Source organism: Trifolium pratense, linkage group LG6, assembly GCF_020283565.1.
Source record: "Trifolium pratense cultivar HEN17-A07 linkage group LG6, ARS_RC_1.1, whole genome shotgun sequence".
Classification (NCBI taxonomy): domain Eukaryota; kingdom Viridiplantae; phylum Streptophyta; class Magnoliopsida; order Fabales; family Fabaceae; genus Trifolium; species Trifolium pratense.
The window spans coordinates 37,540,655-37,681,005 of NC_060064.1; the positions used below are offsets into that span (position 1 = coordinate 37,540,655).

At 33.8% G+C, this 140,351-nt stretch overlaps 11 protein-coding genes and 1 pseudogene across 12 annotated transcripts; 5 read left to right on the plus strand and 7 right to left on the minus strand.

Moving 5' to 3' along the window:
* Positions 1–562: 562 nt before the first annotated feature.
* LOC123892439 (cytochrome P450 94A1-like) lies at positions 563–2,430 on the minus strand. The gene has a single exon (XM_045942221.1). The coding sequence runs from the start codon at positions 2,366–2,368 to the stop codon at positions 758–760; it is 1,611 nt and encodes a 536-aa protein (XP_045798177.1). The 5' UTR covers positions 2,369–2,430; the 3' UTR covers positions 563–757.
* A 15,922-nt stretch (positions 2,431–18,352) lies between these two features.
* On the minus strand, positions 18,353–19,483 carry LOC123892217. The gene has a single exon (XM_045942030.1). The coding sequence runs from the start codon at positions 19,481–19,483 to the stop codon at positions 18,353–18,355; it is 1,131 nt and encodes a 376-aa protein (XP_045797986.1).
* A 9,995-nt stretch (positions 19,484–29,478) lies between these two features.
* On the plus strand, positions 29,479–31,644 carry LOC123892218 (zinc finger MYM-type protein 1-like). Its single transcript, XM_045942031.1, has 2 exons — positions 29,479–29,810; positions 29,925–31,644. Exons 1-2 carry the CDS (start codon positions 29,479–29,481, stop codon positions 31,642–31,644), a joined length of 2,052 nt encoding a protein of 683 aa, XP_045797987.1.
* A 10,030-nt stretch (positions 31,645–41,674) lies between these two features.
* LOC123892219 (calmodulin calcium-dependent NAD kinase-like) lies at positions 41,675–45,117 on the plus strand. Its single transcript, XM_045942032.1, has 8 exons — positions 41,675–41,822; positions 41,956–42,179; positions 42,344–42,408; positions 43,111–43,332; positions 43,484–43,610; positions 43,931–44,253; positions 44,359–44,503; positions 44,881–45,117. The coding sequence occupies exons 1-8, from the start codon at positions 41,675–41,677 to the stop codon at positions 45,115–45,117; spliced, it is 1,491 nt and encodes a 496-aa protein (XP_045797988.1).
* A 4,362-nt stretch (positions 45,118–49,479) lies between these two features.
* Positions 49,480–50,846, minus strand: LOC123889087 (histone H1-like). Its single transcript, XM_045938285.1, has 2 exons — positions 50,552–50,846; positions 49,480–50,440 (listed from the first exon to the last, which is right to left on the minus strand). Exons 1-2 carry the CDS (start codon positions 50,771–50,773, stop codon positions 49,682–49,684), a joined length of 981 nt encoding a protein of 326 aa, XP_045794241.1. The 5' UTR covers positions 50,774–50,846; the 3' UTR covers positions 49,480–49,681.
* Positions 50,847–53,724: 2,878 nt separating this feature from the next.
* LOC123888286 lies at positions 53,725–54,285 on the plus strand (annotated as a pseudogene).
* A 6,770-nt stretch (positions 54,286–61,055) lies between these two features.
* LOC123892220 lies at positions 61,056–61,932 on the minus strand. Its single transcript, XM_045942033.1, has 2 exons — positions 61,816–61,932; positions 61,056–61,751 (listed from the first exon to the last, which is right to left on the minus strand). Exons 1-2 carry the CDS (start codon positions 61,930–61,932, stop codon positions 61,056–61,058), a joined length of 813 nt encoding a protein of 270 aa, XP_045797989.1.
* Positions 61,933–67,779: 5,847 nt separating this feature from the next.
* LOC123889883 (ethylene-responsive transcription factor 3-like) lies at positions 67,780–68,531 on the plus strand. The gene has a single exon (XM_045939392.1). The coding sequence runs from the start codon at positions 67,909–67,911 to the stop codon at positions 68,338–68,340; it is 432 nt and encodes a 143-aa protein (XP_045795348.1). The 5' UTR covers positions 67,780–67,908; the 3' UTR covers positions 68,341–68,531.
* Positions 68,532–74,038: 5,507 nt separating this feature from the next.
* LOC123888751 (ubiquitin-activating enzyme E1 1-like) lies at positions 74,039–79,733 on the minus strand. The gene is made up of 7 exons (XM_045937908.1): positions 79,598–79,733; positions 78,883–79,216; positions 77,874–78,091; positions 76,546–77,340; positions 75,598–76,466; positions 75,081–75,513; positions 74,039–74,835 (listed from the first exon to the last, which is right to left on the minus strand). Exons 2-7 carry the CDS (start codon positions 79,205–79,207, stop codon positions 74,236–74,238), a joined length of 3,240 nt encoding a protein of 1,079 aa, XP_045793864.1. The 5' UTR covers positions 79,208–79,216; positions 79,598–79,733; the 3' UTR covers positions 74,039–74,235.
* Positions 79,734–107,117: 27,384 nt separating this feature from the next.
* On the plus strand, positions 107,118–108,308 carry LOC123889854 (PRA1 family protein F2-like). The gene has a single exon (XM_045939359.1). It carries the CDS (start codon positions 107,291–107,293, stop codon positions 107,906–107,908), a length of 618 nt encoding a protein of 205 aa, XP_045795315.1. The 5' UTR covers positions 107,118–107,290; the 3' UTR covers positions 107,909–108,308.
* Positions 108,309–110,835: 2,527 nt separating this feature from the next.
* Positions 110,836–116,771, minus strand: LOC123892536 (E3 ubiquitin protein ligase DRIP2-like). The gene is made up of 7 exons (XM_045942346.1): positions 116,211–116,771; positions 115,360–115,459; positions 114,431–114,779; positions 113,746–114,173; positions 113,562–113,612; positions 111,803–111,875; positions 110,836–111,354 (listed from the first exon to the last, which is right to left on the minus strand). Exons 1-7 carry the CDS (start codon positions 116,323–116,325, stop codon positions 111,178–111,180), a joined length of 1,293 nt encoding a protein of 430 aa, XP_045798302.1. The 5' UTR covers positions 116,326–116,771; the 3' UTR covers positions 110,836–111,177.
* A 7,641-nt stretch (positions 116,772–124,412) lies between these two features.
* LOC123889821 (magnesium transporter MRS2-I-like) lies at positions 124,413–131,364 on the minus strand. 2 transcript variants are annotated; one of them, XM_045939318.1, is made up of 10 exons: positions 130,919–131,364; positions 130,657–130,819; positions 130,063–130,184; positions 126,712–126,786; positions 125,950–126,174; positions 125,657–125,701; positions 125,538–125,582; positions 124,994–125,023; positions 124,787–124,906; positions 124,413–124,665 (listed from the first exon to the last, which is right to left on the minus strand). In XM_045939318.1, exons 1-10 carry the CDS (start codon positions 131,159–131,161, stop codon positions 124,579–124,581), a joined length of 1,155 nt encoding a protein of 384 aa, XP_045795274.1. In that variant the 5' UTR covers positions 131,162–131,364; the 3' UTR covers positions 124,413–124,578. The 2 variants fall into 2 exon arrangements, with proteins under 2 accessions (XP_045795274.1, XP_045795275.1); XM_045939319.1 differs by lacking the exon at positions 124,413–124,665 and having other exon boundaries at positions 124,857–124,906; positions 124,994–125,042; positions 130,919–131,293.
* Positions 131,365–140,351: the final 8,987 nt, after the last annotated feature.

A 140,351-nucleotide genomic window follows, 5' to 3' on the forward strand; every position in this document is an offset into this window, starting at 1 on the left:
AGACCCGAAGGAGTGTGACTTTTATTTATATGTGATTTTATCATTTTTCAAATACATTTCATTGGCACGACTGTTGAACAAACATGTTCATTCAAGGTTTTCACACTTTCATTGCTGACATCACACAGATGAATGTTGATTCAACTGGTGGATCCATTCAACTAAAAAATATTCACTAAATAATTCACATTATCTACGTATGAATATGTCCCTGTGAGTTTAGGTCAGTTAGTAGGGATATCACACTATATGTGCAGGAGTCCGGGTTCAAACCTGAGACACTCAACTTATTCATCTTTAAGGTAGATTTTCTAGTCACTAGACTACTTGGTCTTCCTACACGCACGCGCCCGCCAGAATGCCTCCTTGGTTCTGGACGTAGCCAAGCCGATACATACAATAGGCGAAGGAAAGACCCCCATTTCATAGTGCCTGGGGAACGCTAGTTTGATCGAGGATTGGACAAAAAAAAACATACAAAAAAAATTAAAAAAAAAAGTAATACATTGTCCCTCAAGCAACCTCCAACAACAGACAACAATACAAAGCAAAATGCACCATATTAAAAATTATAATAAAATAAAAAAACGCACTATATTATACTACCTACAATATGTAAACCAAAAATATATATAACAAAGTCAATCCTAGGATAATATAAATATTGAAGCAAAACAAACACTTCACCTTTATTTCTTTATTCATCCATCTATCAACAAAAAACTAATGCTAAGAATCTAAGAATATTATGAATTAATTAATGATCCCTTTTGTGAATAGTAACAGGAAACCCACCTTCCATCTGTGAACTCAAAAACGAAATGAAATTAGGATGTTCATTCAAATGAGCCTCAGGAACAACCTTAAACTTCCCAACAATCCCAGCAACAATCCTTTTCATTTGCATAAAAGCCATTTCCTTCCCTAAACAAATCCTAGGCCCGGCCTGAAAAACCGGATATGTAAAAGAATCTCTCGCCACAAAAGTCCATTTTCCACTTACTCCATCTTTCTCCAACCATCTCTCGGGCTTAAACTCGGCCCAATCCTCTCCCCATAAACTCGCCATCCTCCCCATCGCGTACACATGATAAGTTACCATAGTCCCCTTCTCCACAATCGTTCCATCCGGTAAAACATCGTTGTTTACAGCTTCTTTACTATCCATCGGTACAGGTGGATACAACCTCATACTCTCGCTAAGTGCCGCATGCGTATAAACCATTTCTTTCACTTCATTGTAATCGAACGATTCAGATTGATTTATTTCCTTCAAAATTTCCTCCTCAACACGTGGATTTTTCCATAATAACCAAAAAAACCACGTCAGTGCCGCTGAGGTGGTATCTTTACCCGCTAAAATAAAACTAATTATAATATCCGCTACGAAATCTTCTTCCGAATGACCCGAACTTAAAAAACGCGATAACATATCTTCCGATTGGATACTTGAATTTTCGTGCAATTCTTGTTTTTTGTCACGAATTATTTTTCTCGCAAATTCGTGTACTTCTTTAACAGCTTCTCTAAGACGCTTTTCTGAACCGATGTTAAATCGTTTTTTCAACTTCCAGATTATCGGTAACGCTAAACGAAAACGTTTACTGCTTATTTCATTTGCATCTTCAAAAGCTTGTGCGAATTTCGTTCTGTTAGTTGACGGCGTTAAATATTCTGGATCAAAACCAAACGCGATTTTACAGATATTATCAAACGTGAAACGTTGAAGAATATCTTGAAAATCGAGAGTTTGAGTTTTGTTTGTTTGAGAAGATGAGTTTAGAATTGGGATTAAACGGTTGGTGAGTTCCGTGTCTACTATGTGTTCGACGAAATTCCGAAGTGATTTCGTGTTGAATTCGTGACTTGCTACTCGTCTTTGAAACTTCCAATTTTCACCGTCTGTGTTGAAGATTCCGTTGCCTAAGAAATCTGAGAGAGTAGTTGTGAAACGTGAACCTTTTTCGTAATTGTTGAATTGGTTTTTGAGTATGTGTTGAACATTGGATGGGTTTCCGGTGATGATTTGACGAGTGCCTAATGGACGGTCGAGACGGAAAGTGGCGGATGGTGCGATTTGAATGATGTCGGAGAGCCACTGGATACGGCGGTTACCGGACATGTATTTTCTGATGGATAAGTAAGAACCGATTATTGGATATGATTTTGGGATGGTTATGGTTGAATCATTTTTGTTTGGTTTTGTTAAGAAGAAGAAGAGAATGGGAAATAAGAGAAGAGATAAGATATATGGAAGTAGGTTATCATTTAGTGATAAGAAGAAATGGAAAACTTGTTCTTGTTTGAAGAAAAAGTAAGAAGAAAGAAAGAAAACAAGAGAAAAGAAGAAAATGGAAGATATCATCATAGTTGTTTGTATGTTGGATTTGATTTGTTTTGTTTTGTGAATATAGAAGAAGCAATATGCATGTATATATATATATATCATAGTCTAACATCCCAAAGGGGTCTAACATGTCTTCAACTAAAATTTGAGTCAAAAGAGAAAAAAAAATGAATTTAATTTATATGCACCGTCGGTGTAAAGATATTTTGCACATGCGTCCAATAATATACAGACACATCATGTATGGTCATTAAAAACACATGATGTGTCACATTCATTAAATGATGTTGCAACGCGTCATTGGATGTATGTGTAAAAAAAATTTACACCGACGGTGCACAACAATTAAACTCAAAAAAAATACCAAAGAATTTTAAAATAGGAGTAAAATTTCGGATTTTAAAATAGGGGTAAAATTCGGATTCAATAAAAAATAGGGGGTAAAAATGCATTTAAGTCTTTTATTTATTTTAACCATCTCATCCTTAAGGGCAGGAGATATCGGTAATTCAGAATTAGACTGAGAGATCAGATTCTCTCAAAACAATGATAACTATACAATTTAAATAATAAAATATTTTACTTGTCTACAATATAATCCATCAAATGAATTATGAGTAAGTGCTTTTAAATGCTTTTAATAGTGTAAAATGAATTAAATCCTAATGATATTCATACACCAAATGTATACATATTTGTGAAATACAGACTAAATTTAATCATGTGAAATTAACCTTAATTCTTGTGGATAATTAATATCCGCATAAAAATTTTATGCATCAATAAAAACTCATGATACCCACTAACAATGAATTAATCCATAAGGTTTTTGACTCCCTTAAGCAAATGGTCAGAGGTTCGATTTCCGGCTTATGCGTTTGAAAAAAAATTGGTTGGAAGATATGAACTCACCTTGTGTGTCTCACAGATTTTCCGACGGAAATTAATTATCTCTAACGACGGTTGAAACTTCGTACAAATATGAGTTAAATTAGTTTAAAAGTTTTCTTTTAATTTATTTTTGTCAAAATCCTTTTTGCAAGCAAAGTCAATAAAACTTTTTTTTTTGTGACGTAAAAGTCAATAAAACCTTAACAGCTCACACTAAAATGTTTTAATAAAAACCTTAAGAAAGATTTAAAGAATTTTTAAAAATGGTTTGACAAAGTATAAGATGACAAAAAAAAAAAATCTACGACATGATGCAAATGTTCATTAGAACCAGATGTAGGAATGAATAAATAATCTGACTCATGAGTATTGAGAAAATTCGGTTGGCGGAGATAACTCACCTTGTGTGCTTCACAGGTTCTTCGACGGAGATTAGTCATCACTAATGATGGTACAAATTTCGTACAATATATATATATATATATATATATATATATATATATATATATATATATATATATATATATATAATTGTTTTTAGTTTACAATTTCAATTTGAATAAGTTGAGATGTGATGATGTGAACGCCCTTAGTTTAGTGTAGGTGACATCAGTTTAATTAGGATGTGCCATTTTTTATGTAAGCAAGGTCGTCACACACCTATTTATCGGAAGACAAGAAGAAAAAAAGAAAATGAAAGACTCGCTTTCTAAACTCAATTATCCAACATCTTTTTCTTGATAACAACTCTCATGCATTATATCTCTAGAAACTGTGTGAACTGAAATAGGAGTATAAAACTTTTTCTTCTTTTTTTGACGAATAGGAGTATAAAAGTTATTCTATCCGTTTTTATAAAAAGTATATTTCTTATATTGAAATATTAAAAATTAACATTGAATAAATGTAAAATAAAGAGAGTCACATACATTTCAAACAATTTATCACTCCAACAACTTTTATTAATAATTATAATTATAATTCTTAGATAAATTATGTTATTAGAACACATTTTTATGAAAATACAACATTATCCTTGATGTTGTTTTTTTATCCTGAAAAATATATTCCAATATAATTTTTCGTTTTTTTTTTTATATAGGTTATTCCTTCCTAAGGAATAAAGAGTTTTTTTTACCCTTATTTTTTACGGAAAAAGGATTGCATTAACTAAAATGAAAGGTGAAAATCGAAATTGCATCATACATCAAAACAGGGGTTCTTTAGGGTGTGTTCAGGAGTAACGGTCACGCGGGGCACCAAACTTCTAACAAAAAAACACAGTTTAATAGATTGTCTATATATGACATATGAATATATATAAAATCATTTTCAGCAAAAAAATACAAGGAGAGGATGCTCAAAGATAATAGGTGGTGGTTGCATCTAGTGTGGTATGTTACTGATACATGTTCTGATTGATAGATACATGTATAAGTATAACTAATGTTGTAATGATTCTATTTATAGTTTTAGTATTGTGTGAACTTTTTAGGATTGATGTAATCGTTTTTTACAATTATATATATGATTTATAAATCCATAAAAAAAAATATGAAATTATGACTTATAAAAAAACGGAACATCAAATTCATAATTTGAACGAGACATCCAAAATCTCAGAGACGGCCATGCATCAAAATATCACTTAACAAAGAATGAAATAAGTCAATTTCAAACACTGCATTCTTTAAACCAAGGTCATGAGCAAGAATGTTGCCACCGCTAAGGTCTTCTAGGACCAACAAGCTAGTGTTGATCTCAGTGCCTCAAATATTTCATTCAAGTTATGCATACATATATGTCAAAGCTAAACAATTTACTCCATTAGCTATATATGTTTGCAACCTATTCCAAAACTTTAGGACATCTTCACAATCTCTCATTATGTGCATAATAGGGACATGAGCAGAAAGGAACTAGGAAATAGATTATATGATATATTTGTGTTAATTAGATTTTGAAGTTATTGATAAAATGGAGAAAATTCACGACAAGGGCTTATAAAGCTTGAAAGAAAATAGAAATTGTAAAATTTCATTTTGATAAAAAAGATAGTGAAAATAGTACAATCTCTTATATAAAACAATATTGAAGATTAATCAACTAACCACCTAATAATAAACTCTAACAAATTACTGGAAACTTTAACTAACTAATGGAAGCTCTAGCTAATCATCAATATTCTTAACGATATGAAGTCATACTTTTACGGAACCTTTTAATACTAGTCCCACACCCGTGCGATGCACGGGTATTATGCGGTATTTTATATTGTAATGTTGAAAAATCATTCGTATAAATTGAAACAATAAGTATTATGAAAATTATAATAATAACATCAACAACAACAAAATAATAATAATAATAATAATAATAATAATAATAATAATAATAATAATAAAGTGATGTAAATATAATATAGATATTAAAGATGTGTTTATACATTTCGAAAAGATTACAATGGATCTTATTGCATCTACCAAAATAAGTTGGTAATCCATAAATTGTCATGTCGCTATGAAAACGGTTTGTGGTCATACTCATACATGTTGAGGCAAAATCCATTTTAGTGTTTTAATGACAACAAACCTTATGTAATAAATGTTAAGTTTTATGAATGGTGATCTACTGATGTTTGCACTTGAGTTTTTGTTGAAAGATAGGTAATGACAAAAGTGGACAATCTAGAAGCCACTCACATCAACAAGTACATTTTGTATACTCAAGCAATGAAAGAATCAGAGTAGCATCAGATGATCATAACAATAGCATCACAAGCTTCATGAAGATTTTTAAAGGATGTTGTTTGAATCATAAGAAGTTTCATTTGAAGATTCAAACAAGAAAGCAAGTTTCATGGTTAATAGTCTTCCTCATCACCACAAGGTTCACAATGAGCTTAAAGATTCAAGGAAGAATATGAAGATCATAGTTGATGGAAATACTTGCATCACAAGCTACACAAGAACATATTTGATGTTATCATGTCAAAACTCACATTGAGTTTTGTTACATGCTTTGAGGATTTACTACTACAATTAACATCAATGGAAATTATGCATATGTTGAAGATCTTCAAAACCTACTCAAAGTTTCATCTTAGCTTCTCAAGACAAGAATGATCTAAGAATGATTTTCCATGAATTTACAAAGGAGCTTATGCACCACAAGGCATAAAAGTTTCAATCATTGTCTAAGCTAGAAAATGATAATCCTCATGATGAGTACTCCCACGCCTCCACTAAAAGCATCTCAAAGTACTCAATGAACAAGCAACAATGTGTGCAAAACATCAAGAGGAATTGTGGAAAGTTTTGCAGCAACATGAAGATCCCTCTTTAAGAAAATCTTGAGATACTGTTTCAAGAATGATCTGAGAACATTCTTAACAGACAGACTGCACTTTTGAATATAAGCACATTTTGGATTAAGTGCTTTCTGATTTTATAAGTCAACTTTGGACAAAACAAATAAGCACTTTACAAAGGAAATATGGATCAAATCTCTACAGAAGATAATATCTTTTTGGATCAACACTTTTGATGGAAAATGAGCATATACCTTTCCTAGTCATAATTCATGCAATGAATTATAAGCTTGATCTTTCATGATCTTTTATGGTATTGATCATCCAATAAAAATACCTGATCAAATATCATAGACCAATCAGAATGCAACAACACATTGTGAACCATAAGTTATGATGTACTTGCAAAAAGACTATGTGGGAACATTCTTCAATGGTGTTGTCATACAAGTACATTTTTGTCTCACATGCCATGGTACTATTCCAGCTGTTTTATTCTCAAGCTAAGCCTATTTCTGAAGTGTCCTCAAGCCTATTTGAACAGCTGCACATCACAAGGAAGGAAGGATGAAGGTTCATCACAATTGGCTGGTGCAGTCAAGACTGTTTCAAGACTGATGCAAGACTGATCCTGCACACAGTTTTTCAAAACCATTTCCAACTGTCATAAGTCCTTTTCTGAGTATCCAAACGGCTATATCTGATACATGACAGTGGAAGGAAGTAAGAAACAACTCATATGTACTTGGTAACAGCTCACACACATTTGGATCTTATGGATCAAAGCCAAATGGAAATCAAGACTGGTTCAAGACTGATTCAAGAACGTTCCTGCACACAGTTTTGCAAAACCATCTCCAACTGTCATGAGTCCTTTTACTGAGGTTCCAAACGGCTATATCTGACCTCTGACATTGGAAGGATGCAGGAAACAACTCATTTGTACTTGCTTACAGCTCACACATATTTGGCTCTTGTGGATCAAAGCAAAATGAAGTTCAAGACTGTTCCAAGACTGAACAGAAAACCTGTCAAATATGCAGAAGTTGTCTGCTGCTTGTGGAGCACTGAGTAACAGCTCTTTTTTGCCCTCTAACTGATATACTTGAAGGCCAAGCTTCAACCTCAAGCAAGCATCTATAAAAGGCAAGCAAATCCAAGAGAAATAGCAAGAGTTCAAGCTACAAATCATCAATTACTTGTTTTTGTCTACAAGTCCTAAAGCTCTTCTTTCACCACTCAAACTCAGGCTCTTCATTCACATCATACTTCTGAGTTTATTGAGTGTTTCTATTTGCTTCTCAAACAACCTTTGAGTTTCTACAAGCAAATTTCTCAAGAGACCACTTTTCAACATAACCCACTTTTAAGTGGTTATATCTTTGTCTCTCAATTTTACCACTCACACTCCAGCTCTCTATCAACCTATTGGATCACAATATTACTGAGTGTATTGAGTGTATTTTGTATAAGCTTCTCAAACTAGTTTTGAGTTTTTGTATAAGCTTAGATCCAGAACAACTTCCCTTTGTAAAAAGAAGATTGGCTCAAGTCAATACGTAACTATTGATTGAGTGACACCTCTGTAAGGCTGAGGTAGATCAAGCTTGTAGGGATTGGAGGTTTCTGATCATGGTTTAGATCAAAGAAGATTTGTATTTGAGATCGGTAGTATCTCAAGATCATAGTGGAAAACTCACAGGCGTGGGGACTGGACTAGCCCAGGATTTGGGTGAACCAGTATAACTTTTGTGTGTGAATCTCTCTTACCTTTAACTATTTATTTACTGCAAACACACATCACACAAACCACTTAATCTACATTCACTTTGAATTCTCACGCAGCAGAGAACATTCTCAGAACAAGCTCACGCAGCAGAGAACATTCTCAGAACAAGCTGTTTTATATTCCACTAACTTTTATCCAAGTATACACTTGAGATTAATTTTGTAGAGTGCAGGATTAATTTTAAAAGGGTCACAATTCAAACCCCCCCTTTCTTGTGACTATTTCTTCCACTTCAATTGGCATCAGAGCTCTGGCTCTAAGGTTTGAGCACTTAACAGTGTTAGAGAAAAAGATTCAGGAAGAAGTGATGTCAAAACCTGCAAATCAAAGTGCATGCCATAAGTGCAAAAAGAAGGGACATTCCAGAACGAAATGTTCTCAAAACAAGAAAATGCAAAGAGAGCTCGCTTCCAAGAAGAAATTCATGATGACAACAAAAGGTGACTTTGATGATTCTAAAATAGAAGAAAAAGGCAACACATGCCTAATGGTAAATAAAGAGGTAACATATTCTAAACCTTGTTCTTTATGTATTAAAAGGGAAGTTGAATTTAATAGTCGTCTAAATGACTCAAACTCTCTATCTCAAAAGTGTACTTTACTAGAAAATCAGTTACTTGAGATAAAGAAAGAAAATGAGAAATTACAAATCTTGAATGATAAATATTTTAAAATTATTCAAGAATTGCAATACTCTCATCTTAATATGTTTGAGCAACAAAAGATTCTCCATGATAAACAAACCACTAATCATCTTTTAGAATGTTCTAAAATTCATGAAAAGGATGTTGTTTTAAAAGAAAATATTTCAGATTTGGAAAAGGACATAACAAGCTCTGTAAAATCTACAAAGAATTTTCAAAACATTAAGGAATCACAAGTTATAATCTTTGACAAAACTAGTTTAGATTGTAGAACTTTTCAAAAACAAAAGTCATTTGAGGATTGTTTTGTTCCTCATAAAGATCAAAGAATACAAAGATACAAATGCTCATATTGTTCCAAATATGGTCATATTGAATCCTTTTGTTTTAAGAAAAAATTCAAAAGAAAAGAACATTCTCATCAGAAACAAGAACAGTCTCAGAATGTTCTGAAAATGCATTTTTATTCGAAATCTTCCTATAAGAGATCAACTTATTATCATAAGAAGAAATCTTATAAGAGGAACAACACTAACCTCCAAGGACCCAAATCACTATGGGTACCAAAATCATTATTAACTTGTGTTGCAGGAATGTCTTTAAGCAATCAAGAAAAAGCCTCGAGGCTTTGGAAATTGATGCTCAAGGAATATGATTTTGGAAAGACAATATTTTCTCACATTTAAAAAAGGAGGAATGGTGAATTTGCAACCTTTGAATTCATTGACAAAAATCAAACCAAAGGTACATGTATCATGAGTAAAATGATTTTTCTTAACATATAACTTCTTTAAATTTTCAAAATTGGAATTGAGGTTATTTCATAATCATCCTCATGGTCATGATTTTTATTTTAAAATCTTTATGTTTAATACTTAAGTGAATTCTAAACTAAATCATATTTTAAAGTCTTTTGGAAAAGAAATGTTTTTGGCATAAAAGTGCTTATCAAGTAAGTATGAAAACTATTGCATTTTTGCCCAAATTTTATCTAGTAAGATATTTTTACTGATTTTGAAAAGGATAAATTTTGTGAAACTTGTATGTATTGTGTCAAGAGCAGTCTTCATTTCAAAAATATAATTTCAACCAAAAACATCTTGAATTACTACTTACTAGTTTGTTTTTGTCAAAACTACAAGTATTATGACTTTTTAATACTTGATGATTTATTCAAAGATACATGTGAAATTTATTCTTAAAACATGAGAATGATTTCTTTAAATACTTTTATGTTCTTTGAAAAATGGTTTAAACTTTAAGATCTTAAAAATCATCTCTTAGTAGTAGTGATCATGGGGAGATTATGAAAAACTATATATCAAAACATTCTTTGAAGAAAATGATATTTCACTTGATTTTCTTGGTTTAGAATTTCAGCAAAAACAGAATTGTTATAAAGAAAAATTCATTAGATGAAATATTTTTAATCAAGTGTTGAAAAATATTTTTGAAAGAAACCATAGACATTGCATATGTTTTTGCATCATGTTTCTACTTGAGTAAAATTTCATCCCATGTGAAAATATAAAAATTTAATCATATCATGCATTTATAATTTTGATGTCATTACTATACTTGACATAGTAAAGAAAACATTGAGAAAATTGTTTTAAAATATAAAAAGCATATTTTGTTTACTCTCTACATTAAAGATTATAAAATATGCAATCTCAAAACTCATATTTTAAAAAGCATGCATATTATTTTTTATAATAAGAGAAACATTGATAATAGTGTTGATGATGAATGACAACAAAATATCATAAGAACATATCTCTCAATTATAAGAACTTTTTCAATTGGAATGAGCAATGGTATTGGTACACCACTTTGAAATTGTGAATAATATGGTACTTAAATGGAAGAATCTCCCTCATCAACTCTCAAGAAGGAATACAAGTTGTTTCACAATATGTTCTAACATTTTGTATTTCCAAGAAAATGAAGCAAAAGAAAGAAGAGGCTGAAAAATTTTATTCTTCCTTATGGGACGATCTTCACCGAGATTTTTCATACCTACAAATTTGATCTTAAGGAAAAGATCTTTATGCCAGCACCACCTTTAATATAAAGGACATTCATTACATGAGATAATTGATGTTGAAGCCAAACCTGGAAACAAAAGCTTTTTCAAAACATTTGTTGAAGCTGAGTTTTTCAATGAGTACAATCTGAGAACGTTCTTGCTGTTATGATAACAACTTCCAAAGGCAAATGATCTCTCACTAAGGGTACTGAATCTTAGTCTAGGTCCATTCCCTTTGTGGACCTTGATGCATGCATCGCTGCATTTTGACTCAAGTATATTGGTGTTGATCTCACTCCTTCACAAAGTTACTACAAGAGTTCTTGGAAATTTTCAACCATACCTCATCCTTTCGACAACTCTTTGTTTTTCCCATCTGAGAATCACTATCAAAGATATTTTGATTCAATTTTTAGCTCTGAATTCCTAAACAAAAATTGCTCAAAATACCAAGCCCAAAAACCCCAGAATATTTGTTTCCATATTCTCTACAACCGCTGCACCAGTTTGAGATGAAGCAAACATTAGACCTAAGCGTTTTAAGATGGGACTTTGAAAAAGAAAGCAACTTGGATGAGTTACTTTATATTGTGCTGGATCCAGTAGATTAATCTTAGAACGTTCTTCCTGCCAAGTCAACAAGTGAAAAGGCAAAGAAGATACTTGAGAGATGATGAATTTACTCAACATTGGAGAATGCTCTAAAAGATAAAAAATTCTCCTCAACCGTCAACCAAGTGTTCTATATTTACAATGACGAGCATGTGGTGAAATTTCAAACAATTGAGATGCTCTCATCATTGAATCTCAAGTGGGGAAATCCATTATATAAGGTACACAAACTTCTAGATCTTATAACATTTGCATTATATTAAGCTTGAATACATTTATGCAATGTTATTATGTGATTGATTTGATGATCTTGAAATCTAGAATTCAGTGTGAAATTTTCTCTATACAAGTATATGACTTTAAAAGCTTAAATTGCATATCATTGCTTGTTAATGACTAGTATGTGCATATGCTTAATTCACATCTTTAATGCACTCTTTGTTCTTACACTTTTTCATGATTTTTGTTCATATAATGTAAAATCATCTCTTTCAAAATATCATACTAAGTGTTAAATGAATGAACATTGTTGCTATGCAAAATAATCTTTCTACACCTTTGTAAGCAATACATTTTCAAGAATACTATACTCATATTGCTATCAAAGTTTTTGTTAAGGGTTATTTTATCAAGTTAGATTTTCTCCATATGTCTTAGTCACATTTTTCAATGATCAATTTTATTTTGATATACCAAACGACAATTTTATTTTAAATTAACACTTGTCTTAATTTATGATCTCGTGATAAATATTTTAAAAAGTTCATGATCACATTGTTGATAAATATTTTTAAAATACAAGTCATGTTATGTGCTTAATGAAAAATTATCCTTAATGATCAATGAATAATTTTTGGAGTTAGTCTCTTAATTATCCTTCATGATAGACCAAAACTTTTAGAACAAGAAAAATGACATAAAACTCATAATTTTGATAAACCATTATATGTCATATTTGTTCTTACATAAGTCCGGCTTATAGTATACTTTTTTATGAAAACACATTTTTTCTATAAGTCTTTTATATGTGCACCGCTCTCAATTTAAAACTTTAGATGAATCCAATTTTGTTGCACATCTTGATTAGCCTATAGTTTGCTTAATTGATGATTAAGTAGAACTTTTTGAACATGGCTACTCAAAAATTGAGATTTTGTAAAAGATCATCCTTCAAAGGTTTTAAATGAATATCCATTTTTTGTTGGATTTATTATTTGAAGGATTTTAACAAGAGAACATATGATTGGTCTTCATGAGAATAATTTGTGTGTCTACTCTCCATAAAATTAGAATTTGGTCTAAGAATAATAGTTCTTGCACATTATATTCATAAACTCATATTTGACTTTTTTCTAAACTTATGTGTTTTGATCAGATGTTTTAACTTAAAATCCTCTTGAATTTTTTGCTATAAAAAGGAAACATCTTCATCATAGAAATATTTGGAAAAGAGAGAAATCTATTTTTGACATGTTGTCAATTTACTCTGATTTCAAAGTTTTTTCGTTTGCGCTATTTTCTCTCTAATTTCAAAGTTTTTGGACAATTTTAAACTATATTAACTATGTTTTAAAAGAAAAAAGTTACCTCTACCCAAATTATTTTGAAACTTTTAGAGAATATTCATCTCATAAGATTTAGGGGGAGTTTTTCTAAATTTTGAGAAATTTTGTTTCTTTAGAACTTGCAATATCTTTGAGGTCAAAATCCTTTTTTTAAATTGAGAATGTATAACATTATCTTTTAAAATCAAATATGTTTACATGTGATTTAACCATTATTCATGTTGTGATTGCAATATTTGAATAAAATGATTATTGATGATCATACATGCTATGTGCTTTAATGTTTAAATGCAAACTTGATAAGTTTGATATATGAATGAACTTCTCAACTTCATGCTCTATGTATGCAATGTTTCTTAATTTGAATCCTATCATTGCACTTCATATTTAAAATTACCCCCAATACTTTTTGATAGATGACAAAAGGGGGAGAGATATATATGATGGGAGAGAAATGTTAGATGAAACTAATTAATGAAGAATGTTATGAATTAACCTCTTGCATGTATTTAGGGGGAGTTTAATTAGAATGATAAGAATTAAACCCTTGCATGTGTTTAGGGGGAGCTTAATTGCATATCTACGAACATTCTTGCATTTGTTATTATTTCCATCCATAAAACATAAGATTTATTCGAAAGGTTTGTCATCATCAAAAAGGGGGAGATTGTTGAGGCAAAATCCATTTTAGTGTTTTAATGACAACAAACCTTATGTAATAAATGTTAAGTTTTATGAATGGTGATCTACTGATGTTTGCACTTGAGTTTTTGTTGAAAGATAGGTAATGACAAAAGTGGACAATCTAGAAGCCACTCACATCAACAAGTACATTTTGTATACTCAAGCAATGAAAGAATCAGAGTAGCATCAGATGATCATAACAATAGCATCACAAGCTTCATGAAGATTTTTAAAGGATGTTGTTTGAATCATAAGAAGTTTCATTTGAAGATTCAAACAAGAAAGCAAGTTTCATGGTTAATAGTCTTCCTCATCACCACAAGGTTCACAATGAGCTTAAAGATTCAAGGAAGAATATGAAGATCATAGTTGATGGAAATACTTGCATCACAAGCTACACAAGAACATATTTGATGTTATCATGTCAAAACTCACATTGAGTTTTGTTACATGCTTTGAGGATTTACTACTACAATTAACATCAATGGAAATTATGCATATGTTGAAGATCTTCAAAACCTACTCAAAGTTTCATCTTAGCTTCTCAAGACAAGAATGATCTAAGAATGATTTTCCATGAATTTACAAAGGAGCTTATGCACCACAAGGCATAAAAGTTTCAATCATTGTCTAAGCTAGAAAATGATAATCCTCATGATGAGTACTCCCACGCCTCCACTAAAAGCATCTCAAAGTACTCAATGAACAAGCAACAATGTGTGCAAAACATCAAGAGGAATTGTGGAAAGTTTTGCAGCAACATGAAGATCCCTCTTTAAGAAAATCTTGAGATACTGTTTCAAGAATGATCTGAGAACATTCTTAACAGACAGACTGCACTTTTGAATATAAGCACATTTTGGATTAAGTGCTTTCTGATTTTATAAGTCAACTTTGGACAAAACAAATAAGCACTTTACAAAGGAAATATGGATCAAATCTCTACAGAAGATAATATCTTTTTGGATCAACACTTTTGATGGAAAATGAGCATATACCTTTCCTAGTCATAATTCATGCAATGAATTATAAGCTTGATCTTTCATGATCTTTTATGGTATTGATCATCCAATAAAAATACCTGATCAAATATCATAGACCAATCAGAATGCAACAACACATTGTGAACCATAAGTTATGATGTACTTGCAAAAAGACTATGTGGGAACATTCTTCAATGGTGTTGTCATACAAGTACATTTTTGTCTCACATGCCATGGTACTATTCCAGCTGTTTTATTCTCAAGCTAAGCCTATTTCTGAAGTGTCCTCAAGCCTATTTGAACAGCTGCACATCACAAGGAAGGAAGGATGAAGGTTCATCACAATTGGCTGGTGCAGTCAAGACTGTTTCAAGACTGATGCAAGACTGATCCTGCACACAGTTTTTCAAAACCATTTCCAACTGTCATAAGTCCTTTTCTGAGTATCCAAACGGCTATATCTGATACATGACAGTGGAAGGAAGTAAGAAACAACTCATATGTACTTGGTAACAGCTCACACACATTTGGATCTTATGGATCAAAGCCAAATGGAAATCAAGACTGGTTCAAGACTGATTCAAGAACGTTCCTGCACACAGTTTTGCAAAACCATCTCCAACTGTCATGAGTCCTTTTACTGAGGTTCCAAACGGCTATATCTGACCTCTGACATTGGAAGGATGCAGGAAACAACTCATTTGTACTTGCTTACAGCTCACACATATTTGGCTCTTGTGGATCAAAGCAAAATGAAGTTCAAGACTGTTCCAAGACTGAACAGAAAACCTGTCAAATATGCAGAAGTTGTCTGCTGCTTGTGGAGCACTGAGTAACAGCTCTTTTTTGCCCTCTAACTGATATACTTGAAGGCCAAGCTTCAACCTCAAGCAAGCATCTATAAAAGGCAAGCAAATCCAAGAGAAATAGCAAGAGTTCAAGCTACAAATCATCAATTACTTGTTTTTGTCTACAAGTCCTAAAGCTCTTCTTTCACCACTCAAACTCAGGCTCTTCATTCACATCATACTTCTGAGTTTATTGAGTGTTTCTATTTGCTTCTCAAACAACCTTTGAGTTTCTACAAGCAAATTTCTCAAGAGACCACTTTTCAACATAACCCACTTTTAAGTGGTTATATCTTTGTCTCTCAATTTTACCACTCACACTCCAGCTCTCTATCAACCTATTGGATCACAATATTACTGAGTGTATTGAGTGTATTTTGTATAAGCTTCTCAAACTAGTTTTGAGTTTTTGTATAAGCTTAGATCCAGAACAACTTCCCTTTGTAAAAAGAAGATTGGCTCAAGTCAATACGTAACTATTGATTGAGTGACACCTCTGTAAGGCTGAGGTAGATCAAGCTTGTAGGGATTGGAGGTTTCTGATCATGGTTTAGATCAAAGAAGATTTGTATTTGAGATCGGTAGTATCTCAAGATCATAGTGGAAAACTCACAGGCGTGGGGACTGGACTAGCCCAGGATTTGGGTGAACCAGTATAACTTTTGTGTGTGAATCTCTCTTACCTTTAACTATTTATTTACTGCAAACACACATCACACAAACCACTTAATCTACATTCACTTTGAATTCTCACGCAGCAGAGAACATTCTCAGAACAAGCTCACGCAGCAGAGAACATTCTCAGAACAAGCTGTTTTATATTCCACTAACTTTTATCCAAGTATACACTTGAGATTAATTTTGTAGAGTGCAGGATTAATTTTAAAAGGGTCACAATTCAAACCCCCCTTTCTTGTGACTATTTCTTCCACTTCAATACACTGTGCATTTGATTCTTAATTGGACACTATAATTCAATATATAGTATAAAAGATTAATTAGTGCGTATAATTTAGTAAAACCTATTATTATTAGTTGAGTGAGTGTATAATGAAAAGTCATAGGTATATAAATGTAGGCATATGAAAAAGTGTATAGAGATGACAATGATGTAAGTAGAAGTAATGTGGCATTATTGAGTGGTTTAATTGGATATAAGTGATTGACGTGGATTAGGGTTAGATTAGTGGTTGCACAACTATCTAGGAATTATATATATAGATGTTTATACATTTAAAAAACTTATTTATACATCACATTTGAAGTTATACTTTGGTATCTTCTTCATTAACATTGATTAGCAATATATTTAACTCATTCTTCAAAATAACTATGGAAATGATAACATATAATTGACCATGGAAAACAATCGATGTTGAAACACAAGTTTTTATTTATATTATAAATCTCATTGGAGGATTCTGAGTTGGATAAACTACTTCATTATCTCTTACCAAAAAACTACTGTATTATCGAATTTGACATTTATATTAATTTGAAACTTATTGGAGCAAAGATAAACCAACTTAACTCATACTCAAATATCGAATATGATAAAAATCATACGGGGCATAACAACTATTAGTAAAATTTATTTTATCTATTTTTTTTTTACTAACATTAGAAAGTAGTCCTGACAATTGACCAACTCCTTATATTTATAAAGATTGAACAAAAGATTATTAGCAAAAACATTAACTTCTTTGAAAAAAAATACAATAAAATACACAAAATAATAAAATGAACAAAAAAATTTAAAATGAATAATAACCCAAAATAATAATAATAATAATAATAATAATAATAATAATAATAATAATAATAATAATAATTACAATTAGTACCCCACATTAAATGGATGTAAGTGGATGATGTGGCTAAATGAAAGGTTTTTATTGGTTTGTGGATTAGAGTTTAAATAGACAATTCCATAACTATCTAGGATTTATATATACTCCCTCCGTCCCAAATTATAAGGGAAAATAAAAAAATCACACTTATTAAGAAAAAGTAAAACATGAGAATTTGCAGTATGTTTTTGTGGGTTTTCCTTGGAATAAGTTGTATAGGAAGATGTAAAAACAATTTTTATTGGTTGTTGTTTATTGAGAAAATGAGAGAGAGAAGAAATTAAATGCAATTTGCATTTAATTTTATGAAAATAAAGAAAAAACATTTTTGAAAATGATTTTTTCTCTTATAATCTGGGACAAAAAAAAAATGAGTTTTTTTCCCTTATAATTTGGGACGGGGTGAGTATAGATTAGTTAGCTATTTCCCATGAGCCATTTTCCAAAGAGTCAAGCGAATCAATGGTTGATCGGGCCTTTTCATTTACAAACTTCTTTAAAAGTGGAACTTGGTTCATTATTTCCACCATTATTAACACCAAGATTATATGTTGATTTAAAGGCTAGATTGACCATTTGAGGCAGGGAATCAAACAGGAAAATCTGTTTGACCATTTTAGAGATGATAAATAGCTAAAGAGAAGAAGCTACAAAAAAAAAAGAGAGAATATACGCCGACAAAACTAATAGCAACCGTATTTTTTATCATGTCACTTTACTTTATCTTATATTTATAAGCGTCATGCTAAATAGTGTCCTCGGGGCACTAGTTTTTTTTTTGAAGGAAACATGAAGATATATTATTGCATCAAATCAGAGGTCAGAATATGTACAATAGGAGAAGGGGATTCTTCTAGCCACACCTTATTGGGCTCTGAGTGGGCTAGAGAGGCTAACAGATGGGCTGCCTTGTTGGCTTCCCTTTTAATATGCACAAAATTACAACCCCTAAAGTAATCTTTATTACACTTAATACCCCTAATGAAATTCCCCAAATAGGATCTAGGGATTTCACGAGCACTATTCATGAGAGAAATTATTTTGCTATTATCACTCTCAAAGACCACCTCCTGAAAGCAGCACTCAATCGCTAGCCAAGTTGCTTTGTAGAGTACGCACGCCTCAGCCAGGGAAGGATCAAGACAACCTGGGAGTTCCCACGTCGCAGCAGCCACCAGGTAGCCATCGGAGTCACGACAAACCGCACCTAATCCCCATCTCCCCGTTCTGGCCAGGTTAGCATCGCAGTTAATTTTAATAACGCCGGGGTTAGGCCGGTTCCAGCGATTCATCGTGGTAGTATGTATGTCAGGTTGTTGATTGTTGTTATGATTGTTAGAATGAAGAGACTCTAGCGTCTTATTGTGTTGTTCGTGTGTAGTTGTCATGTTAGCTTGTTGGTACTCTCTGATACTAGTAGAAGCGATGTTAATGACCCAGATTTCTTCATAGTCTTTGTCTTCAAAAACTTTTTGGTTGCGGGTATACCAAATACCATAGCTAATAGCGGCCACATAACTAAGGTCTTCGTCATTAAGATTGTTGATAGTGTAAATTAGCCAGTCAATGAAATTCCCTTGTCTTTCATCAAATCGAATTCCTAGCTTGGAACCAAACCAAATTCTAGAAACCTGCTGACAGTGCATAAAAGTATGATTAATTGTCTCCGCCCTCTGAAGGCATCGAGGACACTGAATAAGGCATTGAATTCCAAGTTTACTAAGTTCACTTCGAACTGGGAGAGCTTGTTGGATAATTCTCCACAGTAAAACTTTATGTCTAGGTATTGTTGGAAGAGTCCAAAGCCTTTTCCACACTTTGTAGTTCGGGTCTGAGTGAGTAGAACCGGGGGTTTCAGCATTCTTCCAGCTCCTTAGGAGGTTATACCCAGACTTAACTGAGTAAATCCCCTCTTTAGTATGGGGCCACATGAGCTGGTCTTCAATGGGTTCAAGGATTAGGGGGTTTGCTTGATTAGTTCACCTTCAAAAGGGAGAAAAGCTTGATCAATGAGGCTAAAGTTCCAGCATTTAATAGGGTCAGATGAAATGAGGTCTGTGACTTTAGATATATTATAGCCATTGTTCCGAGGAGTGAGAATCTTGTACCCATTCTGAAGGGAAACCCAATTGTCTTCCCAAATGTCGATGGACCTTCCGTCACCAACTTTCCAACAACTACCCTTCTTGATGATCCTTATGGCTTGATGAATGCTTTGCCAAGCATAACTAGTATTTTTCCCTGGTTGAGAGTGCAAAATGTCAGTAGTAGGGTCAGGGGCGGCCTAGACCCATGTGCGACATGGGCCGTGGCACAAGGTCTCTTAAAATCGAGGGCCTCAAAAAAAAATTTATAGGGTAGTAGTATTAGTAAGTTAGGGGGTGTAAAAATTAATTATGTATGTTAGAAACTGTTGTAAAGGCCCAACCCAACAATGTTTTCCTAACAAAAAAAAAAGCAGCAATAGAAGAAGCCAGCTTTTTGCGTTTGTGTTTTTGCCTTCTTTCTGCGTTCTGCGTTCGCGTTCTTTCACTTACAGAACCTACGAACCTGCCTCCATTAATTCACCACCAGGCCGGCGTCGACCTGCCTCCTGCCACTGTAACACCCAAACCCATTATTTATATATTTCTACCTTAGTAAAATCTTTTTCAAAATACGCAACGGAAAATCACATTTAATTTATTGAATATCGGTTCGAGTATTACACTCCTCTATCAAAATAATACTAATGTAGTTAATTAGTAAAAATACTTGTTTATACAAATGTTAAATCAACTAATGCATTTATTGATTATACAAAGCAACCTAGACAATAGACTTTATATACAATATAAAACCCTTTCCCGTGTCACAATCAGAGCGGAGCTTCACCGACGACTCGACATCGAATACCACAAAATCCTGTAAAATCTGGACCCCCAACGGTCCAGCACATAACACATAAAAGAGAGTTAGATAACATACTCAAAATAATACAAGTGTAAGTAAATTGTACTTAAACACTTCTTCATAAAAACATGCATAATCATACATTATACATATACATCACCATCATTCATGCATATTCATATATCATGCATATACTTCATTTATCACCTAATCAATCATCCACAAAATACACCAAACATATAGTTTCACGTCGTCTCGGACAATACCAAAACATCAACAAATACACATAACTCAATTACAAATAGGAATACACATAAAGTTCCTAATGTAATCTAACACCACAAATACACGGTTCAGATTATGGTCATGACGGACCCTGCGTTGTTCATTTTATAGTCATGACGGACTCTGCGTTGTTCATTTTATAGTCATGACGGACTCTGCGTTGTTCATTTTATAGTCATGACGGACTCTGCGTTGTTCATTTTATAGTCATGACGGACTCTGCGTTGTTCATTTTATAGTCATGACGGACTCTGCTACTCACATACGGATTAACAATCAACATTTACCAAGTATGTGTCAAACATCATTTATAATAAAATGCACACATAATCCCTAATGCAATCTAATGCTTCACATTCATTTTAATTAGCATTAAGCTCTTCCTTTACTAATGTGGAACACTATCCAACATTACTTCTTTATTAAGATAACACTATACCTTAATATCCTTCTTTATCGAATAAAATAATTCGATATACTTCTTTATTAGAATAACATAATCCTAATATCCTTCTTTATTAAGTTAATTAACACCTTAATATTCTTCATTTATACTTCATACATGATTAACAATCATTATAAGCATCAACAAGCATCAACAAGCATTAACAATCATCAACAATCATCAACAATCATGTAAGAATAAGACACTGATTCGAAACTACATGCAAAGGAAGATCGCAGATGAAAAACTGGTGCAAACTGCAGTATTTACGCCTGGGGCGGAAATATTTACGCCTGGGGCGGAAAAACATCAGAAAGGATGGCTGCTCACTGCTCTGCCGTTTCAGGCGGAATTTACTGGACAGCCTCTCATTGCAACGATCATAACTTGGGCTACGAAAGTCCAATGGAGACGCACATATACTCGTTGGAAAGCTAACAAACAGGGCTACAACTTTTATGTTGGCCACTAAAACCAGTTCGCAACGAAAAGAGGTCAAAATTGCACGTAAAGGTTCAGACCTCATAGATAACAATTTTCTACATTTCTCATTTCAAACTCTAAACTCTCAAAACTCTCACATAAGTCATTTTTCATGTTATAAACCCCAAATAAGTTCATATTCAAGTGCAACAAGTATATCTAAACACAAAAGGACAGTTCATTTCTCAGATCTACGCCATAAACATCGAAAAAGTAAAGATTGACACTTTTTCATCAAAACTCTCAAGAACACAAAGTTCTTGAGTTTAATCCATAAGAAAACTCGTTTTTAACCATTATTTTCGTTCATTAATCATGTTAAAAGCATGTTAAACATATTAAGAACCTTAGGAACGATTTCCATCAAGAAAATCCGTTCTAAGCTAAAACGAAAATGGGGTGGAGGAAGTTCGGGTGAGGAGAAATCGACATTCTCCCCTTCCTCGAGTCACCCACGAATATGAAATCTACTCTCTTACCTGGATTCGAAGAAAACACGACGAAGATCTCGAATCCCTAGCTCTCCTTCTTGCCCTAGCTCCTCCAGCTCTCTCTTCTCCTCTCAAGAACACAAAAGGAACATGAGAAATGAATTCTCTTCCTCACTATGCCCTTATGGGCGCCCCCTCACACTCACAAGGCCCATTGGGCCTCAAGCCCAATTGGCTTGGCCCAATAACGCGTTAACTCTCACCATTCGCTTAATAACTAAAGTACTCGATAAATAACTCAAGTTATTAACTTAATTAAAATGCCACGTTAAAATAAAATATTTTAACACATAAAAATAATAATACGAAAATTGGGTCGTTACAACTCTCCCCCACTTAAAAGATTTTCGCCCTCGAAAATTACGCTACTAAAACAACTCCGGATAACTCCTGTATCCGACCCTCCAACGAAACGCTCAAAACGCTACACATTACCAAGTATGACAAAATTAGTTTATCCCATCCAACACAATTTTTGTCTATTTATCAACAAGAGATCAAGGACGGCCAGTTCCTCAATTTGTCGATAAATATTCAACAATCATGATATCGACATAAACTATTCCTATCAAACCGCTAAAACGTCCACTCCGCACGAAACATCCATAGACTCACATTCTACGGTACACACAACTCTACCCTAAAACAGGTATAACCAATCGAACTCTCCGAAAGATACTTCCGTGGAATACTTCCACAACTCCATAATTCTATAAGTCTCTGATCCCCTCATGAATCACTTAACCGTGTTACATCCCTTATTCATATTCGAATCTTATTCCAACTTATCACTTGATAGTTCAATTCTAACGATCACTTGATGACCCACATTCTCAAATCTTCCTCGACACATGCTAAACTACCGTCTCTAACCGTCAAATTCCTTTTCTCACATTGAGTCGAATCCAATACGACTACTCTGTTTCCAAGTAATCTCTCAACCGATAATTGCATTCCTTAACGCAAACATTTTCCAATACCACTTCTCTTTAATCCCTTAGCAATTCGCAACTTCAAACTTAGGCTACCGCCTAAAATTGGTTCTCCAAACAATCATAACCTCTATCTCGTTGATTCCAAAATCAAACTCTTGAATTAAATCTACGAAGCTCCAATATTCGCCATACGATCTAATTCTATCCATCAAATTCTAATCGACTTTTGTCTTAGTACTCTTACTAATGACTCCTTGTCTACTCCCAATATGACATCTCTAGAAAATTTCTAAAATTCTCGTCCAAAACACATTTTAAGTTATGCACCAAGTCACTACCGTTTCATCATCCATGATGAAACAATTTAAAATCCTTTACTTCATTGTCACCGATTGTGACCATACCTCATCAACATCCACGATGCATCTAACAAAACTAGTCTCTACCGACTCTTCCATTTCACAAATCCAAATTCCTTAGCAAATACTTACTCACTCTTATCTTGTGGGCACTACCAAATGCTCTCTGACTCTTACCTTAGGCATCGTCTTCAACTCCTTACTATATGTGCTCAAACACAATATCTACTCACATGTGCGGTAATCCTTTTCGCAAACTCTCACCTAACACAAGTCACTTCCAACATGACCTCACATACTCATTCTCTGCACGTTCTTCAACAGCTAACTTTCTTATTTCCAATCATTCTAAGACGTTACTACTCACTTAGCTTCATCTCAACCTCCAAGACTCTACGTTCTCATTCAACATGTGACACCAATTGTCCGGTTATTATCCAAATCCAATTACCCTTTCTTCTACAAGCCTCTCACAAAATCTTTCGAATCGTTATCCTACTTCCATCTTCGAATAAACTCGACTACTCATACAATCCTTACTTCCAACGATTCAACAAACATACCAATCCTATTATGATATTTCTCAACTCCATTCTTATTTACTTTAAAACCTACTTCCCTTCATCAATTAATTAACACCAACGGTTCACTAATCTTCACATCTCTTATGAAAATTACTTCACACACTAGACTTAGAAGTCCAAACTGTTCAACCAATTCAACCTACTACCATATGCACGACTCACGTAGAACTTCTTACTCCAACATCCGGTACAACATCTGATCCCCTTGGATGACAACTTACTTCAAAATCATCACCTCTCAAGAATCCTAATCACTTCCACTTCTACATATTCAACTTCTTCCGATCAAACAGGTACTTCAACCTTGGTCCACAAAAATGATGCCTTCAAACTTTTAGTGCAACACACGATCTCCAACCGTCTCGAATTCTCTTCATCTTACTTAACCAATCTCACTAACGCCTCACGGCGAAACACTTGGTCCGACAACTCCTCTTCTAGTAGTTTCTCAAAACTTGTTGCGCCCATTCATTCCACTTTGAACAACGTCGCCAATTCCTGAATATTCCGCTTCAAGAACATCTCTACTCATCTCATCTTCTCACGTTCGAAACATCTCGGAGGGATATAACCTTCTCCCCCACTTATCTCAAACTCACTCCTACTCTTCCACTAGAACTTCCAGTGCTCACACCTAACTGTTCTATCGTCTCTAAACATATTCTTCCTAAGAAGAAACTAGTATCGACATCGTTTACACGCATGTCACATACAGGGGAAAAACCCAACCCACGATACCTAAACACTAACACAAATTCATGCAAGCATTCAAGTAACCTATACTTCCCTCACTTCTCAAAGTTAGGAAATCAAAACAACACAAGAAAAATGAACATTGCATAGCAATAATTCATACTCACATTCAATCAACTCAGAACAAGACGTCAACAAAAAATAAATTTCTTGTCTGGCTCCCTCGCTTAGCAAAAGTTAGCGAGCTCCCGGCGAGACAAGTCAAAAACATTCACAGGATTTAGCAAGACTTAGCGAGACTCAGCGAGGTTCATTCTTCGCCTAGCGAGCACATCCAAAAATCTGGGTGCTCTGCTACGGTTTTGAACTTACGCTCACTAAACTCTCGTTTTCTCGACTCACTAATCCACAAAATCCAAAACATCAAGCATATAACATCATTATAGACTTGAAAGCACAATTAGAATCATGCATCACAATTACAACATAGGATTATGAGATCTTCATGTTTTTACTCATAAAACGCATAGCAATTCAAATGCCTAGTAATCATCTAGCACATGTTATAAACAAACATATAACAAACACATATCAGGACACATTAATATCCTACTCTTCTCACCATTTTGAAAATTAATTTTCACTCACCCAAAAGAAAATAACTCCATATTTTCACCAAAATCTTCAAGAAATAATATTAGTTTTTAAAATTATTTCAAATCATTACCACATGCAGTTTTATATCATGCCGGATCGTCACATGCAGTTTTATATCATGCCGGATCATCAACAATTAGCAATAAGCATCAATCCATCAAGTTTAAACTACAAAAAGGTTAAACTCTACGCATATACAACTATTATAAACATAGAAGTATAATACTCACACATCTACTCACAAGAAGAATGGATAATCTAATCCAATTCACACCACTCATAGTTCCTAAATGAACAACATGAATGATTTCACAAAACAAACAACACAAAATTGTTAGACAAACACGACTGACACACAATACTCACTTGGTCTGACTGCACAGACCTGCTCTGATCGACACATAACCCACACAGTCCGAAGACGACCTGCTCTGATACCAATTGTAACACCCAAACCCATTATTTATATATTTCTACCTTAGTAAAATCTTTTTCAAAATACGCAACGGAAAATCACATTTAATTTATTGAATATCGGTTCGAGTATTACACTCCTCTATCAAAATAATACTAATGTAGTTAATTAGTAAAAATACTTGTTTATACAAATGTTAAATCAACTAATGCATTTATTGATTATACAAAGCAACCTAGACAATAGACTTTATATACAATATAAAACCCTTTCCCGTGTCACAATCAGAGCGGAGCTTCACCGACGACTCGACATCGAATACCACAAAATCCTGTAAAATCTGGACCCCCAACGGTCCAGCACATAACACATAAAAGAGAGTTAGATAACATACTCAAAATAATACAAGTGTAAGTAAATTGTACTTAAACACTTCTTCATAAAAACATGCATAATCATACATTATACATATACATCACCATCATTCATGCATATTCATATATCATGCATATACTTCATTTATCACCTAATCAATCATCCACAAAATACACCAAACATATAGTTTCACGTCGTCTCGGACAATACCAAAACATCAACAAATACACATAACTCAATTACAAATAGGAATACACATAAAGTTCCTAATGTAATCTAACACCACAAATACACGGTTCAGATTATGGTCATGACGGACCCTGCGTTGTTCATTTTATAGTCATGACGGACTCTGCGTTGTTCATTTTATAGTCATGACGGACTCTGCGTTGTTCATTTTATAGTCATGACGGACTCTGCGTTGTTCATTTTATAGTCATGACGGACTCTGCGTTGTTCATTTTATAGTCATGACGGACTCTGCTACTCACATACGGATTAACAATCAACATTTACCAAGTATGTGTCAAACATCATTTATAATAAAATGCACACATAATCCCTAATGCAATCTAATGCTTCACATTCATTTTAATTAGCATTAAGCTCTTCCTTTACTAATGTGGAACACTATCCAACATTACTTCTTTATTAAGATAACACTATACCTTAATATCCTTCTTTATCGAATAAAATAATTCGATATACTTCTTTATTAGAATAACATAATCCTAATATCCTTCTTTATTAAGTTAATTAACACCTTAATATTCTTCATTTATACTTCATACATGATTAACAATCATTATAAGCATCAACAAGCATCAACAAGCATTAACAATCATCAACAATCATCAACAATCATGTAAGAATAAGACACTGATTCGAAACTACATGCAAAGGAAGATCGCAGATGAAAAACTGGTGCAAACTGCAGTATTTACGCCTGGGGCGGAAATATTTACGCCTGGGGCGGAAAAACATCAGAAAGGATGGCTGCTCACTGCTCTGCCGTTTCAGGCGGAATTTACTGGACAGCCTCTCATTGCAACGATCATAACTTGGGCTACGAAAGTCCAATGGAGACGCACATATACTCGTTGGAAAGCTAACAAACAGGGCTACAACTTTTATGTTGGCCACTAAAACCAGTTCGCAACGAAAAGAGGTCAAAATTGCACGTAAAGGTTCAGACCTCATAGATAACAATTTTCTACATTTCTCATTTCAAACTCTAAACTCTCAAAACTCTCACATAAGTCATTTTTCATGTTATAAACCCCAAATAAGTTCATATTCAAGTGCAACAAGTATATCTAAACACAAAAGGACAGTTCATTTCTCAGATCTACGCCATAAACATCGAAAAAGTAAAGATTGACACTTTTTCATCAAAACTCTCAAGAACACAAAGTTCTTGAGTTTAATCCATAAGAAAACTCGTTTTTAACCATTATTTTCGTTCATTAATCATGTTAAAAGCATGTTAAACATATTAAGAACCTTAGGAACGATTTCCATCAAGAAAATCCGTTCTAAGCTAAAACGAAAATGGGGTGGAGGAAGTTCGGGTGAGGAGAAATCGACATTCTCCCCTTCCTCGAGTCACCCACGAATATGAAATCTACTCTCTTACCTGGATTCGAAGAAAACACGACGAAGATCTCGAATCCCTAGCTCTCCTTCTTGCCCTAGCTCCTCCAGCTCTCTCTTCTCCTCTCAAGAACACAAAAGGAACATGAGAAATGAATTCTCTTCCTCACTATGCCCTTATGGGCGCCCCCTCACACTCACAAGGCCCATTGGGCCTCAAGCCCAATTGGCTTGGCCCAATAACGCGTTAACTCTCACCATTCGCTTAATAACTAAAGTACTCGATAAATAACTCAAGTTATTAACTTAATTAAAATGCCACGTTAAAATAAAATATTTTAACACATAAAAATAATAATACGAAAATTGGGTCGTTACAGCCACCATCACCAGACGTCGGTTAACCACTTAACCTCCTTCCTTCTATTCTCAAAGGTAAAAACTAAATTTTACAAGTTAGGGTTTCTAAAATTTGCAATGTAAAATCACAATTTTGCTATTTTAATTGTGTTTCTCAATTCCCAATTCCCATCATTCTCTTTGTCCCAAAGTTAATTTTGCTATTCTAGTAATGATACCAATAGTGTTCCCATATAATTTGTAGTTATGCAGTATAATCAACGTGTATCCAAATATTGACTTCCAATTGACTAGAATTTCTCAAAAAAGATATAGTAGGTTCTGAAGCACCATGACATATATATCCAAATGACAATAGATTTGGAGCATCAATATTAACCTCCTTCCAGTTATAGCAATGTGATAACTTCAACACCTTAAGTCGAACACTTGAAATATTAATTCTCTCAGACATTTTGCAATAGCTTAACTTCAAAATCTCAAGAAAAGGGAATTTTGGAAACTGTTCTGTTAAAAAAGTACTTGTTGTCACATACAACATGCATAACTCTTTCAAATTTTTGCACCTATCAAATTTTTGTTCCCATATAATTAGTTAATTACCAATAGCCGTACTGTAGTTATGCAGTATAATTACCAATAGTGTTAATTTTGCTACTGATTTTCTTTTAATTTCCACTAATGCTGAAACTATAGTAGCTTAGCTATAATGTTAATCACAAATCCTACTCCCATTCTATGTAAACATGTGATTCCTTCCGGCCGGAGATTCCTAGTTTCAACATGATAATGTTTTAATGTTTATTGTCCTATTTGGTTTGATAATGTGTTGTTCTATTTGGATTGTTTTAATTGCTAATTACGTTCTTTTTTTCTTTTTTTACCGGTTCAACTTCAATGTTGTCTATTTGGTTCTACTTCAATGTTGCGGTCCTGCGGAATCGATCCAGAACAGTGAGAATTTTCAGGTTCTATTTTTTTCCCTCAATGCCTCCTAAGTCACTTCCTAAGGGTAGGAAATATGATTGTGGATATGTAAAGCGTAAGAAAAAGATAAGACTTGAGAAATTAACTCAATCTCAATCAGGAGCTATCGAAAAATTTATTATAAAAGAACCACAAAATGTTGAAAATATTGATGCTGATATTGTTGATGTTCAAACTGTTGATATTGAAAATGCTGAAAATGTTAATAATAATATTGATGTTGAAAATGTTGTTGATGATAATGAAAGTGTTGATGTTGAAAATGAAAATGTTGATGATGATAATGAAATTGTTCGTGCCGAAAATGTTGATGTGAATGATATTGGTTATGATATATTTGATCCAACTATTTGGGATTCTCTTGATTCTAGAATGCGAGATTTGTTAGTTACAAAAGGTCCTAAAAGAGATTGTTCTATTGTGAAGGGTCCTAAGGATAAATTTTCTAGACGCTTTTTAGCTAATTGGTATACTAGAGTTTTGCCAAATGGAGAGACATGTGATAGGGATTGGCTTGTTTATTCAAAAGAGCTTGATAGAGTATTTTGCTTTTGTTGTAAAGTTTTTAAAAGTGGGATTACTATTGGTCAATTAGTAAATGAGGGTTTTAGTGATTGGATACATGTTAATCAAAGACTGAAAGAGCATGAGACTTGCATGGAACATGTTAAGAATATGACTACTTGGTATGAGTTGCGTCAAAAGTTGAAAAATTTTCAAACTATTGATAAATCAATTCAAATATTGATTGATAAAGAAAAGGATCACTGGAAAAATGTTTTAAAAAGAATTATTTCAATAGTGAAATTCCTTGGTAGAAAAAATTTGGCCTTCCGTGGTCATAATGAGAAATTGTACCAAAATAGCAATGGTAATTTTTTAGGTTTAATTGAAATGGTAGCTGAATTTGACCCAATTGTCCAAGAACATGTAAGACGTATTACAGATGACAATCTTCATGTTCACTATCTTGGGCATAGAATCCAAAATGAACTAATACTTTTGCTTGCTTCTGAAATTAAAAATGAAATTATTAGAAAAATAAAACAAGCAAAGTATTTTTCAGTGATACTTGATTGTACCCCTGATGTTAGTCATCAAGAACAAATGTCTTTGATAATACGATACGTGAATGTTTCTTCAAATAGGATTGAGGAATCTTTCTTAGGATTTTTGAATGTGGATGATACAACAGGGCAGGGTCTTTTTGATGTTTTACAAGATGAATTGAAAAAGCTTGATCTAGACCTATTTGATGTGCGAGGACAAGGTTATGACAATGGGTCGAATATGAAAGGAAAACATCAAGGTGTACAAAAGAGGTTTTTAGATATAAATCCAAGAGCCTTTTATACTCCTTGTGGTTGTCATAGTCTCAATTTGGTATTGTGTGATATGGCAAACTCTTGTCGCAAAGCTAAAGAATTTTTTGGAGTTGTTCAACGCATTTATACTATTTTTGCCAATTCTACCAAGAGATGGCAAATTTTAAAAGATAATGTAAAAGGGTTGACTCCGAAATCATTGTCATCCACTCGTTGGGAGAGTCATATAGATAGTGTCAAAGCTATAAGACTTCAAATGTCAGATTTTAGAGAAGCTTTACTTGAAGTGTCGGAAAATGATTCAGATTCTAAAATAGAAAGTGAAGCCAAATCCTTAGCAACAAATGAACTTGGTGATTTTAAGTTTTTAGTGGCGATAGTTATTTGGTATGAAATATTATTTGCAATTAATACGGTTAGCAAACTCTTACAGTCAAGTGATATGCTTATTGATTTTGCTATGGAAAAAATAAAGGGGTTGATTTCATTTTTTGAGGAATATAGAGAAACTGGTTTTAAAAATGCCTTGAATTATGCTACGGAAATTGCTCTTGAATTGAACATTGATCCAGTATTTTCTCAAAAGCGTAAAATTCAAAGAAAAAGACAATTTGATGAGAATTTGAGTACCGCGTCAGTTGAGCTATCTGAAGAGGAATCTTTTAGGGTTAATTATTTTCTTTACCTTGTTGATCAAGCTGTTGTATCTCTTAAAACGAGGTTTGAGCAATACCAACAATATGAAAGTACTTTTGGTTTCTTGTTTAGTTCTCAAAATTTACAATTGTTGGATGATGCAACTTTGAACTCTTGTTGTAGTAATTTAGAGGAAAGGTTGAAACATAATGAGCAGTTTGATGTTGTTGGGAAAGAACTATGTGTGGAGTTAAGGTTACTAAGAAATATGTTGCCTGGAGGAAAGATGGGGCCTATTGATATATTAAATTTTTTGAAAGGCATGAATTGTTTTCCTAATACAATTATTGCATATAGAATTTTATTAACTATTCCTGTGACAGTTGCCTCTGCAGAAAGAAGCTTTTCAAAATTGAAGTTGTTGAAGTCTTACTTGCGGTCTACCATGTTACAAGAAAGACTTAACGGCTTAGCATTGATAGCAATTGAGAATAATCTCTTGGATGACATACAATATGAAGACTTGATTGATGAATTTGCTTCAAAAAATGCAGCAAGAATGAGCCGATTTAAGTAGCAAGAGAATTTTTTTTTATAAGCAAAGTAACTATAATGTATTTTGTTGTTATTGTTAGACTATGGATCTTTTTTATGTTATTACAAGAATGATTATAATTTTATGTTATTTGCAATTTAAATCGATGATGATTTTTTTATAAAAAAAAGTTACGTTTTTTTTTATTAAAGGCCCACTTTCATATTTCGCACAGAGCCCCCGAAAACTCAGGGACGCCACTGAGTAGGGTAGTACTTGGCTTTTAGGCAAAGACTCAAGAGAGAATCAGGATCAGTTTGAAGTCTCCAAACTTGTTTGGCCAGCATGGCCATGTTGAACATGTGCATGTCTCTGAATCCCAGTCCACCCTCAAACTTGGCTTTAAAAAGTTCACTTCTAGCTTTCCAGTGAATTTTGTGTAGTCCTTCTTTACTACCCCACCAAAATCTGCAGATGGCCTTTTCAATTTTCTCACACATAGTCTTAGGTAGCAAGAAACAACTCATAGTGTATGTGGGTAGCGCCTGGATCACAGCACTGATGAGGATTCCTCTACCGGCAAAGGAAAGATGTTTTTCCTTCCATCCTTTAAGCTTATTTCTGATTCTTTCCATAATAAAATTAAAAACTGCCTGTTTAGAGTGCCCAATTTGAGTAGGCATGCCCAAGTATTTGGTGATGTTGTTCGTGATAGGAAACGGTAAAATCTCTTGAAAGCTGTTTTTGATACTTTGATGTATATTGGGGCTGAAGGTCATCTCAGACTTATCCATGTTTATTTTTTGCCCAGAAATTCTTTGGTATTCTTCAAAAACATCCTTTAGATGGGTAGCTTCTTCTTGATTAGCTTTACAAAAGATAATGCTATGCTATCATCTGCAAAAAATAAGTGAGAGATCTTAGGAGCATTCCGAACTAAGGCTATACCATTGATAAAGGATTAGTCCTGTTTAGAAGTGATCATTCTAGATAAAACATCGGCACATAGAATAAAGAGATATGGGGAAAGGGGGTCGCCTTGTCTGATTCCCCTATAGGGACTAAACTTGGGAGATGGCTGGCCATTGACCAATACAGAAAAAGACACGGTAGAGACACACCTCATAATAGTTTGGACTAATCTGCTAGGAAAGCCCATAGTAGTGAGGGTAGCTTTAATAAAGGGCCATTTAAACATACTATAAAAAGAAAGAAAGAACAAAATTAATGATGAGAGATAATAATTTTTTACATTTTTATGGTATTGAATTCACAATTTTCAAGATAAAATTTCCATTTTGATATCCTGAACCAGTGCTCCGGGGCACCGTTTAGCATTTTCCTATTTATAATATGATGTAGAAGATTAAATCATTTTTATTGAATGTGAGTAAAGTGACTGAAAAATGAGTGTAACACTTTTTGTGCTAATAAAATTATAGGCTTAATTGTACTTTTGGTCCTTTATCTTTATTTTATGTTTTAAGTTGGTCCCTTATCTTTTAAAAGTTTCAAGTTGGTCCCTTATTCTTGTTAAATTTGGACACGTGTCATCTTTCCAAGTGTGGTTTCCGTTTGCCACGTGTCCAAATTTAACGGTAGTAGTGAAAAATTTTACGGGAGGGACCAACATGAAACCTGCAGAAAAGATAAGGGACCAACTTGAAACTTTTAAAAGATAAAGACCAACTTAAAACCTAAAATAACGATAAGGGACTTAATTAAGCCAAAATTATATCATGGTGTAATCTTATACAGTTGTTTCTAAAATATAGTCTCAAATATCTAAAGGTCATAGTAATGATTATAATATGCATATATAAAATAGTTTTACAATATTTTCATATACTCCCTTCGTCCCAAAATATAAGGGAAAATTGGTCAACAAAAATTGATGTATTTAGTCCAAATTCTAAACCAAATACATCAATTTTCTTTGACCAATTTTCTCTTATATTTTGGGACGGAGGAAGTATCAATTAAGAATCCGTTTGAATTTGACTTATTTTGAGCTTATGAAAATAGTTTATGCAAATAAATAAATTTTTATGTTAATTTATAAGTTTTAACTAACAAAAATTATATCCTTATACGTGTAAAAAAATTATATCTTTATAAGTTGTTTTCTCATAAACCACCTGAAAAACTTATAATATTGAATAAAATTTTATTTATTTGCATAAGCTTTTTCGCATAAGCTCAAAAATAAATCAATCCAAACGGACTATAAATTCAAATAAAAATATTTTGGATTTTATTCAACTAACATAACATAGCGCCTCTGTGTTTGGATGTTCAAAGAAATAGGAAAGAAAGAAATAGTGAAGAGAGAAATAAAAAAGATAGAAATAAGAGAGAAGTTGAGTGGAAATTCTATATTGTTTGGATGAATAGAAATAGAGAAGAGGATGAGTAGAAATATGAATAGAGAGAAATTAATAAAAATGAAAAAGACTAATTTATCCTTCATATTTAAAAAAATAAAAAATAAAGTTGAATATTAAAACTAAAAAAAATAAAATAAGGAGAAGGACATTGTGGGAAAATGCATCTCTCCACTCCTTCAATTCACAAATCTCACCTATTGAGGAGAGATTTCTTTTGGCATGGGACCCACCTAAAAAATTTCTCTCTCTCCTTATTTCTCCCTTTATCCAAACTAAAGAAATACCTTATTTCTTTACTATTTCTCTCTTCTTTATTTCTCTCTCTCATAAATCTATCAAAACAAACATAAGTGTCAAAAAAACAAAATAATAATAACTTAGCGCCTTTTTTTGACGCAAACATGAAGAAATGCTTATTATGCATGTTTGAATTCACTATATATTCCCATATAATCACCGCATGCAATATTATTCAACAATCCGGATATCGTCTCCTTTCCACTTTCTTCTACACGTGCCAGAAAACGATTATTTTCATTTTTGGTGGCTTATAGTAATTTTCCATGCATTGGATTGTTGAAATTCATTTGAAAAAACAAAAGAAGATTAGAAAAAATCCAATAAAAATTGTTTTTAAGTGGTTTTCATTTTTTTTTTTTTATTTGCGGTTTTTATTTAAATCAGTTTGAATATAAACACATCTGGTTCTTCAATCTCTCACTCCTTACTTTGTGATGTCTTTTATTCATTTTTAAAATCAAACGACAGACAAATTTTTTTGTCAATATTATAAAAAATGAATAAAACTGGTCAGTTCAATAAAAAATCGGCTAATTACGTTTGTTAGTTTGAACTAGCTAGATTATACCATAGTCTAGTTGAAACCAACGTTTTCACAAGGATGAACTTTAGTTTGCTTAACAGATTTTTACTATTTATGTGTTATATTTTCGACTTTAAACTTCGAAACTAATATTTTTATTTAGAAAGTGTTAGGCATAAAAGAATTTGAAATAAATTCCTTTGTAGATGTTAGTTGCTAGACATAGGGGAAGGTTTATATCACTATTGAATCTTATTCATTAATTAAGTGAGACATTTAATACTCCGATGTTAGTTGTTGTTTTTCATTTAATACTCCAATAAAAATTGATATGGGGTCCGTTTGAGAAGCTAAAAAAATATATTATTTATTTTTAGTTATTTTTTTATTATTTTTAACTTTTGATTATTTTTATAATCTATAACAAACAGAAACAATATTCTTAAAAGTGATTATTTTTATAAAATAAGTGATTGGTAACAAACGGCCTCATACTCCCTCCGTTTTTTTTTTAAGTGTCGTTTTAGAATACTAACATCAAATTAAGAAAGTGGATTTTTGCACATTATCTTTCTATTATACCCTTATTTTAATATTCCTAATTTTTTCACACACTTTCTCTTTCCAATAAATTTAATATAGGCTTAAATGCAGTTTTAATCCCTGTTTTGAAAAAATTGGAATTTTACCCCCCTATTTTAAAATACGGAATTTTACCCCCCTATTTTGAAATACGGAATTTTACCCCCCCCCCCCCCCCCCCCCCCCCAAAATTTGCTTTCGAGTTTCAACTTCAAAGTTTCGCACAGAAATCAATTTGGATCAATAATTCACAAAACTGATACCGAAATGACCGTAATCGAGTTAGCTTTCCACATAATCAAACCCCGCTAAATTTGGAGTTACAAAGAGAGATTAATTACCGTTTTAGTGAAGGTCTGTCTAATTACTAATTCTGCAGAAATATACTTCTGACCTTCAAATTCAACATTGTCTACCGAACGCATTGTAACTCCAAATTCGACGAAATTGAAATGCCAACAAGGTTAATTTCGTTAGCTTTCCATAAATGTAAATACTATTCAAAAATGAGCTACAGGGTGAGAGGCATGACGAAAATACCAGTAGTAGTTTCATACGATAATTAATTTGGACAGACCTTCACTAAAACGATAATTAATCTCTCTTTGCAACTCCAAATTTAGTGGAGTTTGATTATGTGGAAAACTAACTCGATTGCGGTCGTTTCGGTACTAGTTTGGTAAATTATTGATCCAAATTGAGTTTTGTACGAAGCTTTGAACTTGAGGCTCAGAAGCAGATTTTGTGCAGAATTTTGATGGGGGGCAAAATCGAACAAATTATAAAATAGTGGGTAAAATCACGGTTTTAAAATAGGGATGTAAAATTCCGAATTTTTCAAAACGGGGGGGGGGGGGGGGGGGGGGGGTAAAACTGCATTAAGCACCCAAAAAAAAAAATTAGTTTTACAAATATATAGCATTAATTAGTTTTATTAAAAAAAAATATTTGCCAAAGAATATAATTGATAAATCGTACCCTAAATATACCAAAATGACAGTTATTTTAAAACGTTAAATCCAACGAAAAGCAACACTTAAAAAAACGGAGGAAATAATAAACGCAATGTCTAATTCCAACAACTTAATCAACACCTTAGAGTCTGAGTAACCTCACAACTCCATAAATCTAAAATCCAAAGTCTCACGCCATAACAAAGCCAAAATAAATAGCAAATACTCTATATAACTTCGCGTGAAGGATGTTACATAAGACAAACCAATAAAATCAATCATAATCTTGCTAAAACATCTGTATTACATTCTAGCCTCAAGAATATTTTATTATTCTCCGCATTCTTTTTTTTTTTTTGGTAGAGAAAGAGGGCCGAAGCCCAAAAAGAAAAAGAAAACTATATGGTTACACGAATGTTCCTAGGCATGCAAGCCTCAGAAATGTCATCAAAAAGGAGATTTGAGATCCCACTAGGAGGAGTCTCCATTACATGAATTTGGAAAGAATTTATAGAAAAGCTAAAATTAGTCAGCCAATCAGCACTTCTATTTCCCTCCCGCCATGTATGTTTGAACTGCACCTGCCAATTCAACTTCAAAAGCTCTTGAATGCGACACACCAAAATAGGCGGTTTACCATTGATTTTCACGTTCCCCATTATCATGTCTACCAAGATTTTTGAGTCACTTTCCACCTGAAGGTGGTGAAAACCATTTCTCCACGCGAGCTGCATACCCAAGTACATCCCCCACATCTCAGCACTAAGAGCATCACAAGTTCCAATTTTGCGAGAGTACCCTGTTAGCCATCTTCCATTAGAGTCACGCAAGAGACCACCGCACCCAGCTAGCTCTAGAGTATCCTTATATGCTCCGTCACAATTAAGTTTAACCCACCCTTCTTGAGGTTTTTTCCAGCCTATGAAAATGGTGTTTCCATGGCTAATATTCATAGAATGGTGGTTACAATTGTCTATGTCATCAACCATTTTAAGGATAATGTAGGTTGGATTGGATGGACGCTGAAAATCATCCTCAAAAATGGATTTGTTCCTCCATGTCCATATGTGCCAACAAGCCACTAAAAAGGTAGTTGTCCATTTCCTCTTTTGAATTCCTTTTAGCTGGTAGTTGATATTCTTGAAGATCCAATCCCTGCAATTAAAGGAGAAGAAATTAGTAATTTGATTGGAAGGGACCAACCTAATCCAAATTTGGATTGCTTTGGGGCAGTCACGTAAGACATGAAGAGTGGTTTCATCGTCTCTATTGCACTCGGAGCACGTGGGGGAAATACCAACACCCCATTTGCTCCTACGATAATTAGTGAGCAGACGCTCATGAGCAGCTATCCACATGAAAGTTTGAATTCTATAAGGTCCTTTCAAGCCCCACAAGGCCTTCCAGTCTCCCTCAATGGTTTGACCCCTAGCACTCTGAGAAACATAGGCACTCTGAACCGTAAAATCCCTAGTGGTAGTTCCTCCCCACCCAATACTATCTCGGCCGTCTGTGTCAGTAGGCGCAGGGAGGGCAAGGACCTGAAAAACAAAGTTAGAAGGCAAGTTAGAAATAAGGAAATCATAATCCCAATCTCCTGAGGGGGTTACCACTTCCCTCACTGAGAGTGTTGTGTCAATAAAAGATTGATTAGTTGTGGAAAAAAGAGAATTTCCACCCGGCATCCACTTGTCCAACCAGAAATTGATATTATTACCATCTCCTAACTGCCAAACAATATTCTGTTGAAATTGATCCCAAATACCTGTTAAAGCTCTCCATAAAGGAGAATCGTAAGGTTGAGAATGTATGATCACTCTAAGATCATCATTTCTTCCATACTTACCGTAGAGAACCTTACACCAAAGGTCATCTGGATTGTTGATAAGGTTCCAAAGCATCTTCATGAGGAATGCATTATTCATATAATGAGGTCTCTTAATGCCTAACCCACCCTCATTCTTAGGAAGACAACAAACATCCCATCCCACCAAATGAGGTTTGCGAGATTGACTTGTCTCTCCCCATAAAAAGTTCCTTTGAATTTTTTCCATCTCGTCACAAAGAGTCTTAGGGAGCTTGGCATATTGCATATGATAGTAAGGAATGGAGCTCAAAACTGATTTAGAAAGAGTAAGCCTACCAGCAAAGCTCAGACATTGTTGCTTCCAACCACTCAATCTGTTTCGAATTTTGTCAATGATGTTGTTAAACTTTCCCCTAGTAGTTCTTCCTGAGGAAATATTTGCCCCCAGATACCTGCCTATATTATTGACCCGAGTATAACCTGTGTGATTTAAAATTTCCTCCCTGAGGTGTTGATCAACGTTCTTTGAGAAGTAGATCTCAGTCTTTTGACTATTAATCTTTTGCCCTGAAGCTTTACAAAAGATATCAAGACAATTCATGATACAATGAGCTTGCTCAATAGAGGCCTCTGCAAACAAGAGAAGGTCATCAGCAAAAAGAAGATGAGATATTTGAGGACCATACCTACCTGCGCGCATTGGTTTCCAATACTGAGCCTCCACCTGATCGGCAATCATGTGAGACAGTCGATCCATACAAATGACAAAAAGGTAGGGAGACAAAGGGTCACCTTGTCGAATGCCTCTTGTAGGCGTGAAAGTATTTGTCTTATCACCATTCCATAAAATTTTAAACGACGGAGAAGAAATACAATGTTGTATAATGTTAACAAGACTAGGAGGGAACTTACACTCTTCCAAGCAATTTTTAACAAAATTCCAATTAAGGCGATCATATGCTTTTTCAAGATCAATTTTAATGGACATAAACATCTTATTACCTTTCATTCTAGCCATTGAGTGCACCATTTCTTGAGCCACAATAATATTATGGTGAATGGTGCGCCTGGGAATGAAGCTGGATTGATACGGTGAAATAATTTCATCCAACTTTGGCTTAATTCTATTAACAATAACTTTAGTAATAATTTTATAGACCACATTACATAATGCAATAGGACGAAATTGAGAAACAAATTCAGGCTTGTCAACTTTAGGGATTAACACAAGCAGAGTATTATTTATCGAAGAGATAAGAGAAGGGTTAATCCAAACCTGGTTAACATACCGAAAAAGAGAGTCTGCCACGGTGTCCCAACATTGTTGAAAAAAGAGTGCAGGGTAGCCATCCTCTCCTGGAGCTTTATGAGGCTCCATCTCAAAAAGGGCTTTTTTACATTCATCAAAGTGTATCTGACCACTTAGAGCATTATGATGAGCTTCCATGTTCGTTGGGTAAGTCGTCCAAGAGACAATCGGATCACGAACATCTTCTTCCTCTTTAAATAAGTTAATATAAAAATTCTGCACCATGTCTCTTAGAATTTCTGGATCATCAACCCATGATCTGTCATCACTACGAAGAGAAATGATCTTGTTGCGTCTCCTTCTAACAATGGTTTTTGAATGATAGTACTTGGTATTGCGATCACCATCAGAAACCCATATGCTTCGAGATTTTTGAAACCAAAGATACTCTTCTTGATAAAGGGTGACGGCAAGTTGGTCTTGTAACTCTTTTTCCAAATTCTCAAGAAAGATGCTATACCCGTAGTTGGAGCTTTTCTGAATCCCATTTAGTCTGCTCAACAGTTCCCCCTTTCTTTTAAAAATATTTCCAAATGTCTCTTTATTCCACTTTTTTAGATGTGTCATAAAAAAAAATGAGTTAACTTACCCTCAAGAAAAAAAAAATGAGTTAACTTACCCTCAAGAAAAAAAAAATACTTGTACTGGAGCATGTGACTCAGTTGTTTATTTTACAATACTATCAAAAATAATTAATCTTAAAATATTTATAAGCAAACCCCATGTTTGTTGTGTCCATTTATATGGACTCGTATTATAAAAAAAACTCCTACGGAAATTTGACATTTTTTAGCAAACATAAATTCAATCTCTGTTTTACGGAAAAAATTTCAGCATTGACAATAACATTACAAAATTCAGAATTTCTATAATTTTCCAAACACTTAATCCAACATTTTACTTGAGATACATCAATACAAAACAGAAATAAAAATAACGAGCTACTTATATTATTTACATTTTTTCATAAAATTAAAGATTTATTTAAAAAAAAAAAGCAAAAAAGAAATAAAAATATGCACCGTCGGTATAAAGTTATTTTGCACATGCGTCCAATAATATACCGACACATCATGTATGGTAATTAAAAACACATGATATGTCACATTCATTAAATAATGTGGCAAAGTATTATTGGATGTATGTGTAAAAAAAAATTACACTGACGGTGCACAACAATTAAACTCTTTTTTTTATCCTTAAACATTGTCTTTAAAACACTTGTAAGTATTTAAGTGAAAAAAAAAAATACTTGTAAGTATGACGCGATAATAATACATTTCTTTTTACTTGACTTTTTTTATAACATTTTACACATTTAGTAACAAAAAAATCTTCTTACACATCAAGACAACTAATAAAATTTGTTACTTTTGCTATCGTAATTTCTCTTTCTCCTATAAATTTTGTTAATTTTTTATAATCATCGCAATAAATTTTTAATGGCAAATGCTAAATAGTGCCTCCGGGACACTCTTTAAGCCCTTAAATAGTAAGTTTTTTATAGAATTTTTATGGAAATGCGTGAAGTCAACGCATTGGAAATTGGAGTGTTTAATTTTTTGAATAAAAAGTTTCTTTTAATGGAATGCTTAAAGAGTGCCCCGGGGGCACTCGTTAGCAAGACCCATTTTTAATTTGTATACTTAATTATATTTTGGGTGTTTATCTTTAATTTAGATTAGATAAAAAGACTTAATTATATTAAATTTAATTTTCAATTTGACTTACAATGTTGATGGTATAATTAGTAGTAACACAATGAAACACTATGCAATAAAAAAATAAATAAAAAAAGAAGCAAAAAAAACTTCATTTTACCCTTGCCATTAGTACCATGCAAAGTTGTTGATCCACATGTCAACTTTACAACATTCTCCAACGACAAAGGCCACATGAGTGAAGAATTTCCTTCATCTATCAACTACAGAATCAAACCTTCAAAACGAAAAACAAAACAAAACAAAAAACAAATCCTAAGACAAAGAATTATTTATCCTTCATTACACCTTTTGTGGTTTCTTAGTCTTTGATTTATGGACATAGATAGAGGTAATACACAAAAACTGACTCAAGTTTCATCATTGTTTCTATAAATTCCTATAGCAATGTAAAATATATAGTATGTTATATGATTAATTATTTATATTCCTCACACACCTCAAATGTTATTATTCAGATTATAATGTCAAACCCAGCTTTACACAGATCATGGCAGCATCATCTATTGGGTTGATATTTGTCATAATATTGCATTATCGTCTCAAACAGATTAGAGATCAAAAGATTATCCCACGTTTAAGATTATCACGTGGAGGTCATCATACCCCAAAGCTTGAAAGGTTCTCTCATTACGTAGGTAAAAAAAATATGTATTCTTTTCAATTACATGCATGGATGGATCCACTAATATTTTATCATTTGGAAATTGAAATTTTTTATAGAAATTAATATGAATGGATCTATGTGTAATGTTGTTTGATTTGTTGCAGCTAGGCAAATGGGGTTCAAAGATAGGAGAGTCTGTCCTGATCTATGTAGATTGGCTTCTGAATATATAAGCAAATGTGATGGATTTGAAGATGATATATATGCTTACTTTGAGAATGAACCAGATGCTGATTCACTTTATGTGAAGCTGGTAGAGGAATTTGAGAGATGCATTCTTAGTTACTTTGGATTTCATTGGAACCATTGTGATATATTGATAAGTCAGGTATAAGAGGAGAATTAACATTACACATAACACACTCTAAAGCTTAAAGACATTCACATGTTTAATAATTCATTAAATTGCATTTGTAAACGGCTACTGCACGGTGCTGCAGTTGTAGAAGATTCAAATCCGTAAGACTGAGATTTTTTGGACTTAATTTGCAGGTGTTGAGCTCGGAAAATTCAGAGCCTAAAAAGAAGTTAAAGCACATAGTTATGGCAGCTACTAGGTGTGTGTTTCTATTAATCTCTAGGAACACTAAGCATACCATCTTTTTAAAATATTTGAGAATCATATGCAATGGAACATGAATAGGTAAATGGGGATCAATAAGTGATTTCAGACTCAGTATAGTATTCATACATTCAATAGATTCTTTACCAAATTGCTTGTTAACATCAATAAGTTCATGTACCTCTTAGATTTTTGTGTTTACATTTTCAGATTCGAGGAAACAAGTAATTTATCTTTTTTCGATAAAAGAAAGTTCTGAAACCCCTCATCAAATATTTACATTTATGCAAGTAAGAGCGATAAAATTATGTAAAAGAAAATCCACAAAACACATTAATCAAAAACAGTACAAAGATTGCAGAACCATACATTTCTTATGTAACCATAGGTTTAGTCACAAAAAAAAAATCTAACCATAGGTACTATACTGGATTTGAATTAGATTGCAGAACTATAGTAAAATGATTTATGTCAAGATAATATTTAGAAGATAAAATATTACAATTGAAAGTTAGAGTTTTAATCTTATAAATCGATACTTCGTATTAATTCCTTAAAATAAAGGCACCAAGCAATGAGTATCTTCAATGTATTTCTTCTACCACTAACAATTTACACTTATCATTGTTGTCAAAACATCTGCAATTATGTTCAAAAGGGCTACTTTTTTTCAAGGTGAATAGTATTCTTTTCACAGGGAACAGAGGTTCGAGAGAGTTGCGAAGAATCTGAAGGTGGCAAGTGTTTTTAATACATTAGTAGAAGAGATGAAAGCAATGGGAATTGCAGTAAATGATGACTCTCAATGTACAGAGGTAATGGCTCCTGTAGCTCACAGCGACAGGAGTCCAGTCCTCCTTCTAATGGGGGGTGGTATGGGAGCTGGCAAGAGCACAGTACTTAAAGATATTCTCAAAGAGTAAGCAATTGCAGTTTCTGAACAAAATTAAAGATCATTTATACTAACTATATAGCTTTTGATTTTTGATGTGCAAGACTAGTCACAAAATCGTCAAAATAAACAGTTATAAGAACCTAATGTTGTTTATTTATGAATGAAATTTAAACAGACCTTTCTGGGCAGGAGCATCAGCAAATGCTGTAGTCATTGAAGCAGATGCCTTCAAAGAATCAGATGTCATCTATAAAGCACTTTGTTCAAGAGGCCATCATGACATGATTAAGACAGCCGAATTGGTGAGATCATTAAGACACTTCTCTGCTCGAACCCTGCATTCCATTCAATTTTATCATGAGAGTGTATATAAGTTACTTCTACAAAAAGAATAGTTATTTCTACAATTGAAGAATGAACGAGAGTACATATACATATAGGTTGAAACCATTTATACACAATATCATAAGTTATTTATTTTACCTTTTTGAACACTGCATACACATATACTTAAATTGTAGGATACATTCTTCTGTGCAGTCCTAAATCCAGCAGTCATTTCATAACTGTAGCTTTGTACATGTTTTTCATTCTTGCATCATGGAGTCGTTGGTCCAAACAGGTACACCAATCATCCACAGATGCAGCATCATCCCTCCTAGTAACAGCACTAAATGAAGGCCGTGATGTAATTATGGACGGCACACTCTCTTGGGTACCATTTGTTGTGCAGACAATCACAATGGCTAGAAATGTCCATCGCCGCCGTTACCGCATGGGAGTTGGCTACAGAGTGAATGACGATGGAACCGTAACAGAAAACTATTGGGAAAGAATTAAAGATGAGGAACCTGAACAAGTTGAAGGAAAAAAGAGAAAACCATATAGAATCGAGCTAGTTGGAGTAGTGTGTGATGCTTACCTTGCTGTTGTTAGAGGCATAAGGTCATCTTCAATCTTTCCATTTGACAATATTACTCACAAATTTGTATCTTTGTTAGAGGAATGAATTCCTCTTAGAGATTAATGTCTATATTTGAATTTCAACAGGAGAGCTATCATGTGTAGAAGAGCTGTGAGAGTAAGATCACAATTGAAATCCCACAAAAGATTTGCTGATGCATTTATGACATATTGTCAACTAGTAGACAATGCCCGTCTATACTGCACAAATGCATTGGAAGGCCCGGCCAAGGTACACATTTCCCTCTCTTATTCTTCTTTAGAAGACAAAAACATAATGAGGTATAGATAACTCAAGGGTGCTCCTCTTGACAATATATTCATTCCCTTGGAAATCAAGAATGAGTGTAAATGATTCTTGATAAAAATCGTAGTTACGAAATTTAAAACCATCAGTACATAATAGTATAAAACATGGAATCCCTCCCTACTTCTCTGCAATTTACAGTCATGGATGAAATTTGTATGCAACATATGACAAATTCTATATGCTGATATTTCCATTTCTAATACCGATGTACTAAAAATTAAATTAATAATATTTATAATGGCTTATTTTTTCTTGTATATTCAACATCTACTACTGCTGACATTATAACTAATGTAAAGTTGATAGGTTGGAAAGAAAGAGACAGGACCTTGCTGGTTGATCCAGATGAATTCGACTGTTTGAAGAGGGTTGCAAAGTTAAATGAAAATGCCAACTCCATATATGAACTCTACAAACCCCCTAACCCAGCTTGTGAAGCTGGATCTGTATGGAAAGACATTGTATTATCTCCTTCAAGGTTGAACATCCAACAGGAGCTCAAATTTTCAATCCAAGAGATTGAACGCTTGAAATGAGACAAGAATAAAAATTTCCCACCTACAAAACTTTTGAGACAAGGATAATCAGATGAACACACCATCTAGAGTAGACAAGTAAAGCATGTTGAAAAATTTTATTGTTAGAAGATTTTATGTATGTTTTATCAATGTGATTAACTTGCATAGTTACATGTATAAACAAAGAGCATGTAGTCAGAATTTTGTGCAAACTGCCCATTTGCAGTCAATACCCAAAGAGTGCATAACGGTCAAACTGATCAACCAAACAACTTTCTTAGTAAAATTCTTTACTTTTATGCCCGTGAAGGAATACTCATCCTCCAGGAAACATTCGCGCAACACTTGTTACATATAACAAAAGTGGCATGCATCAACGGAGTATACAATACTATACAGTTTATCAAGGAATTATTAGAGAGACAGATGTCTACTTTTTCTTTAAGTTTCACGTATCGTCGTACCTTATTATACCCGTATACAGTATTATGTGTATAGCCATCATAGATTCTTGGACTTTTCCTATCATTAGATCAAGGGAAAACCAACTGCCAAAACATCTGAACTCCCTACCAATTCCAGGTCAGTGTGACATATAGTGCACATGTCATTCATTGAATTGAATGTTGCAGATAGTTCTTGCTTATTTCAAGTATCCTCAATTTTGCTGTCTTGTAACACTGGTTGTGCTGTTCGCTGATAGCAGTATGCTGCAAAATAATACCCCATAGAAATAATGATTCTGTTTACTCATGATATGCTAGTAAATGTTTAAATTGAGCACCTTAATATATCATTTTATCTCAGTACCTGTTTTCTCAGTACAATAAAATTTGATCATATGTTTACGGGTCAACAATTATGTTTGTTTAAACCTTCTATACATTTATATGTGGTTTGGTTATCAATTAGATACCTCCAATTTCATTTTGAAAGATTTTTTTCCAAATTGACACAAAACTTCCAATAATGTAGTGTAGTGGCAGTTTTAACCATTCAAGTCAAACCAAAATGCTGATTAGATAAGAAAATCATTAAGCAGCATCTACTACCATAATAATTCAGTAGATAACCAAAATAGTTAATGATAAAACTTGTAACTGGTTCAATAATTTAATTGCATATGGAACAAAAGTCATCTACCATTTATTGATCTCTTCAGCACAATCTTTCACTTCACAGGAATTTAAATGCATTCAGTAACAGCTAACATGCACAACTACAATGTCATATTTGTTTCATTTTCCCAGAACTCTTGACACAATTACAATCAGAGAACATCGTATCAAATAGATCTAAAGGTATTAGTAATTCCATTCCAAGAAAACACTGAGACACAAACTGGTACAGTTAACACCAAGAAAACTTGAGTCTTGAAGATGAATAAATTCAACATGCCGTCTGCAATAGTTAGGAATAAGTAATTGGAATAAGAAAAGATATTAATGCAGTTAATCATAATTCCATAATAAGTTCCATGCACCAAAAACAGAACAGCACTAATATCTTCACATCAATTTATCATATTGCGATGCTATCTAGGAAGGGATTATAATTTGAATCATAATATCATATCTAAGCTGTTGTATTTTTAACATACAGATATATGCTTATAAAATAACATAAATAAAGAACAAAAAGACCACTAAGTTGCACTTAATATTTAAGTATGCTCAAATTAAAAATGCACAAGGTCGCATTCAATTCATAAGTCAAAACTTAACCTTAAGTTATAGTGTAGCAAATAATAATATTGTTCTGTGCACATGGTATCAGAAGGCAGTATGGAACTAAGAGGATCATCTAAACCTATGTGAAAATATAAGATTTGATAACCATGCTTCACATCACTCTAAACCTAAACTTTGGAAACAATATAACGGAGAACTAGGGGAACCTTTGTTAACACATTTTGAGCACTCAAAGATTATCCATTAATTAATTTCAAATTTGTATATACCCATCAAAAACCAAGTCACATAAAAGCTTGTGCAAGTCGGAAAAAAACATGAATTGTTTTAAATAGTATGCTGTGCATTCAATTTATAGCAATTTGAACTAAAACGTTTGATCTTTGAATTGTCCAATCTTCAAAATCATTTAAATAAGGAACAAGTAAATAGGGAAGTGGCCAATACTACACAGAAAAACTGAATTTTGAGAACATGAGCAAATGTTTGATAAAACACTTCAAGCAGCTTTACTATACTGAAAACGGGGATTATAACATGGATAGTAAGATCCCATCTAAAAAATAATAAAACTATAATTAAACATATTCCTATATGCATATAAAATAAGATAGATAAGAAAACATGAAGTGTCCAATTGTGGAGTATCACTAATTACAGCATTCTATCCATGTTTCTGAACATAGGGGAATGGAAGGTAATGTCATGAGATTATCAGATCCTACAAGCAGTGTTGCCAATAGTTGATATAGCGGCATTACAGCGTAGCGGAATTCGATCAAATCTTTATTGTTCCATGATACGCTAGTTGGTACAAAATTTTGTCATATAGCAGTGTTGCATAGCGGAACTTGAACAAACTGTTATTTTTCACAATCCGCAATTGACAATGCTACTTGCAAAGAAACAATTTTGACAACCATGTTTCACATTACTCTAAGCTGGAGTTCATAAACAAAGTAAAGACTAAATAGAATAGGTGAAACTGTTGATAACAAATGTTCTTCGTAAGCAATCAAAGTTTACTCATCAAATAAGTTCAAGATTGTATACTTGAATGGTTTAAATATCTAACAAACTCAGGAATTTGATGTAGTCACAGATTGGAGTTAAGTAGTCTGACCTGTGTTAACTGAATCACATTCAGAACATAAATATTGTCCTCTTTATAGCCGAACTTCAAATTCATTTAAATCACAGAACAAGGAAGTGACCAACTCTAGTATACTTGATAGATAGATAGATAATCTGAATTTTGGAAACAGGAATGTAGCATGTGTTTGGATTTTCGTTTGGCTCACATTCTTGTGCACCAACGTCTGAATTTTGTGAAGCTGCATTTTGTAGGTTCGGTGTAATTGTATGTTGTGTTTGCCCTTGGATGCGGTTCCACAATACCAAAGCATTCCAAATTGCACTCCAAGTAGCTTAACAATAATCATGTGCAATCCTAATTATTGGCAAAACACCTCAAGAAGCTTTGCTAAATACTGAAAAGTGAAAAGAGATAGATTGCAATTGCATCCTCTGGTAAAACTTCACTCCACAATCCCAAGCCAATCCAAATTGAAATATCACTTAATTTTATTTCATGTTTAACTCAATCTAATCTTTGGATATCCTATAGACAATCCGGCGTTTATTTAATGAAAGAATCTTAGACATGTTTTTTATGTTGAATTGTTCAATAATTTCAAACATGTTAAGGTCAACAATATGCTTCGACTGAATCCATGAAAACACCAAACAACACTATTTCCTTTAAATTCTCACTATTAAATTAGACAACAATCCAACAAATGCTGCAAAAGAGGCATAAATCTAAAAGAACACTTGCTTGAATTATTACATGAAAACTCCAGTATGCAAAGAAATCCCTTTAACTTCTATACCAAAGATGCATAGTTAAGATGCAACGAACAAGATTCTAAGAAAATCAATGGCAAATCCACTGTAAAATCATAAGCCAATTAGGGATTTTATACCAAAATTGCAACAATTAGGGATTTTATACCAAAGCTGCATAGATTAGGGATTTTATACCAAAGCTGAATAGATGAGATGCAACAAACAAGATCACAAGAAAATCAATGAAAAAACCATATCCATTGTAAAATCATAAAGCCACCATTTGTAGATTTTGTACCAAAGCTGCATATAGATAAGATGGATGCAATGAACAAGATCCGGAGAAAATCAATGACAAAAACCACAAATCCATTCAATTGTAAAATTATGAAACCAGCATTTAGGGATTTTGGGATTCAACACCAAAGTTGAATAGATAAGATACAATAAACAAAATCTGAAGAAAATCAATGACAAAAACAACAGATTCATTACATTGTAAAATCAACATTTAGGAATTTTATACCAAAGCTGCAAAGATAAGATACATCAAACAAGATCTGAAATCAATGACAAAAAAACCAGACTCGTTCCATTGTAAAATCACAAAACCAATACTACTAGTTAGGGATTTTATACCATAGCTGCATAGATAAGAACAAGATTTCACGAAAATCAATTGACAACCAAAGATCAATTGCATTGTAAAATCATAAAACCAACATTTATGTATAATTCCAAAATTGAATAGATAAGATGCATTGAACAAGATCTAAAGAAAACAATGAAAAAAACCACAGATCCATTCAATTGTAAAAAGATCTAAATAACAACACAAATCTAAAAAATTTCTAGCTTCATTTCATTTACTATTGAATCAATAACAAGATAATACAAGCTAGAAACTGTGTACCCAACAATTTAAAAGTTTAAAGTTTAATAAAATCAACATCTGTAAAACCTCAACTACACCGAATAACAAAGGAAAAATTTACAGCTAGCTAAGCTACAAACAACTAGCTTCCTAAACACCCCTCCACAATTCACTTTCTACCCCCCCTCTTAGCCGGAGCTGCCTTCTTCGCTGGCGATTTTGCCTTCACCGCCGCCTTCTTCACCGGAGCAGCCTTCTTCACCGGTGTGGCAACCTTCTTCACCACAGCAGGCTTTGCCGCAGCAGCTCTTCTCCCAGGTGATGTCCTGGTCGAAGTCCGAGAAGCCTTCACCGGCTTGGCAGCGGGCTTGGCCTTCGTAGCAGGCTTTGCCTTAGCGGGAGCTGCTTTCACCTTAGCGGGAGCAGGTTTCGCCTTAGCGGGAGCAGGTTTTGCCTTAGCTGCCGGCTTCGCCTTGGGAGCAGGCCTAGGCTTACGTTTGGGAGGCAAAAGCGTCACCGGTGCAGGATGCACAATAGCAGCACGTCTGGGAGCCGGCTTAGCCTTAGCAGCTGGCTTAGCTTTAGCAGCTGGCTTAGCCTTAGCAGCTGGCTTAGCTTTCTTAGTACTAACAGGAGCAGAAGCCCTAGGTGTTGGTTTCTTGGGCTTGGGCTTGGGCTTAGCAGCAGCGGGCTTTGACTTAGGCTTAGCAGCAACAGCTGGTTTAGCAGCAGATGACTTAGGTGGTAATTTGTAAGATCCTTTAACCTTAACAAGCTTATCAGAAGCAACAAGCTTCTTGATCTGAACAAGTAAAATCTTCTTGAAGTTCGATGGAAGCTGATTATGCTTCTCTTCAATGAACTTCGCAATCGCATACTGACTCGAACCGTTTTTCTCCTTCAACGTAACAATCGCATCCTTCACCATCTGCAAAAATTTCAAACAAATTCAAATCAGAATCAGAATCACGATTACGAAATTACGAAATCAAATTTGAAAATGAGATTAACGATTACGAAAATTGAAGTTCGATTATACCTCTTCGTAAGGAGGATGAGTGCGAGCGGTCTTAGCAGCTGGCTTCCTCGGCTTAGGCTCCTTAGCAGCTTTCTTCGGCTTGGCGGCGGCGGCGGTGGTGGTATCATCATCAGCAGCAGGTTCGTCAGACTCATTGACGACAGGAGGTAAAGTGTCGACGGCGGCAGTTTCGTCAACGACGGCGGTTTCTTCGACGGTGACGGTGGGTTCTTCAGAAGCCATAGCTTGAAAAATGAGAATGATGAAAAAAAGAGAATGGATATGCTTATGGATCTACGAAATTTTAGGTGTGTGTAAAATTGACGAAAATTACGTGGTTTATATAATAATTTGAATCAAGAACAACATCCAAATGCTGAAACGTGATTGGTTAATTGGACGTGTGCAAGGATTCAGCTTTTACTCAAGTTTAAATGTCAACCCTTGGATTTAGTTTTATCGACGGCTGTTGTTCCCTTTGGTGGAAGCATATATGGGAAAATTTTTGGTTCAATAAATGGTTGTTGGTACTAGTAATTGTTTAGGTGTGCTTTTAAGCTCGAATCATTTTATTATAACTTTTTTGTTTCTTTATGAATTTTAGTGAGGTTTTTTTAGTTTTGTAGATAATTATGTGAGCTTTGTAATGAGTATTTGAGCGTTTTAAATGGTTTAGTAATTTGGGAGTAATTTGGGTTTTAAGTGACATTGGTTATGATTAGGGTTTCTTGTGATGGTATCATGGTTTTTGACAAATTCAGAGTAATGCTTTGATGTTGGATGGGGTTTAATCATCATATGTGATAATAGGTTAACTTATGATTCTATTGCATCAAGAATTATGAAATTCTGATGAGATTTGAGTACCTAACTACTGATTAGAAGGTTACTAAGGTTGAACAAGTTCTACCAATGAACATAGGTTATCATGTTTAGTGTATTAAAAAGTGCATTTCTTTCCATATTATGTTAAAATTGTTTGTGATTAATTTGCAGATATATGGTATTGCTACAATTCGGTGGTGTTTTATGTGCATTATATTTGTTTTCCTTTGAATTTTTCAAAGTCAATTATAGTGGTATATGTGATATGTTAACAACTTAACAAGTAGTATTCATTTGTATGTGTATCATGACTTTTGAGTGAGCAGTGTGATTCATTCTTTCTTAATAATCTTGATTAATTTTCTCTTAAAATTACTAAGAATTAAAAATTGGTAAAAATATAATATCATCAAGAATTTCAAAGTATGAGAAGAATCACACTTCATTTTTCTCTTGTTCATTTGTAATTTGGTTATCACTATAGGATAATGAAAACCTAAAAGTGTGTATTCAAAAAAAATGAGTCATTTTACTATTTAATCGAATGTTTTAAAAATCGAACATAGAACGACAAGATAATTGAGTTATAATTCAACTACTTTCGACTTTTTAAATGAGGGTAAAATTGTGATCGAACAGCTCAAAACACTAAATCGTTCAATTTTTTGTTTATGGATCAATCAGTTGCATTATTTGATTTGATTCGAATTTTCAATCCTTGAGTCAACATGAGAATGTCTGAATTTTTTTTATACGAGATTGGGTTGCCTCATAAATTGGCGACTCTAGGAGTCAATCTCAAGTTTTTCATATGAAAGAGAGTCGTGCTACCAATTATCCCAAACATATCATGTTGGTGATTTGTTTCGATTTTTAAAACTTCGACATTATCATTAAGAATTAAGACAATGAGATTTATTGTTATTTTTTGTGCAATTGACGATACATTTACCATAATATAAATTACACTTTACCCCCTTTAGCCTCAACTATGGGATATTATTACGCTACATGAAAATTTTGCATATTGCTTCGTAGTTGAGATCAAGAGTAGTTTATAAACAACTTAATGATACATATTTTACAAAGGACATAACAATAAGGACAACGGGATCACACAAGGCCCCGAAAAAAGAAAGATAATGTTCTATTTAAAAAAAAAAAGAATAAGAGATATGTATTAAAGAATCTCTAATACTCCAAAAATAATTTATCTTAAACTTTTTAAAAGGAGTATTATTTTGCATCGCAGGAATCTTTCAAAAAAAATTCTTAAACTTTTCGGGAAAACGAGATTGACAATCCAAAATTTAATCAAAAGATGAATAGAGTTTGAATTAGAAACCATGTTCTTCCCCCCTTTCAATTTTACATACATCGATCAACTGTTTGGGCTCAGGGGTAATGAATTACTTTTAAAGACGAATTGTTTGAGAAACTCAAAATTTTTTATCAAATTTTACTTAACTCTCAACTGAACTCTGAATTTTCAGAGTTGCTCCGGAATAATGAATTACTCTTAAAAACGAATTGTTTGAGAAACTCAAAAATATTTATCAAATTTTACTTAATTTTCAACTGAACTCTAAATTATCAGAGTTCCTTTTATGAGTACCAAAGAGTTAACAAAAAACAAATACACCTTCTTATACTAATCAATCCAAAATAGTAGTGCCAAAGACTTAAAAAAAAATTAAGAGTAATACCAAAGACTTAAAAAAAAATTAAGAATGAAACTTGGTACTCCAAAAAATATTAATTATAATTTGGCCTAAATCTTTCTTTGGACTCTTAACTTATTGGCTTAATTAGTAAAATGGTTTCTTAAAGATATTTTTGGTTTCAGATTGGTCCTTTAAAGAAAAATGTCCAAATAGGTCCCTTAAAGAAAAAAAAGGTCCGAATAAGTCTTTTAAAAACATCTCCGTGAATCAGTTTGTCCTATTCAGACCTTTTATAGATGAATATGATAGTATACTTTTTGAACAAACCACCACTTTAATATTTAGAAGTGGAGCTCGTTACATTGATTATGAATGTATTGTCATTGCAAATATTCACAAGTGTCGAGTGCAGACGTTGAACAAAGAAGATTATTTTTTGAATGGGTTTTGGGTGTTGGTGATGGAGAAATTGGAGATGACAACGACGATGATTTAGAACTTGGCATTCCATCAGATTTATTGATTCCAAATTCAGGTGATCCTCTTGCTTCTATCGTTGAAAGCACTTATCCCCAACTTTTACAAGACATGAACGATATAACATATTTCCAAAATAGAGCTATACTAGCTCCTAAAAATTCAATAGTCGACACAATAAATGATTATATGTTGGATTTAATTCATTGTGAAGAAAAAACATATTTGAGTTATGATACTCCACTCACACAAAATGTAGACGATCAAATAGTGGATGATGTTCATACTCCCGAATTTTTTAACACGATTTTTACGCCATGACTTCTAAATCACAAGTTGAGACTTAAAGTTGTAGCTCCAGTTATGCTATTAAGGAATTTGAATCAAAAATTAGGATTATGCAATGGAACAAGACTTATTATTATGAGATTGGGAAAACGTGCTCTTGAAGGAAAAATTATTTCAGGAAGTAATATTGGTGATCAGGTTTTCATACCTAGATTTTCTCTGACACCATCTGACGTGAGAATTCCTTTTAAATTTCAACGGAGACAATTTCCTATAATGATTTCTTTTGCAATGACTATTAATAAGAGTCAGGGACAATCTTTAAAGCATGTTGGGATATATCTTCTGTCACCAGTGTTTTCACATGGTCAGTTGTATGTTGCAATTTCAAGAGTTACTTCTAGAAAAGGATTAAAAATATTGATCATCGATGACGACAGTGAAGATACGACTAAGACATCGAATGTGGTCTATAAGGAAGTTTTCCGCAATATAACATAATTTTCTTTGTATGAATATTTTTCCAAAATAATTGTTGAACTATCGTTTAATGTTACTCGACTTTTTTCATATACCTTACATTATTGGAATTATCATATCTTATTTAATCATTATATAACTTACAGCTAATCAGACTCGTGCACCGCACGGGTCGATGTTCTAGTTAGTAAAATATAAATATAGGTATCTAATTCAAACTTCTGTCCCAAAAAAGTATCTAATTCAAATTTTAATTTTTTTTAAAAAAAAAATCTATTTTTATGATTACGTGATATCTATGATTCAACTCAATCAAGTATGGACTATGCAAAAAAAAAAAAAAAAAAAAAAACTCATTCAAGTATGTCAAACACTCAAGCAGTTTGTTTTTCTAGGCACAAGTATGTCAACCAGTTTTTAAGATTAAAAGTAACCACTTGTTCAAAAAGATTAAAAGTAACCAATTTTTTTAAAAAGAAGATTAAAAAAAAAGGTATAAAGAAATATTTAATACATGATTTTGTTGAATGAATATTTTTTTTTGACTAACATTGAATAAGTATGTTTTTGCGACACAGCATTTAAAACAAAAGGATTCGATTACTTTCTTTTTTTATTGTTGTTAGATAATAGATACCATTAAATAATACTAGTATAGAATTAGAGATATTGTAGCAATTCATAGTTATCTAATTCAATTGAGTCAAAAAAAAAAAAGTTATCTAATTCAAAGGAAAAAGTTGCCTAAAAAAAGTTCAAAGGTTAGATTACCATTAAATAGTACTTGTATAGAATTAGACATATTTTAGCGATTCTGTTATGAATATTATTAGTGGATGTCCTGGCCCATGTAATTGGCCCATTATGTTTACCTATATATAGATACTATTTATCACTATATTGTAACCCTAATCCTAGTGGTGAATAACATACACTATTATTTCTCTCTTTTCTCTCTTCTCAATCTATACTATTGCTCCTATTTACATTAGTTTATAACACGTTATCAGCACGAGCTTACCAACTGAGGTACGCAACTCTTATTCTATTTTTACGAATCAAAAGTAATTTTTAGTTTTGATTATTATATGATTATGAATCGTTTGAACCTTGTATACTTATAAAGATCAAATAATAATAATAATTAAAATTAAATAAATAAATAAATAAATAAGCATCATTTCTTTGTGTATTTAATTGATTCGATGTTGTTTACGCTTCGTGATATCCGACATTTGTATGGTGAAGCATAACACTTTGATCATTAATATTACATAAAATGTTGATCAATTATTTATTTATTTATAATATGTATCTTGGATGTTTGATATTGTTTGAGTTTCGTGACCGACAATAGTCTGGTGAAGCATCATTATGCTTCGTGACCGACACCTATATGATGAAACATCGACACTTCGATCATCCAAAAGAACATAAACATGTTTATTTAATTTTGGCTATAATTTAGAGCCCTTGTTTTTAATTATTGGCTTTGCCTCAAATCTCCGTAAAACCTATTTTAATTTTATTTTGATGCGTACTGCTTCTTTCTGCTAAAGGTATGTACATGAAGGCTATTTTAATTTTATTTTGATGCATACGTCATATCCACCGCTTCACTCTGCTATAAAACAACACTAGTATAACTTACCCGTGCATTTGCAAATGCACGGGTTAATGTTCAATGAAAAATATAGATATTTTTTTTGACACATGAAAAATATGGATTATTAAATTTTCAACGATCCCACATAAAAACATCAAAACCCACAATTTTACATAAATGAATTCGTTACGATTTTGATCAGTGGTTTTGGACTAATTTCTTTTGGCCATCACATATTTTGGCCACATAAGTTTTGGCATCATTGATATTTTATGACGTTTCAATTTATATGAATTTGTATAGTAAAACCATTGCTGAGAAAGTTTCAATCGGTTTGTTTTGGCTTCCAGCAACCTTTTATTTGGTTTATTTCAACTGTGTTGTTTATTTGAAAAAGAAAAAAAAAACAATATATATGTCTGGACATGCTCACAGAGAAGGAATATACAATTTTCTTTAATTGTTTCATTTTTGTAATTTATTTAGTCTATATATGTCAAAAGAAATATTTTTATGCATCCATGAAGGATTGCAAAAGAGATTGTTATTCTATCATAAATACATAGTTCCTGAAGAACTTATCAGTTTAACTTTACTCTCTATGAATTCCAGAAGAATTCAATTATATAGTTCCTGAAGAACTAAGAAATTTAATCTATGAATTCCTGAAGAATTCAACAAAATTAGTTCCTGCAGAACTACAAATTTAATCCATGAATTTATGAATAATTCAATAATCTTAGTTCCTGAAGAACTTACAAAATCTCAATTTTATTATGAATTCTAGAAGAATTCAAGAACTTATAAATTTAATTATGAATTCCGGCAGAATTCACTAATCTAGTTCCTAAAGAACTTAGAAAACTCAATTTTTTCCCCTCGTGAGTTCCGGAAGAATTCACTAATCTAGTTCCTGAAGAACTTATGAAGTGTCACCATATTATGAATTCCGGAAGAATTTCAATAATCATGCATCCCCGATGGATTGCACATAGATATGATTTTATTTATTATATAGTTCTTGAAGAACTAATAAAATAAATTCTTTTTCTCTTCAATGAATTTCAAATGAATTCAATATTTCTATATCCTTGAAGGATTGTAAATTGATAATGATTTATTATCTAGTTCTTGAAGAACTCAATGGTTGATAATAATCTTTTGTATTTTTTATTTTATATGAATTTCAGAATAATTCAATAGTCTACGCATTCCTGAAGGATTGCACACAAATTATTGTAAACCAGAAGTTTACAAGTCATATTAAATTTATCTTTGGCAAGACCGGTTGGATCATCCCGGATTTTATGATGCAAAAAAAAAATATAGATATGTATTGAAGGGCCCGAAGTTCCTTCATTCTAATAATTTTTTATGTGTTACTAGCTCCCAAAAGAAATTGATAATTTGAGAATATGAATCATTTAGACAATTTGTGACTTGAATTGATGCATCAACTAAATTGGTCACATGCATATTTACTCACAACCAGAAGTTTGTGAGATTATTTTCTCAAATAGTTTTGCTAAGATCTCATTTTCTAAATTCTTAGAAAATATTTGATAAGTATCGTATGTCAATTGAAATTACTATGAAACATCCGGTAGTATGTTCATACAAAAAAATGGACTTAAGATCCATTCTTTAGACGTCTAAAGTTAATTACATGACTGATACTTATGAGATCATAACTTCTAATTTATATTTTGGGAACATTCAAACATGTATATTGAGATACTAATTCGCATCAAGCCAACTAGTTATTATAAAGTTCTCCCCTAATTTACAATTTGAACTTTGTTTATAAACATAATTCCCATATAAGCATTTTTGGATGTGTTGTGTATGTGCAATTGCTCCAATAGAATGCATTTAAACGGTTCTTAAAGAATATTGGGAAAATGTATTTGATATGAATCTCCATCTATTATAAATCATCTTGAGCCAAAAATTGGAGAATTATTTACAGCCATGTAGGCTGATTTTCAAGTGATGAATTAATTTTCCCAATATTAGGGGGGAGAATAAGCAGCTGAAAAATATGAACCAGAAGTTCACATGAATCACTTGAAATAAATTAATGTTATTATCTCACATTGATCCTCATAGTTTGAATCAAATGTTCAAAAGATAAATCATTTGCAAAATTTATGAAATCAACTATTAGCTGCTAATGCTCCAAACAAAATGGATGTCCCAGTTGGACAATCTTATATTGCAAATCAGTATTAACCACCCTGAAGTGTGGTAGATCAGTCGGTTCCAACGATAAAAATCCTCAAATAAGAAAATGAGATAAAAAGAAAGATGACCCAAGTGAGGATATGAAAACTTCAAAAGAGTATTTGACATAATTGAGTTTTAAGTTCCAGAAGAACTACTCAAGTACCTGAAATTTATGATAATAAAGAGATCTTGACGAATTATGTCATGAATGAAAATTATGTCATGAATGAAATATGATGGAACCGAAAGTAAGTCAACGTTGACGATATTTTATATATAATATAGCGCTATTTGTGAAAGGAGTTAATGAGGATCATGAAATAAATTCTATTGAGAATTATAGACAATGATTGTCTAAATGAAAACGCAATTGCTACGTAATTAAAGTCACTTTGCAAAGTGAAGATTTTTGGACCAGCAGTCCATACACCTGAAGATGTAAAACATGATGAGATACGAATTAATTTTCGTGTGAATAGAAAATGTTGACATACAAACATTAAAAGCTTGATTTTTTTATTCAAGCATATTGGTAAAAGTTTGCCATTGAATGTGAAGAGAAATATTCACCTGAAGTGAAATCAAAATCCTTCTCTTACTTGATTAAGTCTTACTTGATTAAGTTTATTAACACATGGAAAATTCAATTTATTTGAAAAATGTGTCAAAATATATTTGTATGGCTCACTTGTTAGTGTGAATTATATAAAACTCCATGAAGAATTTAATTTCCACGAGACATACATTTCAAACTATCGAAGAGATGACTTAATGAAATGAATAAGTCACTTTGGAAATGAATTTGTTATATGATGACATAAACTCCTGAAGAGTTCTTGAAATCCTTTGATTAAAGAAAAGTTTGAAATGAAATATATTTGATATTAACAAATATAATTTATTGTCACTTGAAGTGAACAAATATCATTTCATGTCGCAAGAAAATGATCACTTACTTGAATTGGTCTTGAAGGACCATATTTTAGTTCAATTGAGAACACTATTGCATTTTGCTAATTATGTATGTGATGGTATCAATAAACTCAAAGATATTTGAACAAAGTCAAGTATATAATTTGTATCTTAGAGATACAACAATATCATCCGATTATGTGGAAGTTTTAACACTACATTCAGAAAGTTCAGAGTGTGGTTTTGTTGAAGTTTGTGATTCTACACATACAAGAAATTTGAAGAAGATAATACTGCATCAACAGCTAATTCAGAGAAGATTATATTAAAGAAGAAGAATCAAATCTTTCTACAAAGTCATCATCAAGTAAAGCTTCTGATCAACTATATTGAAGATTAATTGCTCTTATTCGTCTCAGATATAATTGTCTTCATGAGGGGGAGATATAATTGTGTTCTGCACTCTTTTTCCCTTAACCATGGTTTTGTCCCATTGGGTTTTCCTGGTAAGGTTTTTAATGAGGCAGTTCAAACACAAAGGATGTTGTATTTTTCCTTCACTAGAATTTTTTTCCCACCGGGTTTTTTCTAGTAAAGGTTTTAATGAGGCATATCCTCGATGGACATCCAAGGGGGAGTGTTATGAATATTATTAGTGGATGTCCTGGCCCATGTAATTGGCCCATTATGTTTACCTATGTATAGATACTATGTATCACTATATTGTAACCCTAATCCTAGTGGTGAATAACATACACTATTATTTCTCTCTTTTCTCTCTTCTCAATTTATACTATTGCTCCTATTTACATTAGTTTATAACAGATTCATAGTTATCTAATTATTATCTAATTCAATTGAGTCAAAAAAAAAAAGTTATCTAATTCAAAGGAAAAGTTGCCTAAAAAAAATTCAAAGGTAAAAGTCTGAGTAAAACAAAGTCAATGGAAATGTGAAATAGTTTGTTTTTTTGTTAAATAAAAATGTAAAATAGACGAGCCTTGAAAAATAATGAGATTCAATTAACTTGGTGAAATAAAAATGATATTTAGTAATTTAAATATAGTACAAATATTTTTTTCAATTAAGTTATGTTTGCATAGACTACTTTATCAAAGTCATTAAGTTTGATTTAGTGGTGAGAAATTTGTGTCGTATACATGAGGTCATAGATTCGATCCTTGTTACCAACAATGTAAACTAAAAAAAAATACTTTAATTTTTTTTTTTTAGTTTTCACCATCGGTATCTAGTCCAGTTTTGGTATCAAGTGGTTTCAGCCCCTTATCGATCTCAGTTACGGAAAATCGAGTTGTAATCTTTCCTATTAAGTCTAGTGTCAATTACCACTAGACCAATTGATTAATTTATCTCTATTTTGTTGCTACAATATCTTATCTTGATTTCTTATGAATAATTATTTTTTTTGACAAAATGGAAATGAATAAATTATAGGAGTATATATATTCATTGAAGAGGGATAAAATAAAATTAACTATGGAGTGTCTGTGTGTATCCCAGGTAACACACCTCCAGGCTCCAGCCTCCAGCCTCCAGCCTCCAGCCTCCAGGGCAACACACATTGACGTATATGAAATATGAAGAAAAAAAATTAATACGAAGTATGTACTAATGTACATGAGATGAGGTGATACGTACAAAAATGACAAGTGGGCTCGTATGAGTGTATTAATTTTATCTTGAATTACAATAAATTTTTATTTTTAACCAAACAAACTTAATGCATTTCATTAATCACCAAAAGTTCAATACATGAAGAAATAATTTCAAATCTATAGAAACTAGTCCAAGAATTGGCCGCCCAAGCTAGCTTATGCGCAACCAAATTCACTTGTCTCCTAATAAACTTAACTTCAAAGTTTGCACAAGATAACATAACAAGAATAATATCATTCACGATTGAAAGAAACTCTGAGTTGCATTGCTTCTTAGTACGAATTGCCTCAACCAGCACTTGAGAGTCACTTTCAAATTGGACTCGTTCAAAGTCTCTATGCTTAGCTTCATTCATGGCTTGCAATAATGTTCATGCTTCACCCTCCTCTGTTGATAAAACCATATGCTGCCACTTTGTGAATCCCGCCGTAAACTCACCGGAGCTATTACGGAAACAAGCACTCATTGTTGTCCCGCCCGAGTCAACAAAGAAAGCTGCATCTACATTGCATTTTAACCATTCTAAACGAGGTTTTTCCCACCGATCTGTGCTTAAAGGCGGAGCATAATGATCATCAGGACTTCGCATCTTATGAACAACAAACCACTCACTCCAATGATCAAAAGCATCCCGTCCAACTTGACTTGGAGTCCTAAGATTATCATTCCAGATTTTATCATTTCGGTTGTGCCATATACTCCAAAATAGCGAAGCCACTCTACCTATAGTTTCATAATCCTCATTCCGACACAAAGCAAATACTCTATCGGTCGCACTACCTTGCTGACACGCTGCAAAGACCATGACAGATGACAGCCCGACAGTTTGCCAGCTAGACAGAGCAGAAGCGCGGGTGAAAAAAGTGTGGACGTCGTCCTCTACCTCCTCTTCACACAAGGGGCACTGAATCTCACAGTCGACATTACGTTCAAACAATCTGCACCTTGTTGGAAGGCATCCCCTACACAAACGCCAAAAAAGACGACGTTCTTTATGTGGAGCATGCGATTTCCACATCTCTTTCCAATTACCTTCCACGTGGTATTTATCACTACGAATAATATACTGCATAAGCAACTTGTAACCAGATTTAACAGAGTAACAACCATTGCGTCCCCCCCTCTCAAACCAACTTATCCTCATAAACTGAACCAATGAGAGGTGTTGCCATATTCCTCTCTACCACATGGTATGGGAACAACATACGAATCTTGGCAATATTCCAAGCTTTATAATTATCTACCATTAAGTTTTTAACAAATAAGTTGTACACACCTTAAGGTTGAGGCGAAAGGATCCAACGTTCTCCATTCCTACGTAACCAAGGATCAGACATGACACATATCTTATCACGCCACTAATCCTCCACCTACATCCAAGTAAAAGAATCTGTCTAGCTTTCCAGATACTACGTCATGCAAAGCTAGGATTGTGACCTAAGGGAGCCTCAAATAAATTAGATCATGGGAAGTACCTTGCTTTAATAAGTTTAGCCACCAAAGTATCCGGATTTTGTATGATGTGTCATGCTTGTTTTGCTACCATAGCCAAATTGAATGCTTCAAAATTATGAAAACCCAAAACCCTTTTAGGACATGCAAGTCACTCCCATGCTAGCCAGTAGATACCTTTACTATGAGCCGTACCACCCCCCACCAAAAGATGATAATAAATTATAATTATGAAGGGTAAAAATGCACTTTAGATAAATTAATAAGGTAAAATTGAAAAGAAAAAAATGATAACCATAAGCTCAAAAATTATTTGAAATAGCGTCTGAAAAATAAACTATAAACTAATAAAATAAATTATAAGCTCATGGTGAAAAACAGTTACCAAAACGTCTTTTTTTATCATAAGTTCAAAACTCGACCTTGCCAAATGGAGCTTAAGTTTACATAAAAATAACCTGTAAAAAAAAACTTGTTTAAGGTTTTTCTTAAAAATAAAAATAAACTGATAAATGTAATTTAAAAGTTTTTAATTTAAGAAATGTAAAAATATATTTTTATACAAAGAAAAAAAATTAGGAGGGTATGAGTATTCTCACTATCCACCCCCATATTTTGAATCCAGAAAAAATCGAACCAAAACTCAATCAATTTGAATTTCTTTATTAAGATCGGATTGAATTTGGATAGGTAAAATGTAGGTACATGTTGGGTCTTGAGGGGGTCCGGGGATCATCACATCGGGCCTTGAACAATTATATAAGTGAGTTGGACACCACACTTTAACCCAAAACCTTAAGGTGTTAGGTTTATGGGTCCTCTCCCTTATAAACCATTCAACATTCACTGTTTCATCCGATGTGGGACTCAACTACACTTGAAATACCAACAGTACACAAGTTTTGTTGTTATGCCCGTAGGATGTGTCATACCGGAGACGACTCTATAAAACTGGTGGGTGTGCTACTAGAAAAAAGGTAGGTCTATAGACTAACTTGCTAATGAGTTGAGGCGGGTCTAGTGACTCTTTTGTCGAGTCCAACAGGTATTCAAATTATATCCATGGTGAACCTCTCATTACTCGTTATTGCTTACTCCAAAATTTAATTAATAATTATATAGTCAATGCTAACAAGGGCCTTGAGGTATTAATTAAGGAAGTAAAAAAAGATAAATTTTATATTAAAAAGAACATTTTCGATATTTCAAAAAGATGAAACACCTCCGAGACCATTTTACTAGTATATTAGTTAGCATTTTCCATAATTTTATTATTAATGCCACACTTTCACGGGTGACACGTTATAAATGTTGTATGCTGAAAAATGTGATACATCACTCACCATAATGCGGATATTATTGAAGTATTAAACAATATGATCGTTACCATTTTTTTAGGCTTAAATGCAATTTTACTCCCTATTTTGAATAAATCGGAATTTTATCCCCTATTTTAAAATTCGAAATTTTACCACCCTATTTTAATTTTTTTTGGATTTTGCCCCCCAAAATTCTGCACAAAATCTGCTTTTGAGCCCCAACTTCAAAGTTTCGCACAAAATTCAATTTTGATCAATAATTCACCAAACCGGTACCAAAATGACCGTAATCGAGTTAGCTTCCATAGAATTAAGTCCAACTAAATTTGAAAATACAGAGGGAGAGTATTTTTTTAAGTAACTTTTTATCTACTAAACAATATATAGGAGTATAGTGTTGTAGAGTTTAATCATGTTCGTTATTCTCATAACTTATTTTAAAATGAGTAATAATTTTTTATTATTGACATATAAGATATGTTTATCTCAACAACTGTATTCCCTTCGGCCTCATATGTAAGTAAAAATAGTTTTTTTAGATTCATTGAAAAAATGATGTATTTAGTCTATATTTTAGACTAAATACATTCATTTTTCAATGAATCTAAAAAAGTTATTTTTGCTTACATATGAGGCCGGAGGGAGTATAATTAATTAAAGGGTCATGTTAACTTGTGTCCTAAGGGCACATGTTAAGCTACCCAAAAATATAAAATATATCATTTAATGATACAAAGAATTTAATGTTTAGAGAATTGAATATACCACAAGTTCAATAAATTTTTTTCACATTTATCTTGTCAGGGCACATGTTAACATTCTTCTTAATTAAATATATTAACAATTAAAGTTATAAATTGACATATGTGTAATGATCAATTATGATTTTTGGAATCGATGGAGCAATATGTACTTGTATGAAGTTATGATGAGTGAGAGGGTTACCAAGGGAGCCATTAATGCCATCAAGGACATTGACCTAGCGCTGAAGACTATATAAACAAACTTTTTCAACTTCACAAATGTACATTATCTTTCTCTCTGAAAACCTCCCTCCACACTTAACTGACTTGAGCGTCAGAGTATTTGTAGGTACACAACCCATTTTCCCTTCACCGGGGTTTGGAACGGAGCAACACTGAACACGATCATTCTTCTGATAAAATAATATCAGTTGTATATTGACATATGTACGGTGATAACTACGACAATTATTTTGGAATCAACGGATGAAGAAAGCAAAGCAGCAAAATTAGACGTGTTGAAATGAAATGATGAGGTGGGCAGACCAGACCTGATATGGAAGGGTTACCACTGGATTCCTTTATTGCGGTCTTTACCAAAACAAATCATAATCCATGCCAAACGGACGGTGGTAGCTGCAATGCTACACCCTATTAATGCTAATGCTACTGCTATGCCTTTCCTCTATCGTGTTAAATATACTAACAAACTCAAAATCCAAATCCTAATTCCTAACCCACAACATTGTTCAATACGGGGGAAGAAATCCTCTCATCATTAAATTTTGGTTTAATTAGTAAAATGGTCCCTTAAAGATATTTTTGGTTTCAGATTGATCCCTTAAAGAAAAAAAGGTCCAAATAGGTCCCTTAAAGAAAAAAAAGTCCGAATAGGTCCCTTAAAGACATCTCCGTTAATCAGTTTGGTCCCTAAAAAGAGGTCTAAATAGGACCAAACTGATTAACGGAGATGTCTTTAAGGGACCTATTCGGACTTTTTTTTCTTTAAGGGACCTATTTGGACCTTTTTTTCTTTAAGGACCAATCTGAAACCAAAAATGTCTTTAAGGGACCATTTTACTAATTAAGCCTTAAATTTTTCTCCAATAAAATTTTGACCATTAATATTTTTTCTGGAAGGTAAGATTACTCATTACAAATTTATTGAAGGGCATAATGGATGAGCATTTAGCACTACACTCTCTTCCGTCAAATTATATAAGTTGCTATAAAAAATTGTTTTTAAGTCATTTAACTATACACGACGAGGGCACTCAGAATTTATTTCAATCGTTAATGAGATTATTCTTGTTATGTTATCATGTGTGAACTTTGAAGTTAAGTTTATTAGGAGACAAGTGAATTCGGTTGCTCATACTTTATCTAGGGCGGTCAATTCTTGGACTAATTTTCATAGATTTGAGATTATTCCTTCATGTATTGAACTTTTGATAAGTAATGAAATACAGTAAGTTTGTTTGGTTCAAAAAAAAAGTCATTTAACAATACAAATGAGTTTATGTGTGTGAGTTTATGATGTCTTATCGTTTAATCTATGTAAAAAAAAAAAAAAATTCAAATGAAAATAGTAAGTTTTATGAAAATTTATGGAGTCGAAGCATTGGATATTTTTTTTGGTGTAAAACTGAGGATACCCAATTTACACCAAATTTTATTTCATGTTTCTAATATTTTTTGAATAGATAAACCCATTAACTTCTTATTTTCATTGTCTTGTTAACTTAATACAAATATTTTATGATATATTATGAACTTTCTAGTAATAATAATTTATATCACTCAATAGATAAATATTTTAGCTACATAAAATATTCTTTAATTTAATTATTTTTATATTGTCTTTATGAGTTTTTAATTAATAAACTTTTATTAAAAAATGTGAAGGGGTAGCCGCCGACTCGCCAACCCATCATAAAATGGGGCAGGATGAGATATTCAACCCACTATCTTTATACTCTCTCGTCCCAATTTGATTGACACAGTTGACTGTTGTGCACTATTCACATTTATTGTTTTGGCCTTATTTTCCTACTAATAAACAAAAATAAAGATTAGCATATAAGATGTTGTTGATTCGTCTCGATGAGTATTTTCAAAATATCAAAAAATTTTAATTTTTACTATTATACAATTAAAAATATTAATCGTCAAAGTTATGCATCGGCATGCGTGAAACAGTCAACTTGTCAATCAAATTGAGAAGGAGAGAGTATTGTCTTTAGTTGTCTCTTGTGAGAATTTCACTCAATTCACTGCGGTGGCCATCTTAGCCTTTCAAATTTATTTTTAATTGAATAAACAACAAACAAACAAAAAAAAATGAATGGTCAAGATTGCAATGGAGAAAAATTTCATGGGAGACAATCCTTTCCCACCATTTTAGCGAGTTAATGGCAAGGTGAGTTGGCCCGTTTTGTCATCCTATTAAAAAGTTCAAAATTTATGATTTCTATCACAAACATTTATTTTTTGCTTCTTTAAGAGCATATACAATGGAGAAGTTCAATTTTTGCGATATAAGCTTGACTCGGTTGATAGAAACACTGCATTATATATGTAGGGGTTGAAGTTCGAACCCCGAACATTTCACTTATCCATCTTAAATATAAAATTTCTATCACTAGACTACTTGACAAAAATAAAATAAAATAGATTTTATACGCACACACCACTAATTTCTTTTTCTTTCTTTCTTATAATAATACTTAATAAACACTCAATTTCTTCAAATAAACATCTCATAACAACTTACTAAATAAGATTTACTAATAACTTTATGTATTTATATTTCAACTTTTTAATATTATAAAGTATGTGACCCACAAAGACAGGAGAGCCATGGGGGCTTATTGAACAAAATATCAAGACAAATGTAGATTTTCTTCAATATTTTTTTTCTGATGTATGAATCTTTCTCTCTTATTTTTTATTTTGAACTATGAAGATGTCATTCAACCTCTCTTATCAGTTATCACCAAAAAATCCAAAATCCTATAAAAAAAAATTGCCAACTAGTATCTTGAAGACATGAATTACAAAAATTAAATATGATAAATAAGTCTTTTTTTTTTTGGTACATTGATAAATAAGTCTTTAAATTCATGTATTATATTCTTTAAAAATATAAAAAATATTTCTTCAATATAAAATTTATTTCTTTTATTTTTTTTTAACTAATACTATATCTCAGAATCACTAATTAACATTAGAAAAAAAATGAAGAAATACTAGTAATACTAATGAAAAATAAAATAAGGAGACGGTCCTAAATCATGATATATCGAAACCAATAACGTTTGGATGAGATGACACTAATCTCATATAAATTAATCTAGATCTTGAATTCGATTTTTAACTTGAACATACGTCATCAACCTTCTCAGAGAAAATTTACAGCTCATTTAAATTTGAAAAATTAAAAAATTAATCTCTATAATTACAAGCAGAATATTCGGTTTGCACCAACAAAAAAATCCAAATGTAGTCACAAAAGTAGTAAATGGGTGAATACCACCCGAAAGAAAACCTGTCGGCGTAAACACAAACTGTCCCCATCTCTATTTATATCCATTCTCTCCCACGCACAAAAAACCATTATTCAATTTCATTTCAACCCCTTCCCTCTCTCCATTATTGTTATTGTTATTCATTCACACACTTCCCCATACACACTTTTACCCTTTTACCCATGCTTCCTACTGATTCTCCGGCACCGTCCAACCAACATTTCAGAGGAGTTCGTAAGCGTCCATGGGGGCGTTTCGCCGCCGAGATCCGCGATCCATGGAAAAAAACTCGCAAATGGCTCGGCACCTTCGACACCGCCGAAGAAGCCGCTAGAGCTTACGATGACGCCGCCAGAGCTCTCCGTGGACCAAAAGCAAAAACCAACTTCTCTTACTTCGTTGCTCCTACTATTCTTCCACTTTCTCAGCCTCACGACGGTGGTAATGGAAGACCGGTTGAGTTTTGGGGTCCGCCGGTTTATTTTACCGCCGGTGCTCCGGTGAGATCGGAGTATAAGGGTTATAAGTTGGAGAATATTGTGGTGAGTAAGGAGGAGGTGGAGGAGAAGAAGCCGTTTTTGTTTGATCTTAACTTGCCGGCGCCGCTTGTTTGAAGAACTCGCCGGCGGTTAGTGTCGGTTTGGACGGCGATGAGGACAGGACATATAGTAGTGGTTTAATTTTGTTTTGTTTTGTTTTTAATGAAGGATTAATTAGGATAAGGATTAAGGATTTGGTTTTTATTAATAACTTTTTTGATGTTGTGAACTTTGTTACTAGTAATGTACAGTTTTGTTTGGAAGCATGTTTTATTGTTTACAACTATTTTTGTCGTTTATTGCTGCTTCCTTAGAAATTCTGTTAGTACCTAATAATAATGTTGCATTTGCAATGTGAAGAACTTAGGGTAATTTTGTTTTCATATGAGAAAATTGATTTTGATTTCATAGAAGAAGTACTAGTACTAGTATAGTAGTATTGACGAGAGAATCCCAGAAAATTTATGTAGCGTGTGCGCAAGTTAAAATAACTACTCCTGGTACTAGTATTTGACCAGTCATACGGCAGGCTGGAAAACACAAGGTCCAGTGTCCATCTAAACCATTCATTTCTTTATTTATTTAAATTTAAAGCTGCTGTAGTAAAAATGAATGGTATGGATTTCACTGTCACATAATGTGACTGGAGATAAGCCGATCCCACAAGTAGCATACCCAATCAAAGAGGATTTGGATTCCCTTCAACTAGGGCTCAGCACGTGTCGGATTCGAGCTAAAAATTATCAAATCGATAAAAATTGCAACATCTTAATTTGGATTCAATTGGCCAATTTGGACCGTCTATATTTTCGGTTAGTTTGCTATAGATCATGAATTCGATCATCAACTCCATTATAAACTAAAAAAATAAAACTAAATGAGTGGTTAAGATCAAACTAAGGATGAACAATATGAAAGAATGGTTAAAAGAGTATCCATATCTCATCAAGGAGCAATACAGTAGACTTTTGTATAAGATTATAAATAGAGAGTAGTTTGTCCAAGAACTCAAATTCTAGACATGTGATTTGACAAAGAAAGATTTGGTCTAATATCTCAGTGATTCTAACAAATGTAACCATGATTTCAACAAATGTGTTCTAATTTCATATAATATCACGATTATTAATCTTACACGTGTGTCTAAATTGTTCTTTTTGCAAATAATGAAAACTCATCTTACACGTTTTGAATCAAAGTACTCCCTCCAGTCCTTAATATAAGAAAATTTCCACTTTTTAGGTTCATAAAATGATTGATCTATTTAGTCTAAAAAATGGACTAATACATCAATCATTCCATGTATCTAGAAAACAAAAGTTTTACAATAAATTCATTAAATTGAACTAGAATGAGACAAGATAATCCAAGAAAAAAAAAATCATAGAAATAAAACATTTTAAAAGCAACTTTCAGACTAATAACATAATTTTTATATTGGCCACTAAATAATTATCACCTAATTAAAATTCCGTACAAGAAAAACGAAATGATATTAAATCATGGCAATAGGTATATCATATTGATACCACACTTTTCTTAGTCATGTGTGTATCAAGAAAATAACATATCAACATCATCAACATAAATATATATTTGGCAAAATTACACTACATGTTCTTTATCTTATTTTTTTGTAACAATTTGGTCCTTTATTTTTTTTTTTGTAATAATTTGATCCTTTATCTTTTTTTTGTAACACTTTGGTCCTTATCTTATTTATTTATAAAAAATAAAGGACCAAAGTGTTACAAATAAAAAAAGATAAAGGACCAAACTGTTACAAAAAAGGGACTAAAGTGTTACAAATAAAAAAAATAAAGGATTAAAGTGTTACAAACAAAAGATCAAGGACCAAAGTGTTACAAAAAAAAGATAAAGGACCAAAGTGTTACAAAAAAATAAGATAAAGGACCTGTAATGTAATTTTGCTTATACTTTTTTGTCAGTTCTCAATTTCTCTAATGCCTCAAAGTCGGAGAAAATATATGGTCCATAAGAGACCATAATATCTCAGCTCCAAAGTACTAGTAGTGTTGATCACGATAAAATGATTACATCAACTCTAAGCACTAAATTTTCATACATAACACCTCAATTTAAAAATAGTGTTGACCGACGACACATCGACCTCATGAACTTATTCAACTATACTCTCTACCACACTATAATCATGTCAAATAAAGTCACGCCGATGAGATATGATTATTATGAATAGAAAAAATTACACAAGGATCCTTTATCTTATTTATTTGTAACACTTTAGTCTTTATTATTTTTTTTCTTGGCAAAATTACATAAAATGGGGAATATTAATCAAATCCCCGCGCTCTTCATTCTTCAAGTTCAAAAACCCAGTCACCTTTTTCTGCTTGGCAACTAGGAACTAAGGTAGGAGATGATACTTTGGTTAGCATTATTGCATCTTTAATACAACAAATGCAGTAGATATTATTGCATGGAAATTAATTACAACAACCCTTAGGCCTTGCTATAGAGCTGGATAATCAGGACTTATCCGTGGCTTGGTCATTTAACCAGTGGCGGAGCCAGGACTCCTGACCAGGGGGTGCAGATGTTCAAACTCAAACGATTGAAACTATACATACTGCGCTCTAATTGATATTAACCCAATTAGCTAAATGAGTTAGCGTGTTGATCCAATTTAGTGAGTAATTAATAAAATTGCACGAGTAAATTTAGGTGGTATAATTATTTTTTTGTGTTAGTTCTCCGATTTTAGGGTAAGAAAATTTGGTAATTCAGAATTCGTCTAAAAACTAAGTAAGATCTAGCAAGTTTCGTCCAAAATATTGAACTTAATTCTTTCGAATGATTAGTCTTTTGAATTAATAATCACTTGATCCCAATCATTTAATTTAGGTGGTATAATTATTATTTTTGTAATAGATGGTATAATTATTATTATTTTTATAAGAGGTGGTGGTGGTATAATTATTTATTTAGTGGTATAATCACTTGAGCTCAATGTCCAAAAGTGGTATCTCTAAAGTGACATAGAAAAAAATAAGCCCAAACCCATAACAAAATATATACAACCCTAAATTTGTGCCATATTATCATTCATCTAAAGCAAGCCGCCGCTTCTTCATTCTTAATTTCATATTCTTCTTCCTGTGTGTGCTCTATTTTGCTGAGAGGTAATGCTTTGATTTTTATTCATTTTTTTCCCCTTTTTTCTTGTGACTGTGTCTTAGGAGTGGTTCATCGGTGCAACACTATTTTTTCAGTGGGTGCATAGTACACAAAATACAATATAGTATATACAAAATTTCAAATTTCAGGGTGTGCAGCTGCACCCCCTCAACTGTGAGTGGCTCCGCCCCTGCATTTAACTCTTTGTGCCCCACGTTCCAAAATAAAAATACCTGGACCGGGCGTGGATGTAAAGATTTTACCAAGGCCCAACAAGAAGTGACCCAATATAATCCAATCCACAATTCAAAATAATGCAAGGCGGGACAAGCTGTGATGGCGCCAACATTTTGAAATTGTGGCGATAAGCAGAAGAAAATATCTCCTCTCCATGATCTTCCACTTTGATGACTCTTGAGGAAGAAGATAGCAACCACCCACCATGATCCACCGTGACAGAGAATAAGGAGGAAAGTAACCACCCCCCAAGAAAGCCATTCACGGAGGAAGGAGGAGGTGGCCGAAAAACAGGGTAGTGGAGCTTGGAGAAGAAGGAAAGAAACTCTATAAATAGCATTGATCATTCATGGTCACATATATTTCTTTTTTTTTTTTTACTCTCAAACACATGGACCTTTCTTTGGTCTAAGCTTATGTAACATTATTTAATCCAATATCAATAATACAACCCCCTTTGAGTGTTCACCAGAACAATACCCTATTCGGATTCTAAAAACCGAGCATATAATTTGCATGTTTGGAATCTAGAATCTGAACGCCCCCATACATATATGAAATTAAAGTAATTTTTACGTTAGAATTCTAGAATCTAAAACCTGTTTTTATTAAGACTATTCTTTTAGTTAAATTGTTTATATTGTTTCAAGAGTAATATAGATGAACCTCGTGATGCTTCCGATGATACAAGTCAAACATTGTAGTTAAAGTTGTGGATCCTTTCACTGATGCAAAATCATACCTTGTAGTTTCAGCAATCCCATCAGTGGGTTGATCTACGACCTTTAGTGTAATGTCTGACTTTACATCAGCAAAAAAATTAAATGAGAAGCATCCATATGTTAAACAACACAAACAACTTAAAAAACACAACTACTCCCTCCGGTCCTTTTTATAAGGAACACTTAGGGCAAAAAATTTGGTCCTTTTTATAAGAAACTTTGACCAATTTTTAAATGTTTTAAATGTTCAATTTCACTTATGCCCTTATTTATTATGAGAGAGAATTTAAAAATAAGTAAGTTAGTTGAATAAAGAGTAATTAAATAAGGGTATACATGAAATAAATTTAAATTTATAAGAGTATTAAATGAAAATAACTATGTTGTTTCAAAAAAAAAATGAAAATAACTATGTTAAATGTGTTTCATTGGTCTGTGTGATTTTTTCAAAGTGTTCCTTATAAAAAGGACCGGAGGGAGTATATCATTAAAAACATGTTTCAAAATTTAGTATTCGAATATGTAAAATTCTAAAATTTAAGAGGGTTTTGAACCATGTATAAAGATCGTTTAAATTCTAGAATCTAAACATGTAAAATAAAGTTCAAATTTCTAAAATCATAGCAGTATATTTTTAAAAATTTAGGGGCGTGCGACAAGCTTCTGTGGTGGTGAAAAGGAATAGTCATTACTTGATTAATGTTGACTTATATTTTGACCCATCTAGTCCATAGGGTTAAATACATTTGATAATTGTGCTTCTATTGTGTTGTTTGGGATTGTCTCCGATGACAATTCCACCCGAGGGGATAAAGTGTGGATCTCAACCTTTCAATTTCACATTTTCACTTTTTCTAATTGAACCACTAGCAACAAAAAAATATGAATGGTGAGAATTACATTGGAGAAATTTTGAAACCTTCCAATATCAGGGTCTGTATAAAATGAACCCATAAAAATATGATGCTTTCTCTCCCGACCCCATGATTCTTTTATACCCCAATATTCCAATTTTTCCCTTGTAGAAAAAATCGGTTCGCAGAAACCGAATTTTTTCTAGTGCAAATTCAGAGTAAATTTCGGAAAACCGAAATTTGTTTTCAAGGCAAAAAAAAAAAACTTTGGTTTCTACAAACCAAAGTTTTTTCAAGGATAAAATTAGAAATTCAAGGGTATAAAAGAAACACGGGTCCGTAGAGAAAACATCTAAAAAAATTGGTCCATGATGGACCAAATTTTCAATCATTAGATTAGATCATCCACCATATCTTATCATGTTCCATCCACACTAAATTTAACTCATCAACTCCATGACTCCATCTCTCTCATTGCATCTCTCTTCTCTTTCCTGTTTTCTTTCACCTTCATGCTTCCACCAACCATTTTTTTTCTGCAAACATTTTCCCTTTCATATCTCCAACTATCCCAACATTTTCACAAAATAGAAAATGCTTGGAAGACATATTACTAAAACCAACAAGTCAAAAGTTAGAAAAAATTCTTAACAAAAAAGTTTACTAAACTCATTTATTGTGATTATGCTCTAAATTTTTTGATTGTGCTGTTGATTCAAACACCTCTCCCAGAAGATTCAATGTTTAGAGGTGAATTGACTTTCATGGTTAAATTCAAAATTAGCATTACTGAACACAACCAAATAAAATATAAAACATAACAATGGAATATGTACAATAAAAAAAAATGGAAACAGGTTTTTAAAGGAAGAGCCAAAATCAATCAAAGACAATAATAACAACAGGGGTTAAGCAAGAAATATGGAGCAGTGTATCTATTATGAATATGGAGCAGAGTCAAACATGCTGTCTTTCAGCCTAAATCTAAAGATGAAATTAACCTAACGGAAATAAATGGATACTAGAGGTATATCAACATCATCATCATCTTTCTCATCCTCACATGCCACGACCACGTCCAAATGACGACGATATGAAGGAATCTCCAACCTAGCTACTTCCCTTCCAAGATCTCCAATTTTTCTGTCCATTCGCTCTTTATGACTTTTTAACATGTCATTAAAGAGCAGAGCATTACCGCATGAAATACTGTAAACTTTCAAGCCTTTATCCTTCAGCCATTGAATAAGTTCCCCGACGGTGGGATTGTTTCCCAGAGTCCATCTGTCCCAAACTGTCCAACTCATCTCTTGATGTTTGATGACCTTCGGTGGGACTGGCTCCGCCATTGAAAAGAGAGGCAATGCTAAGTTTGCAAATGTGTTTCTATAGTCTTCGACTTTGTGGCCCCCATCCAAAACTTTGTACAGCTCCAAGCAGACAAGACCAGTGGCCATGGCAGTTGAAGTTGCAATTGCAGGAATAATCCGTCCAGCAATAAACTTGGCTTTAAGCTTGTCAACCTCAGGAATGCTGTAGTTCCGAGCCCTCATGTTCGCAAACCCAGCAATCACATCCATATGGTAGTTTGTATCATCATCCTGCAGTTTTTTTAACAGAAAATCAATTTCTTAGTTATGAAAACTAATAACAAAAAGTACATCCAAATACAGAATGTGAGGTTCATAAACTCAAATGACGATCCAATAAGCAAATACAAAATCAAATCAACCAATCCAGAATTTTCAAATGTAACTACAGTCTATGAACATAAATGACAAGAATACAGAAATTTTACTATAGAGGCTACTTAGTTTGACACAACTGTAATGAAGGAAAAACATACCTTCTCAAACTGAATTGGTTTCATCCTAAATGTCGGGGTCAAATTTGTCCGGCACCTCTCTAACTTGATTAGTAGATCATTAATAACATTTGCATCATCAAAAGATGCAGTGGAGAGACTAGTGGCCTTCTCGTCTGTCACTACTTTCACACCATCCTTAGGCTGAAAGTCAGGTACAATCACCCTATCAACTGCATCAGCCACCTTCCTAGAGTTCTTAACCCAATCAGGAATTGGGATACCAAAAGTTTCTGAGCGTAAAATAGCAGCAGCCATCACAAAATTTAAATGAGTTAGATCAGAGGTCGAAAACTGCAATGGGCGAGGAAATCTTTTTGGTGCAGACCAGAAAGGAGCTCCGGTACTAGTTGCAGCATCTTCTGGAAAAGTAAAGGTCAACTGCTTCACCCGATTAGCAAAGTAATCTTCAAACCTGTAGGAAAAAATGGTTATAAATGGATAGAAATTTTTTCCACAACATCGCTAAAATAGAACACAAGCATATATAAGCACATACTTCAGTCGAGCCCATGCGATACAATCTTCAAAAGTGTCACACTTATCCCTGTCCAGACAATCAAGAACACGCTCCAAATTATCCTTTGCTTGAGCATCTCCAGCTGTCCGCATAGCATTAGTATATTCGCTTGGGTTGGACAAATATGTATTCACTTCAGCTGGAGTTTTCTCAAGCAAACCATCAAACTCTGATCGGGCCCATGTCAAGCAATGATCAATGTTGTGTGGAAATGAGTGCACAGTGCACATCGGTGCCTGTTTCTCAGGAGGATCTCTTGATGCACCATAATTTTCTGTGAGATGGGGAATGACCATCTGGGTATTGCATTTTGCTCCAAGAGTCCCAGATTCCAGAAGAGGCTTTTGGAAATAGAGGCATCTCTGATCAACATACAGTCTTGCATTCACATTGTCCAGCGCATTTATCACAACACTCAAATTTTCCCAGAAGGTATCATGAAACACATTTTCAGTTTCAGGGCTGACACGGTTTTGTAGAGCTTCAATATTAAAACTAGGATTTATAGATGCAGCAGCTGAAGCAGCAACAGTGGACTTGGCCTGACCAATATTCCAATCACGGAAGAGGAACTGTCTGCTTAGATTGCTTTTCTCTATCACATCGTCATCAGTAATTGTCAGCTTCCCCTGATTTCCACAAGAAACTCCCATAAGTGCAAGGTTTTTTAAAAATTCACATCCCAAGGCACCAGATCCAACAACAAACACTTGAGAATCCTCTAACTTCTTTTGTAACTTCCGTCCAAAAACTGAAATTTGTGCATCATAACGACTATTTACTGGTCTGAAATCATCGGGGTCCAGTGGTTCTGAAGGAAGTGATTCCACCGAATCAAAATAGAAAAACTGCATAGGAACAAAAGTTTAAACAAAGGGTATTTTAAAAGAGCAGAGAACATGATGAAACAGTTAAAAATATACTTACTTGAAAAAGTGGATGAAATTTCCCAGAGCATGCTTTGACAACCTCTTGTCCAACAATTCCACCAAACATGGCAGCCATAGGATTCAGTACAGCCCTAGCACCAAAGGCAAATTGGCGCAAAAGTTTTGGATTTATATCGTCTAGTTTATCATCACCTGAGCTGTCATTCATATTACTGGCAATGGTTATAAGCTTCTGTGCATCATCCTCTACTCCAGGAACAGGGAAGCGGCCTAACTCAGAGATGAACTTATCCAAAGCTTGAAATGCTAAGTGAAGGAGAGGTGGGCGATCAAACTTGGCAAAATCACTCAGAAGAAAATCACCTGGATCACTAAGTGCTTCCCTCAGTGGCTTAAAGTTCAATACCTTTTGTTGCTTGACTTGTGTGACAATACCACCTTTTTCATATCTACCATAATTTGTCGTGTCTTCTTCAAGGGTAAATGAATAAGCTCTAGCATTTTTAATCTTCGTTGGCCTTCCGTCATTTAATTCCTTCATGCCATGAACTTCAGAGAACACAACAAGATCTCCATCCTGAAACTCAAGCCTCTCATCATCAACACAGGATACTAGAGCAGGATTGTCGTTGCTGACAGATGCGATTATGCCAGTATGGGCATCCTCTCCATCAACATCAAAAACAGTAAACTCAGGCCCAAAATCACAGAACACAGAACCAAAAAGGCCTCTAACTTCAGTTTTAATAAAAGCAATAGGAGGTTGATGGCTGTGACAGTAATCATTGAACTCAATGGCTTTCTCAAGACTAATATCAGTAAAAACAACAGCCTACAAAAATAGCAAATAAAAAAACATTGTAAATAACACAAGCTACACTACTTATGAAAGCACAAACGGTTCGGAAAAAACTTCACAATAAATTACAGCACTATACAACAAACATTATCAGTCTTAGGTTATATATTTGTGTTTACTTCAGAATTATGCAAATCATCACAGCAGGACTTTATGGAAAGGAGCAACAAATCAATATGCAGAAAGGAGTGCTTATCAGTAGTTTTATTTTTATATGCTAGGGGAAACTAAAAAATTTTACAAACAAATTTTCTATATATCAACTGCTACTAGCCTACTAGAAGTGACAACATTTTCAGCAGCAACATTACTGTTTCAAAAACCATGGATAAATTAAAATATTCAGAAATAACAAACAAATAAACAGACAAACATATATATATATATATATATATATATATATATATATATATATATATATATATATGTCAGTGAGTGTGTGAGTGTGTGTGTGTGTGTGTGTGTGTGTGTGTGTGTGTGTGAAGAGTAGAAAGCAGGAGAGATACTTGGAAATCAGCAAGTTGCTCTTTCGTCAGCTCAGATGTTAAGCTTTGCACAACCACTGCATTGTTCAGCTCCTGCAACTTAGCAACAGAAACCAATGCTCTGTTTTTCCCAACATCATTCTCCGAAAACACAAAATTGCTAGACATATCCCATAGCTCAACAGTCCCCACATCATGTAAGGTCACAGATTTGACACCAGCAAGAATGAGATTCTTCGCTGCAGGTAGTTAAATTTATTAGAATACATAAGAAGACCAACTATTTCAGGACTAACAAAATTTGAAATTTGAACCTAAATATCACAACCTTAAAAAGAATTGTTCCACTTTCATTATGTATTTTAAAATCTTAAGTTAATCCGAACAAGATACCAGATAAATAAATGCAGCATAAATGGCCTAAGTAAACAATGTAAAATTGAAGCAATGCATGGAAGTACAATGGCAATGGCAAGGTAAATTAATGGCCTCCATTTTCCAGATGGCAGTGAAAACTAATAACCAAATCACAAAACTTACAAGCACCAATCGCATTATCTAAGAAGCAGAGAGGTTTAACCTCCAGGAAATAGAGCAGAAATAACCATTGACAGTTTTACCAAGAACCATTATAAATCATAAGTTGAACAAAAAACACAAACCAAAACTATATCTAGACATCAAGAAACTAAACTTAAAATCTACAGAAGAAACAACAATAACAATATGAAAAGCAATCAACAAAAATTCAAGATCAAAAACTACATACCAAAAGTAATGACCAAAATCCAAAACCACATAACTTATTAGCACTATAATCACATTATCTAAGTAGCAGAGAGCTAAAAGCTCCAGTTAAAGTAACCATTGAAAAAGCTTTATCAAGAACCATTACAAACCATATGGCACACAAAACTCGCAAACAACAAAAATATCCAGGCATCAAGAAACTAATCTAATTTTCATTCAAAAAACAACAATAAAAACATGAAAAGCAATCAACTAAGATTCAAGATAAAAAACTACATACCAATCTCAACGCCAAGACCCTGCATCCCAGACACAAGAACACTAGCTCCAAAAAGCTTCCGCATGGTCTCTCTACCATACACGGCCAGCTGCCGGCTATGCAAATCTTCATCAATCTCTCGCGGATTGTTATCTCCCACAGCCATAACGTAAGTTCCTTGATCAACCTCTTTCGCCTTACTACTATTGTTATTATTACTGCCACTCAAACTCCGGTCACTGTTAACGTCCGAATCCGCAGCTCCAAATGCCACAATCAGATTCTTTTTGTTCGGTAAATTATTATTCGCTGTCTCTTCTTCACACTGTCGCTTTCTAGGAAGCATAAAGATCAACTAAAAAACAACACAAAAACAAGAACACAATTAACAACAACACGATCGCAAATATTAGTAAAGGTTAACAAAACAATGACTAACAAAAACCCTAACCCTAGAGATTCATGATTAGGATTCGAACTTCCCGCCAACAATGGAAGTCGAACTTCCCGCCAACAACTTTCATTCAAAAAAAATTTAAAAAAAATATTGATTAAACCCTAAATATTTCCCATTCCCACATCCTGCATCCAGGAAATCGTGAAGTAGAAATAGCAATAGGAAAATTGAGGAATTTAGTTGGTTTGAGTTTTAGGGTACTAAAAAGCGCTATGTTTTGAATCGCCGTGGAATGGAGATCGAGTAAGAAGAATGAAATCGAGGAAGAAGAAGGAAAACCTGGTTGAGTTCGCTCGTGTTTTCGGCAGCAGCCGATGTGGAGCTCCGGCGGTGTTTTCCGGGAAGATGAGTTCAGAGAGAGTCCAAAACTAGTTTCTTCTAATACGAGAGGGCTGCATTCTGTTGTTATTTATAACTAGGGATAAACCCGTGCGTTGGTTCGATTAAAATATTTTTATAAATAAAAAATAATAATTGTGATAAGTATAATCATATATATATAGTTAAAAGATAGACATTAATTTAAAATATGATTATATTTAATATTTAAATTAAAAAAAAAACAAGTTGTTTAGAAATATGAGATTTTTCATTAATTTATATCGTAGTTTTGTTTATAATTTAATGTAATAGATCTCTTATAATATTTTAGAATCATATTTTATTTTAATAGTGTAATCGTATAAGATCTTAGTTTTCTTTATATGAATTGCAACTGTATAGTCACATGTACCACTTTGCTTTTTATTTTTGATGTATTTTTTTTCCAATAAGATCTTAGTTTGGATGTTGATTTTCTTTATAAGATCTTAGTTTATTTTTGTTATAAATGTGAATATTTTTTGTTGCCAATATATAAGTTTGGATGATGATTTCATATATATGAATTTAGGCTTAGTTATTTGGCTCAGGTAAAGAAAGTTTATTATTTTAGAAGAATTTCACATGTCATCTTATTATTTGCTTAAAAAAATGTTATATTTTTCTTACAAACATCTCACTATTTTATTTTGAGCCGTAACTTAAACATTTTTTTAACACTTTATAGAATATGTACTTATTTTATTTAAATATTTGCATTATTATTTAAATCAAATCAATAATTTTGGAATTTTTAGTGAATTTCAGATCACATGCACACATTATATGTAAAGAATGAGATTACCTAAATCACCTTATTATTTTGCATGTAATTATGTTTTAATATCTACAGTTTCTACAATTTCTAAAATTTATTTTGACGTATGAGCATCAACAATTTATATAGTTAATGATTTTTCATCTTAATCTTGAAAAATTATAACTATTTACTCTACCCCTTCACACAATTTAAGGTCTCTCAGATTTATAAAAAAGACGATTCTTGTTCTGATAATAAATTGTTTCTATTGAAGTTTATTCTCAAACATTCACCTGGTAGAATATTTATATCCCATATTTTATTGGTCAAAAATTTTCATAATGTTTTTAGCTAGCGGTTTTATTTATCTTCTTTTTACTATGCTTAATTCATTTTTTTTATCTTTCATTTTTTTTTAATGATTTTTTTTGTCCCCTCATTTTTTTTTTGTCTTTTGCTATTGAATAATTTTTATTCGGGTTTTCAGTATAGTTTAGTAATGCTTATTAGAATGCAATACTCTTTTTTTATAGAGGGGTACTTTTTTTTTTATAATATAGAGCGGTACTCTTAAATCATATTCTCAAAATATTATGCACAAAAAATTATTAGATCGAATTGTAGTCTTGCAAGATCATAAAAGCAATATAAAGGATACAATTTATAAATCCAGTAACCTGGTTACACATGAAAATTATTAGAGTTGATGTCTTGAAAGATTTTGAGAACGTATAAAAAATTGAAATTTATAAACAATAAAAGACATATATGTAAACTAATATAATTTTTTAATCATTGAATAACATAACTGATATTCAAGAGATTGACTCATCAACTACCACAAAAACCAATACTTGAAATGTAACCATCAACCCATAAGGTATTCAATGCAAAAAGTTATTTCATTCTAATAGAAGGTGAATAATATGTAACTTTTGAATAATGAATAAGAATAGTAAATGTCATTATATATACATAGTATATTTTTTATGTTGAGCATTCATATAATTTATGTATACATACTTTAGTGACGTATTTTCATTTTTTTTTTTCTTTTATAATTTTGATCCTTTTTTTATTTTAGCACCATTAATTTACATTATTTGTTACTTATTAATTTCCAATACTTCCAAGGTATGCATAGATATAATATACCATATATAAACGTAATATTATGTTACTTGCATTTTATTTTTTACAATATTTGCATTTGTTTTAAACCCATTATAATCTGCCTAGATATAATTTATGTTAGTCTCAAGACCAATGATTTGGATGATGAAATGGACACAAAATAAATTTTAGAGTAATGTTTAAATATAGCTAGAGAAAATTTTCTCTAAAGCATGCTACATAGGCAAAAATATGGAGGCTTCAAAATAACCAAGAGTAAAATACACAGCTTGTTGAAGACGAACCGTCACATACATGTTATTGGTCATATATCTAGCTCCAAAAAATGCATGTTGATTTTGACCGCACACATAACTCCATTGTAGAAAAACGTAATCCGCAATTATTAGAAGACATAATTCATAATGATTATGAATGAAAAATGTAGAACATAAAGACGGTTGTAGTTTTAGCACTTTTTTTTTTACCGGAAAGTTTTAGCACATATACAATGTAATATCCACAATATTATGAAATGAAATAATGGAAAAAGATTTGGTTAATCTAAATATATAGTGACTTCAGCTTCAATCCTATAAGAAAAGCCAATGAAAAATTTGAAGAGTATCATCAAATAGTTGTTTGAATAAAGCGATGATGATCCAAAATCAATTTTTTTTTATTATAGATAGATAGATAGATAGAAAGTTGTAGATTTGTAAAAGTTATATTATTTATTTATTCACCTAGAATAAGAAGTTGCATGAAATTTTTTAGAGGTGTCAAATCATCACAATGCTTGCTTAATAGATAGAAGATAGATAAATAGACTTGAAAATTGAAAATAAATACAATATTCTAACAATTACTTAAAGCTTGCAATTGTGTAACAAAACACTAAATGACCATTTTCAACCTGAAAAAAGATAGAGATGATTAAAAAAGTTATTAGATATGATGTCTTATAAGATCATAAGAGCAATCAAACAATTATAATTTACAAACTTAAATGAAAGACAATTATCTCATACCTATGTATATCAATTTCTTAAACATTGAGTCGCATGCTTGAGAATGTAACTATATATATATAGAAACACACACTAATGAATTTATGTAATCTTTAAAATATACTCATAACGCAAAAAAATGAGAGTTTGAAACGATGATACTTAGCTTGTTGAAGTTCCTTTGAGCAAGAAACACATTTCAGTACAAAGAGGTTGATAGATTAAAGAATGAACACACAAAATGAGTATTACAATTGCATGATGTGAGAAAGTGAATAGGTTATTGCACATTTATACATGATACTACTCAACTACAAATATGTTTAATTTTGTAAACGTTTTTTATATATGAAAAGTTGTGCTCTTTCAAGTTCTAGAGGATTAACACAATCATAAATTTTTTTTTTGAAAAAGCTAAAATGAGATATATATTAACTGAAGAAAAACAGCCTCCTCAGCACAAGGTGTGCCAAGATAGACTACCAAAGTTTACAATGGGACCAAGAAAGAAATACAACAATCAAAATCATACAAGGCTCAAACATAACAAAGGATTAGACCACCAGCTATGATAGTTTAAAACTAGAGTAACACTCGTCGTCTTCAACCACCTATAGGAAAAAAGCTTGATCTTGTCCAATAACTGAATAAGAGTACTGGTTGAGCCTGTAAACAGTCTGTGATTTCTTTCTGTCCAAATAACCCACACGCTAGCAAGCCAAATCAGTTGCAGAAAAGACCGACGCGCTCGAGATCCACCAGCTAAATGAGTGAACTGAACGAAATGATCCCGGATAGTAGTAGAACTCGTCGATGGAATGTCAATCCAAGTGCACACTAAAGCCCAAAGAGAACCAAAACAGCTACAAGAGATAAATAAGTGATGAACTGACTCTGTCTCCCCACATCCAGAAACACATAAATGTGCTGCAGAAGATAAAATGCCACGAGAAATCAGGTTGGATTTTGTAGGCAACCTGTCCCGCAATAATCGCCACGCAAATATGGAAACCTTCAATGGAACCTGAGAATGCCAAATGAGGTGCTCCGCATCATCCATAGTGATCGAGTCAAGAGTAGTCAAAAGCTCATAAGCTCCCCGGACAGTGTAACCTGTATCAGGATCTGGCTGCCACTGCCACCTATCTGTAATCTGAGCCTGCAATGAAATGTTAGAAAGTAAAGTCTGACACTCCCCCAACAACTCCTCCTCCCATGCCCTCAACTGCCTCCGCCACACCCACGCTGCCCCATCTAACCCCCAGCCTAAAGTGAACATCTCAGCCACCGTAAACGACTTAGTCTCTGACAAAACATACAGACGACCAAATCGCTCACATAAAGGAGTCTCGTCTAACCAGGGATCTGTCCAAAAATGAGTATCAGAACCATCCCCAACCCTCCTAACCACATGCTCCCTAAACCATCGGCCCCCTGCCTCATCAATACCCTCCCTAATCCTCGCTATCTCTCGCCACCACGATGACCCTCGCCGCCCTCCATCTCGCAATCTCTCTCCCTCCACCCCATACCGAGCTTCCAACACTCGAAACCACAACCCCTCTCGATCCACTAACATCCTCCAACACCATTTACCTAAAAGTGCCAAATTAAACTCCCTCAACTGCCTTACCCCCAAACCTCCATACTCCTTGCGTAAACAAATAGTTTTCCAGTTAATCCAAGCTGTTTTCCTAGTATCCTCACACCCACCCCAAAAAAATTTAATTAAAAGAGATTCAATAGAGGAAATGATACCTGAAGGAGCTTTGAAAAAGGAGAGAGCATAGACAGGTAGAGATGTCAAGACAGATGATGACGTTAGTCATTACATGGAAATAAAGACCATTTTCAAGTGATTTTAGAGGTTTTTGACCTAAATCATGAAGAATAAGACATTGATTTGAAGCTACATGCGAAGGAAGAGAGCAAATGAAAATTGTTGGATTTTATAGCATTTTTACGCCTGGGGCGGAATTCTTTACGCCTGGGGCGGAAATTTCACTGAAGAACCAAGATTGCTCACTGTTTTGCCGTTTCAGGCGGAAAAAGCTGTGCCTGAAACGTAAATTTTTACGCCTGGGGCGGAAATTCTGTGCCTCAGGCGGAAAACGTTATTTTTGATCAGTTTTATAAAAGGGAAACTTCAGATCTGGATGAGAATCGAATTTTTGACACTGAGAACAGCATTTGGAGCGATTTTGGAGGATAAAGAGCGACCAAGCAAGGATTCAAGTGTGGAAACACATCAAGATTCTTCTTGTAATGATGCTTTCTTTCATTTTAATTGATGTAATTTCTGAATTTGCAATGTCTAGCTAAATTCTCATGATTGGTCCTTAGGTGATTCTAATTACTTTTGATCTTGAACTATGTGATTGTCATATGATATGATTAATGAATTACGAAGTTAGTTTCTATTGATTGTTCTTTGTGCTTAATGCTTTGTATGAATTCGCGACTTATATGATGATTGCAATGATTTGTTTTACTATGACGATAGGAATAAATCATCGATCTAGGAACGATTAATCAATTAACTTTCACTTAAGACATTTCGGATTGTTAATTGAGATTAAAAGATTAAAGTTTTTCTTCCTCACATGATCATAGGTCTTACTAAGACATTAGGGATTGATGATCATGAGAGAGGATTATGTTACCAAGACATTGGGCATAATCAATTATGTTTTGATCAAATCATGAAACTAATTCGACTAATTCGTTATCATATATGAAATTACCAAGAGAAATAGTAATTAGATGACCCAAAAAGGACCAATCGCTTTTCTTACATCAATCTAAACACCAAAGCAATTCCAAAGTTTAAAAATTTGAACTTGAAACCAAACAAGAACCCCCCTTTTACAATTTATGTCAATTTACATGAGTATGTCTTCAATTTACAATTGATTTACAACAATCCCTGCGGAAAGAACGATTTTATTATACTACTTGACGACGATTTAGTACACTTGCTAAATTTCCATCAAGTTTTTGGCGCCGTTGCCGGGGATTGTTGATTAAATCAACAAGGCAATTGAGTCATACTTTTAAATTTTATTGTTTTATTGATTAAGTTTTTGTTTATTTTAATTATAAATATATATAAAAAAAAAATATAAGTTCTGAATTTATTATTCATTTTCATTCTTGTGTAGTGCAGTTGCTTCTTAAGGTATTTTCTGGTTGTTTATGCAAGGTAGGAGAGTAGCAAGAGAACTAATCTTTGATCCTGAAATAGAGAAAACAGCTAAAGCAAACAGAAAAGCAGTTCGGTTAGCCCGAGAGGCTGCCCGGTTAGCAGGTGTTGCACAAGAAAGTAGTGAAGAAGCGGTTCCTAGTCCAAACACATCGGACAACGAAGCCAACATCATGGCTGAAAATCCACCACCACCTCCACCAGTTGTGCCTGAGAGGATGTTAGGTGACTATGGGCAAAGAAACAATGGAGAGCTTGCCAATCTGGGTTTCCAACCGAGAAATCATGTGTCATTTGATATCAAGAATTCAGTGCTCAGCGCCCTCAAAGAGAATCAATACTCAGGGGCAGAAACACAATGTCCAAATCTCCACCTGGAGCATTTCTATGAAGCTTGTGACTATACAGACCCACCAGGAGTATCTGAATCAGATAAAAGATTAAGGCTTTTCAAGTACTCGTTAACTGGAAGAGCTAAAGACTGGCTGGACACAATACCACCTAACACCATCAATACTTGGCAAGAGCTAGAGATGAAGTTCATGGATAGGTACTTTCCAATTCACAAGTATCTTGAAAGAAGAGCTGACATTACAAGTTTTGAGCAAGGAGACTCCGAAACATTGTATGATGCCTGGGAAAGATTCAAACTGAGCCTGAAGAAGTGTCCTAAGCATGGGCTCGATAGTCATACTCAAATGCAGCATTTCACACAAGGATTGAGAGCTCAAACTAGAATGTTTCTAGATGCATCGGCAGGTGGATCGTTGAAAAATAAAAATCAAACTCAAGCTAGAGAGTTGGTGGAATCCATGGCTCAAAATGAGTACAGAGTTGAAAATGATCGTGGTGCAAAGAAGAAGGCAGGCATGATAGAGCTTGATACTCAAACTGCTCTTTTGGCCCAATCTACATTGATGAATTCTCAAATGGCAGCTGTGTTGAAACACCTCACTAGCACTCCTAATGCCCAAATGCCAGTCATGGCAGCTAATGAAGTGAAATGTGATTTTTGTGGACAAGGGCATGCTAATGGCCAATGTTTTCCTGAAGGGTCAGAAGAGGCAAAGTACCTAGCCAACTTCAAAAGGAATAACCCAAAGTATGATCCATATTCAAACACTTATAACCCAGGTTGGAGAGATCATCCAAACTTTGGTTGGGGAGGAAATCAAAACTCAAATCAATCTCAACAACAATCTTCTTCACAAAACTCTCAACAAAGGAGACCTTCTCAATTAGAGGATACACTTACTCAATTCATAAAGGTGACTCAAGGGAACTTCGAAGCTATGAAGGTTAGCCAAGATCAAATGAAAACCAACCAAGATATTGCCAACAAGAATCATGAAGCTTCAATTAAGAACTTGGAAACTCAAGTTGGGCAATTGTCAAGGCAATTCGCGGCTACTCAAAATAATGGTTTTGAAGGTTCTACAAAGGATAATCCGAGGAATGAAAGTTGCAAGGCGATTAATTTGAGAAATAGAGTGGTTCCTTCACCTGAGATTGTAATGAAGAAAAAGAGTGAGTCTAGTGTTGAGGGAGTAAAAGAAAAAAATAATGTTGAGGGAGAAGTTGAAAATGAGAATGAGGGAGAAGTTGAAAAGGAGTTGGAGAAAATGATTGAGAAAGAGGAGTTAGTTGAAGATGAGAAAGAGAAAAAAATTGAAAAAGAGAATGATGAGAAGTTAGTTGAAAAGAGAGGCAAGGGTGTAGAGGAGAAAGAAAATTCTGTCCATGCTAAATTGCCATATCCGCGCAAGAAGAAGGCAAAGGCTAATGATCACCAACAATTCAAAAAGTTTATGAAGATGCTTCATGATCTCCAAATTAACATTCCTTTTGCTGAAGTGTTGGAACAGATGCCTGTCTATGCAAAATTCATGAAGGAACTTATGACAAAGAAGCGGAAACCTCTTGACGATGATACAGTGGAGATGACAGAGGAATGTAGTGCCATAATCCAAAAGAAACTTCCTCAAAAGAAGAAGGATCCTGGAAGCTTTACCATACCATGTTCAATAGGTAACATCTCCGTTGGTCGAGCTCTATGTGATTTAGGAGCTAGCATCAACCTAATGCCATTGTCAATGATGAAGAAGATACCCGGAGCAGTTGCAAAACCCACAAAGATGCAGCTCTCTTTAGCTGATCGTTCTATTGTACATCCTTACGGCGTACTTCATGATGTTTTGGTAAGAGTTGCTGAGTTTGTTTTTCCGGCGGATTTCGTCATCCTTGATATGGAAGATGATGCAGATGTAGAACCGTTGTTGTTGGGTAGACCATTCTTAGCTACCGGAAGAGCATTGATTGATGTTGAGATGGGAGAACTTATGTTGAGAACACATGGGGAACAAGTCATGTTTAACGTGTTCAAAGCTATGAAACACCATGATGATGAGCCACAATGTTACAAGGTTGATGTGATTGAAGAAGTGGTAGAAGATGTCTTAGTGGAAGAAACACCATCCTTACCTTTAGAAAGAGTAATTGTTAATTCCATCGATGATTTGGAAGAGGAATGGGACAAGGAGATTGAAATTTGTCTCCGTCAACTTGAATCATGTAAAGAAGAAGAAGCACAAAAAGATTTTGAAAATGTGTATGCTGTGGAAGAGAAAGCTAGTGGTAAGGAGGACCTAAAAGTTACTATTCCGGAGTTGAAAGAGCTCCCCCCTCACTTAAAATATGTTTTCTTAGGAGAAGATGCTTCACAACCGGCAATCATAAGCAGCAGGTTGAGTTCTTTGGAAGCAGAGAAGCTAACTAGAGTCTTGCGAGAAAATAAAGAAGCCATGGGTTGGAGCATCTCTGATTTGAAAGGGATTAGTCCCGGATTCTGTATGCATAAAATAAAAATGGAAGATGAATACAAACCTGTGGTGCAACCTCAAAGAAGACTAAATCCAACCATGAAAGAAGTGGTGAAGAAAGAGGTTCTTAAACTTCTAGAAGCTGGTATGATTTATCCAATCTCGGATAGTGCGTGGGTTAGTCCTGTCCATGTGGTCCCGAAAAAAGGTGGTATGACAGTTGTGAGAAATGAAAAAAATGAACTGATACCCACTCGCACCGTCACTGGGTGGCGGATGTGTATAGACTACAGGCGGTTGAACTCGGCAACAAGGAAGGACCATTTTCCTCTTCCATTCATGGACCAAATGTTGGAAAGGCTTGCAGGGCAGGCCTATTATTGCTTTTTGGATGGATATTCTGGGTACAATCAGATTGTGGTAGACCCAGAGGATCAGGAGAAAACAGCTTTTACTTGTCCTTTTGGAGTATTTGCTTACCGGAAGATGCCTTTCGGGTTGTGCAACGCACCGGCCACATTCCAGCGGTGTATGCTATCTATTTTTGCTGATATGATGGAGGACACAATCGAGGTATTTATGGATGATTTTTCTGTGTTTGGTAAATCTTTTGATAAATGTTTAGCCAATTTGAATGCCGTATTGAAGAGATGCATAAGTACCAATTTAGTTTTAAATTGGGAAAAATGTCATTTTATGGTTAAAGAAGGTATTGTGCTTGGACACAAAATCTCTTCAAAGGGCATTCAAGTTGACCAAGCAAAGATAGAGGTTATTAAGGAATTGCCTCCTCCCGTGAATGTTAAGGGAGTGAGAAGCTTCTTAGGACATGCCGGTTTCTATCGGCGTTTCATAAAAGACTTTTCCAAAATAGCTAAGCCCTTAAGTAACCTCCTTGTGAAGGAAAATGAATTTAAATTTGATGATGAATGTTTGAATGCTTTTGTTGTGATTAAAGAAAAGTTGGTCACCGCGCCCATAATCGTTGCACCTAATTGGGATCTCCCTTTTGAATTAATGTGTGATGCAAGTGATTATGCGGTTGGAGCGGTGCTTGGCCAACGACATGCGAAATTTTTCCATGCTATATATTATGCAAGCAAGGTTTTGAATGAAAACCAAATCAATTACACAACTACTGAAAAAGAGTTGCTTGCAATAGTATTTGCTTTGGAAAAATTTCGCTCTTATCTAATTGGATCGAAAGTTGTTGTTTTTTCAGATCACTCGGCACTTAAGTACCTCCTCACAAAAGGCGACTCAAAGCCTAGACTCTTGAGGTGGGTACTACTTTTGCAGGAATTTGATTTGGAGATAAAAGACAAGAAAGGTGTGGAGAATGTGGTCGCTGACCATTTGTCAAGGTTAGAAAATCCAATGGTGACCACAAAAGAGAAGTGCATTAACGAAGAGTTCCCGGATGAAAAATTGTTGATGGTTTCTAAAAGGCCTTGGTTTGCTGACATGGCTAATTTCAAAGCAGGAAATGAAATTCCGGAGGACTATTCCTATCAACAAAAGAAGAAATTCTTTAGAGATGCTAACTTCTATTTTTGGGATGATCCATACCTATTTAAGGTGGGGCAAGATGGCTTGATCCGTAGATGTGTTGATGAGGAAGAGGCGCAAAGCATAATGTGGCATTGCCATAGTTCTCCATATGGTGGTCATCACAGTGGTCCACGAACAGCAGCAAAGGTGCTTCAAAGTGGTTTCTTTTGGCCGACACTGTTTGCAGATTGTGTAGAGTTTGCTCGAAGATGTGATAATTGCCAGAGGACCGGCAATGTTTCAAAGCGGGATGAGATGCCTCTAAACCAAATGCTCGAAGTAGAACCTTTTGATTGTTGGGGGATTGATTTCATGGGACCTTTCCCATCTTCACGGTCTAATCTTCATATATTGGTGTGTGTAGATTATGTTACAAAATGGGTGGAAGCTATTCCTTGCCAAGCGAATGATTCTCATACCGTGGTGAAGTTCCTTAAAGAAAATATTTTTACTCGGTTTGGGGTTCCTAGAATTCTCATTAGTGATGGAGGCAAACATTTTTGTAACAAATACTTGGAGAATGTCTTGGAGAAATACAATGTCAAGCACAAGGTGGCCACTCCATACCATCCTCAGACAAGTGGACAAGTTGAAGTATCTAACCGGCAATTGAAACAAATTCTGGAGAAAACGGTTTCTACTTCAAGGAAAGACTGGTCAATGAAGCTTAATGATACACTTTGGGCTTATAGAACCGCGTTCAAGACACACTTGGGGTTCTCTCCGTACCAACTAGTTTATGGCAAATCATGTCACCTACCGGTTGAGCTAGAACACAAGGCATATTGGGCCGTGAAATTTTTAAATTTTGATGCAGGTCTTGCGGGTGAGAAAAGATTGCTTAAGCTGAACGAACTTGAAGAATGGCGGATGCAAGCATATGAAAATGCCGTGATTTTTAAAGCAAGGACAAAGAAGTATCATGATAAAGGGTTGGTAAGAAAGGAGTTTAAGAAAGGACAGCAAGTCTTGTTGTTCAATTCTCGTTTAAGGTTATTCCCGGGTAAGCTGATGTCTCGGTGGTCTGGTCCGTTTGTCATTAAGGAAGTTTTTCCACACGGGGCTGTGGAAATTTTTACACCAGGAGAGGAGGAGAAATCTTTCAAAGTAAATGGACAAAGACTCAAGTTTTATAAGGGAGGAGATTTTAATCGCCACAAGGTGGCAGTACTTTTCGAAGACCCTTGAGGTTTCGAGACCGTCAAGCTAATGACGCTAAAAGTAGCGCTGCTTGGGAGGCAACCCAAGGTTTTATTTAACCGTAATAGTTTTTCTTTTGATTTTTTTTTTTGTGTTGTGCAGGTCAAATTGAAAAAAAGAGGAGTGTGAAAAGTGTCACAATCAGGAATTTACGCTTGGGGCACCAAAAATTTCGCCTGAAGCGTAAGAAAGGAGCAGAAAAATTCAAATTCTGAGTGATTTACGTTTGGGGCGGAAGAAATTGCGCCTAAGGCGTAAAAATAATGATGAAAAATGGGTGCCCACTGTTTTGCCGTTTGGGGCGGAAGAAATTACGTTTGGGGCGTAAAAATCCTGAAGAAATTGGGTTGCTCAATATTTTGCCGTTTGGGGCGGAAACATTGCCGTTTGGGGCGGAAAATCATGCTGAAAGAGATGGTGCTCTCTGTTTTGCCGTTTCAGGCGGAAAAACTTGTGTTTGGGGCGGAAAAATTTCGTTTCAGGCGTAAACACACATGAAACCCTCATTCTTTCTCTCAAACTTCATCTTCTTCAACAAACCTTATCCTTTCTCTCAAACTTCATCTCCTTCCTCACACAAATTCTCCATTAACCACCATTCAAACCTTCAAACCCAACACAAATCCTTCATTAAAACAACAACCACAACAAATTCACCCATTCTATTTCACCAATTTCATCCTCAAATCTCAAACCCCTCTTGAACCTAAACCTCCCAAATCCTTCAAAACCCCATTAAAACAACAACCTCTCTCACACCCATAACACCAAACCCACGAAAATTCTTCCATCCAACTCTATTCTTCAAAACCCATCATCAACAACAACCAATTCTTCAAATTTTTCCAAAAACCAAAATCAAAAACCCTTCAAAACCCTACACGAAAATTCACCCAAAAACCACCATAAATCTTCATCTTTTCCATCAATCACCCATAACTCATCACCATTCTCAATCTTTACCTTTCTCACCATGAAGAACATATTCAAAAAATCCTCAAAAGATAAAGAAGTTGAAGTTGGGTCTTCAAAATCAAGGTCAAAAGTGGTGAAGAAAAGGAGAGTAGTCCGAACTCCTACACCGTCACCTTCGCCTTCTCCTCCACCATCACCGCCTAGAGAGCAATCACCACCTCCTCCAACGCCGGTTGTGACTGAAATTCCTCGGTCACGTTTTGTTCGTCCAACGGCCTACAATCGGTACCAGACTCTCAAAAGTAAGGACTTCAAACCTGAAAGGCGTCTCACGGATGAAGTGCTAGCATTTCCCTTAATTGAAGCAGAATTCCGCAACAGGCATTGGTATGAGTTTAATTTCTGTCTTCGGTCTGGAAATCGTACTTTAGCATTAGAATTTTTGAGTAATGCATGGCGAGTGAAAAATTCGTCACCACGGATTGCTAAAGTACGCGGGGTAGATGTAGACTACTCCCCGGAAACTATAAATAGGATATTTCATTTTAATGTTCCTGAATTCTGTGTTCTGAATCATCGACGTGAGAATAGGGCAACCATGGCATCAGATAAGCGTGAGGCTTTAAAATCTCAGCTGACTGCATCCGGAAGTATGTGGGTGAGACCATCTAGACAGCTCCCACCCCAGCGGTTTAAAACCGCTCATTTGTTGGATATTCCACGGATTTGGGCTGAATTTTGGATAAATAACGTGGAGCCAAGTGGGAACAATTCTGAGATTCCTATGGATGTAGGGCTAGCCCTTCAAGCTATTTTGTTAGGTGAAGACATAGATTTGGGCACAATTCTGAGTGATGATTTGTCTGCAATTATCCAGAAAGATCCCGGGTCATATAGTCTAACACATCTCTGTTTGATCACTAAACTGTGTCTGGATCAAAATGTTGCTACTTTTGATGATGATCAAATGGAAGAGCCTAGGAAAGTCACTACGGCTTTTGTGAGAGATGTGAGAAGAAAAACTTTCGGGAAGACATTCATTCCATTTGCTGATGTGGATGATGTGATGGATTACACGGTTGAGGGAGGAGGTGAAGAAAGGGAGGAGAATGTTGAAAATGTGATGCACCATGAAGTGCCACAGGCTCCGGAAATGGAGAGTTTTCCAGCTCCGCAATTTGATGTGAATGTTCTTGCTGACATGGTGTGGAAAATGGACATGAGCACCCAACAGGGCATTGATATGGCGGACCACTATGACACTTCATCCGCCTTATGGCAAGCATCCATGCGTTACCGGGAGCAAGTCCCGGCATATTTCTATCCGAGATATCCAACAATGCATGAATTTGATGAAGCTCACAATCAAAGAGTTAGGAGCATGGCGGCTACACATGAAATGAACCGTGCTACCTACATTCGCCAAAGGAGGGCAGCTGGCCTTCCAGATGAAGGAGGGTCCTCATCAATGCAATTTCCTGGAAATCTGCCTCGTTTTGATCATGATCACAACATGCCCGAGCAGGATTGAGGTTTTGTGCCATTCACCTTTACTGTCCGTCTCCTCTATAGATTCTTTTTGGCCTGTGTATTATGATTCCTTTGTTTGATTTGTTGCATGCTTGATGTTGGTCTATAATAAGTACTTGAGCTAGTCGTTTTGTCTTCTTTGAATGTTTTAGTCTTTTTGAAAACTTCACACTATTGAAATTTGTTTGGCTATCATCTTAGATTCAAAATTGTTGACCAAATGTGTGATATGAATTTGTGATGTTTTTGATTGTTTTGGATGCATCATAGTGATGATTTAGGCAAGGCTTAGGGACTCTCACAAATATTGACCATAGTTTAATTCAGCAAAAACTGTGAGATTTTGAGCCCAAACACTGATTTCTTTTGATGATTATGAGAATTCCACACTTAGCTATGTCTCTAGAATTTGCGCATGTTCTCTTTAATTGATTTATTGTTGTGATGTACACACGAGGCAAGTTGTTTGGTACCTTGAGCCTGTTCTAGCCACCCTTATCATTGCTTATCCGTTGTTTAACCCCTTTTGAGCCTAAAGAAAAATGTTTTGTTTGTATCTGACCCAAGTTATCAAAATAATATAAAAAAAAAAAAAAAATGATTTTCTTGGAAAATTAGATACCTTTAGTGGTTTTTGCACAATGCATTTCACTAAGTTTGGGGTTGCTTTTGGAACTAGCAACAACTTAAGTTTGGGGTGGATATACTATACTAGAGAACTAAACAAAATTATGAAAGAAAAATTCCAAATTATGAAAGAAAAATTCAAAAGTTCACCAAGAAAAGAAGTATCGAAAAAAAAAAAAGAAGAAAAAAAAAATAATAATCATGGTGATCTTTTTGAAAACAAAAAGGAATTTTGTGAATTGTTCTCTAAGTATAAATTCTTACAAAGTAGGGTGGGGTGTTGTATCTATTCGACTCAGTGGTATCTAATTTCAAGTTTTTTTACTCACTTACCAGAAAAGCCACCATCCACCTTTTAACCAGGCCACGTTATAACCTTTAAAAGTCCTCTAATGTGTGTGCTCATGACATGGTGATTGATTTTTGAGAATGTCTGCAAATTTATAGTAGTCTAGTTATGATGTGTTGATTGAGTGATTATATTACCCTTAAACAGGAGAGTCGGTGAGGGTGTGAAGAAATTAAGTATGGTCAATCTTTGTTTGATGCTCTTTGTTTTGCCTAAATTTGAAACTGTGTGTACTTGAATCATGACGAAATTGATCATTGAAATATCATGCAAATTACGTCTAACTTGATTGGGTTTGAGTTTGTTTAGCCAGATGAATCGAGGTAGTGTTTTGTTTTCCTAGAGATTGAGATATTCCTTGAGGACAAGGAAAAGTTCAAGTTTGGGGTTGTGATGACGTTAGTCATTACATGGAAATAAAGACCATTTTCAAGTGATTTTAGAGGTTTTTGACCTAAATCATGAAGAATAAGACATTGATTTGAAGCTACATGCGAAGGAAGAGAGCAAATGAAAATTGTTGGATTTTATAGCATTTTTACGCCTGGGGCGGAATTCTTTACGCCTGGGGCGGAAATTTCACTGAAGAACCAAGATTGCTCACTGTTTTGCCGTTTCAGGCGGAAAAAGCTGTGCCTGAAACGTAAATTTTTACGCCTGGGGCGGAAATTCTGTGCCTCAGGCGGAAAACGTTATTTTTGATCAGTTTTATAAAAGGGAAACTTCAGATCTGGATGAGAATCGAATTTTTGACACTGAGAACAGCATTTGGAGCGATTTTGGAGGATAAAGAGCGACCAAGCAAGGATTCAAGTGTGGAAACACATCAAGATTCTTCTTGTAATGATGCTTTCTTTCATTTTAATTGATGTAATTTCTGAATTTGCAATGTCTAGCTAAATTCTCATGATTGGTCCTTAGGTGATTCTAATTACTTTTGATCTTGAACTATGTGATTGTCATATGATATGATTAATGAATTACGAAGTTAGTTTCTATTGATTGTTCTTTGTGCTTAATGCTTTGTATGAATTCGCGACTTATATGATGATTGCAATGATTTGTTTTACTATGACGATAGGAATAAATCATCGATCTAGGAACGATTAATCAATTAACTTTCACTTAAGACATTTCGGATTGTTAATTGAGATTAAAAGATTAAAGTTTTTCTTCCTCACATGATCATAGGTCTTACTAAGACATTAGGGATTGATGATCATGAGAGAGGATTATGTTACCAAGACATTGGGCATAATCAATTATGTTTTGATCAAATCATGAAACTAATTCGACTAATTCGTTATCATACATGAAATTACCAAGAGAAATAGTAATTAGATGACCCAAAAAGGACCAATCGCTTTTCTTACATCAATCTAAACACCAAAGCAATTCCAAAGTTTAAAAATTTGAACTTGAAACCAAACAAGAACCCCCCTTTTACAATTTATGTCAATTTACATGAGTATGTCTTCAATTTACAATTGATTTACAACAATCCCTGCGGAAAGAACGATTTTATTATACTACTTGACGACGATTTAGTACACTTGCTAAATTTCCATCAACAGACTTTAGCAAAACCAAACGGCCACCAAAAGAAAGAAAACGACTCTTCCACCCAGATAATCGATTTTTTAAACGATCCAACACTGGTTCCCAAAAACTCAAACGCCGCGAATCACCCCCAATAGGAAGCCCCAGATAAATGAAAGGAATCTTTCCCACTTTGCAACACAGAGCAGACGCAGCTTCGCCTAACCAGGATTCAGGAATATTCACCCCCACCAGCATACTTTTGTTGAAATTAACCTTCAAACCAGACATGGTCTCAAACAACACTAGGACAGCTCGCAATGCCCGTACATTACCCCAACTCTTCCTCCCAATGAGCAAAGTGTCATCAGCAAACTGGAGATGTGACACCGAAATAGTAGTAGTTTCCCCTATTCTATACCCCTCAAATAAGTTACGCGCTACCAGAGACTCCATCAAAACATTCAAACCCTCAGCAGCCAACAAAAAAAGGAAAGGAGATAAAGGATCTCCTTGTCTAAGACCTCGTTCGATAGAGAACTCATCAGTTGGGCTGCCATTGACAAGAACAGATGCTGTGGCCGTACCCACGCATTCTCTGATCCACTTCCGCCACAGAGTTGGAAACAACATTCTCTCCATAACCTTATCCAAATAGCCCCAATCCACCGAATCATATGCTTTCTCAAAATCCACCTTGAAAAGCATGAGTTCCTTTTTAGATTTTCGAGCCTCATCCACAACCTCGTTAGCTATAAGAATACCATCCAAAATCTGCCTGTCCTTAACAAAAGCCGTTTGAGTCTCGGAGATCACGCTACCAATAACAAGCCTCAACCTGTTCGCTAGGACCTTTGCTAAAATTTTATAAAGGCTTCCAACTAATGATATCGGCCGAAAATCATTCAACCGTTGAGGGCTATCAACCTTCGGAATCAATGCAATAAAAGTGGTATTAATACCTTTAGATAATTTACCGTTCCGATGAAAATCTATAATAAAGCGCATAACATCTCCCCGAATCTCAGCCCAAAAGTCCTTAATAAAACCAAAATTTATCCCATCAGGCCCGGGACTCTTAAAACTATCACAATCCCACACAGCAGATTTCACCTCAAGCTCCGTGAACGGTTTAATAAGGCTACCTCTCTCAAGCTGACTCAACCTTTTAAACTGAAGGTTATCCACCCCCGGCCTCTCCACAACAGAAGACTTAAAATGGGACTCAAAATGTGAAAACACAGCCTGCCTAATAGGACTAACTCCCTCCACAGTAGCCCCTCCCTCTTGAATCACAGAGATAGCATTCTGTCGACGACGCCCCGCCAAAACCGAATGAAAGAACTTAGAGTTAGCATCCCCTTCCTTGAGCCACATCGATCGAGACTGTTGCCAACTAATACTAGTGTGCAGACGCGACAACGATTGAATATCCGCAGTGACCCCATGAATCTCAGCTAACTCAACTTCAGACAAATCTTCCTCTTCCCCCTTTTGATCTAGAGCCGACAACCGTTCTTTCAAAGACTCAATTCTGCTAGGCAAATTTTGGGCATGATCATTATGCCAATCTTTCAAAGCCACCTTGATCAATTTAAACTTTTCCTTAATAACGTAACCACCCCAACCATCTACTTGAAATGAATTCCACTTATCTTTCACAAACAATTTGTAGCCAGGAACATCCCTCCAGCACTTAAGCATCCTTGAAGGACGTGGTCCCCAATCTTCCTCATTCGCAGAGAGGACTAAGGGGCAATGATCAGACAACCCTCGCAATTTGGCCACCTGCTTACAATTGGGCCAAGTCAAACACCACTCCTCAGAGAGTAAAAACCTATCCAGGCGACTCATCGATAGACCATCCCCTCGGAACCACGTAAACTTGCGTCCGACCAGAGGAAGATCAACTAAATTATTATCCTCAATAAAACGATTAAAAGGAATGTGATCCACACTACGCTGACTTCCCCTAACAGATCGTCGTTCATCAACATGTCTAGCCGCGTTAAAATCCCCACATACACACACCCTCTCTCCCCTTGACGCTTGTATCCGCGTCGCTAAAGAGTCCCACAAAACTTGTTTAGCCCCATCATCACACGGCGCATAAACATTTGCTAGGTGAAACTCCTCACCAGACTTAACAAAACGACCCCTACACCATAAAACGTGTTCACGACTCTCTGTCGACCAAACTTCCACCTCAGAAGTATCCCATAACATGAGAAGACCCCCAGATGCCCCAACCGAAGGACGAAAAGAAAAAGCATGAGAAGAACTGCCCCAGAGAGTCGAGCATAGGGAAACATCACAGGACTGTAACTTAGTCTCCTGAAGGCAAAGAATGAAAGGTTTCAAGTCCCCTACCAACTTAAACACTTCCTTCCTCTTCTCAAACCCACCCAAGCCCCTAATATTCCACGAAATAATCTTCATAAAGACACACTCCCCTCCGCGTCAAAAGACTACCCAGACCTAGCACACCGACTCGTAACGTGCTCCTCCCCCCTGCTGCGAACCTGAGCTCTCCTTCTTACCTTTACCCGCCCTAGATAAAACACGGAACATATTCACATTATCTCCCTTGAACTTAACCCCGATGGCCTTTCCGATCCCCCAAACATCATCCATCGCCATTTGTTCTGTTCCTTGCATTGCCACCCAATTCTTCCAATCATTATTAACAGAAGCCGATGAGGAGGACTCATCAGAAGAAACACGACGTCTCACAGAACACGACCGATTAACCTCGTCTCCGCCTCGACGACGCCGAACATTCTTTTTTAGGACCTTTAGGACATCTTTACGATCATTACTTGGCATCCTAGCTACCTTTTTGATACTAAGGAACGGATGACGAAGTGGCCCTCTTTCTTTACTTTTCCGAGAGCCCTTTGGTCTACCCTGATGCTGCCTTTCTCCAGTGTGTTCCCCCGTCCTTACTCTCTTACATGCTGAAAAAATCACCCCGGCATTCCCAAGATTGTGATCATGTAGCCATTCCAAACTCCACGGCCCAGAAATGATAGATCGACTCGCTTTTGGAGGGCAAGAATTAGTACGCTTGCGGCTAGACATGATACCCACACAACGTCCGGGCCCAGAAACCTCTTTAGGAAAACTATTACTCGTCTGATGCTCCAACTTTTGACTAGAAACGTTCTTCCATAAAGCATGCTCTTCAGACTCTCCTAAATGGCCCTTTCTACAATCAGACTCCACACTCGCACTAATTGGGTTAGAATTAAACACCACTCGTTCTTCTTCCACCGCGTCAACTTTCGCTACCTCCTGTTTGTCCTCTGACTGTCCTTTCAAACCATCAGCACCCTGAGCTGGAAAAACATCACAACCATCCTTCTCCAGCCCTTCCGTGAATCTTTCGACCAAAAGATCAATATTGCGACGAGCTTCTGGGTCAACAAGCCCCTCGCCATTCTCGGAGTATTGCGTATCCGACTCCCTTTCCTCCTCAAAAAGACAAGTATCCTCCCCCATATCATACCCCCATTCCTCCACAATCTTAACCTCCACCTGAATGCCATCCACCAAGACAGTCTCGACTCTATTGACTATATCTAAATCGGGCGTAGCGATTAATACCCGAGCATAGTCCAATCTATCCTTGTCCGCCGAACAGCTATCTATGCGTAAAAATCTACCACAATCGAATACGCAAAGCTTGAAAAAGTTTACATTCCAAGCATGCAGCGGAACTCCGTACAGACGAACCCATGCCCCTCTCCGATACGATGTAACATCCTGGTCCCAACGTATCCAATGCGAGAATACAAGTTTGAAGAATTCCATAGCACCCTTCATAATTGGCAAAACATCCACCCCCTCCAAACTTCTAATAAAAACTTTGTCGGCCCCCATTGGAGTAATGACCAGGTCCCCAAACCCTGCGTCATATAACCTGTTCTGCACCACGGGTATCACCTCGCCGTTCAAAATTGTCGCCACCAGGCCTTTTTGGACCCACATCACATCATCTGACCGAGATTGATACTTACGTACTAAAACTTCGCACTTTTTCTTCGGCACAACTCCTACAGACGGCTTCCCCTCATCAGACTTTATTCCTCCCCTAGTCTTGCGAACTTCTTCTCGCGCTCTCCGCTCCTGGCTAGCTCCTAACCTGACGACAATCTCTCCCACCCGCACTCCATCTGAAGTACCAGCACCGTCCTTCTCAATGATCGGCACAGGATCACTCGAAACAACTTCCCCAACGTTTGGCAATGCAGGCTGCACAGAATCTAAGTTTTCGATCTTCGCCAAAGGTTTATCCTCCCCCTTCCTCTTGACAACCTTTTCCTTTTCAGTTCGACTAACCTCCAAGTTATAACGACGGTTAAATAGAGCCACACTAGCATTGACGCGATAATTTCCGAACCATACAGCATTCAAAGCTTTCGTCATTTTAGCAACATCTTTGACGTTGGAAAATTTTACAAAACCATAGGGTTCACTAAACCTATTGGTCTTTTTGGGAACATACACGTCCTCTAACATACCACACACCTCAAACCCTTTTCTAAGGAAAAAATTCGGAAGCAAAGGCGGAAAATTCGTGAAATAGAACGATACATACCGTTTGGAATCACCATTCGAGTTACCGCCGTCACCGAGTTTGCAGTGCTTAAATCCCCCTCCACCATCCACCTCCTCATCCATCTCTTTCCTAGCTGCATGAAAATTCTCACGTATTATCCTCCTGCCCTCACGCCTCGCCGAAAAAACACCATCCACATCCCTTGCTAAAGCCTGCTCCTCCTTCCATCCGTGATTTCTAACCCTACTGTCATTCCTTCCCTTTGAATTCCGCCGTGCCTCAATGCGCTGATGCCTCCTATCTCCGGCGGAATTGAAACGCAGGCGCCGATTAACACCAGCTGGAACCGAACGGTGCACACTCCCAAAACCACGACGACGTGATCTGCTATCTCTCTTCCCGTTGCTTCGCGACTGAGGCCTTCCTGCAGAAAGTGAAAGACGTGCGTCTGGGCTGTAGTAGGTATTGCGATCGTGAAGAGAACGATTGTTGGGTTTAAGGTTCGATCGATCACGATGGTGCCGTTTAAGACTACGTGATCTGTCTTGTCTGTCAATATGTTGTCTTAACGCTCTCCGATTTCGCCGACTCACCTCAATCCATTCCCCGCTATCGACCGACGTACCCCCCCGTTTGTGCCTTACTTCCGGTGAAGGCGGTGACCGGAATCGCCGCTCCAAGTTTGCCCTAGATGCGGCGTATCTGTTTCTCTCTCTACCTCTCTCTCTCTCTCTCTCATGTTTACTAAAGATAGTAATATTAACACAATCATAAATTATATGAAAAATTTCCGTTTTGTTTTAGGAGTATTTAATTTTAGTTGGTCCCTTTTAATTTAATTTTTCATTTTTTATTTTTTAGTATTGATATATCCTTTTGTAAGCAATTTTATTAGAGGTGCCACATCATCACAATGAAGGCTTTGGAGCAACTCAACCTTCCTTTTACTAGTAAAAGATTTTAGTGAATGATTGGGCTTATGTCTAGCAATATTCTGATTTGTTTTTTTTTTTTATTTTTATTTTTTAATATATTTTGGAATAGAATCTCATCTGTTTTATTTTTTTTATAATATACGATATATATTTTTTTTAAACGGCAAAATATTATTAATAATAACCGGTCTTTGCACAAGACGAACAGAGGTCGGGATAAACAGAATTATAAAACAAAGACGTCGTATATAAGCGACACACCAATGAGAAAGCTAAAAGATGGACACCACATAATACACACGCACTCCACAATCACCGGATCACCTAGAGCACACACCACAAATATCAAAACACCAAAGAAGACCATCAACCCGACCCAAAAAGATGACCTAAACTCCAACTCCCGATCTCGAATCATAATATACAATCTATTACTTTAATAATAATATATTAAAATCATTTGCCACAAAAGTTACTAATTTATCCTTAGTACTTTTAATTAGAGCTGTAAAAAGGGCCGGGCTATCGGGCAGACCCATTAGCCCTATCCTTTTACACGGGCCGGGCTTCATAAAAAAGGGGCTGGGCCTTATCGGGCCGGACCTTATCGGGTCAGGTTTTTTCATGGGCCGTCATGGGCCGACCCACAGGCTTTTGGGCCGGCCCCTTAAAGAATTAAAAAAAAATATTTTAAAAAAATTTATAATCTTTTTATTGTTATATTTTGGTCCTATTTTTATGCATAAATTCATATATAATTTTTTTTATTTTTTTTGTTGTTTTATTGTTATTATTTGTGTTTTGTTACTATCTATAATTTGTTTTATTCCTATTTTTAAGCCTATCATCTTTTTATATTTTTAAATTTTTTCGTGCAATTACAATGAAGGATATAAAACTTAGAATATGTTTATTTTAAGCCTATATTCTTTTTATTGTATTTATTTTATATTCTTTTTATATTTTTTTTACTTAAATTACAATGGATGAATGAAAGATATAAAACTTGAAAAAAAAAATTTGGTAGTAATAATAATAATATGACAAAAAACTTATTGGATTAGAATGAGATTATTTGTTAGAAATTTGTTTGTTTGTTTGCTGAGGATAAAGAGGAAGATATTGTTGTTTGGGAGATTATGTGAGAAAATATAGGGATACGAATTATCTTCTTGAAGATTTAGTTGAGAAATATAACATAGATTTAGTAGAATATGTTTTTTTTTTTAAAAAAATACTATGAAAATTAGTGGGCCGGCCCATCGGGCCATGTAGGCTTTTGCTCATCGGGTCGGGCTAAGTGGGCCGGGCCATAAAGTTAAGGGGCCGGACTGAGCCAACCCCTTTATTTGACCGGGCCCCTTCAGGCCGGACCGGGTCGACCCCTTTGACAACTCTACTTTTAATCATGTTGCAAGTTTTATAGCCTTTATTGAAATTTTATGAAAAAAATATTAAAAAAAATATAGTATATAGAAACAACATAAGATAAATACAAAAAAAAATAAAATAAAAGAATAAGATGAGTACAAAAAAAATATTACATAGGAATCTATGCATAAAAATAGGAAAAAAAAACAATAAAAAGATTATACACAGTTTAGTCAATACAAATAAATTTTAGAAATAATATAGAAAAATAAGTTGAATACATAGAAATAGAAATATAGAAATAGAAACATAAACATAAACAATAACTACATTAAAAAAAACATAAACAATAATTTTCATCGAAAATAAAATAAAATAAAAAATATTACTACCAAGTTTACAACTAACTATTAATAATAATAAAATAAAGTTAATTACTATCAAATTTACTAAATTACCCTAGATATTCATAATAAAAGGGTTGGTCGAGTGGTGTTGGCTTGAGCCCTTAGAGTATGCTCCTCTCAAGGTCTCAGGTTCGATTCTCACTGGTGCCAATTTCGGTGGGCTAAGTCCATACAGAACAAAAAATTCTGGCTTTAAATGGGCCCCCCACAAGTGGGCGGTGAGATTGGTCCCCTTGAATTAGGTGGTCCTAAGGCCGGATACAAAGTTTTCAAAAAAAAAAATCGATTAAAATACATATAAGGACCATTGTTTGTCACTGACACATAAAAAATTGGATAAATAAGTTTTACAAAAAATAACACAATAGTTTCACTTATATTTAACAATATTTTATTCTAAATAAATTTTCTACATTAAGACAATGATAAATTTAAACATCGAAGTAAACTCAATGAACCTGTACGAATGCACGGGCATTTAAACTAGTTTAAAATAAAATATAAAAAAAACATATGAATATGTTTAAGCATTTTTAATTTAAGAGATGCCAAATATAATTTCAATTTAAGCGGGTGGGTTCGGGATGAATATCAATATCCTCATTATCCACCCCACCCACCATATTTTGAAATCGGGGAAATTTCAAACCTAAACCCAAAATTTAGTCAACTCGAGTTTTCCACACCAAATTTGTGACCTTACACGATGTTGTCTAGCTAAGCTTTTCACAACCACATCATTTTTAGCATTTAAAAATTCATATTTAATTGATTTTATAAATAAATTTAAATTTTTTTATGGGAACTCATTGTTTGTAACATTGTTTATAACATAAGCCAGCAAGTTTGGTCTGATGGTGAGGGGTTTGAGTAATATGCTATAGGTACTGGGTTTGCTTCACAACTCATTGTAAAAAAAAAAAATGTTTATAACATTGTTAGTCACTCATTGTTTGCGTCAGTGTCAGCCAACTCTATGCTCATATTAGGGTTTGGTTAATTTTTTTTGTGTTAATTTGTTCCTCTTCATTTTATTTCTGATACTTTTTTTTGCAGGTTTCATTTTATTTCTAATCCATTTTTTTTTGCAGTTAAGAGCATTGAACAACTTGATAAAATGGAACAGAAGCTTGATGAATTTACCGACTACTACGTTCTAGATGCTCCAGATTCTGCTGTGCAGATATTTGAAGCTTGGACCATGAGAGGTACCATCGTTCTTCTTATTAATTTTGTTTTTGAAAAACAAAATCAAATTTTAGATGCTCCATCTACTTCTAGAAGCTCCAGATTCTACAACTATTTTTTGCTTTAAATTTTAGAACGGTCATATTTTATTTTTTTAGAATAAATAGATCAAATTTTATCATAAATTTTCATTCACATCTATTCTAAATTTTAACTATTTATTTTAGGCTTAAATATGTCATTAGTCCCTACAATTACACCAAATTTTGGTATTGGTCCCTGCACTTTTTTTTGTTGGGTTTAAGTCCTTGCAATTATATTGAATTTTGGTATTAGTCCTTACTGTTAGTTGACAGTTACAAAAATATTAAAAGTTAACGGAGTGCCATGTGGCCCAATCAATATATGCCACGTGGCACCGTAAAAGGCTCTCTTTTTTTGGGATAATTCACATTTATTGTTTTTTTTGTTACTATTCACATTTATTGTTTTTACTTTTACCATAGTATTTACAATTAATTATTATTATTATTGGCTCTCTCTCTAAATATTTTTAGCTTCCCTCTCTCTAAGCAAATACCGCCCACCACCAACAACTACGCCCTGCTCCGCCGTAAAATCCAAATCTGGCCGGCAAAGATGTAGATCCTTGCTCTTGGTGGTGCGATCGGGTCTGTTGACATCGCGACACCAACCTCTAACCCGGTTGGGTCTTGCTCCAAATGGTGGTCTGTTGTACTCTGTGAGAGCTCACTGTCGTCATTGCTATTCGCCATCGTTGTTTCTGGGTTCTTCTTGTTCGTGTTTCTGGGGTGTTGGCTCTGTTGCTGTGTTTTCTTCTAATAATAGTAATTACAAACTAACGCAACAGATTCAAGGTTGTTGTTGATGAAGATGAAGTTATTTGTTGGTTGTTGATGAAGAACATAAATTGGTATTTGACTATGTCATGGTGGTTTCATGTGTAGAAGAAGATGGGTGTGACGTAATCCTTTGACATCTATCAGTTTGTTTTTAATTTAATTTTGGAGTTATTTTTTATTAATAATAGTAATTAATGGTAGAAATAATGGTAAAAGAAAAACAATAAAAATGAGCCTTTTATGGTGCCAGGTGGCATAAATTGATTGGGCCATGTGACACTCCGTTAACTTTTAACATTTTTGTAACTGTCAACTAACGGTAAGGACTAATACCAAAACTCAATGTAATTGCAAGGACCTAAACCCAACAAAAAAAAGTGCAGGGACTAATACCAAAATGTGGTGTAATTGCAGGGACTAATGACATATTTAAGCCTTTATTTTAACTCTTTATAAAAGTTCTTCTACACATTTCCTTTGCCAATGAACCCAATAACCACAATTTTAGGTCTAATTTTATGTAAAACGTTGGTAATCCTCCTAGTATCCCAAATCAACAAAATAACAAAACAACTCATACTTTGAAAATGCACCTAATATGAAAAATCCACACCATAACTCAAATTTGCAAAATTCTTCTTTTATCCAAACTCCACAAAATAACCCACACTTTGAAAATTACTCTTATCATCCACCTTATCCGTATCAATATCAACAATTTTCATCTCAATCAACTAACACCGCTATGTCTGGTGAGGTTCAAGTAGCTAGTAGTGGTGTGCAATCAAATGATCAAAAGCATGAAACACCACAATTTTGCACTCGAGGTGGCTTGGAACCTATCAACCTTGGTAATGAAGTTGTATATGCACCAGTTGTGGAAACGCCTAAACAAAGATTTCAACCAAAAAAGGATGAAATTATCATTCAATCATGGCTCAACGTCTCAAAGATCCAATTGTTGGAGTTGATAAAAAAGAAAATAGTTTTTGGAAGAGAGTTGATGACGCTTATAACAAGCATCGCGACAAAAAGATAATAAGTTAATTATGAATACCACATATAAATTTATTTACGTGATTTGTTCTCATTGGTTAATAAGTGAATAACCCCACATATAATTTTTTATTTTTTTGTCTTAAATGAAGTGATAATCCATTAAAATTAAATTCACATATAATTATGAGATCCCGAGTTCGAACCCATGTCACGACGTCTAGCCTAACAATTTCGATTTTTTTTTCCAGTTGAGCTAAGACTTATAGACAGGGTCACCTTAATTTAATCTCCTGTCAAAAAATAAAACCATTTTCCTTAATTAAAAAGACTTTTTTTGTACATTTAGTTAAAAAGACTTTATAAACATTAAACACCCAATTATTACGTAGATCGTGCATATAGTTTCGCTGGAGTTTAACCCACTTAGTTGTCGTTTAGCATGGGACCCACTTACACTTCAGTGCCTTCCAGGTGCACTCGCTGGCATCGCTTATTATCAACAAAACGACACCAAAACTCACAAAACGCACCTTTCCCCTTTTCAAGTTTCAACTCTCTTCTTCTTCTTCTTCTTCTTCTTCACAATCACTTTCATCAAACTATAACACCACAATTCAAAAATTAGGGTTCGTTAATTCAATAATCAATTTCAACCAAAACTCTCTGTAATGTTATGTCTTCTTCTACTTCATCTTCTTCAGTACCTCATTACAGTTCTCTCCCTTCACCTTCAAATTCCACAACACCATACTTCATCTCACGTGCCACCGCAACAACACAATCAATATCCGTCACGCGCCGTCCATGGGAGGAAGTTTTCGCACTCTACTCATTCACGCGTCCTTATTCTCTCGGCGAAGCCAATTTACGCGTGAAACGTAATCTCAATCACTTCCGCGTAAACTACATCATGATCATTCTCTTCATCTTGTTCCTCAGTCTCCTATGGCATCCTTTATCAATAATCGTCTTCTTGATGATGATCATAGTTTGGTTTTTCATCTATTTCTTCCGTGACGAACCGATTGTTCTGTTTGGTCGTGTTATTGATGATAGAGTTTCTGCGGCGGTGCTTGCGGTGGTGACTGTGGTGGCTTTAGGGTTTAGTGGTGTTTGGGTGAATACTTTGGTTTCTGTTATGGTTGGTGTTGTTGTTGTTGTGTTGCATGGTGCGTTTAGGAGTACTGATGATTTGTATGTGGATGAACATGAAGGGTATGATGGAGGGTTGCTTAATTCGTTTGTTGGGGGTACCCCTACAAAACGTGCTACAGGGTATACCTTAATATAACTGCATGATGCAGACTCAAAGGGAAATCTCATTGGTTCTTATTCATTTTGTGTCTCATTTTGGTTACATACATTCTTTTTTATGAAAATATATACATTTAATTTGCTCAAGGGAAATTGAATTGTTAAGTATTCATAATTCTTGATAGGGTTTATATTTTTTCATGTACATTTTGTTTTTCTTCTTCTTTATACTTGTTTGCTAGAATAGGTTCGATTTTGTGTATTTTGAGTTTCAATTTTATTTATCTTTGAAAGTTTGATTTTCATGTTCTTTTTATTTTTTTGTTGAAAGGGGAAATGTAATTATGTAGGTTGGTAGGTTTTGGTTGCAAAGAGGAGTATGATTGATTTTGGCTTTGTGCTTAGTTGTCTAATTAATTTTAGAAGTTTTTTATTTAGGATTAATCAATTTTATAAATTCTCATCACAAACTCAAGATACTTTTTTTTGGTAGTGCAATCTCCGGTCTTATATAAGCCAATTTTTATTTTTTTTGATTCATTTAATAATTAACATATTTAATTTATAATATGGATCAGATATATCAACTTTTACTGATTCGGCGGTTCTATTTTATAAAAAAGATCACAGAGAGTATTGAATGAATTAAGAAATGAAAAATTTGACTTGGGGTACAAAAGAAAGACTAGATCATTAGCCGGAGGAGGATTACCACTAGGGATGACAACGGGCGTCCATGAGTTCGGGTTTGACACTTACCAAACCCACACCCGAAATCATCACCCAAACCTAAAGGCTGTTCAGGTGGCAAAACAACACCAACGCCCACACCCATTGGATTCGGGTTTTTTCCACCCAAACCCGCAACACATTTGAAAATAATTTGCAAATTTAAGAAATTAAATTCCAACATAGACTTTGAATTAAATTACAACTAAAATTAAGATCTTCCAAGGAAATTTAAACATAGACATTTAAGAAATTACAACATAGACTTTCAAGAAATTAAATTACAACTAAAATTTAAGGTCTTCCAAGGAAATTGAGGGAGACTATGAGGGTAATTAGGTAATTATAAGATATTTCGGGTGGGTGTATGAGTTTCGGGTGTGAGTTTGACTGATACCAAACCCACACCCACATTATCGGGTGTCACCCGAACCCAAACCCAAACCCAAACCCAAACTCAGTCAAATCGGGTTTCGCCCGTTGACTTGAGTTTTGGTTCGGGTGGGTCTCTCGAGTTTTGATTTTTTTGCCATCCCTAATTACCACATAAAGTAAGATCAAGCTCTTATAATATTTGATAGAATCTGTTTTATAATATCAACATCATTTGTAAAAATAGTTTATCCAGAAATAGATACCCTTCCTAAGGGATTTGGATCCGTTCGTTGTAGCAATTGCATGCATAGAAGTTGAAGTTGATCTCGATTGTCGATTTGTGATCTAACGGTTTAGATTTACACAGTATAGATTTAACAATTTAATAAAATATTTGATCCCGGTCATTTATTTATGATTGGACGGCTAACAACGGTTACTGTGGATGTGTTAAATTCAAATCCCTTCCAAAAGGCACCAATATATGTTAAGGTTCTAAAATCTAAAGTTCAATACTAACTAGTAACTTAGCATTTAAAATCAATGTTAATCTGTCATGTGATTGACCAGATACATTTATTGCTCAATGTATATAAATCAGAAATCTCAATGTATAGCAAAAATAAACTTTTCTAATATTAAGGGGTTTTTGACCAAACTGCCAAGAAACGCAGATAGTACTACCGATCAACATAATTATAAATGCAATTTTCAAGACTAAGCCTTTGGAGTTTCATTCCAACTCGTTTGGATGGCACAATTGATGGTTGGCAATGGCAACTAAAGAACATATGTAATGTATTGTAAAGAAATACTACTAACATGTGAGGTGTTGCAAAAGATCGTGTCCCCCACAATAATCGGAATTTACATTGGATATATCTAAAGCGATTGGTGTGCTTTTATGGGTGGCCCAGGGTACTTGCTGTCTCTTAATATGTCAGTTATTGGCTAGGACTTTTATGTCTTACATTAAACACTCTCATGAGTCATGCCAACCAAACAAAGTCTTCAAAGTGCTAAACAAAAGAACCAATCAAAGTAGAACCATAGAACTAAGATTTAGATTTTGTATGTTGTATCTAAACAATGCTGGACTTGTATATTCAGTACATGAGCTCATTTTCTCATTATCTGATGATTAGATTAGATGAACATATCACTTTTCAGAAAGCTGTATACCCCTCAAATTATAGTCTATTCTTTTTGTGGGGTTGGGAAAAACATGTTTCCTTGGTTGCTCCCTGTTGAATAAAATGAGCATACAAACCTAACTGGAGTGCATGACAACAAAAGTTTGAAAATGTGCGAGTTACAAAGCATCAATACGGAGGTTGAGGAGTAAAGTGATAAAGTTGAATTGGTTGTTAGAGCGAAGATTTTAAGAAGTGAAGTTGTAAGACAAAGTTTTATCCTCACCTACAACATAATACAAACATACCAACATATTTATGTGTCATCGATAGGTTACACGGAGAAGCAACACTCTTGTTGCATCAGTGCAAACTAACGTTCGATCTGTGATGTTGCTTAAACCAGCATTTTAGTTTGCTGACATGAGAGTCCATTGAAATTTCCACCATCCAATTCAAAAGAGAGAAATAAAATTTAGGAAAAAGTGTGTTAAAAGTGGAGCGGTCATAAAAAAAAAAAAAAAGAAAAAGAGAAAACACGAAAGAAAAAATGGAGAGAATCCAAATCCCAGTAACATTTCACCTTTATTTTGGACTAAAACCCAAAGGGTGTGTTCCAAAATCTATTACTCAAATGGAAATGAATTTCTTCAACCCCTTTTGGATTTCTGCACAATTTGTTGGCCTCCTAAATCATTCATATATTGGGGGAAAAATAAACAAGTAAAAAAAAAAAAAAAAACTCTTCATTCAAATGTCAAATTCCCAACAAAGTATATCTTATGACCATTATGGTGGCCTTTAGCTACCTAAGTCACATGTGCACTACAAATTATTGCAATAACAAGATAATTTAAAAAGCTAAAAAGAAGTCTAGAAAAATCAGGATGTAATGACCATTATACCATTACAATGATCAATCAGATCAGGATGTTCTAAGCTAATAATGGCAAGAAGGGGTTTGTTTTTATGGAGAAAGATGAATTTCTATATAAAAAATTGTTTGGCCTAAAAATGTGATGATACATTGATGAAGAGTTCCAACTTCCATGGTGCAACAAGACCATGATCAAGGGTGTGGAGTCTTCCGAGAATAAGCGAGGACCATGACAAAATCCTTTGCCGAGGACCCGATAATTGCTGGAATTCGGTCTGATGCAGATGCTGCTGAATCCAGCCACAACTCAACCAAATCATGTAGGTTAAGTGTAGGGAGCACTGGATGACCCATACACTTAATCTCAATCTGTAAATTGAATTAAGTGAAGAGTTAGGCAACAAAAAGTGAAGTGCTTATTATCTTGGAACACACATTTTGCTAAATTTTCTCCTTGGAATAATGCAAGCATGACAAAATAAAACACTATGGACACTAAAATTATGAAGGTTTTAACTGTCCTTATTCTACTGTGCCTGTCAACATTTTTTCCAAGGAGAAATATGAACTCTTGGTTATGATTTGGGAGTAGATGACATAGTTAATTACAAATTCGATGTGACCTTATCTCATTTAATCAAAGATACATGTGGGATTTGTAATTAATGGTGTAATCTGAATTGTTTAATTTTGAGCTAATAATTGTAATTAAATGTTATGATTTCATATAGTAATATGCTCTCTATATATACAAAAACAAGACTAAAATCTTAAAGGCCAGGTCATTCCCTAATAAACCAATGTCTATCAGAGTTACCTCGGTTTCACTGGTCAGATTGAGTTTCTGCAATAGGTATTTTTGGATACATGAGACAGGCGCGCTTCCATTCCTGCAGCAAATACAAGAGATATTATTTAGAATGGATATTATATTCTAGTTCAGTTAGATCTCATCATATATTAAGCTTTAGCAGCAGCAGCAAAAGATAGAGTGAAAATAGTTTATCAAGCATGTTTCTGTCATTCAATACCTAACTGAAACTACTCTTGATACACATAACCAGGGGCGTCTCCGAGTTTTAGGAGACTCTGTGCAAAATATAAAAATGACCCCTTAATAAAAAAAAATTGTTGATTTAAATTGCATATAATATAAAAAAAAATCAATCTTATAAACATATAAATTATCAATATTAAATCAATTGCATTAAATTAAATGGAACAAGAAATACAAAATAATTATTTTTGTATATAACGTCAAAAAGGAACATCCTAATCTAAGATCAAATTGTATGCAAAGATTAAAATGGACTAGAACTATATTTACGATTATAGATAACTAATCTATTGATACATATGATATTTTATGAACATTAACAATATATAACTATTATTTTAGGGCCTAAAAATTAATCTATTAATATACATTTGATATTTTATAGGTATAAATAATATATAAGTAATATTATAGGACCTCAAAATTTTGAGGCCCGATGCCATCGCACACCTCGCACATGTGTGCGAGACGCCTCTGCACATAACCCATAAGCCCAAACTTTGATAAATTACACTTCAAATGCTCTCACATTTACAAAATTACAATCAATATATGTGATGCTAAAGATCATAAATTTCTTCGTTAGCCATTACTCCATAAATCTAATTGACCACAACAATACTTTTTTTTTTTTTTTGAAGAAGCTAAATTAGCCCACCCAAATTGGCACCAGAAAGAATCGAACCTGAGACCTTAAAGGAGGAGAACACTTCCAGGTGCCAAGCCAATACCATCAGACCAACTCAAGTGGGTTACAATACTTTCTTCTTAAACTTAATGTGGAATATGCAAGTTAAATTTTATTTTTCCTTCTCTTTTATGAGAAGTGTTGTATAATACACATACTTGACAGTTCATAAGAAATATGAAGTTTAGGTAATACACATTCTTCCAAATCCCAGGCTATGAAAAACTCAAAAGAAGTTTCTCAAACTCAATAAGCAAATTGACAGGCTAATAAGGAGATATCAATAAGCAAATATAGATAACACTAGTTATGAGTTATGACAATTGGAATTGGTGAAATATGGACGATAAATGTATCCAAGAGGTAAACACCAAGATCTAAAAAGCTAATAAGAAAGGGAATTTCGGTAGTTGTGGAGGACTTGGAGATGAATAAATAGAGAAAAATATATATTTTTTTAATTTTAGAAAATTTGTCTTAAATAGGAAAAATGTTGAGGATTTGCATTTAGAGCTTTTTAGTAGATGTATTTTTTTTCCCCCCATTTTTCAAAAGGCAATTTATTACATTATTTTTGCATGTCTTGATTATTACATAAGTATATCAGAAGCCAAAACATTGTGATTATTCTGAAGCACAACTAGTGAAAGGTCAAGTAAGTGATTCCTTCTTCAGTCATTCAATATATATAAATTCAATAACTTATGGTGTTTGCTTCGAATTGCTCCGCATATAAAATTCGAATTTTAAAGCATGCGATAAATTGAAACTAAAGTAATCAGCAGAGTCAGCAGTAGCACACAGGTCCAAGGAGAGTCTAAAGGAACTTACTTTATTCTCAAATAGATTGCAGGAATATTCGGCAAGGGTGCTTCTCCTTCCCTGAAACATTAGTCTGAAATTAGTACATGATATTTCAATATCCTAAAAGAGGATTTATATATAATATGCACAGGATTTCAAGATATGAGTTTATTATAAGTTATCAATTTAAGTTTCGAAGATGATATCTTACTGATTTTCAGTAGCTACTAAGGATAACCAAATTGGACTACTCTTAAAGTGTTTATTGCTGGTAGAATCCACCACAGCTTGGGGAGATATGCCTGATTCTCCAAATGGTTCCTTTTTCCTGCGTACTCTGCGCAATTTATTTGGTTTTGCTGTATCCGAACAAACTGGAAAAGGGCTACTCTTTTCATCCTCAACTTTTGCCTTGCGTTTATTTTCCTTATTTTTGATTTTCTGCACTACAGAGTCACTCTCATTTACTTGAACATGTTCTGGTTTGGCATCGGACCGTTGGGTATTAGACTTGAAAGATTTAGTCCTGCTTGCGATCTCTACTAAATCATTCAAAGGCTTCCAAAGATCCATCTTTGCATCCCATGATTCGGCACCGTTCTCTGCTTCTTTATTTGGTGGGGATTGACTGCCCTCACTCTGCACCACGTAAAATTTCAGGCATCAGAATATGAAGCATTGACAAAGACACGGACACGACACTGACATGTCTACACTGATAATGATGAGAAAGTGAAGTATTTGAATGTATTCAAATATGTTGGTGTCAAACACTAACACGTGTCGAACACCATACACACCTTCAGTCGGAAGTTTCGGTGCTACAAAATAAAACAAGGAAACACAAAAGTGTATAGAGAGTTCAAAGTGAAGAGAAATATTGTCTCTCTAGCTACCTGTCCATTATTTTGACGCAACTTATTTGAAGTTTCAGGCGAGCTTGAACTCTCGGGACGGTTGTCCAATAATTCTTCCTCTTGTTTAATTGACTTTTCAATGGAAAAACTAGAGGACCGCATACTGCTAGCTTTTCTTGTAGGTTTCGTTCTTCTTCCTGTCATGGTTGATTGTGCAGATACTCTTGGTGTGTTGACCACCAAGGATGAAAGAGATCTCTCTTTTCTTTTAGCTGGCAATGGTACCGGCTCTACTGAGGCAGCGACAACTTCAGGTTCTTTCACCTCTCTTCGCTTCCGCTTTGAAGGGAAAACTATGTACCTTATGTTTAGCATATTGTGGTCCGGCCTGATAATCAGAAAACAAGGCTGTAAATTAGCATGCAGCATTTCAAATAATAATAATATCATCATTACTTTCAACTATCTCGGTCATTTCAGCAGTTAATTGTACTACAACCGGTTATTATACCTTAATCCTCTGTATTATATTTCCAACTAAATGTTGAAATAAAAATTTATTAAATGCAAATCATCCATCCTAATGTAAACCATAACTGTTACAGTTTATTGTTACTTTAATTTCTGATTTCACAAGCCTTAAAACTTAACATATTACATTTATTATGCAATATACTATTTTAAAAATGTGAAATATCTGTCATGAAAACTATTGAAAGAAAACTACAATTCCCATTTACATGCATGCATATATTATTATTATTATGAAAATTTTCTCATGCAGGAAGTGAATCCTTAAGCTATTTTCATAAGACAACAAAATTTTTATGATCTTGATAGTACCAACATAGCATAAAGTCATAAACATTGTTATGACTTATGATAGACATTCATATTCAATAACTTAGGAAGAATTATGAGTCTAGAATGAGTTGATAATTGGTCAAAGGAAGAGAATGCTAGTTGACCTTAGTTTCTCAAGTGGAACACAGCCCAAATCAGTGTTGCACACTGGACAGCATTCCAAATCTTCATCAGTAATTTTGTCATAAATGCACTTCCTACAAACTGCATACAAATCAAATAACTTTTAGCTCAAAAAAGTACACACAAAATTTCAAATGAACAAATAACTACATTATCATAAATAGCTCTATCTAATTAGAGAGCACCAATTAATTAACCTTAAAATAAAAATTACTACTAACAAACACTTCAATTATTCTTTTTTTTTTGTCAAGTAGCCTAGCAATTGTGAATAAGTGGATTGTCCGCGATATAAACTATGACCTCTGCATATATAATGCAACGTCCCTACCAACTGAGCTAAGTTCAGGAGGACAATACTTCCGTTATTCTACTACCAAACCAACATGTATAAGAAAAACAACATGGTACAATAATGTTGTTGTTGCATGCTTGTAAAAGTACTAGGTAGAAGCTAGCATCAATTTTTACTAATTGAACAGTTACTGTCATTGTAGTAAAAAGTTGAAACAACTTTCCACCTAGGACATTAATGGAACAACCAGCACAAAGTGAAAATCACACACAACAAAAACCACTGAATACATGGCCAATCAAAACAACAATGTTTCTGAGCTCAGATTAAAAAAACAATACAATATTTTTTTTCAACAATTACATGAAATTATAAAATTACGAAAAACCCATCATGTATGAATCTGATGAATAGTAAAAGAGGCAAAAACCCACATGAAGAAATCGAAAAAGAAAACAATGGGTAATGCAAAAAATACAAAAAGATGAAAAATTTAATGAATTTGAAAGGAGATTGAAAGAGATCGAAAGGGCTTACACGTGTGAAGACATTCAGATATAGTTGTAGCTTGTTTGTAGAATTTGTTACAAAGTGGGCAAGTCATGCATGCTGCAATCTCTTCTCTTTTGGTTTTTGCAACTTCATTCGACATATTTGATTATAGATTGTTACAAATCTGTAACTGAACACGTATATATGATGTGTATATATATCTATTTAGCTTCAGTTACTGCATGCTGTTGCTATGATACCACATCAAATTTTACGTTCATTATCGTTGGAATCTTGTAATCAAGAAAAAAGGAGGAAGAAGAAGAAGTGTGTGTGGAGAATGGGAATGGGGAGAAATGGAGAGAGATTGATCGGAGAATTGATTGAAGATGAATTGAAAAAGGGAGGTTTGGGAATTAGGAAAAGGGGGTGTGAATAGGAAATGGGTCGGTGAGATTTGACGTGGATTTGGCAAAGGGAGTTGAGTTAGTGTTGCGTTGTGGATGATCTGAATCGAGAAGAGGTTTTGTTGTTCGTCGAAAAAGCATGAACCAAAACAACAACAAAGTCGTTTCTCTCTCCTTTTTCTTGCTTCTGTCTTCTTTTATATATTTTGACAACTTTTTTTTTTATTATTATTTTCTGGGTGAATTTTATTTTTGTTTTTTTAGACAAAATATTTTAAGGACTTGAGTTATGTTGCACACTTGAAAAAAAAAAAGCAAAAATCTAGAGAAATTGAGATTTGATAACGTGCGCTTTAGGTTGAGATGTGCGGTGCTAGGCGGCGTGTGGTGTGGTGTCACTCAACAAGCTCCAAAACTTTAACTACAACTAGAACACTTAATGATAAAAAAAAAAAAAACACTTTCAAGTTTTGTTGAATTGGACATTCAAAAGCATGAAAACAATGATGCAGAAAACAGGAAAAATGGTGGTGCTGCAGGCAGGGACAGATCTAGAAATCAATGAGACGGGGGGCCAAATGGGCGGTTTTTTTTTTTTTTTAATAACAAACAATACATATAAAATAAAATCACTATAGTTTTTTTACAAACATTGTAGCACCTAAAACAAAATAAAATTTTGTGATAAAATAAAGGAAAATGCTAACATGTTAAAAGTCGGATATGGTAATTTTGACTAAAAAATCGTGTAATCAATTTCTTAAAATTACAAAAAAAATGCTCTTATCAATACAAAATTTCTATCTTTAAATTCATTATTATTAGCAAAACTCTAAAATAGAATAGACAAACATATAGTATTAGATTAGATATTGTATAAAAAGAAGTAGCTAGGAAATATGATGTGTCATTAGCATCCCATAAACATTAAATGATCATCTATTTAAACCACTAGTACACAAAAAGACAACAACTAAAATATTCACTCTCTCCGTTCACTTATAGGATATACATACACATATGTCCAACTTAACAACTTATAGATTATAATGTACATATATATAACATAGTATACATATTTAGGGAGGGGTTGGAGCCCCTGCTCGCCCCCCCTCCAATCCGTCCCTGGCTGCTGGAACTTGCGCACCATGCGCCAGAAACAGGATTATGATGCGCAGGTTTGGGGGCAGCCTCTGCCTTCTACGTACCATGCGCCAAAGTTGCGCCCCATGCGCCAGATGCAGTATATATTTGTTGTGTTTTACTGTTTAGCCGCCACAGGAGAGAGAAAGTGCAGATTTCAAGGGTTTTTCATCAACTTTGAGGCTATTAGATACTTGGAATGTTGTTTCTAGGGTATATCTAGGGATTCTAATCACTTTCTTTCATCTTGTAATCATTATCATTTAATCTCTTGGTCACAGAGAGAGATTCGAGAAAATGGTAGATTTTAGGAAAACTCTAAATTCTTGCAACTCTTTGTATTTGAATCTTTGTAATCAAGAACAAGTTTGATAGTGGAACGGAGAGCTGCTCTCCCCCAGACTAGGTCAATTTGGACCGAACTGGGTAAACAAATATTATGTCTTTATCGCTTTTATTTCACTTTGTGTTTATTGCTTATTCCATAAGTTAGTTTTGGTTGCTTAATCGTTTTGCTCCACACACTTGAATATATTATTGGTGTGGTTTTCGGTTCGAGTTCACAACAAGTTTCAATAAGAATAATATCTAACAAAATTTACAACAAGAGTAATTATCACGTGACAGAGTGAGTATCAAAAATTAATTCAAGTGTTGGTTATCGTATTATTAATTTAATATTAACTTTTTTTCCAATATCAAAATCGAATTTATAAATATTATTATGGACAAAAAGTGAAAATGATAATATACCCACTATTTAGGGTTAAGTACAAGGGTACTTGACCTAACAACTAAAACTACAAAAACAAAAACAAAAACAAAAGCCTTCATTTTTGTATCAAAGTCTATCTAAGTAAAAATATACTAGAACCTCATTTCTTCCTATTCAAAAACCACTTTCAAGACATCCATTGAATACCATCGAATATCTCTTGAATAAATGGCACTTTAGAAGAAAATAAAATGGTTTCTAGCTCGCCATATTAACCACACAACCGCGTGGCACACCAATAGTAACCCTTTAAGTCGTTTCTCATTTCTAAGACAAAATGATAGTAGCAACACAAAGGGGTCACTAGGCACAACCGTATTCAAACCCACCCAATTAAACATCTTATACCACAAGGAACGTGCAAAGGAGCACGAGCCAAATAGATGCCCCTCACTTTCTTTCTCCAACGGACACCACACACATTTTGAGTCGGGGCCATCACCAACGATCCCCCTCTTTGAGAGGTTCTCCCCCGTAAGTAGTCAACTACCGAAGAATTGCCAAGAGAATTCAATAACTTTTGAAGGGCAAGCTTTTTCACAATTTATCCAAGTCGCATGCAACATCCGGATTAAAAAAAATAGGGGGAAGAATTGAACCGGATACAAAGCTCCATTCATCTCCCAATGACGATAGATGGTTAGAGTTAATAAAGTGACCAACATATTACAAACAAAGCTCCTCTTCCCAAACAAAAAGATTTCGCCCCATACGGAGATACCACAACACTCTCTTTGTGAAGAAATTAAAAACAACGGAAAGCCTCACAAAGGGGTTGAGTCCCCACCCACACCTCACTCCAAAAACTAGTTTTGCAACCATTGTCTTGACGTATTTAGTATGAATTGCTTAAAAGTTGAATAATTTTGTATTATTGGAGTAAAATATATATATAAGTTGCATAAATATTACATGACATTTGTAGGAATTACTTGTTAGTAATATTTGAAATTCAAAATAGTATCACCATTAGTGATGCTCTTAAGTACTCCTCTCATAATAATTATAAATAAAATTTTACTTTTCATATTCATTGAATAACTAATATATCATATTTATAATATAGATAGATAAAATATACTAGTTATTAAATAAATATGATTTTTTTTTGTTTATAATTATAGTTAGAGGGAGTACAAATTAAAAAGTGATAGAAACATGCTCTTTTCAACATTTTTTTTAAACTTTCACTCATTTATTGGTTGAAATCCATATGAATCTTTCAGTTTAAAAATATGTTTCACATAAAGTGATGAAATTTATATGAATTTTATTCAATTAGAGTAAGTGTTGGACTTTTCTCATTCTTTTAACAACACATATAATTGGTGATTTGCAATGGCGGAGCTAAAAAATTTTAAAGTATGAGCAAAATCTCAATTTTGCACTGAAAAATCTAAGTTTTGAACAAAAAAAATTCAAATTTTTCCTAAACTAACCGCTAAAAATCTCAATTTTGCCCTAAAATACCAATTTTTTTTACTAGAATCTGGGCAAGTGCCCGGGCTGGCCGAGTAGTGGATCCGCCACTGGTGATTTGATATTGATGTGCCACGTGCAAGATTATATCTTTGTTTAGTGTTTCACGTTATAATCTCAAATCTCAATGTTTGAGCAATTAATCTCTGCAGTTTATATACCAAAAATAAAATCGAATCCGACATGCACCGAAATCACATAAGTGGACAGATAGGACAACACTTCATCTTCTCATATTGGTCCATATATATATATATAGGGGAGGGATCAAATTACATCGGTGTAATATTTGAGTAATGTTACACCGCTCAATAACGTTTTAACGAATACAAATTTTACAAAATTCACCATTGGATTGAAAGCTTATATCGTATAGATCATCCATGTTGAATTTTACAAAAATCTAAAATCGTTTGATATGTTATTGAGACCGATGAAGATTAATGGTTTATGCGTTTTTATTGAATATATACCGTTAATCTTGATCTATCTCAAAAACATATCAAACGATTTTAGTTTTTTATACAATTCAACATAAATGATCTATACGATATAAACTTTCAATCCAACGGTGAATTTTGTAAAATTTGTATTCGTTAAAGCGTTATTGAGCGGTGTAACATTACTCAAATGTTACACCGGTGTAATTTGATCCCTCCCCATATATATATATATATATATATATATATATATATATAAACACTTTGAAGTTTAAGTCATTGTTGGATCGATTGAGTTGTCTGAGACGAAGACAAAAAATTAAATTTAGGGGTGCCAAATTATAAACTACTCTCTACGTTCCTTAATATAAGTCCTCTTTGCAATTTTTCACGCTTATTAAAGAAAGTTGGTAGTGTAATAAATGTGTATTTTTTGGGTATTACTATTTTGTCCTTTGTGAAAAGATGTATTTGTAGTTAACTTTACGTATTTCAATGCAAAGTATGGTTATATGTGTTAAATATGTTTGGATCTCATCCCCAAAAGTTAGCTCAAAGGGTGAGGTTGCCCTCACATATTTATACACTTAACCACTCGGGAACATAAGCAATGTGGGACTTCAAACAAACTCCAACGACACAACAACATATTCAACACCCACCCTCACGCCTAGCGTGGTCCTGGGTCAAATGCCCACATTGCAGTCCTTAACCCGGCTCTGATACCATGTTAAATATGTTTGGATCTCATCCCCAAAAGCTAGCTCAAAGGGTGAGGTTGCCCTCACATATTTATACACTTCACATCCCGGGAACTTAAGCAATGTGGGACTTCAAACAAACTCCAACAACACAAACTACATATTGAACACCCACCCTCACGCCTAGCGTGGTCCTGGGTCAAATGCCCACATTGCAGTCCTTAACCCGGCTCTGATACCATGTTAAATATGCTTGGATCTCAACCCCAAAAGTTAGCTCAAAGGGTGAGGTTGCCCTCACATATTTATACACTTAACCGCCTGGGAACCTAAGCAATGTGGGACTTCAAACAAATTCCAGCAACACAACAACATATTCAACACCCACCCTCACGCCTAGCGTGGTCCTGTGTCAAATGCCCACATTGCAGTCTTTAACCTGACATATAGTTGTCGTCCAAACACACGACCGCTATTATTATATAGCCCTGTATCTTAAAAAAGAATTTGGGTAACCATTCATCTCCTGAATTTAATTTAATTCAAAGACCAATTTGGTTTGTGATACTTTGTCTAGATATATACAGTATAGGGGATATTGTAATACTAATTATAATATCGTAAATAAATTTTTGGTCTCTAGTCCATAAGTTTTATCTCAACTGATAAATATGTCCAAATTATTAGGTAGGATATCGATATTATGAGTTATGACTGAGGTTTGAATTCCGACTCCATCACTTTATGCGCGTGAGTTTATAATGACTTTCGATAATTATTTTTTATTTATGCTTTTAAGTCAATTTATACTCATATTCTTTAATGAGTGTTTTATATTTATATTTATAAATTTTTTTCTAGTGACTAGAAATTTCACGGTAAATAAGTTGGGTGTTCGGAATTTAAACTACAACTCCTATAATAAGATGTTCATGCTAATTGAACTAAACTCACATGGAGTATTATTGGTTTTTCTTTTTTTATTTATGAAATATGAGTGAAAACGAACCATTATAATTTAGATAGTGTACTACTCTCATACAAAATATGTGAAATAGTATACAATATATATATATATATATATATATATATATATATATATATATATATATATATATATATATATATATAGGGGTTTTCTAACTTAGACCCTAGTTAGGTCTAAGTTAGCAAGGTGCACCTTTTGAGTTGGACAAAAATACCCATTTTTTTTTTTTTGAAACAATAGAGCAACTGGGGCATGTATGTAATTTGCATCATAAAAATACTTTTTTTTTTTTTTTTGAAACAATAGAACAACTATTACATTTTTTAAATTTCTTCCAAATTTCGACCTCATTTTACGTGCGAATCGAACGCCGATTTCAAAAACTAATACCGGAAACCTTTGTAAAATTGAAAAACGATCAAAATCCATATAAGGAACGTCGAGTTTCATTGAGTATTGAGGGAGATCGAACCGGGTCAAAAACCGGGTCGCACGACCCGTTTCTGCATAAAACGGGTGGGAGGGACGATGAACAGTGCGCGTCGCCCACGCCCACTCTCACCGGCGGCGCGTGGGGACGCGTGCGGCCTCAGGGAGGCTCTATTTTTTTTTTATTTTTTCATAATAAAATAGTAGATAATATTCTGGAAATTTTGGTATATTGTATGAAATTTTTGGAGACCCGAAACTATTTTTAGTTAATTAAATGAGTAAAAAGGTAATTAAAAATATTATAATTCCATAAAAAATTTCCAAAATTTTATGTAAAGTACTATGAATTATTTAGAACCCTCTTGTGTACCTCACTCTCCCTAGTTCAAGTCATGAAATTATTTTCACAAATTCCGCTGATTATTTAAAACCATTTAACAAATAATAATAATAATTTCATAGATTTGTACTCTGAAACCAATTGTTTTTTTATTTGTTTCTAATAAAATATTAGATAATATTCTGGAACTTTTGGTATATTTTATGAAATTTTTTGAGACCTGAAACTATTTTTCGTTAATTAAATGAGATAAAACGGTAATTAAAAACTATTGTTTGCTTCTGAAACCATTTAGCTGGAAGAATGGTTTCAGAGAGTTATACTGTGAAACCATTCTAGCAGTAAAATGGTTTCAGAAGCAAACAATTAAAAATCAACTCCCCTGAAACCATTCTATCAGTGAAATGGTTTCAAAGTACAACGCTCTGAAACCATTGTACCAGCTAAATGGTTTCAGAATGGTTTCAGAAGCAAACAATTAAGAAATTACTCACTGAAACCATTCTACCAGTAAAATGGTTTCAGAGAGTTATACTGTGAAACCATTCTACCAGCTAAATGGTTTCACAGTATTATATAAAGATAATTAAAGGTAGTGAAAAATTGAGTTTTTTTTTTGTGTCCAAATCAAACGAACCAAGTCTCTATTTGTAGACAAAAAAAAATTATGAATTTTGGTATAAAAATAAAAAAATAAAAAATTAATTTACAACGAAATAATTGAGTTTAAAGTATTAAATGAAAAAAAAAACACGCCAACCACCCAGCAGTTGACACGTGTCCTGCTTTTTTAAAATGAAATTTTCTCTCTCCAGGCGCAGATCTAGTGTGGTGCACGCGCTGGCTTATCATGGAGATGGATGATCTGGACTGTCTGATTGATCCGACAGCCATGATGAGATCATCTCTTGGCCGTCTGATGGAAATCAACGGTCTGTAACGGTGGTCCTGCGGTAGGCGCGCGACACTGGATCAGCGCCAATATGTTTTTTTTTTTTTTTTTTTAAAAAAAGAAAGGGTATTTTTGTCCAACTCAAAAGGTGCACCTTGCTAATTTAGACCCAACTGGGTCTAAATTAGCAGCCCCCATATATATATATATATATATATATATATAATAAGTATAATCCTTTCAAAAAAAGTAGAAAAGTATAAGTATACAAACAGTATAACTACATACTAGCGCACATGACACATCTGTCGTGCATTTCCGACGACTCGGCTGTCGTTCCATATAGCATATCGCTTTTAACAAAATAAACAAATGATACATTATCAAAAATAAAATAAAATAAACAAATGATTCCACTAAAGTGAAAGAATATAATAAGAATAATGCTAGCAACACACTCTTTAACAAACACAATCCAACACACTCTCTTTTATTGGTTGAAATTCACATGGGTCCCATAAAAAAATGTGGACCCATATAACTTTTATGGGACCCATATAAATTTTAACCAATAGAAGATAGTGTGTTAGAGTGTGTTTGTTAAAAAGTGTGTCGCTATCATTCCTCTTATAATAATGCACACAATGGTGTTGCATTGCAGCTATAACTTGAGAATCAAATAATTCAAATAAAATTCCAACACAACTTGCACGTATATTCTATGAGGAAAATACATACATTAATTAATTCCTATACACTTTTGACTTAAAATTTTAGTGCCTCCCAACAAAACGCAACAATCTTTATACATTAATTTCAAGACCCAACAAGACCTTTGCGTCGAGCATACGATACTATGGACAAAAAGAATGATCCACAAAACATTGCCGTAAGAATCACCACCTAAAGTTGTAATTTCCATATATTATATATATGATAAAAAAAAAAACAAATTAATTAGTCCAAATATTCAGAATATGTTATTTTCATTTATATTTTTGTAGGGATATTAATGTGTACATACCCATTTAAATACATATCCGTGATCCTTATTCCATGTATATGGAATGTTCATACCAAATATTGCAGCCACCAATGAATATATGGAAAAACAAACAGTCCCTGAACTTAGGAACAGCTCTAACTGCATATAAATATGTCATGCAGAATAAGCATATAGAAAATAATACCATATTTTAAATTTTAATACATGAATTATGGCTAATTATACCTGAATCAGTTGATTCCTGTGATTATCAAGCTGCATACATTCCAAAGTGCTGTTAATATTTATGATATAAATTAATGGTGTGCCCTAGCTAGTTACTAAATAATTTCGCTAAATTGCACTTTTGACCTCTAATTTTTGTAATAAGACTTTTATTTAACTCTCTAACTTTAACCTTTTTTGTAAAAGATTGACTCCCTACTGATTTTGATTCTTTCAACACGCACGTGGACGGTTGACTCACATGCTAGGTCAACAAGTCAAAGCACATGAACAACGACTCACATGAGATGCTAATGTGACATGTGAGTCAATGTTCAAGTGACGTTGACTTGATTAAAATCAATGGGGGCTAGCCTTTTGCCAAAACGGCTAAAGTTAGGAGGCTAAAAATACTATTATAAAAGTTATGGAACAAAAATCGCATGTTTGTGAAAGTTAGAAGGTCAAAAATACAATTTAACCTAATCGGCAAAAAGCTAAGAACTTAATTAATATCTGCAAAGCAATTAGTTAATTAGCTAATTTTTTTTGCTCTGAAACTTACCTGTATGTTGATGTAATCTTCTGTATCATCAATATATTCTCGTACCTGGATGTAAAACAGAAATGAAATTATAATTAAGAAAGATTACAAGCAAATGCAGCTTAGTTCAGTGTTATTACCGTGGTCAATTTATTTAATGTGCCATCAATTTGTATGAAATAGGCCTGCAAAGAACAACATTATCAAGTTTAATGCATCATAGAATCGATTCATGTGTCCTCATCATGATCATGAGCATAACTCATTTAGTAATAATATTAAATATAATTTGCAGGGATTGAAGTTTGAACCTTGATATAACCAAAATTTCTGCTTCTAATAAAATTAAAAATTTCTGTCTGCAATTCAGTTTTGTCTAGTAGCTAGTGCAATTTTATGTGTGGCAAAATGAAATGAACAATAATTTAATAACCTCTAGTAACATTTCAAGCTCTTCAACATCATTTTCCTCTTGAAGTGTTGTTGCACTTCCTCTGCTTGATTTGTGTCTTTTTGAACTTTGATTTGGACTATGATGCCAATTGGGACCATCAGAATTATTACTTGAGGGAGAGGATGAAACAGCTAACTTTCTTGATAAGTAAAGTTCAGCCATGTCGTCATCATCATCAAGTAGGTTTTCTAATTCCTCCCTTATCTACAAGTAATTGAATTATATAACTAAGTAAGTGCAAACATACTAATAATATTATTAATAAGGGTCATTCTAAGTTCTAACCGGTGCCCCAGGTCACTGGTTAAGAAAACCAAAAAAAAAAAAAAGTTTTAAATAGAAAATAACACATTTCAAATTTTCGAGAAGTTGACTGCACAAACTCCAATGCCAAATTACTATTTTTGCTCCCTTAACCAGTGCAAACATGAAAATTTTGGGTTCTAAATATGTTGAGGAAAGGGAAAGCTAGTTACAAGTGGTAACTATACTACTTATAAGTAATGAATACACTCATTAATTTGTACCACAATTATATGTATGAAGAATACGTGATTGACACTAAATTTAGTAGGAAGGAGCACAGTTTGATCCCCACAACTGCAATCAGAATGAGACTATAATCACTTGATATCCGAACTTACCCTCAAACTATTAGACGGTCCAGTGGAGCATATACTGTGGTGAAAAAAAAAAAATTTATAATTGGAGGAATGTTGAATATTTATGAATTGAACATACCTTGTGAACACGATTGGTCAACCTAGTCATTGCACTTTTTAATTTTCGTACTTTATCCAAATTACGACTGCTGATCTGTACACAAATATGTCAAACAACCAGAGTGATGTTTAAGTGGTAGAAGTGGCAGAGTGTATCATAATTTTGTGATAACATATCTTTCAGGTGTTAGTGTTACAACTTACTACTATATCACATGTATATGAATGAATATTTTATATATATTGCGATCTGAGTTTAAGGGGAAAAAATAATTTTATTTTGTTTGTATTAATGTGATTCTTTTGATGATGATGATATCAAGGTTTTAAATTGCGGACCGCATCAGGTGATGCGGTCGCAATATTGCGGATGCGGTAGGCACTGCAACCGCATCGGACCGCAATTGCGGTGTGAACTCAAATCACACGTGATGCCGCAACGCAACCGCAACGCAACAACATTTCACCGCAACACAACTGAGTTTTGACCGCAACGACCGCAACGGTTCTATCCAATATTCCTTTTGTAAAAATTCAGAGAATCTCACCTTTATTTTTTCCTTTATGTCATTTCATTTTAAAGTTTATGTCTTCTTATGTCTCAATGAGTTGTCGAGGAGATGACTAGATGTGTTGTTGTGTGAGTTCAATTAGTTGTTCCACCGAATATCAATATTCATCAATTTCAGCTTCCTTTGATCCTTTCCTCTTTGCATCACTGTGCTCTGCTGCTCTATGCTAAGGTATGTATTATGTAATTCTTCCCTTCCCTTCACTCATATTGTGCTTCGCTATGTGAAGATGAAAATTATGGATATGAGAATATATTTTACTTTTAATAAAAGAATTGGGCGATGAAATGGGGTAGAAAGTTGGGATCTAGATCAACAAGAAGGTACTGCTGCATAAATTCTAAGAACTTAAAACAGGGGAAAGAAGAAGATTTGTGAATCTTGGCTAGGTTTAGTTTTGTTTGAAGCTTTCAACTTGGTTTGATTTTATTTTTGTTTGAAGCTTTCAACTCTGGGGCTGATTTCTATACTAATATTTTTTTTCTTCTTTTAGTGGGTGGGAAGGTACTAGAAAACCTTGGATGATATTGTTATGAACAACTTTTTGGTTGTTCATAACTTCAAGAGATAATTGCTAAAATTTACTAACAAACTACACTAAGCTACAATAACTAACTTCTTCATTCATTTTGCTTGATTATTACATGCACTCAATGTCAATATATATAGCTAACAAACTAATCTTTGACTCATCATTATTCTAGATCATTCTAGAATATGAATAATCACATAGAATTGACTAATGCATTTTAGGCCTATTTAATCTCTAAGACCTATATGCATTCATTACATTCCATTGGTCTTGCAGAACCACCTTGTCCTCAAGGTGTAATCTAACAAAATCCACAATTTAGTGCAACCTAGAATTTAATCTAAACCCAAAGAAAATTCAAAATGTATTGAGTGAACTTATTCCCAAATTCTTTCTCAAAACTCTAATTCTTCTTAGCTTGACTAGACCCCATTATGAAATGCAAGTAGTCCAACGTGTGTGCAGGCCCATTGCAAACATTCGTTAGTCCAAATTCATCTCCAAGGCCCAATCCTTTCTCCCTCTATCCCACGGCAGCCACAACAGAGAAAGTAAGATGACGTTGTCGCATGATTTCCATGGCGAAGACATTAAACGGTGGTCGTCATATAAACTCGAGCTCCATTGCACCCATGGCCAACCAGAAGTGGCTCCCCTCGCCGGAAACGAAACAACTGTCGTTGTGAACGAAAATAAACAATTAAGGAAGACGTGTTTGACGGAGGAGAGCGATTTAGACACACCCAATTTTCCTCTATCCCATGGCGCTTGCAGAGGAGATTGTATACCATGATTGTTGATCAAATTCAGCGCCGGAGAACCACAATTGCGCTCATTGTCGCCGGGGTCGAAAACACAAATGCCATTACCAAAAATCGCCAGAGAACGAACTCGTCGCTCATCATCGCCGGAATCAAAGATGAAGAGGTGTTGTGGGAGCGGTGCCGTCACGTCAAAAACACGTCGTTTCTGCTGCTTAACGGAATCAGACACAGGATTGAAATTTGCGATGAGATCTGGTGCAAACTTATTTTCTTCCTCAACGGCGTGAGAAATGGCGGCGGGGTGAAATTGTCTTCTGTTACCTCTTCACAGATCTCTAATTTCTCGTCATTTTCTGAGACGGTGAAAATGCTATCGCCGACGACATCGTCGAAATGTGTTGGTTCTGTGACGATGTCGTTATTGACGAGCTTCTTTTCTTCCATGGTGACGTGAGAGTTTGAATCCGCTGATGGGTAGAAAGTATTGCCATCAACAACAACAAGTTCGGTGTGACTCGATGGATGATTTGTGTGATGCAACGGATCCTGAGGTTTGGATGGATGAGTGGAGATTTTGAGTGGTGGTGGTGGTGGCGTGAAGATGGTGGGTATGACTGTGTATGTGGAATTGTTGAGGGGTGGTTGGTGGTTGTTGAAAGAATTCTGCAAAACAGAGGTATTTTGTTGCGTGTGATGAATGTTATTGTAGGTGAGGTCCTGAGGTGTGGAGGATGATGTAATGGTGGGAAAATAGTTGTAAGATGTTAGATCTGCATTGAGGGCAGAAAATGCATCGATACAATTGGACATGGTTTGAAGGCAAATTTGTTGAGAGTGTTTGAGTTGCTGGAGAATGGATTGAAGATTGTTATTGCGGTTTGGAGGGTTGATATGGGTAAGGTTAGGATGTGTGAGTGATGATGTGAAGGTGGAGGGTGGATTGGAAATCCCGTATGGTTGTTGTTGGTAGAAGGGTGGGCATGATTCAAATGGTGAGGATCGAGTGTGAATGCAAGATGGTTGTTGATACTGTTGTGGTTTCAACAAGGTGTGAACATTGATGATGGTAGGATCGTGGTAGAGAAACGGGTTATGGTAGAGAGAAGTCATGGCAATGAAAAACTCTCAATGAAAGCACCAATTGTTATGAACAACTTTTTGGTTGTTCATAACTTCAAGAGATAATTGCTAAAATTTACTAACAAACTACACTAAGCTACAATAACTAACTTCTTCATTCATTTTGCTTGATTATTACATGCACTCAGTGTCAATATATATAGCTCACAAACTAATCTTTGACTCATCATTATTCTAGATCATTCTAGAATATGAATAATCACATAGAATTGACTAATGCATTTTAGGCCTATTTAATCTCTAAGACCTATATGCATTCATTACAGATATCATCACAAGTTTCTCTTTTTATTGAATTTTTTTTGTTAGCACATTCTTGTGCCATGGTAATAATTCTTGATACAAATTAAGATCATGATTACCTTAGAGGTTAGTTCATCCAAAGCAGGATAGGCAGCAGTCTCTAACTCTTTTGTTCGTGCATCAAGGAAACTACAAATTCCCTCTAATATAACTTCCAAAGCACGAAACTCAAATGGAATTTCTAAAAAAAAAAAAGAAGAAGAGTCCACAATTCAATTCCATTGCAACACAAAATAAACAATGAACCTAGTAAACAACACTCTTTCCATCAACAAATAACAGGTGAACACTCTGGTACGCATTTTATTATTGGTACATTATTGAGATGAATATTAAGAGATCAAAAAATTAACAAACAATAAACCTATCAAAATTATTCACCTCAACAAGTTACCGATAAATATCAAAATAAGCTATGTGCGAAAGAATTCGCATACTTAAATTAAAATCTCCACTGATACAATGTATTATTTCTCAAGAACAAAACAAAAATCTTAGTTGAATTTTACTTATTTTACGGCCAAACTCTAAGTTAACGAAACCCCTTCCAACAAGAGGGTTAGTAAAAAACAAACACTCTTTCCAACAATAACTAAATTAAAATCTCCACCGATACATTGTATTATTTCCCAAAAACAAAACAAAAAGCTTACCATTTTCTTCACTATCTTGAGCACATGATTCTTCTTCTCCTTGTCCTTGACCACTTACCCTAAGTGGTAACCTTCTTCTTAGCTCTTCCACAACCGGCACAACATCATCATCCAATGGGTCTCTAACCAATACCTCTTCAGCAGTAATAATAGCTTTTATATGCTGCAAAACAAAAACAAAACCAAAATTTAAAAAACAGAACAAAACAGAGCAAAAACAGAACAGATAATGGTTGATTTGACACAGAGTTTTTTTTTTTGCCTCTAGATTAAGAACAATGACTTTCTCTCTTCCAAGAATGGTTGAAGGATATGAAAGAAGAGGATCCATAATTCGAAGATCTCTTGCATGAATTTCAACAAGACGCATAATAGCATACTTATCAACATCTAATACTGTTTCTCTTCCATCACGGTTTAGCAAAATCCAGCTTCTTGAAATAGTAGTTTTCTTTTTGCTCATAGCTTGAACTTTAAGCTCAACTTCAGACACAGTAACCACCATTTATTTGTTTAGGAGAAGATTAATTGTTGAATCGTTGAGTATGAATGAATTTGGAGTGAAGAGAGAAAGAAGGTTTTTGATTGTTGAGAAGAAGAAGATGAGGGAATGAAGATGCTTTGGTGAATGATAGGTTGTGGGGTAAAAAAAAAAGGACACGATAATATACCTAAACATGGTAGGGTTTTGAAGTATTGAAGTAACATGACAATGACATGATACGTTTGAGGAATTTATGGTTGCAAAACTTCTACAACTTTTTTTTCTTCTTTCTTTTCACTAAATCTATTTACTAATATATTAAAATCGATTAACATCAAATTATTAATTTATCCTTATTATTTTTAATCACATTGCAAATTTTATATTATTCATTGTAATTTTACTAGAAAAATAATTAAAAAAATATATAAAAAAAATATATGATTTTTTTTAATGTATAGAAAGAATATAAGATAAATACAAAAAAATAATATGTTTAAAAATAAAAACAAAACAGATTATAGATCGGAACAAAACAGAACAATCTATACTCATAAAAATAGCAACAAAACAGATTAATACGATCAAATCAATATTAAAAAAAAGAGAATAAAATAGTCAATAAAAAATTATAGAAAAAATAAGATGAATATGCATAAAATTATTAGGAATATAGAAATAGAAACATAAACAATATTTTTCATAAAAAAAATAAACAATATACTATATTTATTCTATACTTACTATATATAAAAGAGAATACATGAATTTTGAGTTTTGGTGTGGACTTTTCATAATATCAACAATACCCTTAATATTTTTAGTAGCAATAAAAAAAATTTATTAACAAACTGACAATAACATAAGGCACATTTTTTTTTTTTAGCAACAAAAATATTTTATTAACAAACTGACTCTAACATAAGACATATATATTTTGTTTTTGAACATAGCGCCTGTCTGGCCCGCTAGTTAACTAATAATAATAATACAATAAAGTTAATTACTATCAAATTTACTAAATTATCTTAAATATTCCTAATCAAATTTCTAATTTTTTATTAAAAAAATATACACAGAACTATTATTTGTGACGGATACATAAAAAATTAGACAATTTATCATTAATAATTATAATCAAATTTATTCATTTAATAAGTTTTACAAAAAATAGCACAATAGTTTCACTTTTATTTTAACAATATTATATAACAAATTTTTAAATTTTTATTTCAAATAAAATTTCAACCATAATATTAATAACAAACTTAAATATCAAATAAAAGTCAATGACCCGTGCGAATGCATGCATATTTAAATTAGTTATTTATAGAAAATGCTAACTAATGCGTCTGTGTAAGGAACTTTGAAATTTGTATATTTTATATTTTAAAGTATAAAAAATATTCTTCTCAATACATATCTCACTTTTTTACTAATCGGTTGTGGTAATTGACGCTAAATTTGTTAGAGAGGATCGCAATTCGATTCTCCACAACTGCATTTGGAAGGAGACTGACACTACTTAATGTCAAAATTAACCTATGAATCAGATTAGACGGTCAAGCGGACCGAATATTACCGCTGAAAACTAAAAAAACATATCTCACTTTTTTTTAAATTTTTTTAACTAGTATTTCAAAAGTACTATTGGTATGAGCCGTTATTGTTCTTTTTTTTTTTAACATGACAACTTATTTATTACTCCCTCGTCCCAAATTTTTAGTCTTTTTACCTTTTCAGTTTTGTTCCAAAACTTTAGTCCTTTTAAGAAATTAATGCACATTTAATGATATTTTATCATTTGTACCCTTACTAAAGTTAAAACATTAATTAAATATATTTTCTCTTTCTTAATAAAGTAAGGGTAAAAATGACTTTACTTATCATTTTTTATCATTTCTTAATCTCCGTGCAAAACTTCAAAATGACTAAAGTTTTGGGACGGAGAGAGTAATTATTAATTAGTACTACAATATGGGTGGAGATTGACGGTTACACACTTTATACAAGTTATGATCAAGACTCTTTTCTCTAAAAATTAGAGGTTAAACCAGTCCCCATGAGCTTAGCTCAATTGGTTGGGACATCAACATTTTATATGCAGGAGCCAGGGTTCGAACCCTGGACACTCCACTTATCCATCTTTAAAGGTGGAATTTCAAGCCACTAGGCTACCTGACCAAAAAAAAAAAAACCAAGACATTAAACTCAACCGGTTAATAAACTCTTTTTAGATTGAATTGTTCGGTAGAATTCAAATTCAATTTCCAATAAAAATAAGGGTAAATAGGGTTTTACCCCCCTGCAAAATAAGTCAATTTTGCATTACCCCCTGCAAAAAAAAAACTTGGGATTACCCCCTGCAATATGAAGATTCTCTCTTTTTACCCCTGCTTGACAACTTGGCATAGAATCTTTATTTTTTATGAGGTGGCATGCATACGTGGCATTTATTTCATTTTTATTTTTTTAATTTGCACATGTCATTTTTATTATTAAATAAATTGGTGACAAATATTTAAAAAATTCCACTTAATTAGTTTTTAAAAAAATAAAAAATAGTGTCAACAAAAAAATTATTAAAAATAAAATATGTTAATTCAAAAAGATAGGTTAATCCATTGTTTCTAACGCAAAAAAAAAAAAAAAAAAAAAAAAAAAAACTCACAATTTTTTCCTGTAACATAACACAAATCTTTCTCCTTCTCAAAACCCAAAATTATTTTTTCTCTAACACAAACTCAGAATCCCATAATCCTTTTTCTCTAATATAAAAACCTAGAAATCCGCCAAATCACTCCGCCGAATTCATCGAAACAAATGATTGATGAAGAACAAAGGCAGGAACCAGGAACCGGATTTCCTATAAAGGCAGAAACTGAGTTTTTGAATTTATGGGTTAGGGATTGAATTGATGGGATGAAGAATTGGGAAGAAGAATTATGTTTTTGGGTTAGGAAGAAATTGAGTTGTTGCAAAGGGATGAAGAATAGAAGAACAAAAGAAATTTATGATTATGTTTCTGGGTTTACCGAGATTGATTTTTGGAAGAAAAAAAATTGGGTTCTTTTTGGATTGTTGTTCTTGGTGGTGTTGATGATTTTGTTGATGTTGTTGTTGTTCTTGGTGGTGTTGATGTTGTTGTTCTTGTTGAATGATGAAAGTTATCGTGGTAGGGATGAAGGGGAAATTAGAAAAGAATTTATTATTATTTTTTTAATTTTTAGTTTATTTAATAATAAAAATGACATGTGCAAATTTAAAAAAATAAAAAATAAATAAATGCCACATATGCATGCCACCTCATAAAAAATAAAGAGTCTATGCCAAGTTGTTAAGCAGAGGGTAAAAAGAGAGAATCTTCATATTGCAGGCGGGGTAATCCCAAGTTTTTTTTTTGCAGGGGGTAATGCAAAATTGACTTATTTTGCAGGGGGTAAAACCCTATTTACCCTAAAAATAATTATTGAAAAAGCTTTACTTATCCGATAGCTGAACAATTTTCATATCTCCTTCCTTAAAACTTAGTGGGTTAAAAACCAAAAAAATATATTAGAGGTTAACACATAAAGTAAATAGTGTTGTTTTTTTTTTTTTTACTAAAAGTAAATAGTGTTTTATGTATTCAAAAGTTACACAATTCGTCCTATAAAAAGTTCCAATTCCAAAAGAAGATTAATTTGGATTTTACTATTTGATTAACTAATTGAATTATTCGGTAAAATCCGTTGTTCAATTAACCGATAAATATAAAATGACATAAGAAGCATATTCTTAGAAATTGTATATGCTAAAAATTGATATATTATATATTATTATTAAATTAATTTTTATATGCTAAAATTTTTAGTTTTTTTATTTTACTTTTATGTAAAAAAAATTTGACAGATTTTTATGTAATAGTATATATTACACATCAACTGTATATGTGCATTAGGTAAATTGTCATACTTGAAAATGGTCTCTATGCTTTTGTAATGTCAAATTGCGTACATAGAATAATATAAAAAGACAATTCTTAATTTATAACAAAATTTATATCAATTATGTAAAATGACATAATAACAAAATATATTCAACGCAATTATGTAAATTTTGCAATAAACATAATAAAAAGTAAGATAATCTTAACTATGTTTTTCAAAAAAATTATAATGATATGATACATGAGATGTTTTGTATTTTAAAATATAGGGAAATAGGGTTTTACCCCATCCAAAATAAGCCAATTTTGCATTACCCCTGCAAAAAAAAAAAAACTTGGGATTACCCCCTGCAATATGAAGATTCTCTCTTTTTACCCTCTGCTTAACAACTTGGCATAGACTCTTTATTTTTTATGAGGTGGCATGCATATGTGGCATTTATTTATTTTTTATTTTTTTAAATTTGCACATGTCATTTTTATTATTAAATAAACTAAAAATTAAAAAAATAATAATAAATTCTTTTCTAATTTCCCCTTCATCCCTACCACGATAACTTTCATCATTCAACAAGAACAACAACATCAACACCACCAAGAACAACAACAACATCAACAAAATCATCAACACCACCAAGAACAACAATCCAAAAAGAACCCAATTTTTTTTCTTCCAAAAATCAATCTCGGTAAACCCAGAAACATAATCATAAATTTCTTTTGTTCTTCTATTCTTCATCCCTTTGCAACAACCCAATTTCTTCCTAACCCAAAAACATAATTCTTCTTCCCAATTCTTCATCCCATCAATTCAATCCCTAACCCATAAATTCAAAAACCCAGTTTCTGCCTTTATAGGAAATCCGGTTCCTAGTTCCTGCCTTTGTTCTTCATCAATCATTTGTTTCGACGAATTCGGGGGAGTGATTCGGCGGATTTCTAGGTTTTATTTTAGAGAAAAAGGATTCTGGGATTCTGAGTTTGTGTTAGAGAAAAAATAATTTTGGGTTTTGAGAAGAAGAATGAGAAGGAGAAAGATTTGTGTTATGTTACAGGAAAAAATTGTGAGTTTTGTTTTTTTTTTTTTTTTTTGCGTTAGAAACAATGGATTAACATATCTTTTTGAATTAACATATTTTATTTTTAATAATTTTTTTTGACACTATTTTTTATTTTTTTAAAAACTAATTAAGTGGAATTTTTTAAATATTTGTCACCAATTTATTTAATAATAAAAATGACATGTGCAAATTAAAAAAATAAAAATGAAATAAATGCCACATATGCATGCCACCTCATAAAAAATAAAGATTTTATGCCAAGTTGTCAAGCAGGGGGTAAAAACAGAGAATCTTCATATTGCAGGGGGGGTAATCCCAGGTTTTTTTTTTGCAGGGGGTAATGCAAAATTGACTTATTTTGCAGGGGGTAAAACTCTATTTACCCTAAAATATAATTATATTATTTTAAAATAAAATAAATTATAATGGGTGAAAATGAATTTTAGTTAAAACAATAAGGGTAAAAGTGGAAGATAAAATGATAAACTATAACATGGCCTTTAACTTTTAAGTTATGAGTCGGTTTTATTGTCTTTGTCTAACAAATCCCAAATTTTATTCATACCGGTCATTCTCAAAATATACTAGGAATTACATTGATAGTAAGTGGTTAAATATAAAACCAACTTAACAGTTTAGTAGTGTCAGAAACATCTACAAAATATTCATAATCTCGAAAATTTATTTGCATATGTCATACAAAATCAGAGGCTAAAATAGTATAATTTACTCTTTATTGTGAGACAAGTGTCTTCCTTCTCATGACCAGTGGCGGCTTGCACACATGTGCAAGATGTGCGACCGCATCGGGCCTCAAAATTTTGAGGGCCTCAACTCAAAATTTTGAGGTCCTATAATATTAATTATGTATTATTTATACCTATAAAATATCAGATGTATATTAATAGATTAATTTTTAGGCCCTGAAATAATAGTTATATATTGTTAATGTTCATAAAATATCATATGAGTATCAATAGATTAGTTATTTATACTCGTAAATATAGTTTTAGTCCATTTTAATCTTTGCATAAAATTTAACCTTACATTAGGAGGTTCCTTTTTGACGTTATATACAAAGATAATTATTTTGTATTTCTTGTCCCATTTGATTTAATTTAATTGGTTTAATATTGATAATTTATATATTTACAAGAATAATGAATTTTTTTTATATTATATGCAATTTAAATTGAAAATTCTTTTAAAAAAAAATTATATTTTTTTATTAAGGGGTCATTTTTATATTTTGCACAGAGTCTCCTAAAACTCGAAGACGCCCCTACATGACAATGTTAAAAAGTTTAAAAAGGAAAACTTATCTTAAGAAGATGCATCATGCATTGAACATTTCAAAATTTGAAACACAAACTCTTCAATAATATTCCTAATAACTACAATCAAGACAATTAATCAGATTTGGATCCTCTCGTATCATTTTGGTTTAGCTCTCTCATTTTTCTTATCTAGGTATGATTAATTTATTAAGAAAATTAAATCTAGAAAAGAGAGGAAAAAAAATAAATGAACGATTAAGATTAGTGCTCAATGAAGATCATGAAATGATCCAAATTCTACTTAATAGCATATCACTTTAAAATAAAACTTCTATCCTAATACTCTTTCTAGTCCTTAAATTTTTTTTAGATATATTAAAAAATTTATATATCTAGACAATATCATAAATTAAATACATCAATCTTTAAATATATCTAAAAAATAAATTTTTTCTTATATTAATGACAGTATGAAATAGTTTTCTGAATCCGCCTCAATAGGCTACTTTGTGGAAGAGAAACAACCACCACCACTTGTACAAGCATTTTTCATGATGTTGTTTCCTTTTTGGATTTTTTGGGTAGGTTAATCATTTTTCGTTGGCATTTGGCACATGAAATGTGAAATGGACCACACAACAAGGAAAGGAAACGTGACAAATTTATGACTCTTTTTTTCTGTGCCAAATAAAACTAATTCTTTTTGTAATTTATGAAGACGCCAATTAAAGTATGGCCGTGTTTGGTAAAAATAAGCTATAATCTAGCTGATAGTTGATAAGTTAGCTTATAGCTGAAAAGTTAGTAGAATAAAATTAAAGTGTTTGACAAATTTAGTTGTTGTAAGTTTAAAATGACATAAAAGTACATGGTTAATGAATAGTTATTTTTTTGGTAAATGTTAGTGGGTACTTATTATAATTTTTTAAAAAATAAAAAATAAAACTAATAAGGGTAAATATGAAATAAAATGTAAAAAGCTATAAGCTATAAGCTCATACGCTACTTGAAATAGCATATCAAAAAACGCTATAAGCTAGTTAGAGAAGCTTTTTACCAAACACTTCACATTTTTATCAAACAAACTTATAAGCTAATCCAATAAACTATAAGCTAGCTTATTGGACTTACCAAACAGTGTCTATGTCGCAAAATAAAAAAAAGGAAGTTTTCTACATTTTTTTAAAATGTCAATATTTTGGTGAAAAGATACTACCGATTTATATACATTAAAAAAAAAAAAACTGATTATCGAAGTAAAATTATACTATATTTTTTTTTCCACCAACAGTATCTTTCTAGTTATAGAGCTTCGTCATCTATGAGTGCAAGGAATGTATATGGCTATAAGACTAATCTATTCTAATTCAAACGATCATTCCCATCCATTGAATATTATGCCATTCAGAATGATCCAGAATGCCATAGAAAAGAAAGTCCCATTTTGGACGAGGACATGCTGCTTGAACCACAAAAAGAAATTCTCTAAATTGAATGAAGCCTCCAAAAACATTTCTAAATTGCAATAGTTAACTTATACTATATATTCTTTTCATGCAAAGAACTAAGATATTTTTTAACTCTAAATTTCTTATTTAACGTAATTATTTATTTAAATGTTAGAGTATATTGGGTTGGATTTCAAGTGTGAGTGATTAAGTTAATTATACATCGACTATGTATGGAAAGAATGTTGAATTTATAAGAGAAACGACATATTAACCTAATGCCTTAAGATTTTGGGTGGAGATGTGATGTATTCCTCTTTTATGCTCATGGAGCATTAACTCCATTATTTCTCCCGAGCTTCCCCGAACTTCCCAACATCTTGTAGGCACACTCTCACACAAACAATTTTACAAATGCGGCACGTCAAACTAAACTCCTCAAACATAGAGAAAAAAAAAAGAAGAACGAAGGAATAAATTCATCGTTTTATAAAACTCATTTAAATACTTCAATTGAAGATGCTTTTAATAAATTAAGCGATTATTTTTTTTCTTTTGAGAAATGTTTTTTTTAAGTTTCCATTATATCGGCACAAAGTTTTCACCACCTTTAACGATGATTAGTTTCAGTCAGGGTTGTGAGACACATAAGGTGGACTCTCCCCTCCCAACTAAATTTTTCCATACGCATGAGATAGAAATTAAACCACTGATCACATGTTTAAAGGACCAAAACTCTTACCATTTAGATCAATTTATTGTTGATAAATGTTTTTTTTATCTGGATCAAAATAGACATGGTATATTGATATAATTTTTTTGAGAAATGTTATTTTATTTATTAAATTTTACAAAAAAGTTTTTGTATGAAAAAAGTATTTGTAAAAATTATACTTCTTCCGTCCCAAAATAAATGACCTAATTTTGACTTAATGTACTATTCATATGATCTATTTTGATCATATTTTTCTACTAATATATACATGCAAATATTAACATGTGAGATGTTGTTTGATTTGTTTCTATTAATATTTTCAAAACACACAACTTTTATAATTTTTAATAATACATAATTAAATTGTTTGCTATGCTTATATGGGTGATATGGAATAATCGAAATAACAACGTTTGGAATATGGCGAATGAATCATGACATAGCTTAGGATTTAAAGCACGACATCTATGGGAAGACTGGTTTGCAGTGCACCAGAGTCATCATGGTTCACAGTAGGAGCAGCGGCAAATCATGAGATGGCAGAAACCGAATTTTGGATGGTACAAATGTAATGTTGATGCAGGCTTCCACAAAGAGCTAAACAAAACAAGTACCGGTTGGTGCTTGCGTGATCATATGGGTCGTTTTGTCATGGCGGAGACTACTTGGATGGAAGGGAATTTGTCTATCTTGGAAGGTGAATCAATAGCAGTACTCAATGCTTTAGAGGCTTTGGGGCAAAGAGGATTTTCTCATGTTATTATTGAGTCAGATTCCAAAAG

Excerpts from the sequence above, each read along its gene's own strand:
- LOC123892439 (XM_045942221.1), bottom strand. The coding sequence starts at position 2,368 with ATGATGATATCTTCCATTTTCTTCTTTTCTCTTGTTTTCTTTCTTTCT.
- LOC123892217 (XM_045942030.1), bottom strand. The coding sequence starts at position 19,483 with ATGTGGCCCCATACTAAAGAGGGGATTTACTCAGTTAAGTCTGGGTAT.
- LOC123892218 (XM_045942031.1), top strand. The coding sequence starts at position 29,479 with ATGCGAGATTTGTTAGTTACAAAAGGTCCTAAAAGAGATTGTTCTATT. Across the intron at positions 29,811-29,924 it reads TGGTATGAGTTGCGTCAAAA|AAAAAATTTGGCCTTCCGTG; the intron begins GTTGAAAAATTT and ends ATTCCTTGGTAG.
- LOC123892219 (XM_045942032.1), top strand. The coding sequence starts at position 41,675 with ATGGCAGCATCATCTATTGGGTTGATATTTGTCATAATATTGCATTAT. Across the intron at positions 42,180-42,343 it reads GTGATATATTGATAAGTCAG|GTGTTGAGCTCGGAAAATTC; the intron begins GTATAAGAGGAG and ends CTTAATTTGCAG. Across the intron at positions 43,333-43,483 it reads CTTAAAGATATTCTCAAAGA|ACCTTTCTGGGCAGGAGCAT; the intron begins GTAAGCAATTGC and ends AAATTTAAACAG.
- LOC123889087 (XM_045938285.1), bottom strand. The coding sequence starts at position 50,773 with ATGGCTTCTGAAGAACCCACCGTCACCGTCGAAGAAACCGCCGTCGTT. Across the intron at positions 50,441-50,551 it reads CTCATCCTCCTTACGAAGAG|ATGGTGAAGGATGCGATTGT; the intron begins GTATAATCGAAC and ends AAATTTTTGCAG.
- LOC123892220 (XM_045942033.1), bottom strand. The coding sequence starts at position 61,932 with ATGGTAGATAATTATAAAGCTTGGAATATTGCCAAGATTCGTATGTTG. Across the intron at positions 61,752-61,815 it reads CAGTTTATGAGGATAAGTTG|TATATTATTCGTAGTGATAA; the intron begins GTTTGAGAGGGG and ends TTGCTTATGCAG.
- LOC123889883 (XM_045939392.1), top strand. The coding sequence starts at position 67,909 with ATGCTTCCTACTGATTCTCCGGCACCGTCCAACCAACATTTCAGAGGA.
- LOC123888751 (XM_045937908.1), bottom strand. The coding sequence starts at position 79,207 with ATGCTTCCTAGAAAGCGACAGTGTGAAGAAGAGACAGCGAATAATAAT. Across the intron at positions 77,341-77,873 it reads AGCAACTTGCTGATTTCCAA|GCTGTTGTTTTTACTGATAT; the intron begins GTATCTCTCCTG and ends CTATTTTTGTAG. Across the intron at positions 74,836-75,080 it reads AACCAATTCAGTTTGAGAAG|GATGATGATACAAACTACCA; the intron begins GTATGTTTTTCC and ends AAAAAACTGCAG.
- LOC123889854 (XM_045939359.1), top strand. The coding sequence starts at position 107,291 with ATGTCTTCTTCTACTTCATCTTCTTCAGTACCTCATTACAGTTCTCTC.
- LOC123892536 (XM_045942346.1), bottom strand. The coding sequence starts at position 116,325 with ATGTCGAATGAAGTTGCAAAAACCAAAAGAGAAGAGATTGCAGCATGC. Across the intron at positions 113,613-113,745 it reads TTAGTAGCTACTGAAAATCA|GGAAGGAGAAGCACCCTTGC; the intron begins GTAAGATATCAT and ends CTAATGTTTCAG. Across the intron at positions 111,355-111,802 it reads ATCTGACCAGTGAAACCGAG|ATTGAGATTAAGTGTATGGG; the intron begins GTAACTCTGATA and ends TTCAATTTACAG.
- LOC123889821 (XM_045939318.1), bottom strand. The coding sequence starts at position 131,161 with ATGGTGGTTACTGTGTCTGAAGTTGAGCTTAAAGTTCAAGCTATGAGC. Across the intron at positions 130,820-130,918 it reads TCATTGTTCTTAATCTAGAG|CATATAAAAGCTATTATTAC; the intron begins GCAAAAAAAAAA and ends TTTGTTTTGCAG. Across the intron at positions 130,185-130,656 it reads TCAAGATAGTGAAGAAAATG|AAATTCCATTTGAGTTTCGT; the intron begins GTAAGCTTTTTG and ends TTTTTTTTTTAG.